Genomic DNA, 144,179 nt, shown 5'->3' with positions numbered 1-144,179 from the left:
AGAAAGTTATACTTGCTACTCTAAAATGTCTCGTATTCTTCAGCAATCAAAAAACTCAACCATCATCATATACTATGCTATATAGCATATTAGGTCCCCCAAAACTCAAGGAATATTAGCTTTATGTTATACATTACACTTACACAATCAAAATTGAATTTGGATATCAAGAAAGCCACCAAAAAAATCATAAAAGTGCTAATTTTGGCCAAAAAACAGGATTATGCAATTCTTATAAACTGGTCATAACTTTCAATTTTAACACTTAGCTCTCCCTACAAGCATCAAAACATGTTGAGAACTATGAAGGCCTAACCTCTAGCCATCTAAACCTCACAAACATGAAGTTTAGAGTGGTATAGTTGCCAAAAATTGAAAAAAGGCCAAAAACAGGACCCGTTTTTTCACACAGTTTAGGTTCAAAAATGTTGTACAAGAGTAAGGTTAATGGTGAGATCGATACTCAAAAAAAAATGCTAAGTTTTTTTCAGCTCATAAGGCAACTTTGTGGATATATAGCACCTAGAAATTCATTTTCATACTCTTCAAATAATTCAAGCAAAATGGTCACTTAACAGGACACAAAAGTGTCCAAGGACATAAAAGTGTCATGTTACCATTCTAGTGTTAAAGCATCCTTAAGGAGACCATATAAGGCAATGTATCCCTTAGTACTAATTCCAATTTCATCACAAGTCTTCTTTACATCAACATCGCTCACAAGATTTGAAAACTTTCGTATCACCTCCTTTGTAACAGTATTGTTTAAATGTTTTGCATTTGGTGCTCGTAAAAGGGCTACGACATCCGATTTGTTGAGGCACAAACTTAACAAATGGATGCAATCCTCATGGATGTGGCCACCACACAACTCTTGGATAAAATTCCTACAAGAATGAACAAAAACATTTTCACAAAATTCTTGCAAGAATGGACAAAAACATTACCACATAAACACAAATTGGAGCGTAGCAAAATGTAACTTGTAGTTATAACCCTTCTTTTTCTAGCACTTCCTTCGGTGGCTAAAGTCTCTATGATATTGAAGCTCCTCTTACGTTCCCTTGCACCTAAGGGCATCTTTTCAAGATGCAAGATCTTATTTTCAAGCTTTGCAATCTTAGCATCCTTCTCTTCCATCTGTAGCTTAAGAGTTTTCACTTCCTCCTCCGTATGAAAGATCCTTTTGCGCAATCCACTAGTGGTATGGGAAAGAAGATGACATTAATGCAAAGACCATTGTGTGCTATCAGCTCCAATAGTCGACAATCGCTTGTAGTATCCAAGAAGACCTGCTCCCCTCTACCTACATATTGTAAGAATGAAGCAAGGCTATTGAATTTTGGGTACGCATTGATGGCTGGATCATTAGGGTAGAGGCAACCATGCACCCAAAGGTCCACATTGGTGTGACCTACAACACGGCGTTGTTGTACACTTTACAAGTAGTGACGCTTTGAGGGTGCAAAGTCCTTTGACAACCGAACATGTAGAGTAACCGTTTTCGAACTTAACGATCTTGCTATGGATGGGAGGTTTGTAATGTTGCATAGCTCCATGGCAAGGGGAATAAAGCTGGCCTCAAGCAAGAGTGGAGAGTTGCAGTAGAGGCACGGAGTGGAGAAGTGAGATATGGTGTAAAGAGCTATGGGATGGAGAGCTTCAGGAGAGCTATGGAGTGGAGTGGAGACTTGCAGGAGAGCTATGAAGTGGAGAGGAGGGCTATGGAGTGGAGAGCCATGGGGGAGAAGCTGCAGCAGCAAAGCTATGGAGTGGACCTGCAACAAAGAGAGAGAAAGAGGAAGAGTGTGTGTTGAAAAGTAGGAGAGAGAAGAGAAAGAGAGAGAGGGAGGAGTGAGAGAGGGAAAGTAGGAGAGAGAAGAGAGAGAGAGAGAGGAGTGATTTTGGAGGGAAATAAAAAAAGGTGAGAAGTTTCATATTTTGCAAGTATAGTTGTGAGATTTTGAAAGAGAAAATTGATTTTTGGGTATACATATAGGTTGGGAGAAGTTTTGAGTAAAAGTGAGTTTTTTTAAAAAAAATTTGAAAAAAGTGTTTTTTTGGGCTAATTAGGCTCTGGACTCCGTTGATAATGGGAAAAAAAAAAAAAGAGGAGGGTAGTTATTTTTATAAGGACCACCACTCTTTTGGATAGGGAGAAAACTTACCTATCCTCTCTCTCTAACAATTATTTCAACCTACAAGAAACCTATGATAGCTTTTAAAAAAACCTATGAGGATACTTTTGTTCAATAACCTTGTCTCCTTAATCACACACATTTTTAGCTTCAATCCTTTAAAATCAAAGATCCTTACAAGACCCTTTTGGGTTCATAATTTTTTTAATAATATGATTTTTTTCATGGATAGACAAGTGGGAGTGCACGTGTACAGGTTATGGGAGGTTTTCAATTAAAGACAATGGGAGGCTCTGCCTCCTTTTTTTTTTTTTTTTATAACCAAAACTACTCTGTCGCCCTTGAAGTTAAATTGCTTGCGGCGCTAGTATAATGAGATAATGGGGACTACCCTTGGTGAAAAATTGGCTGACTGTGAAGCCAATTATCAAAGGGGAATAAGACTCACGCTAGACAACATAAATACGAGACAGGCCTTGGAAATTTGGGGAATCACCGATAGCAATGTGTACAGTCTATCATTAAGCTTTTCCTGCGTCTGCATTCTGCCATCAAGTTTTTAGCTGGAGGACCCTGGCTGGGATGGTAGCCGAATCCTGTACTGATTTTTTTCCTCAATAGCGGAAGCCCCTGCCAATTGCAAATTGCTCTCTTCGTCCCCTTCAGATTGCTGCATGAGAAGTAGCTCCTCATCCTGATCTGTTGCGTGATCGTGCATAAGGCTTGACCCGTCGTGGATTGCCTCCATTCTCTGCAATTCGGGGTCATGCATGTGAAAGAGGGCCCTCGGCGCAGCTGTCCTAGTCCTCAAGATCTGCTGTTAGAGAGAATCCATGGTCTGACGCGGCGTTTGAAGTCATGAACGCTAGCATGGAGCTGCTCTTGATGGATTGCATCGGCAGATCCTGACAAGCTAGCCTTCTGCAGTTCTGCTCCCAAGGGTGGGCCACTAAGCGCTGCAGCACTTGCAGACGAGGAGCCGGATAATTGCTGCTTGCTGGAGATAGAAGAGGGGCTTCTAGTGCCATTGAGCTGTGATATGGTAGTATTGAGGGGTGGTGATGATGTAATCTGGTGCAGTTTGGCTTTGGAAGTGGCAGAAGAGCAACCCATGCTGGTATAAGAATGAGCGGCGCGCAGTGCAGCCGTGCTGGCGATGTTGATCAGCCCTTTTCTGAAAGAGAGTTGGTGGAGAGCCCAGAGAAAGATGCAACTCCAAGGGCCCCTATGGGTGCTGCTAGTGGTACTATTACTAGCTGCACCATATAAGCTGGGGGTCCAGGACTGCGGCATGAGGGCCCATATTCATGACAAGCTGACCAGGATACAGCTGGTCACCTACGGCATATAGTATAGAGCATCCGCACGCGCACGGATCACGGGGAGGGTCTGCCTCCCCCCCTTTTTTTTCAAACAATCCCCCCCGTCATTTGTGCGCGGATGATGGGGGGGGGCTCTGCCTCCCCCTTATTTCTCTCAAATTTTCCCTTCTCCACCCGCTTTCGCTGCTTAAGCTCGTTTGTGCCATCGATGATTGGCTTATTTTTTGTTGCTAGCACACATAAAAATCATCTATTTTACTTAAGTATTTAAAGCTTAACTATATTTTAAATAATTTATCTTATATTGAACTAGCTTACTTAAATTATATAATATATATTATATAATACCATATAATATACGTAATATATATCATTTAGTATATAATATATAACATATAAGGTATATCGTATATAGTATAACTAGTAGTAATACTATAGTATAATATATATAATATGTAGTATACAATTTATGTAACACATATATTCATAAATAGTGGAAAATATATATGATATAAAATATGCAGTATACATATTATATAGTATAGAATATCATAGAATAGTGTTATATAATATATAATATATGTAATATATAATAGGTATACTATATAGTATTTAATATGTTACATATATTATCGATAATACGTAGTCTTATATATATCATATAATATTTGTAGTATATATATTATATAGTATATGTAATGTATAATAACTAATTAGTAGTGTATAATATATATATACAATATATATATAATATATTTAACATATAGTATCTATAATACATATAATATTTACTATTGTATATAATATATACATCATAATTGTGTGTCACTATGAGAGATCGTGGTGTTTATCGCGGACCATTACCGCAAAATAAGAGAGAGAAATTCAAAATGAGGAGAGAGAAACCGCTTTGTTGTTCATGCGGCGTATTACCGCGCGTATTGCCGTGCTTATTACGACACCCATTACCGCCAAGGCCATAGACCCCCTTCCCCCTCCCTCTCCCGTGGGTTACCATTTAAATCAAATACAACTCAAAATGTATTTACACACTACAACTCCTACACTCTCCAGAATGCTCACTTCACTTAATCTCTCTTTCACTCTAAAAATTCTCTACATAAATCATAATACTCACAACAAAACCATTACAAATACTATTCATAAGTAGCACATAACGAAACATCATATACTACACCAAAAAAAAGAATGGAGAGTTTTATTAATTCTCATCTTGTATAAGATCTCTACAAGCACTAGGGTCCATATTTAGACCCATAGTATTCAAATCAATAAACAAGTTTAGAGATTCTTCCTCCTCTCCATCACCTCCTGTAGAATCATCATCGCTTTCTCCCTCTTCCTCCTCCTCAAGATGACTAGTTGCAAGGCTTGGCTGACCTTCTTCAACTTCAACTACATCTTCCTCTGCATCTTGTGGTGATGGTATGATGGGATCAATTACTGGCTCAATGTCCGTCTCTGCAAAGATAGATCTACCCCGCGGCGTGACTGGAATGACATACCAAAGTCTTCTTTGATATATACATAGCACATAAAAAACCTGTACGTCACACACAAAGAATAAGCTGATATATGTATAAATTTTTAATTTAAGTTGATTGCGCATAGCCTGAATTACCTACTCGCAACTACTAGGATACACCAAGTTGTCAGTTTTTCCCCGATGGAATTGGGTGGAATCCACCATAATGAGCCGATTTTCATGTCTTTTGACCTCACCCACAAACCATCGGCACTCAAAGAGGAATTTGTGAAAAGATCTGAAATCCACTTTGATTATTCTCTCTATAGTACCACAATATCTGACCTCATCTGTTGTTGTGTCAAAGTTTCCCATCACGCCACAATCGTTAGTGGTCCGACGCTCATCTATCTTGCGGGTGCGGAAATGTCGGCCTTCGGACCAAATGGAGTTGAAAGTGAGACCCTATAATCACAATGCATAAGAGGTTACATCGCATTTCATTAAGTGATTTTCATACATGCATACATAACATATACACACTCACCTTGCGCAAGCATCCTCGTGCATACTCCCATTCTTTAGGGCTTATTTGTTCTCCTTGTGCTTTGGCATTGGTCATGGAATTATGGATCCACTCTACTTGAATCAAATCACGATATTTTGCAGCTCTTTAGGAAAAGGAGGTGCGCGTCTACCTCCATGCATCTCTATCCCTTTCTCTAGCTGCGCGGGCTTCCAAGTACATATTGACCCGTTTGGTCATGATAGTGGCATTGAGTAAACAATAGTTGTTGACTATGGCATGAAACTCTCTATCCATGACCAAGAGTGAGCCTTTTCCACTGGGAATGGTTGGGTGCTTCCTAGGATCCTCTTCCTCACTCCACAGACAAGGCAATGATGGATCCACTGTGATAGATATTGTGCGACATACACAAATGCCTCTTGCACCTCCCAACCTTCCGCCATGCTCGTCCGAAAACATTAAAACCACATATTTTTATTAGTAACTCCATAGCGTATAAATGCTATCTATATTGTATTGATTTTGCATACCTCCGGTTGTGACCTCAATCTAACAAAATCCTTTAAAGTCTTCAAGAATCTCTCCAAGAAGAACATCCATCTAGAGTGAACCACCCCACAAATGGCAATCTCCTCAACAAGGTGAAGCAATAGGTGTACTTGGCTAACAAGGATTGTACGTGGGAATGAATCCTCAATAGCGTACACTGCCTCTACTGCTAACTGATGGGCTAGCTACTGGTATGGCTTCCACTTCTATCTCCTTGGAGCTCACAAATCTACACGGCACAAATAATATAGTACATGAAAAAAGATTCCATTTTACATGGCACAACATGATATAGTACTTGAAAAAAAACCCATACCTCACAATCTCACCCACTTTGAATATTGCATCCTTCACCTTAGTGTCTCCATAACCACTAATAGTTATGGGCAGTACAAACTACAAACAATAAAACATCTTAGTGAATGTCAACTTATATATAAGGACACATAGACACCACAAACTATTCTACTCTTACCTGAAGAATTTTATGCCAATCATGGGATTTCAATCCATACAATTGAGTGGAGCCACCCTTTTTGGTTTTTGTGAAAGCACCTTTAAGTGACCGCATATATCCCGTTGGAGTTCGGATAGATGCCATAACTTGCTTTGTCCGCTCTTAGTCTGCCTTTGACAGTATCTACGGTGCTTTTGGGAGAATCATCTTTCCCCACTCTCCCATACGGGCCGTGGCTGAAGGGGGGAGACGTCTCATGGCTCTTAAATCTTCCCTATCACCCAATGAATCCTTCTTGCCAATTATGTGATCCCATATAGCTTGCCCAAAATTTTTGAACACATGCATAGGGTCCAACAAGTGGTGAATTTTCAACGAAGCCCAATAGGGGAGCGACAAGAAGATAGAGTACCTCGACATACCCCTTGGCAGCCCATTGGGAGGGGGTGAGGTACCGTGATGCTCCTCCCAATGCTTCGCCCAATCAGCCATGTTCCAATGGAATGGCTTCACTCCATTGATAGGGGGAGCATATCTACGATGTGAAGGAGCCAGGAAGCGTGTGGAGCCCACATCAGAACGAATGTTCAGTCGAATGTTTTCATGACTGTGACTTCTCTGTATCTTTGTGCCTTTCTCCTTCTGCGCCTTTCTCAGCTCGCTCTACAGCCCCCTGTGCACGCTGCTTATCCTTCGCTATGGATAGAAACCTAAGAAAGAGCCCAAGGAATGCAGCCCGATAGGTCTCCCCCACAAAGACCTGACATTCTCCCACGAAGGTATGTCACCTCTCTCTGTCTCTCTCTGTGTTGTGTACAGCGGACCTGTGTGTAGTAGAGTACTGAGGTGTGGATACATTGAGTAATGAGTATGGATTTATTCCTTTAAGAGACAGAAGTTACAGCCTCCTCCCAAAATCAGCCGCTTTGTTCACCCCAAGGATGTGGAGGTGCCATTAAAGGCATTCTGCACGACAAAGGAGGATTTTCACAGGGAATATGGGTTAAGTCTTGAGGGGAAAGATGTTAGGAAGTTGACAGATACAGATGTGCCCATATCCGACTGGATGAAAGTTTTCACATGTCTTCCAATGAAGGAGAAAAAAGTGCCGATAAAAACAGAAAGGCCGGATCACTACAAGGCACTCTACCAGCTCTACAAGCAGGTGTACCAATCCAAACCACCAAGCTATCTGTTGGGAGTCAATTTTGCACGCGGATATGTTTATTTCGTATGCACAGGTCCGGTAAAGTGGGCTGAGTTTGCATCTGAGGTGGTGTAGAATGTGACCAATGAAGGTCACTTAGATAGGAAAAGAGAACAATGGAAGTTAGAGACTTCCCAAGTATCCACAGGTGCCCCAAGTGGTTCTGCCATCTTCTTAGTAAATACCCCATCCGGAAGTACACCAGTCGGAAGTGGACTTTTTGCGACCACTCAGTCTGCCTTTAGTGTTGAAGTATCCACTTCCTTGCAAGAACTTCTTGTTGAGGTTAGAAAATCTCAAGACAATGTATCAACCGAGTGTCAGAAGGCTAAGGATTCAGTGGTCAAATCTGTTGTTGATGTGCACCGTTGCGAGGGTGCCCTTGACACTATCCGAATGCACTTCCCTGATGATGCCAATGTACCAACAGGCTTTCTTGATAGCCTCCAAGAAAAATTTGACCAAGCAAAAGCCACCCTACAGACAACAGGCACAGGTATGCTTTTAACTCCATCTGATTGTACTATAATACATGCAAAGTACCATACGGTATGATTTTTCATACCGGTAGGATTATACCCTACCGGTATGATTACATCCTACCGGTATGATTATATCCCACCGGTAGGATGTTATCTTATCGGTAGGATTTAGGAGATAATCCTACCAGTATGATAACATCCTACTGGTATGGTTACATCCGACCGGTATGGTTAGATCCAACCGGTATGATAAAATCCAACCGGTTTGATGTTATGCTTCCGGTATACTGTTATCCTACCGGTATGATGTTACCGGATGTTATCCTACCGGTATGATGTTACCGGATGTTATCCTACCAATATGATGTTATATTATCCAGTATAATAACATCATACCGGTGGGATAACATCATACCAACAGGATGTAATCATACCGGTATGATAACATCATTATATCGTTGTCTGATAACAGAGGTCTCTTTCCTACAGGAAGAATTATCCAAATGCTTGGACCGTGAGGAAACCTTTGGTCTCTATGTCACGTTTGTGACAGGCATGATTAGTCAACCAATGCTACCTGAAACCATAGTCTTGCCTGCTGGAGTAACAGCTCCTGGACATAGTGTTGTTCTCATTGATGTGTGCAATGCTTGTGGTGTAAAAATTCATGATCACAATCGCTCAAGACATGTTGTTCTATTGCCTTGTTCACATGCATACCATGCATTCTGCTATGCTCACTTGGCTGAGAAAGGAAAGTGCATGCTTAAGGATTGCCTCGGAGTTAATTCTGCAAAAGACCAATCCCTTCTAAAGAAGAAGCCAGTTGAACCATGCCCAAAAACAGGTGAGAAAATTGTTTCAATGGGTAATCAGGTGGTTGATTTTTGTCTTCTCTGATGTTTTTTCAGGTGGTTGATTTTTGTCTTCTTTGATGTTTTTTTAGAGTCAAGCTGCTTCATAACAGAGGGAACGATGCAGTGACAGAGGGAACGATGCAGTGACGCCTGCATACAAGACACCTGTGGAGGTATTGCTTGATGAAAATGTCCCTGGTAATGCTGAGAAACCTGTTTCGGAAACAACAGAAGAAGAACAAAACTTTGAGGTAAAGGAGCAGAGTATGACTGGTGCTGAAGAGAAAACCTAGAATGAGGAAGACGATGTGTTGCTAGACAGCGTGCGGGTGACAAGATCAAAGACCCCGAGAAAACGAGGCCAACGTGGCAAGAGTAAGTTTTTTCATTGATTATGGCTCTAATAAGTGATCTCTTGCTGCACAGCTTTCTAAAGCTGATGGTCGTGTAGATGCCAGGCTGGAGGGAAGTCCCGAGGAGACCCTTGCTCAGCATATAAGAAAGGCAAAAAGAAAAAAAATCGAGAAGACTAGAGATGAGAAGCCTGAAATGGAGCAAAAAAGCAAGGAAGAGGAAGAGACCTAGGGGCAGCCAAAAGAGGAGATGGACATAGAAGACACTAAGGAGATGCAGAATACCGGCACAAGTTCTGACCCTAAACCCAGAGCCTGCAAAAGATTATAGTTTGCCCCCCCATGTTTCTTTTTATGTAACCACTTCTGAAATTAATATAACTTTCTTTCCCATTCGGCGTCTCTTTCATCTTGTGCCTAATTTTTGAACATTGTGTGTTTTTATTGTATGATTTCAATCTATAGATATGTCCTAATTGCATATTTAAATTTGAGTCTTGTGTAATTTTTCATCTGCAGATATGTTTTCAGTTGAAGAATGGCACCTTGCAGATAGGTTGAGGGCTGACAAGCAGAATGGCAGGGCTGACATTCGTGCAATATGGAATTGTGTGTTTTCTCCTGCAGTGCTCGTGTTTCCTCTATGGTATAGACTAATTAAAAGAATCCCACTGATATGGCCAAGGTCACCACCTCCATTGAGCGTCCAGCGTAGGGTTCTCATTTTGGACCTTAATGGATTACTGCTCAAGAAATTTGATGGAAAATATGGTGAAGAATTTCCCCACTGGCCAGAAATGCGGTATGTTGTTGAAGGGGATACACAGTTTTGGGTAAGGCCCGATGCAGAAGTGTTTCTGAATTTTTGTTTCAGATGGTTTGAAGTGTGGATATGGAGCTGCTGCGAGTTTGAGAAGCTCAAACGCATGCTAGCGACAGTGTTCCCTGACCACCACAAAAGATTCAATACAATGGTAAGTCAGGCGTAGTGCACAATGGCCCCTTTTAAATTGGGCGCGACCGATAAACCAGTGTTCCACGAGAATCTCAAAAATTTTCCTGACCTACCACCTGACATACTTATATTTGATGATTCTGGATATAAGCTAATGTTTAATCCATTGGGGTCATTTCTTGTTTTTCCCAAGCTAGAAAAGCAGTCTAAAGAAGTGCGCACCTGTTTTCTGTCAACCACTGTCATAAACTGGCTGGCACACTGGTTGTACTCTAAGGACAGAATTCAGTATACAAAGAGGACTGTAATTTGTGTAGACGAACAACCTGACGACACCTATTTGCGTCGTTTTTATTGGAAATGGCGGATTGACTTTTTCAAGAAGAAAGGAACAGATTTTTTATATAAAAAGAAAGCTTCATAAAGTCTGTGAAGTGGGTGACTTTTGTCGATGCATTTTTTTGTCGATGGATGTAAATGGAGAATTACTCAGCCAAAAGGCTCAATCAATGTAACAGAATTCATGTATAATACATTTACAAGCAAGTTGCACGGAAATACGTTGTATTCTATATTTGAAGTATATTGCAAATAAAAGGAGAGAGTGAGAGAGAGTATCTGATAACGGTATTATACTGGGCATGACTGGTATGATACTGAGAAGAGAGAGAGAGAGAGAGAGAGAGAGAGAGAGAGAGAGAGAGAGAGAGAGAGAGAGAGAGAGAGAGAGAGAGAGAGAGAGAGAGAGAGAGAGAGAGAGATAAAGAGAGAGAGTCGGATACAAAGAAGTGACATGTATGATACTGGTATGATTCTTTCAAGTGACTTGTATGATACAGGTATGATACTGAGAAGTGACCGGTATGATATTGAGAAGTGACACGAGAGAGAGAGAGAGAGAGAGAGAGAGAGAGAGAGAGAGAGAGAGAGAGAGACTTATACTGAGAAGTGACTGGTATGATACCGGTATGATACTGTGATGTGACTGATATGATATTGGTATGATTTTGAGATGAAACTTAACAGTGACAGAGAGAGGGAGAGGGACTGGTATGATACCGGTATGATACTGTGGAGTGACCGGTATGATACTGAGACGTTACACACACACACACACACACACACACACACACACACACACACACACACACACACACACACACACACACACACACACACACACACACACACACACACACACACACACACACACACACACAGAGGGGGGACTGGTATGATACCGGTATGATACTGAGGAGTTACTGGTATGATACCGGTATGATATTGAGAAGTGACTGGTATGATAGTGAGAAATGACAAAGAGAGAGAGAGAGAGAGAGAGAGGGAATGTATGATATGGGTATGATACTGGGAAATGACTGGTATGATACTGTATCATACTGGGAATTGATTGGTATGATATCGGTATGATACTGAGAAATGACTGGTATGATACAGAAATGATACTGATAAGTGACAAAGAGAGAGAGAGAGAGAGAGAGAGAGAGAGAGAGAGAGAGAGAGAGGGAGAGAGGGAGAGGGAGACAGTTCAGTTTATAGTAATAGGCAGATATACACAAAATTATGCATTATGCATTATGCATTTCTTAAGATGGTTACAGCTCAAAAGGCATACTATTGTAGATAGACTCACTGACATCAAGTGATATTGTATATAGTTTTGAGTTGCTGGGATGGGGTATCATGGGGATTTTGTTGCCCGAACAAGATGTGAATATATGAACACCTCTGGCTTTTTGTCCAAAAGCTCGTAGGTCTACTCATTTATCATACGATAGTAAAACCCTTTGATAGCATAGGATCCTCGCCCAATGATATTGTCCCAGTCATCTTCAGCGTCTGAATGAAACTCTTGAATAGCTGCAGTGCATTTCACTGTATAGAAATCCACTTTTTCTTCAATATTATCATTTGGTGCAGGAATAGCAAAATTATCACCAACAATAAGAGCTTGATTGAGGGTGTCATAGTGTCCTTCATATGCTGCATCCTCATTTATTTTGTCGTCATCGTCTTCCCCTTCTTCTGTAGGCTCCAAAATAAGGTATGTCCAGAAGGAACGTGTGACTTGCTCACACATCTCCTCCACTTTTCCTGTTTACATGCACTACAGAAACAAGACAGTGAACGTGTTCTCAAAGCAGTTGTATCATGCTCTGAATATGCAGAAACAGAGTGCATTGAGCGGGTATTTTTTACAGCCTTCACATCCCAATTTTTTTCCCTTTCGACATCTCCCAATTCAATCACCCAAAAAATCCTGCTTACATAACAGTCCTGGGATGCATAGGTGGCTGTAGCACCATCTGACAAGGTCCGTCTCAATAATGCCACAACATCTGTAGCACAGTCTATCTTTGGGCAGTTTGGCTGCAATTGGTATTGAGTTAAAGACCTTTTTATCACTGCTCCCTCACCGTCGTGTTCTCCCTTACCATGTCCGGATCCAAAAAAGTTCCAAGACATTTTCCATCCCGTAAAAACACTGTATCTGCAATTTATTCAATGGATAGAAGAAGATTAATATACTCTTGGCACGATAAAATTACCAAAAAAAACACGTATTATAATATTACTGATGTTAGACAAGCATTTTATTACAACTTTAATGCCACTATTATAGGTCTCTATATTAAAACCACCTTCAAATAATGTTTGTTAGAACATGGTATACCTGGCAAGGAAATAGAATGGTCTTCTTGCTTTGCATTGTGAAGCTGCTCCATCAGACCATACCCAATGACGTTTTATATTTAGACCAAATTGCTTTAGCCATTCCGCATGTTTCAGAAAACAGTGTTGAACAAAATGTGTGTCATGTTGCTTGTCATCTGAAATGAAGAAGTGAATTGTCTTGTGGATGTCACCTGCATAATATAAAAATCAGAAATTATTGAAGGGTTAATACAAAAGAAATAATACTGATCTAGGGTGATGTCGTTACCTGCAATTCGGAAATATGTTATGTGCACAAAAATAGTTACTTGATTTGAATACCAGTGCATGGACTGAATCTCATTTTGTTCTTTGAAACTATAATTTTCAGCAAAGTCAACAACTGACACAACAACATCTTCTGGAAAGCTTTGTATACATTCCTTATATTGTTCTGCTTGCCATCTATACACAAAATTATGCATTATGTATTTCTTAAGATGGTCTTTGAACATGACCGAGAGATCCTGGCATGATATTTCCTTATGCGACAAGACTTTCCTTTTCTTCTTCAGACCGTCACGCGTAGTTCCTACTTCTAGGTCCTCAAAAATCTTCACCACAATCTTTTTAGCAATAAATGCAGCCTCTGCAGCACAAAAATTCTAACTTATCCGGTCCACACCTTTTACATTGCCCACTCAAGCAGGCAAGGGCATGGAAGGTGGACGTATCTGATTTAGGACATAGTATAGAGTCCAATAAGGCTGTTACACTCTTGATATTTCGTGCCTTGCATCCACCATTGTCTTTGCATATGTTGCATTGAAAATGGCAAGCTTTTCCATGCAGACCGAATACAGAACTTCGCATGTGATTTATGGCATCCTTTAGGAAGGACATTTGAACATGTGAAATGCAGCAGCAAGTATATCGGTCTCTCAATTTCCGCACAAAATATGGCTTCATGTACTCAAACGCCCGCTGCCTTATTACAATTTCAGGGTATTGTTCTTTGAAGTTGAGAAAGAGCTCCACCTACAATGAAAGACATATATGGTTAAAGAACATTGAAGAAAACTGCAGGTTTTGAGGAAAACTGTTACATTACTATAAACCAGTATTTTTATTTCAAACCACTATGTTTTCTCACTTAATTGGTTAGGTAAACTAGTATATATGAACACATGTCCTTGGTACGTACCAGTGGTATATAAGTGTCAACCAGTGCAAATGTTCTTACTGCTGAAGTAAACCAGTCTTTTCATTTATAACCGGTATGTTGTTTACCTAACCAGTACAAGTGAGCACTTAACCACGATGTATACCAGTGATAAATAAGTGTTAAAAAGAATGAACACATGCCCTTGGTACGTACCAGTGGTATATAAGTGTCAACCAGTTCAAATGTTCTTACTGCTGATATAAACCAGTTTTTTCATTTAAAACCGGCATGTTATTTACCTAACCAGTACATGTGAGCACTTACCCATGATGTGTACCAGTGAAGAATAAGGGTTAAAAAAATGAACACATGTCCTTGGTACGTTCCAGTGGTATATAAGTGTCAACCAGTTCAAATGTTCTGACTGATGATGTAAACCAGTCTTTTCATTTAAAACCGGTATGTTATTTACCTAACCAGTACATGTGAGCACTTAACCACGATGTGTACCAGTGAAAAATAAGTGTTAAAGAAAATGAACACATGTCATTGGTACGTACCAGTGGTATATAAGTGTCAACCAGTGCAAATGTTCTTACTGCTGATGTAACCCAGTCTTTTCATTTAAAACCGGTATGTTATTTACCTAACCAGTACATGTGAGCACTTACCCATGATGTGTACCAGTGAAAAATAAGGGTTAAAAAAATGAACACATGTCCTTGGTACGTTCCAGTGGTATATAAGTGTCAACCAGTGCAAATGTTCTTACTGCTGATGTAAACCAGTCTTTTCATTTAAAACCGGTATGTTATTTACCTAACCAGTACAAGTGAGCACTTAACCATGATGTATACCAGTGAGAAATTAGTGTTAAAAGAAATTAACACATGTCCTTGGTACATACCAGTGGTATATAAGTGTCAACTTGTTCAAATATTCTTACTGCTGATGTAAACCAGTCTTTTCATTTAAAACCGCTATGTTATTTACTAACCAGTACATGTAAGCACTTAACCACGATGTATACCAGTGAGAAAAATGTGTTTAAAAAAATGAACACATGTCCTTGGTACGTTCCAGTGGTATATAAGTGTCAACCAGTTCAAATGTTCTGACTGCTAATGTAAACCAGTCTTTTCATTTAAAACCGGTATGTTATTTACCTAACCAGTACATGTGAGGACTTAATCACGATGTATACCAGTGAGAAATAAGTGTACAAAAAAAAATTACTGGATATGTAAACCACTATTTTCCTTTCAAAAAGATATGTTTTTTACCTATCTGACATGACAAACAGTACATGTGAACACTTAACCACTATGTATACCAGTGAGAAATAGGTGTTAAAATATTTTTACTGGTTATGTAAACCAGTTTTTTACCTAACCAGTTTATACATATCATACGCGTGTGAAAGTATGCGTCTGCAAACGTATGTTTCAACAAACATACGCGTATGATAAAAACTATGTTTCCATTTATATTCTCCTTCACATCCAATATTTATCTACTCTTAGTCTAGGACCAAATACAGATTCCCCTTATTTCCATTTATAACTTCCTTCATATCCGATTTCATATCTACTCTTATCAACCCATTTATAGAGAATATAGGTCATGACTGCAAATATTAGAAAACAAAAATGTATATAGTGAAGCAAGTTATTACCTGAGATTGTTCAAGAAGATGCACAGGATGTTTGACATATGAATTTCTTCCAGTACGCTTTCTGCACACATCCTTCTTATGGGGTGAAACACGAGTGCTAGACATCCAAAAAGAGAAGATCAACTCTTTCTCATCAGGTGTTATGAAGCCACGATCCATGGGCTGTCGAGCACACAAAGAGATTGGAAAATTGCCATCACCTGCTGCCCTCAACCGATTCTTTGCAGCTATGAAGTTCCTCTTGTGCACATTTAGCAACTTAGATGCAGCTGAAACATTCACTTTTGAGGTAGATGTACACTCAACATTCATAAGCATTGTGGTGATGAACCTTTTAAGAAAGAGCTCATGTCCGCTCTTGGGTAATTTGATTGCATCTATTGTGTTGCGTATGGCTTCAACGAAGGTTGTTTGTGCCCTGGGCATTTCAAGGTCTCCAAGAGAAGGATGATTTCCAAACTTGCACAAAATATCTGAGCGTGATGCAACATTGAGGGCCTTTGTACGCCGATTGAAGAGCATAACAAGGTCATTGAAAAGTCTTTGACGCTTTGCATCATCAGCACCATTTTGATCATTATCTTCCTCACGTGCTACCTGCTCAAGCTTGTTCTTAGCACGCTGCTCCCTCTTTCTCCTAGCATGATATTCCTTGACCGCATCAACAACATACCTAGCACACAGTTCACAGTGAGGCTGAGAGCAGTCACATATAGTGTGAGATTCTTGCTCCATGCTAGAGAGGGAGAGATTGAGTGAGGTGATAGGCCTACAAAGAGCAAGAGCAGTATATGACAGCAATAGATGTGTGATAGGCCTACAAAGTAAAATAGCAATCTGTGCTCCTACACAGAGAGTTAGAGAGAGACAGGAAAACGAGAGAGCGGGAAGACAAAGAGCTGGCTGACGTGCATAGTTAAGAGCTACAGAGCCGTCTTCTATATTTGAAAAAGAGACGTGGAAATAGTAATGGTGTAAAGAGCTGGCTGACGTGCATAGTTCAGAGGTACAGAGCCGTCTTCTATATTTAACAAAAAGCTGTGGAAATTCTATATTTAATTAAAAATCTGTTCAAAAGAATATATCGAATTGAACTAATAGAGATGGTTTTATGTACCTGTTATAAAACCTCTGTCCAGGGCAAGGTTTTTGGTCCACCTATTCATGCATCCACCCAGATACCTCTCCAAATCCTGGGTAATCATGCATGGTCCACATGAGGATGCACTTGATGACGGCTTTGCGGTCTCGTGGTGGCCGTGAAATGTCAATGACATCTATGCCTCTCCATAGATCTTGAAGCTCTTCAATAAGAGGATACATATATACATCCATGTTTTTTTACCTTGTGCTTTCCTGGAATGAGAAGTGATAGTAAAATGTTTCCCTTTTTTGTTGCCTCCTAAGGAGGAATATTGTAGTTCACAACCACCACCGGCCAAGTGCTCCACGAAGTAGAGCGGTGCCCAAATGGATTCACTCCATCACTAGCTAACCCAATCCTCAAGTGACGAGGCTCATCCCTGAACTCTGGCCATGTGTCCTCTATGTGCTTCCATGCTAGTGAGTCAGCTGGCACTCTCATAATACCATCTGTGGAGCGATTTTTTGCATGCCAACTCAAAAGCTCGCTCATACCCTTCGATCTAAACATGTGTTGGATGCGAGGGATGAGTGGAAAATGCCTCAAAACTTTACATGGAATTATGTTGCTCTGCATTCCTTCTTTGAACCTAGGCTCCCCGCACGATGGACATGTGTCAAAATCGGCATGCTCATTACGAAAGAGCACACAATCTTTCATGCAAGCATGGATGCGATCATAATCCATCCCTAATCCTATCACCACGTCGCGTGCTTTTAGTCTATTCTCTGGCATGTGATTTCCAGATGGCAGCATCTTTCCTAGCTACCTATCACAAGAAGAAAGTACATTAAAAGCTAATTTATGCATTCCACAAGCATCCTTCACAATCTGTATACATACCTCAAAATTGCGTCGACACTAGCATTGCTCCATCTAAACATCGCCTAAAGGTTAAGGACTTTGAGAGATGCCCTTAAAAAAAAGTGTGGGCATCTCTCATAGAGTGCAGTGTGTGCCGAATCAAGTAGCTCACTCCTCGTTCTTTCGGAATCTTCTTCGCATGCACACTGTGGTTCATGCTCCTCCTCTCGTGCAAGGAGATCCTCAACCATTCTATGCAAATAGTCGTCTTCTACATCCACGTAAGGAGATGGGATGTGGTCACTCGTAGAGGGAGCAGCAGTTGGCTGATTTGATGTGCTTCCTCCCTCTCTAATGGATTCCTGGCGCATGCGCTCTTCCACCCTCCTTTCCCCTCCTCCACCAACCACACGCCAATGAGGGGTAACGTCAATAGCCGCTACAATTCGCGGATCGTTTTTTTCCATTCGTGCACGCTTGCGAGGATCATCCCATAGTCCATAATCTTCTACATGACTCAAGCATATCAGTCGAAGTCGAGCAATGGCACATTTGCACCGCACGCATGGACATGGTAATCGCTCGGCCAACCACCATGATATATCGAGTTCAGTGGACGGGCCAAAATCATCCCAAGCAACCTGCAGTTAATAAATTACATACACTATTTAAAATCAAATTACAAAAAAAAAGGTTGATAAAATATCAGCAAAAAGTATTAAAAATTTTAATATGCATGGTAATCAAAACTTTTAGGTAGAAATGTCATTTTCAAAGTACTAGGAATCAATTCATTTTATATATATTGCATCAAAAACATAGTACCAATAGATTTTGAAAATCAAAGGTCATAATGGCAGAACGTGGCCTTCTCTCTGGTTGCGCCGAAATTGCGGTGCGATAATAGTCGCGGTCATACCTGCGGTAAAGGATGCGGTAATGCTCGCGTAATAGGCGTGGAAAAATATTTTCATTTTTTTTAAGAAATAGGGGCACCCGCTTGCCCCGCGAAGTTTAAAACCCTAAAATTCAAATTTCATCGTCTTCTTCACAGAAGCCGAAAGCAAGATCCTCACAACCTTGAGCTCTTACACCATTGCTACCTACTCTTCTACTCTCCACCATCTCTTCTCTTCCATCTATACTCTCCTACCCTCTCCCAACAAGCTCTTCAATTCCATGTAAGTTTTCTTGTTATGTTTCTTGATTTTTACACACACATGCATACACACGCATACACACACATGCATACACTCATACACACGCATACATACACACGCGGACACACATGCATACACACGCATGCAAATACACATACACATGCATACGTTAACACGCATGCAAATACACATACATATGTACAAGTTAACACGCATGCAAATACACATACGCACACACATGCATATGTTAATTTAAGTTATGCATTAGTATGTGCATACACTAATTAGTGTGTAATTACACACACTAATTAGTGCGTGATTACACACACTAATAGTGTGTTTACATACACTACTTAATGTGTTTGTTACACACACTAATTAGTGTGTGCATTATTCTAATGCACACACTAATTATTGTAAGTAAAGACACACCAATTAGTGTGTGCACATGTTAAACTTAACACTTACTTGCAAAACCTACACTTAACACACACTAATTAGTGTGTTAACACACATTCATTAGTGTGTGCATTGGCCAATGCGCACACTAATTTCTGTGTGATTAGTGTGTGCATTGGTCAATGGGATTGGCCAATGCACACACTAATTAGTGTGTGTTAACACACACTATTTAGTGTGTGATTAACGTGTGCATTGTCCAATGTGATTGGCCAATGCGCACACTAATTAATGTGTGATTAGTGTGTGCATTGGTCAATGGGATTGGCCGATGCACACACTAATTAGTGTTTGTTAACACACATTATTTAGTGTGTGATTAGTGTGTGCATTGACCAATGTGATTGGCCAATGCGCACACTAATTAGTGTGTGCATTGGTCAATGGGATTGGCCAATGCACACACTATTTAGTGTGTGATTAGTGTGTGCATTGGTCAATGGGATTGGCCAATGCACACACTAATCACACACTAAATAGTGCGTGTTAACACACACTAATTAGTGTGTGCATTGTCCAATCACACAAGCCAATGCACACACTAATTAGTGTGTGCATTGGCCAATCACACAATCCAATGCACACACTAATTAGTGTGTGATTAGTGTGTGCATTGACCAATCACACAAGCCAATCTCGACGAGGGAGCGGAGCTAGTTGTTGTTTTGGAGGGGGGGGGAGTACTACAGATTCTCCTCCACAGTCACCGCTCCCTGCTCCAGTAGAAGATGAGGACCATGACATGCTTGCACCAGATGCTCGCGGGTTATGCTACCAGGTTCATAGAGGAGGTATGGTGGATCTCGGGACAGCGCAGGGCAAGAGATTCCGCACACACGTCAACCAATTAATCCACTCCACATATATCAATTGTTTTCTCAAATTTGATCAGCAGGATCCCTACAACCTCACATATATAGAGACAACCATGCACATGCGTTTCCCCAACCCTGAGGGGCAATAATTCTCAAGGCAATGGTTGCAAGAGCATGTCAAAACATTTCTCAAGAACAAAAAATCTAGTGTGAGGAGAGCTGCAAAGAAGACAGTGGAATCTCCTGAGCACAGCTATCGGCCAGGAAATTTCCATGATGTGGAGTGGGAGACAGCTATGGAAGAGAAAGAGGACAAAAGGGCAACGGGAACGAGGATGTATATGCGCCAAGTTGAGGCCAGATCCCATCAAACTCCTAAGCATTATGGTTCGGGAGGAAAAACGGCTTGGAAAGACAAATATGTAAGTAAAAATATTAGTTTTATTGTAAAGAACCTAATGTTTTTCATTTAATTAATTGGTTGCTATTTTTTTGTCAGTATAATATTACCATGAGTCGCTCGACCAGAGATGTGCAGATATATAGAGAGAACCATACCGAGTATCAAACTTGGTGTTGGTTGTTTGAAAATCAAATGATCTCTCGAGAGGAGTTCGAAAATGCGTGCAAAAGTCTGCAACATGTAAGTTTAATCTTATTTAAATTATCAAATTGTTGATTTTATATCAAATATTAAATAACAAAGTGTTAATTGTTTCTTTTTCTGGTTTTGTAGAGTCAAGGAGTTCCACGCGAAATGCTGCCCTCTCCCCCATGAGCAAATTGCACAAATGCGTTAGCGTTTTGGCCATGACCATCCTCTATTTTGTATACGCGTGCTTTTTTTTCCCTCTTTATGTAAATGCAATTACCTATCATTTTTTGGCTCAATGTATTGTCCAATTGTAATTCCACTTATGTAAATAAAATTATCAATCATTTTTTTGGCTCAATGTATTGTCCAATTGTAGTTTTCTCAATTGATATTTTGTTGTAATTAAATTGCTTGTAATTAATAATAATTTTGAAAAATATTTTAAATAAATAAAAAAATAGATGACCTTTTGGATGGTCCTACAAAGGATCATCCAAACGGTCATCTATTTTTTTATAATAAACCCGCACGCGGTAATGCTTGCGATAATAGTGTAGCGGTAAAGAGTGCGGATATCGTTGCAGTAATACACGCGGTAGTACCTATGGGAATTTAGCCACATCCATTGCCGCAAACTTTACCGCTAGACCATTACCGCAATCTTTGCCGGACGCTTTTCCGCTTACGGGAAATTTCATATTGCAATTTTATTTGTTTTTGTGCGGTAATGCGGGCGATAATACCGTGCATATGTTATAGTGTGTGTGTGTGTGTGTGTGTGTGTGTGTGTGTGTGTGTGTGTGTTATCTATAGATCATGATTTATATAGTATGTGTTTTATATAAATTGTAAGACACACATATGATTGCTAATGAAAAAGATGGGGATGAAGAGGTATGGGAGAAGGACGCATTCAACCTTATAATAAGCATTCAACATTATAATAAGCAACACGGCTAGGAAAGGTTCAATTTGCAATAGCATGCATCATGTAGTCCTAGAAATCTCTCTCTCTCTCTCTCTCTCTCTCTCTCTCTCTCTCTCTCTCTCTCTCTCTCTCTCTCTTTCTCTCATGCTTGTTAGATCTTTGTGCTTACTCATTCCCTATGGTTCACTTTTCCACCCCATGGGTGGCATGGCTAGGCCAGAACATGTTTTGTGTTGTTGGTTTGTGAGTGTCACCATGGCAGGTAGGATCCACTTCAACTATATTTTTTATAGTATGAACTTCTTTCCTACCAACGCTTGCACTATTTGGTTGATACCAAAGAAAGAAGTGAAATGTTGAGCAGTTTGATGGTTGCCTAACTTTTTTCACGTGCAGATTGGGAATTTACTCTCCTCTCTCTTCATTCCTCTCTTGGCTTGTTTCAAAAAGATCTACACATTTACAACTTGATGTCCTTAAGCTTGCATGTATGCAAGGGTACAAGGTGTAAGGATTTAGGTTGTCATCCCTTTATGATCCATTGAGATTATTTTGAGTAAAATCATTAGCCCAAGGCATTTGCACATGCAACTTAGACATGAATGTATTTAATTATAGTGTTTTTGTGGTTAGGGAATCCAAAGGTCGATAGATCTCTCATAGGATCTGTTAGAATCTCTTATTTACTCGTCACTCACTTAATGGCTTCACCATCGTCCATGATGTATAGGCTACTTATAGCATCATTGATACAAATAAGCTTTAGGAGAAATTCATTCATGTCTTGATATATGTACTTGCAATACTTAGAACCTCCCCAAAAAAATTTGCTAGTTGCATGCCAAAGTTGTTGGAGGGGCAGCTTGTATGGCATCTTGCATCCTCTTTCACAATAAATTATGCAAATTAACTTTAATCAAGAAATTTATCTTCATGCAAATTAATCCATAGAAGCTGGTCTTAAGCAGAGGTCGGGACCGATCCTAGAAACTATATTCTTTCCATTATGCACCATATAAGCCCGATAGAGTTGGGACTGTGCAAGACTGCAATAGCACAAACCTTCCTAAAAATTTACAGAGGTGCAAGATTAATGTATGACTTCCAATATATGTATTCTCTCCTAAGTTTAATAATTGTTTGTCTAAGCTGCGATCAATTTGCTTTGAAAATTGTTTGGAGGGAGGAAGCATGCCACCTTAGCTATCTGATATATGTGCATCTTGTTCTGTTGTGCATGGTGAAATTAGTCCATTCTGATGTTGCCGAAGGCAAGTGTTGAGAGGACATTGTGAAAATCTAGAATTTGTTCTAATTTGATGCCAGTTCACCTACATTGCTACCAAATGGTCCAATTGATATGTGATGTGACAATGTCATCTTTTTTTGAGATTTTCAGAGCTTGAGACATTTCATGCATGATGTATACATGGGCGGCACTTATAATTACCACAATATTATTGGTGGAGGATTACCGAGTGGGATTTTGTTGATTTTTATTACTAATGACTTTCTTAATTCCGTTGCTTAGCACAACATTGGTAGCTATGGATGCCAAATGCAGTGAATTGGCAAGGGCATGGCAATTATTTAATGAGATTTCAATCCATGATAAAGTCACTTGGGGTGCCCTTTGTATGCAAGCGGAGAGAGTACTCAATCAACTCAAAGAGATGAAGTGTGAAGGAAACCCTTCACATAAATCAACCTTTCTCTTGTTCACTCAAGCCATGTGGAAGCCCAAGTGCGCCAATATAATAAGACTATCAAAGAGGGATTTAAAAGGTCTAATTATCTTAGAAATGGGCTTGGGGATATATATTTGAAATGTGGTGCTCTTGCCAAATCAGAAAGAAGCAATAAATGAGCATTTGGAATACACTCATCGTAGGCTATACTTAAAATGGCCATACTACGCAAGCACTCATCTGTCAAAGTAGGTTTGTACATAGTAGCTTTCCTTTCCCTTTTAAAAGCTTGTGGTAGCTTAGGAGAAACTGAGAAAGGTAAAAGAATACGTGCAATGGTTTGATAGTGAAAATGTTGGGATTGGAAATGCATTTGTTGATGTGTACATCAACTGTGGTCCTGGGAGATTCACTCTATATACAAAACAGGATGCCACCTACGAGCGGACAACTTTGATAAAACCCCTATATACAACTCATATTAGTGAATATGACCCCCCTTTCTACGCTTAAACAACAATCAATGAAGAAAACTATCATACCACTATCTCACATATAAAATTTAGGTCTCACATGATCTAACTGAGTAAAACTAGTTAAAGAGTGTGTAGAAAAGTGACTATCAACGTACTAAGGAACCACGTAAGTTGATAACTAGATGTACTCTCAATGTGCCTTAGTTTGATTTTCAAACTATGTGCCCAATTAGCTTGCACTCTGGCTACTCGTCCAATTCTGAACCATCCAAAGCTAGTGTAAATCAACCCTTGACCTACTCCAAATCAACCCTTATCTATGACAATATTGATGCAAAATTTGATGTGTGACCTGATAAAAAACTATTCCAAAGTTCATCCAAGTTCTAATGCACACCGGTTACCAATCAGTAATCAACTCGGGTCCGGTTCGACCCCACCCCCTCGAAATATGATACCCCCCCTCCCTTATTTTTAAGCTTGGGATATAAATTATTGAGGGCATGCCCCTCACTTATACGCTTATGTAACTTGTAAAATAACCCCCCTCCACTGAACTTACATGGTGCGGTAAGTTTATCATGGTGAATCCCCCGGGACTCTGGTGAGCTTCCAAAGGCACAATATGTATTTGGTGAGCTTCCTTCTTGTGGTGTATTGCCATTGAATGGACTACAGATAGAGTATAGGAAGTTAGAAATGTTTTTTCCTCCTCTAAATTGGCATATGAGAGAGAGAGAGAGAGAGAGAGAGAGAGAGCTGATAGGATGTTGAAGTTTTGTGAGAGGTCTTTTAAAGTAAGAGTGTGCTCGAAGATATGGAAAGGCAGTTGTGAGTGAGTATATGTGCATATCCCTTGGTTTCGTCAACATCTAAATGCTCAAATTGACTTGCAATATGTGGCAATCAAAAACACGATGGATTTGCATGTTTTATGTACATGGTGGACACATGACTTGGACATGGCATTAGGGTGGTCGTGTGACTTGATTATGTGATTGGAGGTTTGCTATGTGGTATGATATGCATATTTTATTGCTACTTGTAATCTAGTTTTGAGGTTTCTTGAGTTTATTTGCTAAGTTACCTTGAGACTATGGCAGGTATGTTGTTTAGTATTCTTCAAAATCTGATGTTCAATTAAAATTAATTAGAAATGACGCTTTTTTTAAAGTTACATTTCAGGCTAATAACATATGTGCATGACCATACATACCCACAAGCAAAGACATGCATACATGCTACATTTGATTGTTTGGTGATTGAAGAAATGTCCAATTTAATGTAGACTTTTCTCATGCAACATTAATATTTGACAATATTGTTAGTGTAATATGAGCTTAAAAAAGCTCAAAAATAATTTTTCAAGCAAAAATCTCAAAAATAAAAGCTTGCAAATATAAAATCCCCAAAATGTGGTTGGCATAACCATCAAATAGTATCACCTTAAGCAATGAAATAGTAGATCTAATATACATGTTGCATAACACAATAAAAAACCAAATGAATTTGATGTTTTAATTGGTCATTAATTGAATCCACAAATGTTGCATATTTGACCACACAATTTTTTTGATTTAATTCTAGTCACAACTTTTTTCATATGAGAGTTGCAAAAATATCAAGCACAAATGTAAGTAGTTACCATGGATAATTGCATGCACCCTACTCATTTTTTTGTTAGACTAAGGTATGAGTTTTAGTGAAACATCAACTATTGTTTTGCATAGGTGCTTTTGATGAGTGTGGTTAAAATTGACATTGTGTACAAAAGTGGGGGGTTATACTTTTTATAAGTAGTCCAAGTATTATTTTAGAAGGTTGAAAAAGCCTTTCTTGAGATCTTTTCTAGATTATGAGTACTTTTCTAAATCTTTTCTAAATAATGTTTTTTGAGTACTCCAACTAATATTTTAGAAGGTTGCAAAATCATTTCTTGAGATATTTTCTAGATTTTCATGTACCATTTTATTTAAATTCGTGAAAAGAGCACACAAATTTTTCTTTTTGGTACCAAACTAGTGTTAAGGTCCATCAAGTCAGTGGTACTAAAAAGCACTTACAAAATATAGTCAAAGAAGGAACACAAACAAAGTGGATTCCCAAACCACTATTGGAAACTCAGTCACAGAGAACCAACCCATATCTACAACCTCTTCTTAAAAGAGATAAAGCAAAGGTGTAAGAAGCAAGAGAAATCCTTAAAGAGCTTAACAAGTTTCAAAAGGCCCCATCAATCCTTGCTGCAACCTCAAAACATGTTTCACAAAATGTTACCAATGTACAACAAATGAATCAAGAGAAGCCATAGTATGCCAGCTTATTAGATAAAATGATGGCATTTAATGAGCAAAACATAGAGGCCTAAATCTTAAGAACCTTTGGCATTGGGTTTCTGGCCTTGACCATGTAAGCCAAAGCTTCCATAAAAATTACATGACAAACGGTCAGAGTCAGGCAGTTAAGCCAATAAATGAGCAAGGCATTTGTCCCAAAACTATAAGTAATATTTTATGTCATCTCAGAGTCGTAGTTATTTTAAGCACTACTCAAGCTAGCCGCATTTGAGCTTATCTAAAACATGTCATGCATGTTGGTATAGGTGAGCTTAAGAGTCAAAGGCTATTTATTTTAATTATGAGAGAGTGAAGGAGAAGAGTTCAAAAGACACTCATGCACTTAGCACTATGAAATATAAGTGAAAAGCTTTCACATATAAAATACTCTTGAAAAAGAAGCTATTGAGAAAAATCTTTGGATGTCATATGTGCTACATTTGTTCCTTGACTACACCCATCAACTTTATTGTTGCGCTGCATTTGAAAATGATCTTATTGCATATAGAATGTCCCAGAGTTGGAACTTGCATTGTGCTCTCTTCTTTTGTTTCTTCCCATGCATTTTCAAAATGGGACAATAGAGTATATTTGTGACTTACGCGATGCTCTCGCTAATACCAAAGAAGTTATCTCTATCGCCGCGCAACAAAAGCACAAGGCTAGTGCTGACAAGCATAGAATAACTCTTTAGTTCAAAGAGAATGATTGGATTCTCTTAAAGTTACCCAAAGATCATTTAAGGTACACTATGAAAAAAAATAGCATGGATAACCTCACAGGTCATCAAAAGTACTATCCAAAATTAGCACACATGTATTATGGACCATTCCAGATTCTATGACCAATCAATGAAATGGCTTATCAACTTAAGCTACCCTCTCATTGGCCAATCCATAATGCATTCCATGTAAGTCTACTAAAGGGCTACAAGGGTGATCGACCACAAAAGCAAGTAGCAAAAGATCCTCCAAAATTTGAAGGGGCTGAAGAGATATTGTAACCTGAGCATATCATCCTCCATGAAGACAAGGTGCTACACATTGGTAAGGTACTATGTAAGTATCTTATTAAATCTAGAAACTACCCTTTTGAAGAAGCTAAATGGATGCAACATCCACAATTGAAGGATAATATGTCACTTGTAGCTACCTAAAATGAACTGCATGCAAAGCTCTAATGTGTTTACATTAATGTATTTGATGAAGAAAAACATGATTCTCACTATTTAAATCTGTTCTCTCAAGTTCTTCATTAATTTAAATGTAATGTGTATATGTATCAAATGTTGCACACTTGCACCAGAGTTTCTTTCCAGTACTAAGTAGACTTGCAATCTGATGCGGGAAGGTGCTAGTGCTAATAGGGTAGACATACTTGCGATAGATTTTTTCCCAAGTACCAAGTAGATTGGTCATCTACTTTGGAACAAGTTGTATGTGCTAAAAGTGGATCTTGAGCACCAACAAGCCAATGGCCAAAGGTATCTCTCTTGAATAGAAGCATATTCAAGGATGACTATAATTTCAAGGGTGGGGTAATGTTACCAATTTCATTTTTTTTCTACTTAAAATGAATTTTCTCTCGCTCGAATTGGCCATTCTAGTGAGAGAAAATAAAAATAGTAGAAGGGCTAATTATGTACAATGGATAGAGTAATGTGTTTTTGAACTACAGAGTTTCAAAATTTGAATGCATTCTTCACAAGTTCCAATGGAATTCAATAAGGATTCAATCGGGATCTTATGGGGCAAAGAGGAGATATTAGCGAGTCTAAAGAGTCCAAAATGGATCTTAAAAGCCTTCAAAAGTGAGAAGGATAACCAAAAGGTGGGAATGGGAACCAAGGTATTATTATCCACAAGTGACAACCTAAAGCTATGTGGAGATAAGGGATGTGGTCCACAAGCCTCCTATGCAAAAGAGAAGGTGAGAGGAGTAGCTCTAAAAAAAGAAAGCTACTTTTTAGGACTTAGGATGAGTATTTTTTGAATAACTCAAAAAGAAAAGCGTTTCTACAAAAACAACCCGTTTTGGCTTATTAGGAACGACGAAATAAACGACTTTGTAGTCCAGATTTTATTCATTTGAGGACCGTAAGAGAGAATTTTCTTTGTTTTTCTACAAGGTTGTGTTGGAGAGAGCAAGGAAACTTTTGTATTCTTGTCTCACGTCCATGCAATCTTCAGCCAAAACTAAAAGCTCTCCATGCTCTTCTCAAGGCTCATCATCTTCTCTCTCTCTCTCTCTCTCTCTCTCTCTCCTCTCTCTCTCTCTCTCTCTCTCTCTCCTCCCCCCCCCCCCCCCCCCCCCCCCCCCCCCACACACACACACACACACACAAGTCTCTATAGCTATAGCTGCTCAAGTTTACACATGATTAACTACGCAAGTTTTTGCCTTTTAATGCTTGCATATCTTCTTTCCAACTTGATTCTTGCTTAACCCTCGTAGATACTATCACCTGCAAGATTTTTAGGGCCTTGGGATTGAGTTCAATGAGGTGCTTTGAGTGCAAAGCAAAATTGCAAACTCTACCAAATTTTAGAGCTTTCATCTCTTCAATTTGTGCAATCAAAAGTGAGAATAGTCAATTGTATTGATCAAAAGCTCTTTTGAAGAAGAAGAATTTATTAACACAAAATCCTTTTGGAGGGGGTCGCAAAGTCCGACCTCAACTGGTGTCAAATAGTTTTCTCTCTCTTTCTTGCAATTTCAGTACATATTGTGATGTGTGATTCAATCTAAGTTAATGTTTACTCTGTAGTGGTCATGCTCAAATATGGTCAATGTTACACAGTTGATTGATGAGTCTAGTTAATCTATAATTTTTGCTGCACCTTAATCTTTGATTCTCTAACATGCCAAAATCGATGGGATGTCGAAGAGATGTGGAGAGAGTTCTCTCTCTCTCTCTCTCTCTCTCTCTCTCTCCTCTCTCTCTCTCTCTCTCTCTCTCCTCTCTCTCTCTCTCTCTCTCTCTCTCTCCTCTCTCTCTCTCTCTCTCATATATATGTGTGTGTGTGTTCGAGCCGGATGGTGCTATGTGTGAACTGGAGAGAATTTGTACCCCTCTCTATTCGATGTCAACAGAGACCGAATACCCAATCAGATGCCGAAATCATTGATTCCCAATCTTACACACAATCTCCCTTGCCGATTCTTTGTGTGTGTGTGCTGAAGAATTTTTGGCTGATCTAGAAAACAATCTCTCTCTCTCTCTCTCTCTCTCTCTCTCTCCTCTCTCTCTCTCTCTCTCCTCTCTCTCTCTCTCTCCTCTCTCTCTCTCTCTCTCTCTCTCTCTCTCTCTCTCTCCTCTCTCTCTCTCTCTCTCTCTCTGTGTGTGTGTGTTGTGTGTGTGTGTGGTGTGTGTGTGTGTGTGTGTGTGTGTGTGTGTGTGTGATGAATAAACCCTAAAACCCTGAGCGCAGGTCTGCCCATGCGATGAGGGCGTGTGGGTGGGAGTTTCTATATCCCTCACCACGAGCTAACTAGTCTGAACCTCTATTGTCTGTCTCCTCCTCATTCCTCTTCTCACATGCTTGCTAGAACAACCCCGTGATGCGCGCTCATACAACCCGCTCTCTGCTCACCTACACAGTCGCGTGCTAAAGCTAACCGACAATTAAAATGGCAACAAAAAGAAAGCCAAACAAAGGTCAACAGTCCACCTGCTCCCATGTCGACACACAACGATGCAGTCGGCTCCCTCAGTTCAACACTGAACAGAGCCACCCGTAGTACACCCTCTTCCATCCCTATCATCTCTGGTGGGAGAAAGTCCTTTGCATTTGTATTACAGACCCCTAAGAAACCGTCCGTCATACGAGCCTCGGATTGTATGCTCTCCAAGTACAAATCCAAGCATTACAAGAGGAGAACCTCATCCTTCGACAACGCTTAGATACAGCTGAAGCACGTCTCACGAACCTCAAACAAAAAAAATTCATCATTGAAGTTGGGATGCAGGCAAAGTCCTTAAATACCATTTAAGCACAAGTTCAAGAGGTCACCGCAAGTCTTCTAGTCCAAATCCAAACTGCCACTAAGTCCCTTTTGCTTGTAAAAATGGAGTTAGACACTGCCACTAAGTCCCTCTAGGAGACGGCTAGTGGTAAGACCTCTCCATTCTAGGTCATGGACACCGCCCTCTCATGTGAAGGGGAGACACTTTCACCCTCTCCTTCTAGAGAGGAGAAATGGTTTTGTATACGTTTTTGGTCCCATGGGTCATATATGACCTCAGCGGATGATAATGAATCTCTCTCTCTCTCTCTCTCTCTCTCTCTCTCTCTCTCTCTCTCTCTCTCTCTCTCTCTCTCTCTCTCTCTCTCTCTCTCTCTCTCTCTCTCTCTCAATCTATGTGTGTGTGTATGCACACACAATCGTAGTCTTCTCTCCTTCTTTGTCTCTAGTACACGCTGCCTCCAAAGCTATGTGTGTGTGTGTGTGTGTGTGTGTGTGTGTTGAATATCCAACAATAGATTGAATCATACAATGGAAGACTAGACAATATATAAACCACTATAAGATATGGCTATGAAAAAAAATCCACATTGATTTTTGAGTACACACAATGTATTTCAATAATCATACAAACAAGTGATACATGTGTGATCATTATAAAGACAACAATTGTAGATTCTGTTGAGACAAATCAAATCTGTTGCTACACATGTAGTTTGCTAAGTAATCCCAAGGAAGAAACTTCTTACTTGCCACCATCCAAGAACACAAGCACGTCAACACTGGCATTACTTGGGAAGACAGGTGTCAATGACCCCTTCCCCCTGTTATCGGTGTCTAAAATTACAAAGCAACTAACAACCGAGCAAAGATTATATTAATGGGAAAAGAGAAATTGCACCCCATTTTTTGATGTTTTTCAAGACTTAGTATGCATTTCAATTTCTACTCAAAACTCTTCTTATTTCTATGATATGAGGTGTTCTTATCAGCCAAGGTCCCCACATCAGGCGAATGTCAAGAATTTACCTACACTTAGGTGATATTCCATCTTCTTGTTTACAATCTCGAAACAATAGAAATTTGGGTAGCATTTCCTTTGTAACACGGATAATTCTCTAATATCCAATCTATGCCATCTCTGTTGAGACACTCACATGAGGTTTAAGGTTTCTAGTAGCCAATCCAAAGCTAAAATATTCAAAGGTAAAACAATGTAACTGTGTTACTTTCAAGTCACAAACCATCAAGCTAACACTCAAGTCAAAATGATGAGGCTAACACTTATGCATAGCAATAACAATCTGTCAACATGTTTTTCAAGTTTTTCATGAGGTTCAACACTCATGTATTGTATACAAGATCCAAGAAACGATTATGTCCAGATTTGGTTTTTTGTAAGTGTGCACCTGTCCAATTTTCAAAATTTTGCCAGCATCTTGTTTGTATTTTGATACTTTTCTAAAAAATCCCAATGTCTACCATCTCTTACAAGACCCTCATAGGAGGTTAACGGCGTAAAAATGGAAGAAAAAAACAAGTAGCTTCAATCAATTTACATTATGTCAAAATGTATAATGTCCTTGCAGTTTTATTCTTTCAAAGTAAATACCCTGCATCTGTTACAATTACCAATTCAACAATCATCTGAGTAACTAATGAAAAAAAGTTTATTGTCAAGATTTCCCAGCAAAACCAGTATGTCTAAATTACTATATTTGAGCCTCTAAAATCTGCGAGACCTCTGAGTTGAATTGTCGATATGCCACTCACGTCTGTAATTTCCAAAAAGGGGTGTGGTTGGAACTTGGTGCGAGTCTGCGAGGGCAGCGAGCTACAAGAGGCGAGTTTTGGGAGGTTGGGAGTCGAGACCTATTATAACTTCTGCTGCATGGCACAAGCAAGATTCGAAGGCGGTCTTGACTCCTAAGTCTTGAGTAAGAACTACATTGAATCGAAGACTCGAGAGTTAAGCCTTGAACTTGGAAGTTGGATGGCCTGCCGCTTGCCGAGGCCCGTCTCGTCTATTGTGCAGCACCTCAAACTCAGCCTATTGCACAGACTCCAACTTTGCCTAATTGCAACCCAAGTTATCTAAGGGTCAAGTTCCACCCCCTGAAAGCTTGTTGGCAGTTGCGTCGCACCCAGTGACCCAAGTCGTGAGTCATGATCCGAGTCGGAGAGACTTGACTCATGCTTCTTCAAGGCCTTGTGCACAACAACAGGAATTACTGAAGATCCAACTGCTGCATTGCAGCCTGCTACCTGCACTCTCAGATACCGACCTTTGAAGCTTTGGCAAAAGGCCATCATGTATATGTATATGTACAAGGCTATAGTATGCCAAAAAAAAACCATACCAAATCAAGAACTCCAAAGCAAATGAAGTACTGAGTAGGTGCAGTTTCACCTACCTGGAATATGTTATTCTCCAAGTATCAAACGTGTGGGATGATGGTGGGAGGAATTGAAGATCCCTATTTACCACCCCATTAACTGCGTATTCCATCATGCTTATTGTGTATGTGTGGTATGCCGACACATGATTCCTGCGAGAGGAGCCAGAGTAGTTTGTGATTACGCTTGCAATAGTGTGTGTGTGTGTGTGTGTGCACGTGCGTGTGTGGCATATGTGTATGTGTGTGTGTACATGTGTATGAGCAGAGCAGTATCTTACAAGCAAGGAGTCACTCCCAGATAATGCTGGTTAACGAGATAAAGGTATGTGTATGTGTACGCGAGTGACTTAGCAGGTTTCACCATGCAAAGTGTGTGTGAGTGTGTGTATGTGTGTATGTGTGTATGTGTGTGCGCGCGCGCGTGCCAGAAAGCATGCCAACCTGCAATCATATTAGTAAGCACCAGAAAAAATGTATGTTCGTACCAATTACCAGGGCAATGCCATAACCAAACCAGTCGTCAGTCTACCGAACAGTAGCTAGTAGGTAGGTTTCCTTTTTTATAAAAACTAGAGTTAAAAATGGCAGCAGATAGTAAGCCATACCAAAAAAGAACCACCAATATGGAATACTCAACATAAATAACGTGAAACAGCAATCAGAATCCCAATACTGGGATTAAAGCACTTGCAAAAAAAACAACCAATTGTACCTTACTATGTTGTGTGAAAACTACTCAAGGTGTCATACCTTTTACAGCAACACAGAAATATTGCCCTGAAAACGTTGGTGCAAAAAAAACCATGAGAAAAAGTAACTGACCTATGTTACTTGTGTTGTGAGCTCCATACTTTGGTGCAGTAGAGATACAAACACGCAGTTCTATTTTATATAAAAAACGGAGCACAAACAAAGCTAAATGAGGGGCAGAGTTGCGCCTTCACCTTTGAAATAGAGAAAGGAGGGAGGTCGCCATAACTGCATAGCGCGCAGATTGCCATGAGTGGAGAGATCCCCAGCTGAGATGGTGAGGCCACCTACAAGGTGTAATGAAGAGGCAACCCAAGTGCTTTCACGGCCGGGTTAACCCGAGGCAGTACCACGATATAGCGCTCATGTTTTTAGAAGGGCACGCCCCATGGTGGAGACCATAGGAGGTAGGTTTCAGTAGAATCCCAAGAGCTAAGTAAGCTCAGGATTTCTTAATAGGTAGGTGATACTGTGTGTGTGTGTGTGTGTGTGTGTGTGTGTGTGTGTGATTATTAGCCCGGGCAGAAAAAACCTCCACCACAACATGTCCCTTGTAATTTAGAAGGGCCAAGTCCCGTGGTGGAGACTCAACAAAACTGAAGCTTTAGGAAGTGAGTGACCAGTAAGTTAGGGGTTTAAAATACTACAATGTGTGTGTGTGTGTGTGTGTGTGTGTGTGTGTGTGTGTGTGTGTGTGTGTGTGTGTGTGTGTGTGTGTGTGTGTGTGTGTGTGTGTGTGTGTGTGTGTGTGTGTGTGTGGTGTGTGTGTGGTGTGTGTGTGTGTGTGTGTGTGTGTGTGTGTGTGTGTGTGTGTGTGTGTGTGTGTGTGGGACTTGATTTAAAGAGGTCCTATATATAGCTACATCATTTGGTGCCAACCAAGAGGAGGTGGAGAAATAAATTGCTCATTTTTAAACAAACAAATCTGGGCATAGTTATTTGTATACAAAAAAGTTTTTAGAACCGTATAATACAAGAAACCCTCCTATACACATTAGATCCAGATGATGGAGCAAATTAAATATCTTCCAAGGGACAATGTGTGTGTGTGTGTGTGCGTGTGCGTGTGCGCATGTGTGTGTGTGCGTGTGTGTGTGTGTGCACACACGCACGCACGCATGTGTTGAGCCGGCTTCCCACAAATGCTTCCTTACAAGAGCAAGCTGCTCTCCACTCTCTCTTGCTACATTTGTTGCACTATATAGAACTCAAAGTTGCCATTTTGTAATTCCAGCACTGGCTTAGTTCTTTCTATTGCATAACGCTACTTGAAATTGTCTTCTAGCATTATCTAACTAGCATTTCAAAAAAAGTAATAAGCCATACTTGTAACATGTGGATAGATCTGCTAGTGCTACCTGTTACTACCTATGGATAGATCTATTAGTGCTACTTACTGATCCTCCCCTCTTGCTTTCGATTATGGGCTAAACTCAATTGACTGATCCAAAAGGTCAATCCCAACAAAGCTCTGTGAGATTTTGTTGCATCAGCTTCTACTACATTCGAGGTATGCTTCATTTTCTTTTTGCTAAGTTCTCAACCTTAGCTTCAACTTGAATCTTGTGCCCACACAAAGTTGGAGCCACTATTGCTCCCCCCTCTGATCTTCTTAAGAGAAATTGGAGCTTCAACTTTTCCTCCTATTGTAGCTTATTCTCAAGTTCTCTTTGAGTCTTAGCTTGGAATGGAGATTGTACATGTTGTGAGCGGGATGAAAACACACATAATGCCTCTATAATCACCCGAGACACACTGTTGGGATAATACACACACAAACTATGGGGCACCACTTGGCTTATACAACCCACCTGACCGAGATAGGGAACACACAGATAGAGTGAGAGAAGAGAGATTATCCATTTGCCCACTCAACACAGACACACACACACACACACACACACACACACACACACACACACACGCACATACAAATCACCTCAAAGGAGGAAGATATTTGATGCTTAGATACAATTGAGCTTGGTCCAACACCAATCAGGCAAATAGCTCACACCATATGGATGAAATATGCCAGATACAATCACAAATTTGAGCAGAGGCTTCGCTCATAGGAGAAACTTACACAACCAAAATATCAGGAAAACAATGAGGAATTTGGAAAAATGGACAGCACCATTGCGTTCAAAACGGCCAAAAACCCCAATCTACAATGTCAAAGTGCTCAAATCCGAGCTCGGATGAGCAATTTATGGCCAAAATAGGCTCCAAAAACAGCAAAAATTGAGTTGCGGTTGTTCCTTCTATTCTCTCTATGTTTTTCTGGTTTTTTTCTCAGTTTTTTCAGTGTCCACACTTCATTTTATCCGTTGGGCACCTTTGGCCTTTTGATTGACCTCAAACGGACCGCGAACATGCCAAGAAATGGCCACGCAGTGCGTTTTTGTTACCCTTCTACATCCATCCGCACACCTGGCACTCAACTTTTCTCAATAATGCATCCCACAATTGCATAAAGTGACCCCCAAATATAGTTCTCATGATGACCTTTTTGCATAATTCATCACAAGAAAACACTTCCGTTGTGTCCTCACTTATCCACGTGCAAGTCTTGATCCCATTTGTCCTCCTGACGCCATTGGATGCCACTTGACGCACCTGCTTACTTCATGGTGCCGGCCTGCTGATAGCTTCCTTGAGAATTTTTATGCTTTACCAACTCCTTAGTATTATAGAAAAACACATTGATACTAGTGATGATGAAAATCGATGTATTATGTACACATTGTCCTACATGTACACATGTGGGCCCCACGTAACCACTTGGCTCTGGATGATGGGCAATTCTCTGTATTCGATGCACCATGCATGTGTATGTATATATGTACAATCACTTCTTCCAAAAAACTTCTAACATAATTTGCCAATCCCCTAGCCTGGTAGATCATTCATGATTAGTAGCAGCAAAAAGAGATATGAGACTCGCCGCGCACACGTCTCCTCATCCCTCACAGACATTACTTGTTCTACAGACAACTCATCTTGCTCCACCATCATTAATCTAGCATGATATAATTTAAGACGCAATCCATTTACCATTGGCTTATGTAGAACTCCCATCGAGGTTAGCCAGCTGGTATGTACCATTCGAAAAACACTCCACTACCTTGAAAGGGCCTTCCCACTTAATTTGAAACTTCTTTTGGAATGTCTTGTCCAGCTTACTATTGTAGCACAAAACCAAGTCATGTTTCTTGATACCCTTACTTTTGACCTTTTCATTTATCTTTTCTAAAACCTTATCTTGCATTTGTCCATAATGTTCCAATGAGCTCATCCTATCCAGCTGAACCTCTTGTAACTGTCTGAGCCTCTCTTTGAATGCATCACTAGACTACCCAAGCAACTTCTCTAACATCTTGCCCGCCGCAGGCAACTCTACTTCCACAAGCAATAGTGCTTCCTTTCCATATACAAACAAAATGGAGTAAACCTTGTACCTGTCTTCATTGAAGTACGGTAAGCCCATAATGCACTAGGCAATTCCAAATCCCAATTCTTTCCTTGGTGCTCTGTCACTTTTGAAAGAATTTTTACCAATTCACCATTGAAGCTTTCATTTAATCCATTACATTGTGGATAATAAGGATGGTATGCTGGTGCCTAATCTTCATCTCCGCGCATAAAAAGTCTAATAGTTTAGCTTTAAATCCTGGCCCCTTATCCGAAAGTAGCTCCAGTGGCACCACAAACTTGCAACATATTTCATCGTACACAAATTTTGCCACATCCTTTGTAGTGATTTGTTTTACTGTTGTAGCCTCTACCCATCTAGAGAGATAGTCCACTGCAATCAAAATATAGCTTTTGCCCCTGCTTGTGATAGGTAATGGGCATATTACATCAATCCCCCACTTTTCAAACACATCAAATCCCATAATGGTTTTTCGTAGCTTTGGCTTCAACACTCTCTTCCCAAATGCTTGACATCTATTGCAAGACCTACACCAATGGTGAACATCCTTGTGCAAACTAAGCCATACATACCCCTCTTGCAAGATCTTATGCAAGGTGATCTTTATAGCAAAATGTCCGCCACATGCGCCTTCATGATTCTCTTCCAGCACTCTATAAAGCTCCTCCTGAGGTACATGTCTCAACACAAGATCAACCCCTTTCATGTACAAGACATCACCAATCAATTTGTACTTGGATTCTCTACGCACAAGACCATACTTCGTAGACTTCTGAATGTCCTTCGAAATGATTCCTATTAGCAAAAACTCCTCTTCTTGAGCCAAACTTTCCCGGCCATGATATAGAGGTAAATTGGTCCTTAACACAAATAGCTAATTTGTACTTGGATTCTCTACGCACAAGACCAGACTTCGTAGACTTCTGAATGTCCTTCGAAATGATTCCTATTAGCAAAAACTCCTCTTCTTGAGCCAAACTTTCCCGGCCATGATATAGAGGTAAATTGGTCCTTAACACAAATAGCTCCCCAATCACGCTTTGAGCTGCTTCATGTGCCTCTCTGTTTAGAGCACGTCCAATGTATCTGATGCTCCATGCTTCAAACTTTTTTAACATGCCTTTAATTCTGAAACACATTTCCTTCAATGAGGTATTCTTGCTCTTCCACACACCCAGCACTTGCTTCACAACTAACAAGGCATCACCTTTTATGCTTAACCTTCTAATTCTATGCTTCAAACAAATGTGTAATCTAGCTTCTCGCTTCCAAAGTAGCATATTCAGCCTCATTGTTACTATGCGCATCCAATTTGAACCCTCTCTTGCATACTAGCTTCTCCTCTAGATCGTAAAGTGCTATACCCCTTGAAGCTGCATCATGGCTCTTTCTGTATGAGCCATCAAAGAACAACACATGTGCATATATTGCTGATCTGTGGCACTTCTTCAACAACCCATTTCACCACCTCTTCCTTAACAAGAAGGGGATTCTCCTTGTAAGTCAAGAAATCAGCTAGGGTAGCTCTTGTACTGCCTTCCACTAAAAAAGATAACTCAAACTCTTGCAACTCAATTACCCATTTCTTGCCCACATTTGAAATGCTAGTGCCATTTATTAATTGTGGCAAAAAGGTGTAACTTGTTAAGAAAACAAAAGGTTGTTGTAGCAAGTAATGACAAAATTGTTGACAAGAAAATATTACACTGGCCATCACTAGCTCTACTTCCAACAATTTTCTTTCTGCTACCAACTTCACTCGGCTTGCACAATACATTGGCCTCATATAATGGTTTCCCTTCCCCTTTTGCAATAGCATGTCTCTAGTGGCATCATCCCCTATACTAATGGATTTACATAAAACACTTGCTCCGAATCAGGAGCCTGCATGGCTGACAGTCCCCCTAACACCTCTTGAAACACTTCTTCACATTTTTCATCCCATTGCAATGGATCATGCTTCACCACTTGTTGTAATGGATAAAGGAGCTGTGAAGACAATGGAGTAAATTGTGCCATGTACTTCACTTTGTGTATAAAGGTTGCCAATTGCTTTGTACTCTTAGGTGATGGAAGAAGAATAATAGACTTAACCTTGTCTGGATCAGCCTCAATGCCATTTTCTGACACCATATGGCCCAATATAACTTTGCTAGCTTTGCTCTTGGATGTGCTAGATGACATTTCTTTGGATTTAGTTGTCCTCCACATTCATCATATCGAGCCAATACCATCTGTAGCTTCTCATGGTGTTCAGTCCTACTGCTGTAGACACAAAAGTCGTCCATAAAATCTTTAACACAACTATCAACAATGAATAGTGCCAATACCCAATTTGCTCTCTCTTGATAGAAGGATGGTTCATTTTACAACCCAAATGGCCATACCATGTATCAATAACAGCCCCATGGTGTAATGAAAGTTGTCTTTGTTCGGTCTTTGAGAGAAGTCTTTAGTTGAAAATAGCCTAAAAAACCGTACAAATTGTACCTCTCATAAACTGCCACTGAATCCAAGATCTGATCGATGGATGGAAGAGGATATGGGTTCTTCTTAGTGGCTGCATTTAAGGGCTTAAAATCTACACAAATCCTCCACTTTCCATCCTTCTTTGGGCTGACTACTACTGGACTCACCCATTCTGTGGTCTCCATTGGGACTATTAACCCTGCCTTCAATAACTTGTCCACCTCTTCCCGCAAGGCTTCCATCTGCTCTTGACCCATCCTTCTAAGCCTTTGCCACACTAGCTTAGCACCTTCCTTCAGCTCTATATGCACCTCTTCTCCTTTGAACCCTCTAATCTCTTCATATGAAGTAATGAACAAAACAGGAAAACTAGCCAGCATGTGTAAATATATCTCCTTCTCCATAGTTGAGAGGTCTCCACTGATCATTTGTGTCATCAACTCCTACTTCTTTGACAATTCAACTTTGGTTTGCATCAGCCCTTCAATCACTTCACAAGGCCCTTCACTTTCATCTTCAATCTCATTTGCAAATGCAACTAAACCAGACTCATGGATTTCTTTGTCCATCAAAAGAAATGCAACATCAACATCCTCTTCATTGTTGGTAGTACTATCACTATCCTCGTCAGACACTATGGAATAATCTTCATCACTAGACTTATCCTCATCTTCATAAAGTTACTCCCCATTAGTTCCTCATCCTCATCTTCATAAAGGTCCTCCCCAATAGTTTCCTTGTGTCCATATTATATAGCTTCTTGGCAACTGTCTTTCGATAGAGGCTAATCGTACCATGTCTCCAATCTTGAACAACTCCCACTGCATGTAACCATGGTCCTGCCCAGTATAATACAATATGCTCCCAACCCTGCTGGCATCACGTGAAAATCAACCACCACATTTGCATCATACACCTTCACTTCTAAGCTCTTTACAACACACAAACATTTTCGTTTCTGACGGTTTGCCAATTTGATCCGAAAGCCTGACACTCTAGTCATTGTAAGACCCATCTTCTCAACGCATGAATGTGTTATGACACATATTTGGGCTCCGCCTTCAACATAACCTTGTCCCATATTTTTTCTTTTGTGCCACACATCTACTATTGGGCAAATGTCTGGTAGCTCATCGATCACCAATACCTTCACTGAACCTCTCTCTGGTTTTTTCTCCATTGGGTTAACCATCCTCTTCCACTGTCGCTTTAGCTTAGACACCATCTCTACAAGCTGACATCTGCTTTCCTGCTTGTCAGATCCTCCTTCGTGTCATAGCTTAATTGCCCATCTCCTAGTGGAAAATCTGAAACATGAAAATTGCGACGAGCTCTTCTTTTCCTCTTGGCCTTGACATCCTTGTCTTCATGGCTCTTTCCCTTCTTCTTACTAGGATCTGCACCACTTCTTCCTTCCTTATCCTATGTGGTCCTCCTCCCAATAGGCATCATTAATGTATCATTTAGCTTTGTTGCCTTCTCCAAGGTGACCGCACTTATCACTTTTGTCTCCCTTTTTCTCTTGGGTTAATCCATTGGTTCCTTCTTCTCCCTTAATTTCAATGCCATGATCATTTGACCTAGTTAGCACCTGTCTTGGCAATGGATACATGTCTCCCCCCATCCTTGGTGGCTTATCACATTGCAGGCTGATGTGGCCCAAATCTCCACGCAATTATAACACGTGGGTGTCTGCTTCCAGACCCTACCATTGATTTGTCCAACACCATTCCTGGGTTTTTCTTCACCTCCTGGCTGATTTGCAAATCTCACATGACCTTGATTATTTCCCACATTACGTAGCATGTTTAGGTTGAGATTCTTCATTAAATCTACCACTTTCCTCATGTCTTGCCTTAGCCCATCATCTTGCACTGTTGTAGTGACTGCTAGCATAACCTGAGGAGTGACAAAAATCGTTGGTTCATGATGAACCCCTGGTATGCGACCTTGCAAAGAATCCATAGGCTGAAATTCAGACCTCCTGGGCAAAGACTCTACTCCTAGCTTACTCATTCTTCTCAACTTCCACTCTTTGTTTCTCGCTACATCTAGTGCATCTTCGTATGTCCTAGGCTTTACCTCCACTCTCCAACGTATATTCTCCCAAAGACCAGCCAAGAACCTATCCTTTTTCATCATTTCAAGTTGGGGTACCTGTGGTGCTAAGGCCTTGCACATCCGCTCCCATGCCATTGAAAACTTTTGTATGTACGCATATACTGGCTTACCTTCCCTTTGCACCAAACCGTGTACTTCTTGCCACACTTTGTCTCAGGATCTTCTATCTTCACAAACTCCACTTCCAATCCATGTCGTAGAATGTCCCAACTTAATCTCACGGATGGATCAATCGCACGCAAATCCTCTTCAAATGCTTTGGACCAAACTCATGCATCACTCTTTAAACAAATCTAGAGAAGACGTAACATCTGTGCTGGATCATGAACCGGTTGCTAATGCAGGCAACTTTCATCTTTTCCAAGAAGTCTTCCACATCTTCATCACTTCTTCCATGAAATTCCAGATGAGAGAAAGCCATGGCTACCCAAGTTTCAATGCTTTGAGAACCCCTTCTAACATAGGTGCAAGAACCCATAACTTTTTACTGACTCAGATCCGCAGAAACTTCAATGGAGCTCAAGTTTTAGAAAAGGATGAACACATGCACTTCAAATGAGTTTTCATAGTTAATTATCGAAATTACAATAGGAAAAGGGGATTCCAGTATCTCTCTTAATCTTCTTGGCTCAAACATAAAGACTATGCGCTGCTGGTAAAATATCTTCTTGTCCACATGAACATTTATCTGGATTCTGTAGACATGTAGTAGTGTTAGTGTGTATACGCGCTTCACCAGGGGCACTTTTCTCCCACTGGGTTTTCCCCCTTGGACATCTGGTGTGAAAGGACACCTTATCTCTTAGGATCTCATATAAGCTTTGTAGCTCTGAGTTTGTAAATACTCTATTATTCTAATATAGAGAGATAGACTACAGAGATCTCGTACGCAAGCTCTGTGTCTTCTCCTTCTCCATCTCTTTCTACTCTGAGTTGCTATCTTCCTTTTGTTTCCTGTTTCATCATCTTCAACAGATTCTTTGTGCAAAATGAAAAGGAATGAACTGAGGTCCGTCGTGATTATCCATTAAAGGCCAACCATGCAACTCCCAAGAAAGCACACTTGACTAACTACCCTCTAATTTTTCCAGAATTTCAACAGCATAACAACATAAATCGCTCAAAAGACCAAAAAACCAGCCATCACAACTTGGAAAAATTTTGGCAGAGTTTCCCCAGAATTAGAGCAGTAAAAACCAAAATATAGATTGTATATGTATGCATAGCTTGCCAACAATGGCACCCAAGCATCAAATAGGAATCAATAGTACATAGCCTATAACAAGGTCACGAAAAGGGTGCTCCAGCCACCTGTATCATCGAAAGGATCTCACACTTGCGAATCCCCCAGCTCAATAAAACCTCACCACGACCCTCTCACAAAAATTTATGCAAATAACGTATAGTCAAGTCTCAGAAATAACTATCTTCCAGACCAAGTCTCAGAAATGATTGGGACGGCCAAATAAAACCAAGTATGGCTCCATAAAGGCGTACAATGGTAGTATCCACAAGTAACGTACAATACTAGACAATGCGCTCAAACAGGCACCAAATGATGCATACCCACAACAACTGCAAGTGGCTCCCACTTGATTGTATATCACTCTACTCCAGCTACCTGTACCTGTACCTGTAACCTGTAGTAATCTGTAATCTCGAAGCTGAAGGTACTCGAAGAAGATCCTCCGTGGGGGCGCCAAAAGAATGTGAGAGGGATAAAAACACACACAACGCCTCTATAATCACCTGACACAGGATAATAGACACACACACACACTATGGGGCACCACTTGGCTTATACAACCCACCTGACCGAGACAGGGAACACGCAGATGGAGTGAGAGGAGAGACTATCCATTTGCCCACTCAACACACACACACACACACACACACACACAAATCAGCTCAAAGCGGGAAGATATTTGATACTTAGATACAATTGATCTTGGGCCAACACCAATGGGGCAAATAGCTCACACCATATGGATGAAATATGCCAGATACAATCACAAATTTGAGCAAAGGCTTCGCTGACATGAGAAACTTACACAGCCAAAATAGTAGGAAAACACTGAGGAATTTGGAAAATTAGACAGCTCCATTGCGTCCGGAACGGGCAAAAACCCCAGCCTACAATATCAAAGTGCTCAAATCCAAGCTCGGATGAGTAGTTTATGGCCAAAACAGACTCCAAAACAACAAAAATTGAGCTGTGGTTGTTCCTCCTCTTCTCTCTATCTTTTTCTGGTTTTTTTCTCAATTTTTTCAGGGTCCACACTTCACTTTATCCCTTGGGCACCTTTGGCCTTTTGATTGACCTCAAACGGACCTCGAACATGCCCAAAAATGGCCACGCATTGAATTTTTGTTACCCTTCTACATCCATCCACACCCTTGGCTCTCAAATTTTCTCAATAATGCATCCTGTAATCGCGTGAAGTGGACCCCAAATATAGTTCTCACGATGACCTTTTTGCATAATTCATCACAAGAAAACACTTCCGTTGTGTCCTCACTTATCCACGTGCTAGTCTTGATCCCATTCGTCCTCCTGACGCCATTGGATGCCACTTGATACACTTGCTTATCTCATGGCGTCAGCCCACTGATAGCTTCCTTGAGATTTCTTACGCTCTACCAACTCCTCATTATTATAGAAAAACACATTGATACTGGTGGCGTTGAAAATCGATGTACTATGTACACGTTGTCCTACCTGTACACATGTGGGCCCCACGTAACCACCTAGCTCTGGACAATCGGCAATTCTTTATTTGATGCACCATGCATTTGTATGTAAATATGCACAATCACTTCTTCCAGAAAACTCCTAACAACGCTTGCCAACACATACTGGAGCTATAAAGAGAAAAATATTACTACTCAAAAACTGATTTGGGAATACGTTCTCTCTTTGTAGATATCATTGATGGTATGCATCCATCACCATAGCATTCTTGCTTCCTTTTAACTTGAAATACTTAGTCCTTCTTTCATGCCAACCTCTTTAAACTTGCTTGACTCTAATTTCACTCTCTCCTTGCTTGCATATGACGTGCTTTGAATTTGCAGCCATGCATCCTTGTGGTTGCTTCTCTTCCTTCAGTTTTATTTCCAAATTTTTTGTAGGTGCAACAACACTCCTTTGTGGTTACTTCCCTTTTTCCTCAGACTTCCCATTGAGGAAGACATATTGGACCTCCTTTGGTGATAATTTATAAGTTGAAAGAGGGGTTGACCTTCCCTCATATGTAGCTGAAAGTGTTGAAGTAATGTCATCCAACTTGAAGAGATTTCCATGCTTCTTGCCTTTAGCTATCACTTTGTAGTGATTCCTAGGGTCTTTGATAATCATCATTGGCCTTCAAACTCCACTTTGAGACCCTTCCTTCAAACTCCACTTGGATTCTTGGTAAGGGATGGTACCAAAACAACATTGCCAAGAGACTTCTTCATCTTGGGGTTAAAGGTAAAGTGCTATTACCTAGGGCCAAACGTCCGGTGTCTAGACACCCATTGCCTACACCATCCTTATTATAGTACATATACAAAGAATAAGGGACATCTCAAAATCCTTTGACCCAACGCTTCCTTGTAACCACGGATGGGACCCTTGTTGACAAATCGAACACATACCTGGTCAAAAAAAAATTTTACTCTACATTAGTGAAGTGACCCATTAATTTTTCTACTATGTTTTTTTTTTCTAACGGAGAAGAGGTTTCTATGTCACCCACAGTTGACACCTTTTGAGGGGGAGTATGTATACCCACCTCTACTGAAAAGTTTGGTTGTGCCTTCTTGGGATATCTCTTATCCCGCATTTGACACTACCCTTGAAGAGTTTTTACTTTGCCTCTTGGGTCAAGGTAGTTTTTAACTTGATTGGATTGTCTGGTTCTCTAACCCATGGCATTATAGCACATAGGCGGGCGTTAACTCGTCAGGCTTAAGAATTTCTTCTCTTTGCACTGTGAGGACTGAATTGGCTTCATGTTGTTTATTCTTTACCATCACCCCCTCCTCCACATTCATGGCCATGGTGATCTCCACTATCTGTGTGCCTTGGTGATAAGAGGATATGGAGGCGATTCACCTTGCTGGCTCTACTCATTGCTTCAGTAGATGACCTATCAATATAAACAAAGGTGAGGGATGCTTCATACCCCTCACTTAGCCTTGATTGTGTGTGAGTTTATGTGAAAAGTGAGAATTTGAGGCTTTTTCTCTAAGTTGATCTCTCATTGTGTGACTATGGAGTCAGTTGAACAGAAGGGGTGTGCACAAGTTTGTACTCTGCATAACCTACCCTTGTCATTTGATATACTCTTCACTATTAAGGTTGTTTTGCAAAAGGGTGTTGTTCAATGCACTCTGCACAAAAAAGGGGTGTTTCGTAAAGGTTTTTTACTTGCCTATTGGGTGTTGGTCATAATACGACTCTGGTAATTTTAGGTATAACATGATGTCATGTTGATGGGTTTTTTTGCAGGTTAAACTGACGTATTCTGGTTATTTGTTCTCAAAGCATACACTGTTTTTTATCCTAGTCCAAAAAAAAGGGGGGGGGTGCCTTGTATAATCTTATGGTAGTTATGAGGCTCACAAGCCATGAGATAGCACACTTTGGCCTTGTTTTTTTTTAATAGCTCTGCATAACAAGAAAAGGGAGGCTTATGGAATAGATAATTAAAAAAATAACTTGTATTTGCTCATACTTACCCTTGTAGGAGACTAGCTGCTTATGAACTTTTATATATGGTTAGATTACTTTTTTGGTACTGCGCTAGTCTAGAAGGGGTTTGGCTTATGATGGGATACCCCATATATTGACATGATATGGAAACTCTTGGCACGATGATGTTGCATTCTCATAATGTTTCATTGCTTTTTGTTTATAGCCATTTTTGAAAAAAAACATAATTATGATGGGGCTTTGAAGCCATTGATGTTTGGAATGTGATATTGTATGTCTGTTTGGCGATTACAGTGGGATCTCAAAACATTTGGACTATCTAATGGATCCTGCAGTAGGGAAGGAAGTTTTGAAAAAAAAAATGGGGCCTAATCTTGGGACTAAAACACTTGGATCGGAAGGGGTTGTGGCCTTCCAATCAGAATGATATATATGTTATATAAGGTCTTAATAAAATTGGGATGTATATTAAAATCCATATCTATTAAAACTACATTATTTAAAAGCTGTTATCACAAAGGAATGAAGACCTTTGGATGACTTTCCATTAAAATAACTTAAAAAGGATAAAACCAAACCTTTTTTCAGCAAAACTGATTACTTTGCATGATAGTCTAGGTTAAAAAAGACTTAAGTTGGACATGGATAACAACTGATATAGTCCATTGACACTTGTAATATACATTTAAAGCTAGCAAAAATGTTGTCTTGTTTGAATGGATGCAAGTGAGGAATCTATCATTTCTTGGAATCTCTTTGGCTTTGCTGTCTTCCATCCTTCATATATCAAACTATCCTACTTTTTGAAGCTGATATTATAGTTGTTCCTTTTTACTCGGCTACTCCTCATTCTTATTGCAATGTACAAAAATTAATTATAAGACTGAGTTGTTTTTGTTCTACACCTAGTCACTTGTCTAAAGCCAACTGTCTTTGAACTTTATGGTTCTTTTGTGCTTATGTATTTAAGTAAAATAGCTACAAACATGTCCTACTGACAAGGCTTTCCAAGATCTAGTTTGGGAAATCCAGGATGTTGGCTTTAGAGACTAGTTTGAATTATAGAGCTAAGTTGGACCCACTGTCAATAAATCTTGTTTTTAGGTTGGCTGGTGCTAGGTGGTCCCATAATTCCGGATTCATGCTCACGGCTATCATAGTCCCTGGACTTGGCCAGTTTCAAGGATGCATGAATATGGCAAAACTACTAATCTTGGCGTATATACATTCTTTCAGGAACACTCACATTACAAATTGACAACTCGTATGAGAGTTATCGGAGAAGCATGGGAAAATTTAGGTCAAATTAGATTGTACTTAAAGGACCCACCCCCCAGGAAAAAACCCCTATCCTTAGAACTAGACCTAACACACAAAGGCCAAAAACTTTGTTGCCCCCTATCCTAAGTAATCTCTTTCTAATCTTACATGTTGTTTGTTACAGGCCCTAACCCTTTCTCAAGGGCTAGAACTATCCTATGAACCCCTTTCTGTGGAAACTTCCCTTGTCTTAATATATATTAGCAGTTTGGAAGCATCACAATTAATCTATGTCAGCCTCGGCTTCGGATTAAAAATCCTCAGTCTTACATATGTTGTCTTTTAATGAAATCTTGGCCACTTTAGACAAAGATGACAAAGATGGGATAGCCTTGATCTCCCAAAATATTGCTCAGTTGCCTATACTTTCTATACAATATAACCGAGAAGTAGCGCAATTTTTGTTATCAAGAGCAGAACTATCCAACTTTCTAAAGAAGATTTTTGGCCTCAATCCAACTTTTATTAGTGCTCCTTCTACCCTTGCTATCCCACAAATAGGAGGTATCTTTTGCAAAAATTGTGCTACTCTACAAAGAGTTTCAAAACAATTTTTGCTCCCTCAATGACGTTAATCTTTTGGAAATGGTGCCTAAAGTTTCTAAAGTGTTTCCTTTCTTATCGGTTAGATAGATTGAAGTGGAATCGTTTGGTGTAGACCATCAACTTTGGGTCCTCCCTAAGAAAGCCTTTTTGGCCCCTATCCTTAGTGAAACATGGGTATACCTAGCCAACCTACCGGCTTCCACATTGGAGGATTGCAAGCTCAAGGTTTTAAAAGGTGGACTATTCTTGAACAAAGGAGAACTTATCAAAGGCCCTTTTGCCCTTAACTTTGTTGACCAGTCTAAATGTTCCTCTACCACTGGCTTATACATATGAACAAAGGGAAATATAAAGTTCACCAAAAGCAACCTAGATTTCTAATAGAATCCATGTGAAATGTGGAATGTTTTTCGGCCATATCTAAAGTGTGCATGCAAATTTTTGGACCCTAAAGCCCCCTGTGAATCTAGTATTATGTGGTTTGACCATGCTATCTTGTAAATTCTCATCTAGAACAACTCTTTCCACAGAAATCGGTGGATTTCATCTTTCCCTTATTTGCTCTTGGTGGACAAGCCAAACAACTTTTTATAGCTCAAATTTCTTTCAACATCTTTTGAGGTCTCATGCTGGATATACTTAAAGAACTCAAATTTGATGAACCTGGCACATATCTTACTACTTATGCCAAGTACAAAGGTGTCAAAATCATCACTACATTGCTCAAACCATGCATTGAGGATGATGATTCTCCCTCTTTGAAAAGACTAAACTTTGTAACTATCCCCAATGACATTTTCACTTCCTTTCTTACACCTAATTATTCTTCTAACTTTAGTAGAGGAAAATCTCGCAACTTTACTAGAGGAAGAGACAGAATGACTCCCATCCGCCACTTCCTTGACTTGTAGCCTTCTATACTTTGCAAGTACTTTTTGATCCCTATGGAAGGAAGAAGCTCTCAAAGAATTCCTAAATATCAAAACTTATCTACATACATTGTCTATTCCATAACGAACTTCTGGATTGGTTTTCCCAAAAGGAAATATTTTGTGAGTGCTTTGACTTACTTTTGGTAGCCATAAACTACTATACAATGTTGTACTCAGTTGGACTTATCAACAACTAATTAAAAATATTGTCTACAACAATGATTTCTTAGACATGGTAATATCCATGATTGTGCCTGTGCGAATTACGGTACTTTTTGTAAGGACTTTTATGAATCGAACAATTATGTATGTATTTGTGACCTAAGTGTGATTAATGACTGCACCATACAAAGTCTTTTAGCAAAAGTATTAAATCACATCCCTATTTTTCATTAAAAACCCATACTTGGCGATTTTAGCGTTACTTAGCTGCCTGACTGACCTGGTCAATGCTCTAAAATTGGAGAAGACAGTCCTACTGGACTTAAGCAATTAGGTTTATCATTGCTTATTTCAAAAAAGAAATACATGCATTTTCAAAAGGCACAGCAAATCTACCAATCCATCTCCTCAAAGAAAACACAACCATAGAAACCTCCTCCAGAAGTGAGGAAGAAAATCTTAATACTATCCAAACCAAACACTTCTCTTTGAAGAAGAGCTACTAGAAATGAATAGCTCCCCCTCTGGATCCAAGAACGCATGCTTGCTCCCCTTGCAAGAAGGCATGGAAACATGACTCCATCTGGAAAAACCAAAGCAATCCAGCACTGCTTCACATCATGAGACCTCCATTGGGTTCCCCTCTGTGAAGCAAGGCCGTGATCTCTCTCTTACCACAAAATTGGCTATCTACAAAGAGCTCCTGGATTACCCCAGAATTAGGATTGAAATCTCAAAAACTCGCACTAAATTGGTTTATTGTTGGTCTAGATGAAAGCGTCAACGCCCCCACTCTTATTAGCAAAAACCTTGCATGGAAAGCAGCTCACTCTCAAATATCTAGTGAAGAATTCACCCCGCTTAACCTCTCTCCTTATGAGGTCATTAATAAAATTACTAATCACCTTACTAGTTTGGGTTACTCACCTAATCTCATCAAACTTCCTATTTGTTTCCCACCTACAAACATCACAAACATAAGTTCCACTATATTTTTGATGCCTCTAATGGTATATTGACCCATATCACTAAAAACATTAGGGTTTGTCTTGACCTTGTCCTTTCAGAAATATGAGACATTTTGTGCTACTAAATAAAAATTTTGCTCAAATTTCCTTAAAGTGCATAATAACCCCTTTTGGCTGGTTAAAAACTTCATCGATGTCACTCTCAACTTCCCCGATCACATTTTTCACCTTAGTTCTGCATACATCACTCGATGTTATGAGAACATACCCCTTAATTGTGAAGATGGATTGAAGAATGTTTTGAGAAAAATAATTAGGATAGCATTTAAACATGCTAATTTAGAAGGTTTTACCTATATCTCTCTAGTAAATAAACCTAGGCGGATTAAAAGACTCCCCCCTTCTCATAACTTCCATTTTGATAGAGAAAACTAAATGATCACATTTCTTGGCTTCTTGATAATTGTTCTATCCACTTTGGCAACCAATGCGACAACCAAAGCCTTGGGATCCCTATGGATTTTCATGTTTTCCCCTATGTGCAATTTATACTTAGCCTATTTTGAATATAAGTGGTTTCTTAGCCTATTTTGAATATACTTAGCCTATTTTGAATATAAGTGGTTTCTTAATACTTTAGAAGATAAAGAAACCTATCATAAACTTTCTTTGCTTAAACATACATATAGATATATGGATGATATTTTGAGCCTCAATAAAAAACCTTCTTTCATGAGTTAAAATGCATTTAATTGAACTGCCTGATTATTGAACCAACATATGGGGTTGGATTTAATACGCCCTATGGAGGGTTCAGTGTTGGGTTTTCAAGGCCTAGTCAAGGGTCATCTACCCATGGGAAACCCCCTTGGAGCATGCAGATGAACTCCACTTCTTTTAGAAGTGTGCATGGAAACCTTTTGCTTTATATTGTAAGGTTTTACAAAGGAATAAAATATTACATAGCATTGCTTTGCTCTTTTGTGTCGACTTTCTCTCTTTGTCTCGCATTCCCTCTTTCTTTGCACATCTCCCCGAGCCTCCATGGTTCTTCCTCACCAGATGTATCCACCCTAGCCATCTCCAACACTGGTATCAGATCTCAGGCTATGTGGGCTATGGCATTTTGAAATTTTGCTGCATGTGCTAGGCGGGTACAACAACTCAGGCGGATCCAAGCGCTAGCTGCAAGAAACGATGTGGAGCTACATATCAAAACACAATCAGACTTGCAACCTAGGTGGTGTCTTTGCAGGGCGCTTCTTGAAACGCAGGCCCCTCTGGTGGCGTAGATAGGCAGTGCAGGGAGCGTTTTAAAACGCTAATGGAAAGCTTCTAGGCAACGAGAATCTCTCTTGCTATTTGGAAGTGCCTTTAAATAGTGCAGGAGAGCAAGCTAACCATCGAGCATCTCAAAAGGCACAGTTTGATTGAGCCTAGTAGTTTTGCAAGTGCTTCAATACATTGCAGTAAAACGTCCAGACAGCGATGATGATATCTAACAAGGTAAACGATATAAATTTTGTAGGTTTTTCTAAACTCGGTATAAAGGTAGTACCCTACACAAAAATGAATGTTGGAGATCTCTGAGTGGTGGCAAAGAAGATCTTCTCAAGGTTTTCTAAGCGATTGACTGAAGCAAGGGAAATTCATCAACTCTCACATCATATTAAAGCACTCCTACAGAAACTGGTACATTGATTATCAAAACTCGGCTAGTGATGCCAAAGAAGAGCAAAAAGGCGAATTTAAAATCAAAACTCATCTAATAAGGAAGAAAGGCAGCGGCCAACACTTTGAATAGCACAAAATACGAAAAGAATTTTTTATTTCAAGCACCAAGAGGCACATCAACAGATGGAGAACATAAAGATTTGCTTCGAGATTGTGATACAAGACTTCACAAGTTGTTTTTACCAGTTTAGTGTCATAGCTTTGTTCAAAGAATCACTTAAGGAGCTGCTACTTTAGAAGTAACAAAAAAAAAAGCAACGACTGGTGTAGGAGAGTCAGTGTCGAAAAGAAGATTCGAGGTTTCTCTTTGTCAAAAACAATCATATATTTCTAAGCAAAGCCTTGTTTTTAGCTTGTCAATTATCAGTTACTGCCATGACAAAATTTTGTACAGGTTAGACAGTGCCACACATACATAAATGGTAAGATCTCCCAAAAAAAATTGTTCTCAGCTCATTTTTGTCATGTTTCTTATTATTGGGTACACCTTAAACCCAAGGTTTGGGAGTGAACCAAAAACTCCATTTGTTAGTAGCTAATTTTTCAACCTACACCCTATCTATTCAAGGGGGGGTTCACTATCATAGCACCAGGTTATGGATACACAAAAATCCTTGGTTGTGAGAGAACCTAAAACTCATGGTTGACGAGTACACCCAAAAATCGAGATATCATGACAGTGATGTATGTAGGTCGGGCTTGAGGGGGGATTGTTCGGTTTTCAATCCCTAGTCAAGGGTCATCTACCCATGGGAAACCCTCTTGGAGCATGCAGATGAACTCCACTTCTTTTAGAAGTTTTCTTTGCAACCTTTTGCTTTATATTGTAAGGTTTTACAAAGGAATAAAATGTTACATAGTGTTGCTTTGTTTCTTTTGTGTCGACTCTCTCTCTCTCTCTCTCTCTCTCTCTCTCTCTCTCTCTCTCTCTCTCTCTCTCTCTCTCTCTCTCTCTCTCGTTCCCTCTTTCTTTCTCATCTCCCCAAGCCGCCATGGTTCTTCCTCACCGGTTGCATCCACCCTAGCCATCTCCAACATTCACTACCGCTTTACAATTCCTTAACATCAATATTGAATAACACAATCTCTTTAATGGTGACTTTGAGTATCGGTTCTTTTGGAAAAGGGACCAAATTGACATTATCTTCTATTGAATTTTTCAAAAGGGAAAGTAATAGGACACACAAATTAGCTCGCAATACTTGTATTAGTCTCCTCCATATGATCATGTAATCTTCCTCTAATTACTTTATTGCTTGTAAAGGCATTAAATTGCTTATTCAATAATTTTGCCTCAATGGGTTCAAAAGAAATGACCTATTTTTTACCATCAATATGGCTATCTCATTTAACCACTGGCTTGGTCTTAATATCAATTGGACTATCCATATCTCTTTAGTCAGGTAGTAGGCCCATACACAATGGGCCTACTACCACCGCATAGTGTATGGCGCCTAGGAGAGGGTAGGTACACACACACACACACACACACACACACACACACACACACACACACACACACACACACACACACACACACACACACACACAGGTTCCTTGGATTTTTTTACCCACGGTTGGCACCCTTGTTGACAAATCAAGCACATACCTATTCAAAAAAGATTTTTACTCTACATTAGTAAAGTGCCCCATAAACTTTTTCTACCAAGTTTTTTAAGCCCTTTCTCAAGGCCTAGAACTATACTCTGAACCCCTTTTTGTGGCAACTTCCCTTCTCTTAAGATGTATTAACGGTTTGGAAGCATCACAATTAATCTATGAATCAGCCTTGGCTTCATATAAAAAATCTTATATTTTATATATGATGTCTTTTAATGATTGGCTAAAAATATTGGCCACTTTAGACAAAGATGACAAAGATGGAATAGCCTTGAACTCCCAATATAGTGCTCATTTGCCTATACTTTCTATACAATGTAACCAAGAAGTAGCACATTTTTTGTTGTCAGGAGCAGAACTAACCAACTTTCTCAATAAGCTTTGTGGCCGCAATCCCACATTTATTAGTGCTCCTTTTACCCCTGCTATCCCACAAACATCAGGTATCTTTTGCAGAAACAGTGATACTTTGCAGGAGATCAAAGTGTTTCGAAAAAATCTTTGCTCCCTCAATGGTGCTAAACTTTTTGCAATGGTGCCTAAAGTTTCTAAAGTGTTTCCTTTCTTACCAGTTAGACAGATTGAAGTGGCATAGTTTGGTGTAGACCATCAAATTTGGGTCCTCCCTAAGAAAGCCTTCTTGGCTCCTATCCTTCGTGAAACATGAGTATACCTAGCCAACCTACCGGCTTCCACAATGGAGGATTTCAAGCTCAAGGTTTTAAAAAGCAGACTATTCTTGGACAAAGGAGAACTTATCAAAGCCCCTTTTAGCCTTAATTTTGTTGACCAATCTAAATGTTCTCTACCATTGGCTTATACATACAAACAAAAGGAAATATGGAGTTTTCCAAAAGCAACTCATATTTCTACACAGAATCCATGTGGAATGTTTTTTGGCCATATATAAAGTGTGCACGCAAATTTCTAGACCCTAAAGCCCCCTGTGAATCTAGTATCATTTGGTTTGGCCATGCTATCTAGTATATTCTGAATCATCTAGAACAGCTCTTTCCAAAGAAATCTATAGATTTTCATCTTTCCCTTATTTGCTCTTGGGTGGGTGGATAAGCCAAACAACTTGTTATAGTGTTGGAATTAGGGTTGCAGAGAGACACACACAGCTTGGAGAAGACGAAGGAAGCTCAAGGAACACAATAGAGAGTGTATTACTTAGTGTGCAATGGAAAGATAGATAGCCCTAGAGTGATAGGCGTATATATGATGCTCGGGGGGAAAAACCTCCTAAAGAGGGGAAAAATGCCCCGGCGGTCCTAGTGTGTTCACACACATCACTACCACTTGTGGACACTCGCGTGTCAAAACAACCAGCCCAATCTGAGTCCGAAAAAGCATGTAATTCTGGCGGCAATGATCCCCCCTTGGGATAAAACAAGCCAAGATGTAAAGTGCCACTAAGGTAGTGGAAAATCCTGTTGACAGCCTGCCAATGCTTAGACCCTGGGCTATGCATAAATCTGCTGACCTGTGAGACTGCAAACTGGATATTTGGCCTCGTGTTGCATACATAAATGAGGGAGCCAACAGCAGTTTGGTAAAGAGTGACATCACCAGGATCTCCAGCATCATGTAGACTCAACTTCAAACCTGTTTACATGGGAGTGGCAATAGGTTTGCAATCCTCAAGTCCAAACTTACATAGCAATGTCTCTATGTAACTTTTCTGACACAAGGAAATACCACCATCACACAGCTTAAGCTGTATACCCAAGTAATGATGCAACAACCCCACATCTTTCATCTTGAAAGTAGCATTCAAATCAGCCTTAAATTCAGCAATATGTCTCTCATTTGGTCCAGTGATCAGCAAATCATCGACATAAAGAACCACAATGAGAAGTACATCACCCTCACGCTTTACATACAATGTGCTTTCTGTTGGACTATTATGAAAGCCTCGTTTAACCAAATGAGTGTCAGCTTTCTCATACCAAGCACGAGGAGATTGCTTCAACCCATACAAAGCCTTCTTACATCTGCACACTTTGTCCTCTTGTCCTTTTATGACAAAACCGCGAGGCTACGTTACATAAACTTCCTCAAATATGTCAGCATTCAAGAAAGCATTAACAATGTCTGATTGATGTACATCCCAACCAAAATGAGCTGCCAATGCACATAGAAAACGCACAGTAGTCATACGACAAGTGGGAGCAAAAGTCTCTTCATAATCTATGCCTTTTTGATGTGCATAACCTTTTGCAACAAGTCGAGCCTTATGGCGATCAATCTCACCATCCGGCTTGCGTTTCAACTTGTAAACCCACTTCGTACCAATGGCCTTTTTGCCAGGAGGCAAATCACATAAAGTCCATGTGTCATTTTCTATAAGTGCATCATATTCTGATTGCATGGCAGCCATCCAATTTTTTGAATTTTGTACTTCATCAAAAGACAGAGGCTCCTCAACATCATGTAAGCACTTATAGAAAGTGTGCACCAACCATTTTGGCATACATCTAGCCTGATCATTTTCAGCCCTTTCCTCATCAAGTACATCATGTACATCTGCATCAGTAATAGGCTAATCTGTAACATTTTCAGAAACCCCCATAGGCTGTACTTTTACCTCATTGGAAATTACATTTGTCTTTCCACCACTGAAAAGAGGCAACAAAGTGTCATAAATGTCCTATGAGCTTACATTATTGTCTCTAGTACATGACAGCAAGGGCTGAACAGAATCTTCCACAAAGACTACATCTCGTGAAACCAAAATACATTTTGTTTGCAGATGATATAACCTGTAACCTTTGCTTTCAGCACTATAACCAACAAAAATACATTTGACAGCCTTATCATCCAATTTTTTGCGCTGTGTTTGTGGCACCAAAGCATATGCCAAACAGCCAAAAACACGCATGTGCTCAATAGAAGGCTTTCTATCATGCCATGCTTCGTATGGAGTAATAGACTGCAAAGCTTTCGTAGGACACCTGTTTAGTACATAAGTGGCACACATGATGGCCTCAAGCCAAAAAGAATGTGGCAAAGCTTGACTTTTGACCATACATCGTGCCATTTTGGTCAGTGACCTGTTTTGCCTCTCAGCAACACCATTTTGTTGAGGTGTATAAGGCACTATACATTGGTGTTTTATCCCACAACTAGCCAGAAATGCATTAAATTTATGAGACATATACTCCCCCCCTCGATCGGAACGGAGGGTGCCCATAGTACATTTCGAGACATTTTCAGCCATAGCCAAAAATTGTTTGAAGCACATAAAAACTTCGGACTTCTCTTTAAGCGGAAATACCCATGCATGCCTGGAGTAATCATCAATGAAAGTCACTAAGTACAAGTAATTGCCCAAGGATGGAGTTTGCATGGGCCCACAAACATCACTATGCACAAGCTGCAACCTGCACGTGGCCCGAACTGAACCACCTGTGGAAACATAGAACGCTTCATCTTACCCAAAATACAGCCTTCACAAACATGTTTGACAGGTGCTTCAAGAGGCGGTGTGAGCGGGATGAAAACACACACAATGCCTCTATAACGATCCAACACACACTCTTGGAATGATACACACACACACACACACTATGGGGCACCACTCGGCTTACACAACCCACCTGGCCAAGACTGGGAACACACTGATGGACTGAGAGGAGAGAGACTATCCACTTGCCCACTCCACACCGAGACACACACATGCACACACACCCCCAAAAAACTCAGCTCAAAAGAAGAGAATTTCTGATGTTTAGATACAAATGAGCTTGGGCCAACACCAATGGGGGAAATAGCTCACACAATATAGGTAAAATATACCAGATACAATCACAAACTGGAGCAGAAACTTCGCACAAAGAAGAAACTTACACAGAAAAACAGCAAAAAAAGAGTGAGGAATTTGGAAAAATGGACAGCGCCATCGCGTCCGGAACGGCCCAAAAGCCCAGTCTACAATGTCAAAGTGCTCAAATCCGACCTCGGATGAGCAGTTTACGGCCAAAACAGGCTCCAAAAACCCCAAAAACACAGTTGCGGCTGTTCCTCCTCTCTTCTCCACGTTTTTTCTGGTCTTCTCTCAGTTTTTTTAGTTCCCACACTTAGCTTTATTAGTTGGGCACCCTTGGCCTTTTAGATGACCTCAAACGGACCCCGAACAGGCCAAAAACTGACCTCGCAATGCATAGTTGTCACCTTTTTGCATCATCCGCACACCTGGCACTCATTTCTTTTCAATAATGCGTCTCGCAACCTCATGAAGTGTCCCCAAAAAGTGGTCCTAATGATGACCTTTTTGCATAACTCTCACAAGAAAACACCCACGTTGTGTCTATACTTATCCACGTGCAAGTATTGACCCCGTTCGGCCTCCTGATGCCACTCGATGCCATCTGACGCACCTGCTTACCTCATGTCGTCAGCCCGCGGATAGCTTCCTTCAGAATTTTTACGCACTACCAACTCCTCCTTATTGTAGAAAAAACACACTGGTACTGATAATATTGAAAATCGTTGCACTATGTATACCCTGTCCTACCTGTGCACACGTGGGCCCACGTAACCACCTGGCTATGGAAATTGGGCAATTCTTTATTCGATGCACCATGCATGTGTATGTACATATGCCCAATCCCTTGCTCCAAAAAACTCCTGAAATAATTTGCTCATCCCCTAGCCTGCTAGATCATTCATGATCAGCAACAGCAAAGAGAGATATGACACTCGCCGCATCACAGGTCTCCTCATCCCTCACCAACACTGCTTGATCCACAAACAGCTCATCTTGCTCCACCATCATCAATCTAGCATGATACAATTTAAGACGCAATCCATTTACCCTTGACTTATGTAGAACACCATCCAGGTTAGCCAGCTGATATGTGCCATTTGGAAAACACTCCACTACCTTGAAAGGGCCTTCCCACTTAATTTGAAACTTCTTTTGGAAGGTGTTGTCCAGCTTACTGTTGTAGCGCAAAACCAAGTCATGTTTCTTGATACCCTTACTTTTGACCTTTTCATTTATCTTTGCCAAAGCCTTATCCTGCATCTGCCCATAATGCTCCAATGAGCTCATCCTATCCAATTGAACCTCTTGTAACTGCAAGAGCCTCTCTTTGAATGCATCACTAGGCGGCCCAAGCAACTTCTCTAACATCTTGACCGCAGGAAACTCTACCTCCACAGGCAATAGTGCTTCCTTTCCATACACCAAATGAAATGGAGTAAACCCTGTACCTGTCTTCACCGAAGTACGGTAAGCCCATAATGCACTAGGCAATTCCAAATCCCGATTCTTTCCTTGGTGCTCTGTCACTTTCGAAAGAATTTGTACCAACTCACCATTGAATCTTTCATTTCAGCCATTACACTGTGGGTAATAAGGAGTGGTATGTTGGTGCCTAATCTTCATCTTTGCACATAAAAAATCTAGCAGTTTAGCTCTAAATCCTAGCCCCTTATCTGAAAGTAGCTCTAATGGCACCCCAAACTTGCAACATATTTCATCATACACAAATTTTGCCACATCCTTTGCAGTGATCTGTTTTACTGCTATAGCCTCTGCCCATCTAGAGAGATAGTCCACTGCCGTCAAGATATAGCTTTTGCCCCTGCTTGTGATAGGTAACGGGCCTATTGCATCAATCCCCCACTTTTCAAACACATCAAACGCCATAATGGTTTTTCGTAGCTCTGGCTTCAACACTCTCTTCCCAAATGCTTCACACCTATTGCAAGACCTACACCAATGGTGAACATCCTTCTGCAAACTAGGCCATATATTACCCTCTTGCAAAATCTTATGCAAGGTGATCTTTAGAGCAAAATGGCCACCATATGCGCCTTCATGATTCTCTTCCAACACTCTGTAAAGCTCCTCCCGCCAAGGTACACGTCTCAACACGAGATCAGCCCCTTTCATGTATAAGACACACCAATCAATTTGTACCTATATGCTCTACACACAAAGCCATACTTCTTAGACTTCTGAATCTCCTTTGGAATGATTCCTGTTAGCAAAAACTCCTCTTCTTGAGCCAAACTTTCCCGGCCATGATAAAGAGGTAAAGTGGTCCTCAACACAAATAGCTCCCCAATCATGCCTTGAGCTGCTTCATGTGCCTCCCCATTTAGAGCACGTTCAATGTGTATGATGCTCCATGCTTCAAACTTTTTTAACAGGCCTTTATTTCTGAAACACATTACCTTCAATGAGCTGTTCTTGCTCTTCCAGACACCCAGCACTTGCTTCACCACTAACAAGGCATCACCTTTTATGCTCAACCTTCTAACCCCATGCTTCAAACAAATGTGTAATCCAGCTTCCAACGTAGCATATTCAGCCTCATTGTTACTATGCGCATGCAACTTGAACCCTCTCTTGCATACTAGCTTCCCCTCTGGATCATAAAGTGCTATACCCCCTGAAGCTGCATCATGGATCTTTCTGTATGAACCATCAAAGAACAACACATGTGCATTGCTGATCTGTGGCACTTCTTCAACTACCTTTCTCACCACCTCTTCCTTAACAATAAGGGGATTCTCCTTGTAGGTCAACAAATCAGCTAGGGTAGCCCTTGTACTATCTTCCACTAGAAAAGAGAACTCAAACTCTTGCAGCTCAATTACCTATTTCTTCACCACATTTGACATGTTAGTGCCATTAATTAACTGTGTCAAAAAGGCATAACTCGTGAAGAAAACAAAAGGTCGTGGTAGCAAGTAATGACGAAATCGTCGACAAGCAAATATTACACTAGCCATCACTAGCTCTACTTCCGAGAACTTTCTCTCCGCTACAAACTTCACTCGGATTGCACAATACACTGGCCTCATATAACGGCTGCCCTTCCCCTTTTGCAATAGCATGGCTCCAATGGCATCATCCTACTGAGGGATTCACATAATAAACTTTCTCCCAATCAGGAGCTTGCATGGCTGACAACCCCCCTAACACCTCTTTCACCTCTTGAAACACTTCTTCACACTTGTCATCCCATTGCAATGGATCATGCTTTGCCACTTGTTGTAATGGATAAAGAATCTGAGAAGACAATGGAATAACCCTTGCCATGTACTTCACTTTGTGTATAAAGGTTGCCAATTGCTTCGTACTCGTAGGTGATGGAAGAAGAATAATAGACTTAACCTTGTCTGGATCAGCCTCAATGCCATTTTCTGACACCATGTGGCCCAATAACTTCACCCTTGGCTGTGCTAGATGACATTTCTCTGGATTTAGTTGTCCTCCACATTCATCATATCGAGCCAATACCATCTGCAGCTTCTCATGGTGTTCAGCCCTATTGCTATAAACACAGAAGTCATTTATAAAAGCTTTAACACAACTACCAATGAATGGTTCCAACACCCAATTTTCTCTCTCTTGATAAAAGGAAGGTCCATTTGACAACCCAAATGGCAATACTGTGTAGCAATAGCAGCCCCATGGCGTAATAAAAGTGGTCTTTGTGCGGTCTTTAAGAGCAATCTTCAATTGAAAATAGCCTGAAAAACCATCACACACACTATACCTCTCATAACCTGCCACTGAATCCAAGATCTGATCGATGAATGGAAGAGGATATGGGTTATTCTTAGTGGCTACGTTTAAGGGTTTAAAATCTACACAAATTCTCCACTTCCCATCCTTCTTTGGACTGACTACAAGTGGACTCACCCATTCTGTGGTCTCCACAGGAACTATGAACCCTGCCTTCAATAACTTGTCCACTTCTTCTCGCAAGGCTTCCATTTGCTCTTGACCCATCCTTCTTAGCCTTTGCCGCACTGGCTTAGCACCTTCTTTCAGCTCTATATGCATCTCTTCACCCTTGAGCCCTCTGATCTCTTCATATGAAGTAATGAACAAATCAGGAAAACTAGCCAGCATGTGCAAATATATCTCCTTCTCCATAGCTGAGAGGTCTCTACTGATCATTTAAGTCATCAATTCCTGCTTTTTTGACAAATCAACTTTGGTTTGCATCAACCCTTCAATCACTTCATAAGGCCCTTCACTTTCATCCTCAACTTCATTTGCAAATGCGATTAAACCAGACTCCTGGATTTCTTTATCCATCAAAAGAAATGCAACATCAGCATCCTCATCACTGCTGGTAGTGCTATCACTGTCCTCATCTGTCACCATGGAAGAGTCTTCATCACTAGACCCATCCTCATCTTCATAAAGCTCCTCTAATCGTTTCATTGTGTCCATATTATAAAGCGTCTTGGTACCTGTCTTTCCATAGAGGCTAATCGTACCATGTCGCCAATCTTGAACAGCTCCCACTGCACGTAACCATGGTCTGCCCAGTATAATAGGATATGCTCCCAACCCTGCTGGCATCACATGAAAATCAACCATTGCCTTTGCATCATATGCCTCCACTTCTAAGCTCTTTACAACACCCAAGCATTTTACTTTTTGATGGTTTGCCAATCTGATCCAAAAACCTGACACCCCAGCCACTGTGAGACCCATCTTCTCAACACATGAGTGTGTTATGACGCATATTTGGGCTCCGCCATCCACATAACCTTGTCCCAAATTTTTCCTTTTATGCCACACATCTACTATTGGACAAATGTCTGGTAGCTCATCCATTGCCAACACCTTTACTGAACCTCTCTCTCTCTGGCTCTTTCTCCATTGGGTTAACCATCCTCTTCCCAAAAGTAACATCTACCTTCCTGCTCGTCAGATCCTCCTTCAAGTCATAGCTTAATTGCCCATCCCCTAGTGGAAAATCTGAAACATGAAACTTGCGACGAGCTCTCCTTTTCCTCTTGGCTTTGACATCCTCGCTTTCATGGCTCTTTCCCTTCTTCTTACTAGGACCTGGGGCACTTCTTCCTTCCTTTTCCTCTATGGTCCTCTTCCCAATAGGCATCACTAATGTATCCTCTAGCTTTGATGCCTTTTCCTCCTGGGTTAATCCACTGGTTCCTTCATCTCCCTTAATTTCGATTCCATAATCATTGGACCTAGTTAGCACCTGTCTTGGCAATGGATACATGTCTCCCCCCATCCTTGGTGGCTTATCACATTGCGGGCTAATGTGGCCCAACTCTCCACAATTATAACAGGTGGGCGTCTGCCTCCAGAACCTACCATTGCTTTGTCCAACACCATTCCTAGGCCTTTCTTCACCTCCTGGCTGATTTGCAAACCTCCCTCGACCTCGATTATTTCCCACTTGACCTAGCATGTTTAGGCTGAGATTCTTCATCAAATCTACCACTTGCCTCATGTCTTGCCTTAGCCCATCATCTTGCATCGATGTAGTGACCACTGCTGGCATAACCTGAGTAGTAACAGGAACCACTCGTTCATGATGAACCCCTAACATGCGACCTTGTAAAGACTCTATAGGCTGAAATTCAGACCTCATGGGCAAAGACTCCACCCCTAACTGGCTCATTTTCCTCAACTTCCACTCTTTGTTCCTTGCTACCTCTAGTGCATCTTCATATGTCCTAGGCTTCTTTAGCTCCACACTCCAACGTATATTCTCCCAAAGACCATCCAAGAACCTGTCCTTCTTCATCATGTCAGGCGAGGGTACCTGTGGTGCTAAGGCCTTGCACATCCGCTCCCATGCCAATGAGAACTTACGTATGTACGCATCTACTGGCTCACCTTCCTTTTGCACCAAACCTTGTACCTCTTGCCACACTTTGTCAGGATCTTCTATCTTCACAAACTCCACTTCCAACCCATGCCTTAGATTGTCCCAACTCAATCTTCAGGTAGATCCGTTGCACGCAACTCCTCTTCAAATGTTTTGGACCAGACTCGTGCATCACTCTTCAAACAAATTTGGAGAAGACGTAACATCTGCGCAGGGTCATGAATCTGGTTGCTAATGCAGGCAACCTCCATATTTTCCAAAAAATCTTCCACATCTTCATCACTTCTTCCATAAAACTTCGGATAAGAGAAAGCCATGGCTACCCAAGTTACAATGCTTTGAGAACCCCTTTGAACACACGTGCAAGAACCCAAAACTTTTGACTGACTCAATTCCAAGAAACTTCAATGGAGCTCAACTTTAGATAAGGACAAACACATGCACATCAAATGAGTTTTCATAGTTAATCATCGGAATTACAACAGGCAAAGGACATTCCAGGATCTCTCTTAATCTTCTTGGCCCGAACATAAAGACTATGCGCTGCTGGAAAAAAATCTTCCTGGACACATGAACATTTATCTAGATTCTTAGAGTTAAATGAAATGGAGTGAATTGAGGGCCATTTTGATCATCCATTAAAGCCAACCATGAAGCTCCCAAGAAGGCACACCTGACTTAACCTCTGATTTTGCCAAAATTTCAGCAGCATAACAGCATAAATGGCTCAAAAGACCAAGAAACCAGCCATCATAACTTGGAAAAATTTTGACAGAGTTTCCCCAGAAGTAGAGCAGTAGGAACCCACAATATAGACTGTATATATATGCATAAACTGTCAACAATAGAACCCGAGCATCAAGTAGGACTCACTAGTACATAGCCTATGGCGAGGTCACAAAAAGGGTTCTCCAGCTACCTGTATCACCAAAACGATCTCCACATTTGAGAATCCCCCAGCTCAATAAAACCTCACGCTATCGATCCTCACACAAAGGCTAATGCAAATCGCGTATAGTCAAGTCTCAAAAATGACTATCTTTCAGACCAAGTCTCAGAAATGGCTGGGACTGCCAAATAAAACCATATATGGCTCCAAAGGCGTACCATGGCAGTTTCCACAAGTAACGTACAATCCAACAGAAAATGCGCTCAAACAGGCGCCAAGTGATGCATACCCGCCACAACTGCAAGTGACACCAATGCTAGTATATCACTGTACTCCAGCTACATGTACCTATGTGAATCACATGTACCTGTACATGTACCTCTCTCGTAATTTGCAACCTGCAACCAACACACACAGCGCCTCTATAACGACCCGACACACACTCTTGGAATGATACAAAAACATACTATGGGGCACCACTCGGCTTACACAACCCACCTAGCCGAGACAGGGAACACACCGATGGAGTGAGAGGAGAGAGACTATCCACTTGCCCACTCCACACCGAGACACACACATGCACACACACACCCAAAAAAATCAGCTCAAAAGAGGAGAATTTCTGATGTTTAGATACAAATGAGCTTGGGCCAACACCAATGGGGGAAATAGCTCACACAATATAGGTAAAATATACCAGATACAATCACAAACTGGAGCAGAAACTTCGCACATAGGAGAAACTTACACAAAAAAATAGCAAAAAAAGAGTGAGGAATTTGGAAAAATGGACAGCGGAATCGCGTCCGGAACAGCCCAAAACCCTAGTCTACAATGTCAAAGTGCTCAAATCCGACCTTGGATGAGCAGTTTACGACCAAAACAGGCTCCAAAAACCCCAAAAACACAGTTGCGGCTGTTCCTCCTCTCTTCTCCACGTTTTTTCTGGTCTTCTCTCAGTTTTTTTAGTTCCCGCACTTAGCTTTATTAGTTGGGCACCCTTGGACTTTTAGATGACCTCAAACGGACCCCAAACAGGCCAAAAATTGACCTCGCAGTGCATAGTTGTCACCTTTTTCCATCATCCGCACACCTGGCACTCATTTCTTTTCAATAATGCGTCTCGCAACCTCATGAAGTGTCCCCAAAAAGTGGTCCTAATGATGACCTTTCTGCATAACTCTCACAAGAAAACACCCACGTTGTGTCTATACTTATCCACGTGCAAGTATTGACCCCGTTCGGCCTCCTGACGCCACTCGATGCCATCTGACGCACCTGCTTACCTCATGTCGTCAGCCCACGGATAGCTTCCTTTAGAACTTTTACGCGCTACCAACTCCTCCTTATTGTAGAAAAAACACACTGGTACTGATAATAGTGAAAATCGCTGCACTATGTACACCCTGTCCTACCTATACACACGTGGGCCCCACGTAACCACCTGGCTATGGAAATTGGGAAATTCTTTATTCGATGCACCATGCATGTGTATGTACATATGCGCAATCCCTTGCTCCAAAAAACTCCTGACATCGGCAAAGAAGCAACCATATCAGATTTCTGCAAACGCAGCAAACTGGCAAAATTCAGATGACCAAAACGTCCATGCCAAAGTTTTGCATCTGAAATAGCCCTTGAATCTGGAACAACATTTGCAAAATTTTGTCCACACTTGTCATACAAAGTGAGCTTATACAGCCCACGGCACAAAAGGCCAGATGCAACAATTTCATTACCAAAACTGAGATCATGAACTGTACATTTGTCATCCACAAATTTGACTACAAGTCCAAGTCTAGCAAGTGCGGATACAGACAAGAGATTCTTCTTGATCCCAGGTACATAAAGTGCATCAACAAGGGTGAAAGAACTGCCATTAGCAGCTGTAAGCACAATCTTTCCAACTCCCTGAACTGGATAAGAGGCATTGTTGGCACAAGTGACTGAATTCCCATGAGGGACAGACTCGAGAGAGGTAAACAATTCACGAAGTGAGGTAATGTGCTTTGTAGCACCACTGTCGAAATACCACACATGTGAATCTGCAGCAACTGACAAGCATGCATCATGGATAGCAGGATTGTAAGTGCACTCTGTGCTAAAAGCCCATTCTGCATCAACATCAGCATCACAGTCTCCTTTCACAGATGACTCAACAATGGCTGCATTTGTTGTGGAACCAGCATTTACAGTGGAACCACCCTCTTTCTTCTTAGCCTCTTTGGCCTTCAACTTAGGACACGACTTGATCAAGTCATCATTGACTTTACAATAATGGCAACGCATCTTCTTTTTTCCCTTATCACCAGAATTTCTAGACGAAGTACTGTCAATAGAAGCATTAGGAACAAAAGTTTTGCCACTCGCAGCAGAACAATAAGAAGTGGTTGCATTGTTGTTACCACCCTTTCTTTGAGAAGCAATAAAAGCCTGATCAACTGCACGCTATCTATTCCTGTTTTTTTTGGAAAGTGACTCCTGCAACAGCAATTTGCATAATGCATCAAACTTGACAACTTCTGGATTTCCTTGGGTCATAAGTCTCCAAGTACTAGCAAAATTCTGGTAAGAATCTGGTAAGGCATCAAGAACAGTCTGCACAAGGGAACTGTCTGAAATGACTTCACCTACAGAAATGAGTTTCTCATTGATATCCTTGACACTAGCAAGGAAAGTGTCCATATCATCTTCCTCAGTTTTCGACTCCAGCTCTTTACGCAGCAAAGCAATTTTAGCCTCATTGCGACTTGCATAAAGACCAGCCAAAATATCCCAAGCCTATTTTGCCGATTTTGCTGAACAGATGTGAGGAACAATAGTGCGCTTCACAGACAACACAATCAATGCATGAGCCTGTGCATCCTTTACATCCCAACGAGCTTGTTCTACCGTAGGCAAAACAACTCTAACAGCAGCAATCCTTGCAACAAGACCTGCAACATCCTCAACATCGCCGACATCCTCAGAACCAGGACGTACATCAATACCCTGCACAATATTCCAGATGCCCTTTGACACAAAAACGTGTTGCATCATATAAGCCCACATAGGGTAATTGTCCCCATCCAACCTGTCCTCAGCAGCAAACATCTTGAACACATCTGTGTTGTTGTTGTCAGCCATGGTAAATGTTGCACCTGATGTGAAAACTGTTCAAAAATAGGAGAAATGGAGCGGGAACAACACGTGCTATATATCACAAACCATAGAAGACTATAAGGCACCTGGTATGCAAAAAACGGCACTGACAGAAATTTTGCACAAAATGACAAAATAGCATGTGCAGCACTGTCTATAGTGGAATGGAGGCCGAAATGAGCCCGAATCAAAAATCTGAGCTCGAAATATTTGTCAACCTGCGAACGCTCCCCAAAGCTCACTGAAATCAGAGAAAGTGAGCAGGCGGCTGGCGACTAAGCCCGGGAGGACGCAACCTGCTCTGATACCAATTGTTGAAATTAGGGTTGCATAGAGACACACACAGCTTGGAGAAGACGAAGGAAGCTCAAGGCACACAATAGAGAGTGCATTACTTAGTGTGCAATGGAAGGATAGATAGCCCTAGAGTGATGGGCGTATATATGATGCTCGGGGGAAAAAACCTCCTAAAGAGGGAAAAAATGCCTCGGTGGTCCTAGTGTGTTCACACACATCACTACCACATGTATATGGTAACATATAGCTCAAATTGCTTTCAACATCTTTCAAGGTCTCGTGCTGGATATTCTTAAAGAACTCAAATGTGATGAACCTGGCACATATCTTACTACTTATGCCAACTAAAAGGTGTCAAAATCATCACTACATTGCTCAAGCCATGCATTGCGGATGATGATTATCCCTCTTTGAAAAGACTAAACTCTGTAATTACCCCCAGTAATGTTTTCCCTTCCTTTCTTACACCTAATTCTTCTTCTAACTTTAGTAGAGGAAAATCTCACAGATTTACTAGAGGAAGAGGCAGAGTGACTCCCATCCACCACTTCCTTGACTTGTAGCCTTCTATACTTTGCAAGTACTTTTTGGGCCCTGTGGAAGGAAGCAGCTCCTGAAGAAGTCCTCAACATCAAAACTTATCTACATACATTGTCTATTCCAAAATGAACTTTTGGATTGATTTTCCCCAAAGGCAATATTTTGTGAGTGCTTTGACTTACTTTTTGGTAACGATAAACTACTAGACAATGTTGTGGTTGGATGGACTTATGAACAATAAATTAAAAATCTTGTCTACAACAATGATTTTGTCAAACATGGTAATATCCGTGATTGTGCCTGTGCAAATTATGGCACTTTTTGTAAGGACTTTGGTGAGCTAGGAAAACATGGATGTACTTGTGACCTAAGTGTGATTAATGATTGCACCATACAGAATCTTTTAGCAAAAGGATTGAATCACATCCCTATTTTCCCTAAAAACCCATACTTGGCAGTTTTAGCTTTACTTAGCTGCCTGACTGACTTGGTCAATGCTCTCCAAGTGGAGAAGACTACTTAAGCAGTTTGGTTTCTCATTGTTTCTTTCAAAATTTCTCTCTCTTTACTACAAAGAGCTCTCGGATTACCCAAGAATTAGGATTGAAATTTCAAAAACTCGCACTAAATTGATTTATTGTTGGTCTAGATAAAAGCACCAATGCACCTCACTCTTATTTGCAAAAACCTTGCATGAAAAGCAACTCACTCTTGAATATCTAGTGAAGAATTTACCCTGCCTTATTTTCTTGACTTTGACATAAGAGAGCAAGAGAGAGCCATTTTGGATCTCCTCCAGTGCAACCTTGCCACGTCGACTCTCCTCCAGTGCAGCCTCGCCACATTGACTACCCTCCCAAACCCATTCTAGAGCGGTTTTGCTAGTTTCCCATTGGTGATCTCTGCGACATCGACTCTATTTTCCTACTTTGATGACACATTTTAGACACATACAACTTTGATGAACCGTTCTAGAAGGGATTTTCCATGAGTGAGCACGGCTTTTGGATGGCATTTACAACCACAGTTAGCAGGTTGTTCTATGTGTCTGATTTTTGGTCAACGAGTTTTCTAATTGACGAGGTTGTGTGCCAGGTCTTAGGCATTTTGCTCATGAGTTGCGCATCCTTTGCAATGCAGACTATACGACACGTGTTATGCTCATGTATGACAATGTGGGTCAGTTTGAGCATGGTTTTATGTAGTTTTATGCTACCTATGTATATGGGGATATTGAATGAGCTAGGTACAACTCGCAAGTGGCATATTCATAAGTTAGGGATTTTGGACAAGTACACTTGTTCATAGAGCCACTTGTATAGGGGTGAGCTAGATTGTTAGGCTTCTCGTAGTGTTTGTATGCCATATGTGGATTTGTTTACTAATGTCTATTTTTTTTATGCGTTTTGGTGTGATTTTTAAGATTTTTCTCAAGATTCAGGGAAAAATCTACTGAATTTTTCTTAGATTCTGACCATGCTATGTTTACTCTTTGATAGTTTAGTGGTCGAGTGAAACTCCCACTTTGACACTCTCACTGACATTTTTTGTTAGTTTGGACATGGATTTGGTGTTCTTGTACCCACTTTCACAGAGTGAGAGTTGCTTATGCTTGTGTGACTATAGATTATAGGCAGTCACAATATTTCCAAGCTCTACAAGTTTTTTGGACTAGTGTCAAATCTTTGCAAGAAATTTTCTTATGGGATGCATTTTGAGCAGTGTTTTCTCACTACTAGCATCTTATATAGTTAAGCGCTTTACACTCAGTTGAGTTGTTTGTCCTAGATTGGGCTAACTTGGTTTAGTGACATTTTTGTATGCAGATTGTAGAGCCATTTTATGTATATGCAAGCATCACAATTGATCATTGTTATGATCATGTAGTGGTCAAGTGATCTCAAAATTTTTTGCCATTTTGGCATGGTTTATGCTTGTGGTTTTGCTTCAAGTTTTTCTTAGTTTTTACTGAAGACTCTATCAAATTTCTCCTAGGTTTTCTCACCATAGCTTTGGTTTCTTGGAATCTATATAGAAGACATGACTCATGAGAAATGGAGATCTCGTTCATGTTGATACTTGCATTGTTGGCATTTTGGTCACTGAGGGCACATTAGGTGCCATTGTTTTAGACGTATGAGGCAGCAACGGAGATGTATGCATGATGTTAATGAGGTTTTGACACATGCTAGATCAATGGCTTCATATGTTAGTGACAATAGGTGGCTTCATATGTCAATGAGAATAGGTGGCAGTTTTCCCTGTTGGTTGCTAGATGAGGATGCGATTTTCCATGTCACACCATATCTTGAGTGATTCAACACTTTCTCTAGTGAAATCTTTGGTTGTGTGCACCTAGCCGATGCTTGACGTTTGACCTTGCAGATGCAAGAGCTGTTTGCTTCTCAATACCTAGTGGTGCATCCTATATGGTACAACATGTGCATTATGTTCTTAAGCTAAGATAGATATTGATCTCAATTAGTTAGTAGATTGTGGGTATTGAATACTACTCAAAGAGTAGTCTTTCTAAATGAATTGTAGATCATTAGTGATTGCCAAGGGAGCCCATAGTGGCTTGCTATACCCTATGTGATTCACATCCCAATGTTGACGATGCACATCCATACATGATGAGTAGTCTTGATGATGCAATGCATGCATATAGCATAGGGAAGGCTAGGATAGCCAGGTTTACGTAGATTTCATAGGCTAGGACAACCATGTTTTGATAAGTTTTATCATCATTTGGGCATCTCATGTACAACCTAAGATTTGAGTCCTGAACTAGCAGCTAATTTATTCCTCATCCTCTTTACGTAGTGGATCTTTCTCTCTTTTTCGTTTCCTCTTTATGTACTGTATCGTCCTCTTCCTCTTGTTATAAACAGCACCTATCCCTCTCCCTCTTGTTGTAAAGACATGGGTTGCATGTGTATGGCCGTCCTGGAAAATTGTACGTATAAAATGCTATAATATGCCAAAATCCCATTAATTTATCGAATACCCATAATTTTTGGTTTTGATTGAAAGATCTTTTGATTGAAGTACCTTTTGATCGAAAGATCTTTTTATCAAAACCGATGCCTATATAAAGACAATCGCCGATTTTGATCAAAATCAGTGATTGTGATCAAACATGTGCATGCAGCCTACTATTAAAAATATATTGTAGAATAGTAGGATGCATCCACATGAAAATATTATACGAAGAATATACCAACATATTCACATGTCACTTACCTCCAAAGTCACACACATGATGGTTTTATAATACTTCCCACATCAACAAACATACATGTCAACCCTAGTCACATGCAAGCCATACAATCCCATAGTTCCCATTATAAAATATTGTGGCAAGGAATTAAATGATCCACTTACAAAAACATCAACAAAATGAGATGTCTAGAGTCCCCCAAAAAACACAATAATCTCTCATCAAGGTACGGGTCCACACACTACGGGAGACAAACACCTCTCATAGAGCACATCATCTATCTCTAAACACATGCCATGTCTCAACTCCTCAGCACTGACCATTCCCTAACCCTTCCCAAACCACCACACCTTGCAAAAAAATCCAAGACATCATCTTGCAACGCTTTGTGACATAGCCAAAAACCACCTACCATTTCACCAACCAAGAGATGAAATCTTATTAGTCATGTTATTGGAAGTAGTGAAACAAACAACATCATACAACACAACTCATTGATAGAAAAGATCACTCCTTTCTACACCAGCTCTAACAATATGTTAGCAGGTCACCACAATGGACATCTGTATCATAGCTATCTAGCACTAACAGAATATGTCAATACCCAGGGAAGTGACTCGGATGGGGACAGAGGCTCTTTGAGGGTGTTGACCTCAAGAAGTGAACCTAGCAAGCGAACATATGAACCCAACAAGCAAACCACCACTCTTTGATCAAAAAATCTACATATGTCCTATCTCGTCGCTCTAGGTCATCACGCCATTTCATTGACTAAACAAACTTAGATTGCCACAAAACTTTAAGGGAAGTTGTATTAGGTTTAAAAGCACAAGTCTACAAAGTTTGGTGATCATCTAACAAGGTACTAGAGTCCCAATCCATCATCCACTAGGTCATGCAAACAGCAATAAAACAGTCTAGATAGGTTTTTGTAAGGTCTAATAACACTCTCCTACGGTCAAAATGTCCAAAAAATAAACATTTAAGCACTCAAATATGTAGATAAGAGTCACAAATGTGTAGTCGCAAACCACATCAAAATTGGAAATGATTATACTTAATTGAAAGACCAAGAGACAAGGAACACAATGCACTTTTTGAATCAAATTTAAATTACCAAATCGAGAGAAATTGAGTTACAAGTTGAAGTTGAGAAGCCGCTTACAATTGTGCATACAATAGCTCTTCAAACTCGAAAGGTAATGTTACAATTGTTGTGTTCATATAAAGCTATTGAGATTTATACCTAGGGCTTTTCAAATGGCCAACAACCAACTCCCATGGATTTGGGCTCATAATCAAAAAATACAGCTCAGTGTATACATCATTTGGATCATTATTACATAGAGTAAAGTACAAAGCATCTTGAGAAAAATAGGATAAATTATATCAAAATTTGGGGCTTGAACAAGGTGTGGTTGGCTAGGAGGGCACCCTTCAGCTCCATCAACCAAACACTTTCCCCTTCCTAGTTGTTGCATGTCCTCATGCAAGTTTTGATGCTCCTCAATAGTCAAATTTCCATTTTCCTAGTGTCTTTGTGATCTAATTGAACTTTGTGGCCCTAACAATGATGTTGGCTTTAATGGGATAGATATTTGAACAAAAGTACTCTGGTATTCCACAATGTGTGGCATGTAGATTTTTGTTGAGTGGGTTGAAGAGGTGGAATCCATCTTCAAAACCCCCATCATGAAAGCTTCGTCAAAGCTTCTTCAAAGGTTTGCATATAGTGCAACGGTAGGAACATCAGTCTTGTGTGCATCCCCATAATGATATTCCTTGAGGGGGCTTCCGTGTCCATGTTCCAACTAATGCCTTTTGTGCCTTCCACAAACATCTCCCATGGGTGTTTAGCTTTGTTAATGTCTTCAAAGGATTCTATGCATGTAACGATCATTTTTTCAATCTTGTACATCATCTGGCAAGTCAAATTTGGCATATCTTACATGATAGTGATCACTGCTTTGAGGGTATGTACCATATCTACCTCTGTAGCTTTGTGGTTATTATAAGTAGTCATTGCAACTTTTCTTATTCAAGCTCACTCTTCAAACCCTTGATTTCTTTAGTATTTGTAGTAGATTTTGTTGTGGAGGCTGGTGCAAGTACTTCTCAAATGGATAGGAGGGTGGAGAGGATGTGCTTCACTATGTCGTAGGATTTACACAGCTTGGAGTACTTTTGCACAGACTTTGAGCTCAAATGAAGCTCGCTTAATGCTTCTCTACTCCAATGTACTCCAAATCTTTGTACCAAGCTTCAATAGTGAGCTCCAAAAGTGGTCGCCTACTCTCATTGATGCACCAATGCTCGCATGCCACAGAGTGGGAGCTCTCTACAATGAGCTCCTTGTGCAAAACCTAGCTTTGATACTATTTATGAGTGCATAGTGAGGGCGCATGCACGTGCATGTGCAGTGAGGAAGGATATGAAAAGAGGGAGATGCTCCCTTGGTGGAGTCCTGCAATCTCTCATGAACTCATTACTCTATAGATAAGTAAGAATAGAGTTAGAGATAGTAGATAGGTTAGTGGTTGTCCAATCATCCACTTTGCCGTTACCTTATCAGTGAGTGCACCAAAGACCTCATGTATGGCATATGTAACATGTGTTTAATTCATGCCCATCAAAGATTGCAAACAATGCATGACCCCATCCACCCACCACAAACCCATGAAAGCCTTGCTACAAAATGAGTGAGTGATGATGAAATGGATTGGCATGTGGCATCAAAGACTCTAACTTGGAAAAGATCAATGATCTAGTGCTTGTGATATGTGGGTGTCAAGAGTGACCTACCCTAAACTTTGTGAGGGCATAAGATGCTTTTTATATAAATCATTGAGCACTCTTTGACTTGTTAATCTAAGAATGGATAATTGCACACATAAACAAGTTTATGGAGCAAAAACCAAAGTACAAAGATTTTTAAAATTGATTGTTCCATTTACATAAATACTTACAATTACAAAACAAGGGCTCAATGGTGATCATGATTCATAAACATTACAACATACAGTGGTTCATATACCTTGACACTCATATTCATTAGCTAGAAGCTCATCAATGCCAAAAACGGGGTCCTCTACTACAACTACCCGGATAAGGTCCATTATTTGCCTTGTATCAAGCTACGAGTGCCTAAATCTTAGCTAAATTCACCGCAAGTTAGCTATCCATGCCTCTTTGTCTGCAAGCTTCATTTGTAGAGATGTTTCACTCTCTCCTTGGCTGGTCAATGTGCTTGGGTGACCATCTCCACCATCTAGTCATGTTCCTCTAGCAAGATCACAATGTACCTCTTTCTTTGTGGGGGGGTTGTCTTTATGTTCATTGCTTTACCTTTTCCTATCCCTTCCCAAGTCGACACTTGCATTGTCTGGGTGCTCAAAGTTCACCCTACATGGCAATCTCATTGTTGTTTGGCTTTATGTGCTCTTTCTAAATAAAACACACCAAAAATCACCTTTTCCAAATCTTTATATTATAGATCTAAAAGATTCAATGGTGTTGAATGCTTTGCACATCCAAACACTCTAAAATGAGTGGACTTGACCAACCATGTGGGACAAAGTTGCTTGCACTCCTTGCATCTAAGAGGCTTTCCCAGGAGCCCCTTAAGCTCCATGTCCTAACCAAAAATCCTAACAAGCCATCCATGCCAAATCAATGGGACTCCTCTTACAAGTTGCACTGCAATTCTTTATAGGTCAATCTCAGCCTTGACATCCAAGATCACATTTAGGGCCATTTTCTGTCAATGCAAAGCATATCAAACATTATTCATGTTTCAATGAGTCCAAAGCATTAAAAAACCCAAAAAATCTATAATTTTTACTACACACTATGTTAGTATACTTACAATGCCCACCAGTCAATTTTCCCACTATCATGTATGTTGCATAGTTTGTAAGGCCCCCATACGTCAAGAAGCAGCCAATAGTGCACATATATATGGTGGATTCTAGCTTGCACACTGATGAAGTCTTTATTTGTGATCATGGATGGTACAAAGCTAATTCAAAATCCCCACATTTAAATAAATATTCCTTGCAATATTAGGACATATATGTACATGTCATTAGTACTATGTTTGGTGATTGGTAGTCGATCGCCAATGGCTCGTGTCACAGGTAGTGGGTTGGCATAGTCGATATCGGACATGTTACAAACACACACCTATCGACCACCCACACATAGCACTATATAAGGAGTCCATCTCCATGAACTATGGCATCCTATGTTGAAGGATAACTAGCCCCTTGTATTCCTACCTACTAGCTCTGGTTGTCTAGATCGTCACCTAAGCTCTGGTGTAGACATGTAGTAGTGTTAGTGTGTATACGCGCTTCACCAGGGGCACTTTTCTCCCACTGGGTTTTTCCCCCTGGACATCCGGTGTGAAAGGACACCTTATCTCTAAGGGTTTCATATAAGCTTTGTAGCTCTGAGTTTGTATACTCTATTATTCTAATACAGAGAGACAGACTACAGAGATCTCGTACGCAACCTCTGTGTCTTCTCCTTCTCCATCTTCTTCCTACTCTGAGTTGTTGTCTTCCTTCTGTTTCCTGTTTCATCATCTTCAACAATTGGTATCAGAGCAAGGTGATTTCCAGAGCCTCTACTTGCGTTTTCGCGTCCGCGCGCGCAATCGCAATTTTCAGGCAGTTTTCGGAAAATTTGCTCATGGGAGCATCCTCGACGTTCCAAGAGTATTCTAAATAGGCGACCTGGAGTTTTACCCCCCTTTCGAAGTCGTTCGAGCCCTCAGAATTTTGTTCTGAGCAGCGTAGAAGAAGTTACTTTTCGGAGGCGTTTAGATCAAGAGGGTGTGCTTTTTGACAGATTTTCTTTAGGTAAACAGTTCTTTTGGGAAGCAGCTTGTCTTAGCTTTGTGCTGAGATTTTGTGTAGAGTTTTGCTTGGATTGGAGAGGAGATTTGTGAATCTCTTGGAGGTTCTTTTGCTCTCTTGTGTGCATCCACAGTATGGCTCAATCTACGGAGAAAGAGATTTTTGGTGCGTTTACATCCGAAGACAAATTGGATTGTACCAACTATTCTCTTTGGTCTTTTATGGCCAAAAATGTTTTGGTTGGTAAAGGATTGTGGGATTATGTATCTGGAGATGAAGTTCGTCCAGGTAGCATTGCACCTGCCACGCCTAGTCGTGGTGCAGCTGTTGGTGCAGGACCCTCACAAGTCACTCCAGAGCAAAAGAGATGGGATACTAAAGATGCACAAGCTATGGCCGTGATTGCCTTAACCATAAAGAGGACAATCACACCACATATAAGATCTTGCAGAACTTCTGAGGATGCTTGGAACACTCTGCAAGCTATGTTTGGAGGAAGAAATGCTGCCAGAATAGAGTTTTTGAAGAAACAACTTGAAAAAATACAGATGGACGAAGGTGACGATATTGTCGAGCATCTTACAAAAATCAGGGATCTTAAAGAGCAATTGCTTAGCATTGATGAAGTGATTCCAGAGAAGGACTTGGTTTCCAAAACACTCAATTCACTACCACCATCTTATTTGACTTTTCAGACTTCTTTGACTCTGTCTTTGCGAGCTAATCCTGAGCCTCTTCATTTTGAAGAGTTAGTGGCTTTGCTATTGCAGGAGGATCAATCACATAAGAACAAGTCTTTACAGGTGGATGGTATGGATCATGCTCTTGTTGTACAGAACAAAAACAAGGGTAAAGAGAGTGCTCATTACTCCAAGTCTGGTGCAGGACAGTCTTCAGAGAAGTCTAAAGGTGATTTCGACAAGTCCAAGAAGAAAGGTAAATGTCACTACTGCAAGAAACCTGGTCACTACATTAGTGAGTGTAAAAAGCGAATTGCTAAAGAAAAGAAGAAAGAGTCAAGTTTGGTTGTTTCATCTTCTGGTGATTCTTCTACAGCTAAAGAAGAGTCTGCAAACTTTGTGCAGGATTCTTATGCTTTTGTAGTATGTTCAGATTTTTTTGCTTACAGTGTTGACAAGACACAAATGATTTGGTACTTTGATAGTGGTGCATCCAGGCATATTACTTCAAGGAAGGATTTGTTTTGTTCATTGGATGCAGCTCCAGCAGGAAAGAAGGTGACATGTGCAAATAATGCTTCTTATCCAATCAAAGGCGTTGGTAAGATTTTGATTACCGTTTCAGATGGTTGAGATTTATGCTTGCCAGATGTCTTATATGTTCCAGGGATCAAGAAGAATTTGTTGTCTGTATCCTCTCTTGCAAAAAATGGTCTTCGGGTCATTTTTGAGGATGACAGATGTGTTGTACGAGATCGAGAGAATGGTTATTCTCTTATCACTACAGGTACGCTGGAAAATGGACTATTTGTGCTAGATCGTTATGAAAAGCAGATTCAGGTATGTATTGCAGAAACAAAGACTCAGGCCATGCAGGATGCTGAGTTGTGGCATGCTAGATTTGGGCATGTTAGTTATGGCAGTTTGATGACTTTACAACGTCATAATATGGTGCATGATTTGTCTTTATTGGAGATGCCACCAAGACATGTATGTGAAGGTTGCGTTCTTGGAAAGATGCACAGATTTGCATTTTTGCAGGATGGTTCAGTTAGAGGGACACGAAAGTTGCAGCTTGTACACAGTGATGTATGTGGTCCTATGAGGACGCCATCTATAGGAAACAGCCTTTATTTTGTGACCTTCATTGATGACTTTTACAGTTTTTTTTGGGTGTATCCACTCAAAGCAAAGTCAGAGTGTTTGCAGTTTTTCAACATTATGTCGCCATGGTTGAAAATGAAACAGGTTGCAAAGTACAGACTCTTCGTACCGATCGAGGAGGTGAATACATGTCAGGTGCATTTAAGGATTTTTTGGGAAAGAAAGGCATTAAACACCAATGCACTATGCCATACACACCACAACAGAATGGTGTTGCAAAAAGGAAGAACATGTCTTTAATGGAGACGGCTAGATGTATGCTCAAGGCTAAGAGTTTGCCTCATAAGCTATGGATGGAGGCAGTTGCTTGTGCAGCACATGTTTTGAACAGGTGTCCTACTCGTGCCTTGAAGACCATTACTCCATATGAAGCTTGGTATGACAGAAAACCTTCAGTCAGTTATCTTCGTGTTTTTGGTTGTCTTGCTTATGCTCACATCCCTCAGCAGTTACGTGGGAAGCTTGATGATAAGGCAATCAAATGTATATTTGTGGGGTACAGTAGTGGAAGTAAAGGTTATAGACTTTACAATCCTGCTACAAACAAGATTTTTGAAAGTCGTTATGTAATTTTTGCAGAAACTACTGCTCAACCTACGGTTACTTTTGATGTACCTCATATGCAGACACATGATGTATTTGAAGGTTTGCTTCCTTATTTTGTGGAGAATCAAGAATCACAACAGGTTGATAATCTTGATCAATCTTTTGATCAGCATGTGACACCTCATGATGTAGAGGAAATTGTGCGTGAAGAGCGAGAAGTTCTCAGGGAAGAAAGAACCTTGCCTAAATGGGTTCAGAAAACTTTGCAGGATAGCAAGTTGGATGCACCGTTGCCACGAAAAACACGTGCTAGTACTACTTTTGGCAGAGAGCAAGTAGATTTGGCTTGCTTTAGCACTCTTTGTGATGCAGATGAGCCTGATTCATTTGAACAAGCTTTAGAGTGTGTTCAGTGGAAAGATGCTATGCAGCAAGAAATTGATTCTATTCATAAGAATCATACATGGGATCTAGTGGACTTGCCTACAGGTAAAAAGCCTATTGGTACAAAGTGGGTTTTTAAGGTAAAAAGGAAACAAGATGGTACTATTGACAGGTACAAAGCAAGGCTTGTAGCAAAAGGCTATGCGCAACAGAAAGGCATAGATTATGATGAAACCTTTGCTCCTACTTCTCGTGCGTCCACAGTTAGATCACTAGTTGCAATTGCTGCTCATCATGGTTGGAAAGTGCATCAGTTGGATATCAAAACTGCTTTTTTGAATGGTGATTTGCAGGAAGAAGTTTATGTAAGTCAACCAAGTGGTTTTGTTGTAAAAGGTCAAGAGCAAAAGGTATGTAGATTGCGTAAAGCTTTGTATGGTCTCAAACAGGCTCCAAGAGCATGGTAAGAGAAGATACATACTTATTTGATTGGCCAGGGATTTCAGAATAGTCCAACAGAAAGTACTTTGTATGTCAAAAAGAGAGATGGAGTTCTCATTATGCTAACACTTTATGTGGATGATATGCTTCTTACAGGCAATACTGCAAATGAAATTGAAGCGTTTAAAGATGCTTTGAGAAAAACCTTTGAGATGTCTGATCTTGGTTTGCTACATTATTACTTGGGTATTCAGTTTGTGCAATCAGAGGATGGCATATACCTGTTGCAGGCAAAATATTTGCATAAAATTTTGGACAAGTTTGGTATACAAAATTGTAAACCAATCTCTACACCCGTAGACACTGGATCAAAGTTGAGCATGCACGATGCTGGAGAACCTTTTGATGTACATACTTATGCAGCAGCGGTTGGTTGCTTGATATATTTGTCAGGCAACACTCGTCCAGACATTCAATTTGCGGTTTCACAAGTAAGCAGATTTATGCACAGCCCAGGTATGCATCATTGGCAGGCTGTGAAGCGCATACTTCGTTACCTTTCAGGTACCCCTAATCTTGCCATGTTCTTTCCAAGGGGGGATATGTATGGAAAGTACAGTTCTATGCAGCTTCTTGGTTACAGCGATTCAGATTGGGCTGGTGATTTTGACACACGACATTCCACAAGTGGCAATTGTTTATTCTTGGGAAATGCATGTATATCTTGGCTAAGCAAGAAGCAACCCACAGTGGCTACATCAACTTGTGAAGCTGAGTACAGGCTAGCTTTCACGGCAACAGTTGATTGTGTATGGATACGCAGGTTATTGGCAGATCTTTGTGAGTGTCAACAGGCACCCACTACCATTTTCACTGACAGTCAGAGTGCTATGGCAGTTGCAAGGAATCCAGTATTTCATGCAAGAACAAAGCACATAGAGGTTCACTACCACTATGTCAGGGAAAGGCTACATGCAGGGGAGATCACACTAACTTACTGTCCTACACAGGATAACATTGCAGATCTATTTACGAAGGCGTTATCACGAGAAAAGTTTGAAGCTTTCCGAAAAGCTTTGGGCTTACTCTCATACACATGATGATCTGCTACCTTGTACGGATTCACACTATCACTACAGGGGGGATTTGTAGACATGTAGTAGTGTTAGTGTGTATACGCGCTTCACCAAGGGCACTTTTCTCCCACTGGGTTTTTCCCCCTGGACATCCGGTGTGAAAGGACACCTTATCTCTTAGGGTTTCATATAAGCTTTGTAGCTGTGAGTTTGTATACTCTATTATTCTAATACAGAGAGACAGACTACCGAGATCTCGTACGCAAGCTCTGTGTCTTCTCCTTCTCCATCTTCTTCCTACTCTGAGTTGTTGTCTTCCTTCTATTTCCTGTTTCATCATCTTCAACATCTGGTTGTCTAGATCATCGTCTAAGCTCTTTCTTGAGAATGCATGGGTGGATGACGCCATCACTTTGTGATAGTGCTAACCTAAATTTTGATTTTCCACTATCTAGTTTGCATTGTATCTCTCTCTACTCTCCTTACTACAAGATCTTGGTTATTCTATATTTATTACACAGTCCATGTGACAAAGATGTAGTAGATCAACAAGATTCAAATCTCTAACATCACATCACAATGCTAAGCATGTCTTCAAGAGATGTTTGCACTTAATACTCATCACAAAAAAACTTAAACCAATCATCACAAAGACTATCAACAGTCAAAAGATCTAGAAGAGATCCATATTATTAATGTTTGCAAAAGGTTATAAAAATGGAGTTTGTGGTGTCATTTGAAGCCACAATGGCTATCAACCATCATTTAGCCATAAGCTTACTATGGGAGACAATCTACCTATTTGATACCATCTAAGCCTAACAAGAGTGTTTTTGCATCTTTGCAATTTATAATAAGGGGGGGTCCAAGATCAAGCTGAGGAGATGCTTGTACTATGGGGGATAATGCACGACCTACTTGTTTGAGGCCATCTAAGCTTGACAAGAGTGTGTGTGCATCTTTGCAATTTATAATAAGAGGGTCAAAGATCAAGCTGAGGAGTTGATGCCCACTAGAGTTAATTGGTGTCATCATCCTAGGGAAAGTACTTTACCAATCCTAGTATATATCTCACTAGGGCATATACATGATGTGATTTGGTATAGATTGGTGGGTTTATATATAAATGCATTCAGGTGTAATTCACTAGTACCTATTCTTCCCCACTCACCCGCATGTAGAAGGCTATAGGTTTGGCAAAGCAGGAAACCTTTTCTCAATGGGATAGAGGGTAGCTTGTTCCCAATCACATAAGCCCATGTAAACACCATTCCATCCAATGTGGAGCATGACATCACTTCCATGGATGTCATTATTAGTGCAATTTTTTCAATGAGAAAAAGTGATGGTGTACATAAAACCATGGATAGTGCTCCAAAAATTAACGTTGAACTGCTCAATAATGCCGTCAACATCTTACAAGGCCTTTTTGTATTGGAGGTTCTTTCCCTTCTTCTAAAATGACTCTAGCCAATCATCGAGGGTGCCTCTATTCTACAACCAGAATACTAAGAGAGGAAACCTTGAGAGGTGGGGATTAATCCCTATTCGTAAAATAATTCATGCATGTGTGACACTTCCAATATTTCCCTGACAATATCCATAAGCTCAATTGCTTCATTTGAATGCCCTATCATAGTCTTTGCTACATAGAACTTGTCTAAAAATCCATCTTCAAGCACGTTTACTTTAACCATGATGCCAAATCTACCCTCACAAACATTAGCAAGTAGCAAGTGGCAAGTGCTAAATGTAGGCATGGTGCAAGATATAGAGCATGTGATGGGAGACAAGGTTTCTTGACACCACGACTTCCTTCAAGGGAGTGAAAGAGTAGAAAATATGGAAATGGGAGAATATGGAGATGATGAAAGCAAGAGAATAGAGCAAAGATCAAGAAGAGAACAAAGAGAGAAAGAGGGAAGAGGGGATAAGGAAAAATGGAAAATGCAAAAGATGGATAATTCAAAATCACTTTTTGCATTTGAAATGACTTTTTTGAGGTAGAAATATTTGGTCACCTCAAGAAAATGACAACATTTGAGGTCATCTCAAAAAGAAATACCATTTTAGATATCCTAAAAAATTTTGAAAATAAGGATTTTGTAATGGAAGCCCTCCTATCATTGGCTTAGAGCTCTCTCTCTCTCTGTCTCTCTCTTTCTCTCTCTCTCTCTCTCTCTCTCTCTCTCTCTCTCTCTCTCGCCTCAATCGAAGAGCACGAAGACCTCTACACATTGATGTAAAGACAGAAATTTTTAGAGTTATGGAAGGCATTTCTGTAACAGCATTTCCGAAGTGAACAGGTTCAAGAAAATTGACTCTCATCTCTTATTTAACATACAATGTCTTTCGACACTCGCAAGGGTTCTTCTTCTTCAACAAGGTCCACAACCATTGTGGAAAATGATCCAAGATCTCCTAAGTGTGGAGATAGCAACACAACCACCCAACCAACAACATTGGAAACCATGATCATGGCTACTTGGTATCATTGCAGAGATCGTAAACAAACAAGGCGAAGACTTACGAGCACTTGCAATGGAGAATGGCACACTAAGAGTACTTGTGGTTGAGAATGAGAATCTCAAGAGGACACTTGAGATTCAAACAACACGTTTGATGCAACTTGAAGAGGAAATCAAGGAATGTAAATGCTCTCTTGTGGACTTGAATGCTTTGAAGGAGCGGATGAGCAAAGTAGAGCATGACCATGTATCGAAACAGGAGAAATTTGACACAAGGAGCCGGGATGTATGCAACATGAAAAATATATACACAAACAAGTCTTGGGCTGATGTATGTGGTTGCTAATTTCTCACTCATGCAAGATATGGCTCAAACAAAGAATACTAAGAATGTGGATGTGGAGGAGTTGAAGGAATGGGAGCGAGGTTCCAAGAAGATTGTTATTCGTGGAATTCCTGAAGAGAAGCTAGAGACACCTCCTTCTCTTGCCATTGTTATTGAAGATTTCTTCAAAACCCACTTTGACATGTCCGGAGTTATGGTCTATGGAGCACATAGAGTGGGGAAGCAAGGAGCTCCTCGCTCGGGAGAACGACCAATTGTATGCACCATGCCGGATGAGACCAAGCAAAAGATTATCCTTGATAATAGTTGGATCTATTTGAGGGATACAAAATGTTTTGTATATGAATATAGCACTATTAAGAAACAAAATATGCGTCACAAGGCATATGAGGAAAAGAATATGGAAAACAAGGAGATCTCTCATGAAGAAAATGTGCCCAAGGAGGAGGCAAGTCCCTCCAGCAAATAGGAATGTGTGACCTATGAGACCAATTTAAAATTGAAAATATGCTTTTGGAATTGTAATGGATACCCATGGAATGCGAGGGTTGGCATTCATGAACTAACAAGCAAAGCCGATGTTGTACTTCTTGTTGAAACTTGGGAGCATGATACACAAAGGATTACCGACTTAGAGAATTACAATGTACATTCATTGATGTGGTCAAAGAATCTTAAGCAACAAAGAGAACAAGGAGGGGTAGTATGTATGGTTAAGAAAGGATTGGAAGATTTTGTATCAATTGTGAAAGATGACCAGTACAAACGTTATGTATGGCTGAAAATTATGACACCAAAAAGAGCACCCATTTTTGTAGCCGGTTGCTACATTCCTCATCATGATTCTCCCTTTTATGCTTGCATTGATAGAGATGAGCCATTTCTTGATTTAGAAGAGTGCATTGCTTATTTCAAAGGTGAAGGTGATGTTATTGTATTTGGGGATATGAATGCTCGCACAAAAACATTGTAGCATGATACTCAACAATTGATATGCTATACATTTCAAGGGAGTTGGAGGAAGTTCACTGGTATGATCATTCTTCAATGGATGAAAAAGAGTCGGATCACTATGGAAAGTTACTTTTACACATGTGTAATAGCACAGGTATACTCATTTCCAATGGTGTATCTTTGTGGAGTGGAACCAATGGATTTACATGTAGGAGACATAATGGGGATAGTGTGATTGACTATATGCTACTCTCTGAAGCCATCATGTATCGCATAAAGAGTTTTATGTTTGGCCAATGGACCCTAGAATCTAACCATCGCACCTTATGTATTGACCTTTCATGGGGAGAAGCAACTAAGCATGATAATCTCAGCCAAAGGAAAGAGAAATTATCACTATGTATGGATTTCAAACGGGCACCAATGTACATTAAAATGGTTGAGCAAACTTTATGGATGAAGAAGCTTCAATTGATGCACCATTAGAAACGAAATGGGAAGCTTTCAAGAAAGTTATCTGTCCTTGTGCCGGAGAATGCTTTGCTATAAAGCATCTCCATGGTATCAACAAAGATAGATCACGCAAAAGGTGGTTTGATAAAGAATGTCAAGATGCTCGAAAGTCCTTGACAAAGCTTGATGCAACTATGGACAAAGACAACTATCAAAGTCATTTGCATACATACAAGGCATTGATTCAAAAGAAGAGAAGAATATGGGAAGTATAGCAACAACATTTTCAAGTCCAAGAAAAGGCACATGTATGTGGAAGATTTTGGAGAAACTTGAGGGGCAAGCGGGTTGAGAATTTTGGTGAGTTGAGTCTCGTGGATATGTACACACATTGTAGGCAATTATATGAGCAAGCAAATGCTTAAAAAATGCCATTTTATGGTTCACTTCCATGTATGCCTTCTTTTTTTACTATTGAGGATGTATGCGGTGGGCTTGAAAAGTTAGCCACCCGCAAAGCGAGAGATCTTCAAGGTATCAAGCTGGAGATGATCAAATGGATGGGAGATTTTACCCATGAGTGGATGTGTGATATGTTCAACCTTGCACTTCAACATGGTATGCCTTATGATTGGAGTACTAATTGGGTTAAGCCTTTGCATAAAGGAGGGGATGTAAAGAATGTAAACAACTACGGACTATAATGATTGGGTCTCTTATGGGAAAGTTGTTTGGGTGCATAATGGAGATGAAATTGAGTGATTGGGCTGAAGATAATGACAAGCGTACAAAGGGACAAGCAGGTTTTCTTCGATGCCATAGCTTCATTGATCATCTTGTCACTCTTCGTGTTCTTGTGGAGGAAAGTCGGTTGAAAGGCAAGTGATTTTATTGTTGTTTTGTGGAATTTAAGAAAGCCTTTGATATGATTCCACGTAACAATTTGTGGAGAAGGATGGAAAGTGCCAAGTGAGTTTATGCTTGCGGTTTAGCAAATCTACGAGAAGGTGATTTGTCAATTACGCATGAAAAGAGAAATTTCAAAAAAAATTGTAAGCACTATTGGGGTTAAACAAGGATGTCCGTTGTCACCAACTCTCATTCGTCTATGGATCGATCAATTGGAACAAATAGTACTTGACTTTATGCAAGAAGAAGGCATTGAAGAGGTCACTATTTGCAATGCGGTAATCATGCTTTTGTTATATGCGGATGATGTAGTGCTTCTAGCACACACTTTAGAAGATGCACAAAAGCTTATGGTTGTCCTTGAGAACTTTTGCTTGCAAAGTGGGCTGATTGTGAACGAATCCAAGACAAAGGTTATGCTTGTGAAAACCAACCATAAGGAGAAGCCATGCATTGTGTACAACAATGAAACACTTGGAGTTGTTGAGAGCTTTAAGTACCTTGGCCTTGAGGTTCCGTCCAATCACAAGTGGCATGAATGTGCTATGTGTCGTTTGGAAGCGGGAAAGAGAGCATATTATGCATTTGAGAACATGTGTAATGCGGGGAACATCAAGTGTTGGGTTCTCAAGAAGTATCTTTTGGATGCATTGGTGACACCGGTTCTTCTTTATGGAGTTGAAGTGTGGGGTGGGAGCATCTCAAAGTCTACTTGGGAAGAGTTGGAGAATGTCCAAAAGCATTTTCTCACAAACTTTCTCCAAGTGAAGACACAAACACCATATATGCTCCTACTTCTTGAGTTGAGATGTCTTCCAATTGAGGTTAAGGGCATGGAAAGGGTTGTCGAGCACATGATAAAGATGCGTCAAAACCCCTCACATCGACTTCCTACAATTTCATGGGAAGCAAGCAAAAAAGTTCAAAAGACCTTAAGAAGTATGTCAAGTCCCAGGACCCTAAAACACTTGAGGAAGCCATGGTGAAAGCACATATTCATGATGACCCTGATGATAAGAAAACACATAATAGTAATGTGACTTCTAGTACACATAGTAACACATGCACTCAGTATGGGCACAATAAAAGAAAATTTATAGTTGCTAATTCAGATGCATCTAAAAAACCCAAGGGGTCCAGGGGTCCTCTCTCTCCTGAGGATTTTGATAAGGCCAAGAAAGAGAAGCTATGTTTTCAATGCTTAGGAAGAGGCCATGGCAAAAAGGATTGTCCCAAGGGGAAATTTTCTGCCCAGGGGAAGGAGAAAGCGGTGCACGCGGTGCAACTACTACCTCTCGAGTCTTCCTCAAAGTTCTCTACAGTGGCAGTAACACACACTGAGGTGGTGCATGAATGTTGTCTCACAGCTTCCATGTGGCAAAAAACCTTTGGACCACATGAGTTAGTACGTATGCACGGATATCTCCAAGGGCACAGGGTGCGCATCTTGGTAGATGACAGTGCTACGCACAATTTCATCAATTATGGATTGGTGAAAAAGCTCAAACTGCATCAAACTCCGAGTGCCCACCACTACAAGGTAGCAATGATGAATGGACATGATAGTGAAATATGGGACACTCAATGCCGAGCTATTCCATTGGAAGTACAAGGGTACTCTACTTGTTTGGATTTTCAAGTTATGAACATGGAAAGGGCTGATGTGGTTCTTGGTAGGGAGTGGTTGCATAGCCTAGGACCATCACTGAAGCGTAGCTATGAGCACAACAGTTTGATGTTTGATTCCCATGACACACATGTGTTCTTGTTAGGAGAAAAGGATATACCATCATCACCACTTATTTGCACTGCCGAGCTTATGTAGCTCATTTCTGATAATGAAATAGAACAAGTTTTCTTGTGTTACTCACTGTCTCATTTTCTTTCTAACATTGAGTCTGTTGAACATTCCTCAACGCCGCATGCTTCTCTCTCCTCTATTCCACCAATTTCTAATTCTACACAAGCAAACGTTGCTAATCAGTTACAAAAATTGTTAAAGGAATTTCAAGATGTCTTTCCTAAGGATTTTCCATCACGTTTACCACCGACATGCTCAGTGCAACATGGCATTGACGTGGCTGCAGGCTGTAAACCTATTAGTAAACCACCTTACCATATGAGTTACTCAGAGGATGATGAGGTGGAACGTCAGCTTGCTGACTACCTTAGCAGAGGGTTTATACAACCCAGTTCTTCACCATGGGCTTCACCTATCCTTTTGGTGAAGAAAAAAGACGGCAGTATGCGCATGTGTGTAGACTACTGGGGCTTAAATGCGGTTACAGTTAAGAACAAATACCCATTGCCAAGGGTAGATGAGTTATTTGATAAGCTAACTCATGCTCACATTTTCACAAAAATCGACTTGCGGTCAGGATATCACCAAGTCCGTATTCGGCTTGCCGATATACCTAAGACTGCATTCCGAACACGATTTGGACATTATGAGTTTTTAGTGATGCCCTTTGGATTAATCAATTCGCCCGCGACATTCATGACACTTATGGATAGTGTCTTGAAACCATATTTGGGCAAATTTGTCATTGTGTTCCTCGATGACATTCTAGTTTATAGTGCTTCTGAAGAAGAGCACTTACAACATCTCAGGCAGGTGTTTTAGTTGTTACGTGCAAACAAGTTATATGCCAAGGAATCTAAATGCGATTTTCTCAAGGAAGAAATTCATTATTTAGGGCATGTTATTTCAGCTAATGGCCTATACATGGATCAATCCAAAGTGGATACCATCCGAAAATGGCCACCTCCTAAAAATCTGGAAGAATTACAAATCTTTTTAGGCTTTGCAGGTTTTTACCGAAGGTTCATTAAAAACTATGCTCACATTGTTGTACCTATGACGGACCAACTAAAAGGCAAAGGTAAGGCTTTTCAGTGGGGTCCACTCAACAGCACAGTTTTGACACACTCAAAGACGCATTAGCTACAGCTCCTATACTAGCTATTGTAGATCCTTTGAAACCATTCGTTTTGGAAATGGATGCCAGTGATCGTGCTATTGGAGCAGTCTTGTTACAAGACGGGCAGCCAATTGCATTTGAAAGTAATAAGCTGGATGCAGCTCAGCAAAATTATTTTGTTTACAAACACGAACTCTATGCAATAGTGTCTGCCTTAAAGACATTGCGGCACTATGTGTATGGTACTCAGTTCGAGATTGTGTTTGACCATGAAAGCATCAAATGGTTTACACAACAAACAGATTTAAAGGGTTGAAAAGCCAGGTGGGCCGAGATCCTTCAGGAATATGACGCCAAGTTAAGGTATCGCAAAGGTCGATACAATGTAGTGGCAGACGCTCTCAGTCAAATGCAAGAGATCAATTCGCTCTTGTTCACGGAACTTCGTAGTGAATTTTTAGAATCTCTCAAGGGCAAATATGAGCAAGATGAAACATATTCCAAAGTGTGGAGCCATGTTCAAAATAGGGATCCTTCTCACTCCAATGCAGGTAGTGTACAGTTAACCTCCACACCTAGTTCTCCTTTATCAAGTGATGAACTACAGCAATGGAAGCATTTTACCATCGACAATGGGTACCTACCACTATGAGAGATCGTGGTGTTTACCGCGGGCCATTACCGCAAAACAAGAGAGAGGAATTCAAAACAAGAGAGAGGAATTCAAAATGAGGAGAGAGAATCGTTTTGATGCAGAAGCGGCACTTTACCGCACATATTACTGTGCAAATATCCGCGATTATTGCCGCAAACATTACCGCTAAGACAGGCTGGACCCCCTTCCCCCTTCCTCTCCCGCGGGTTTCCATTTAAATCCAATACAACTCCTACACTCTCCAGAATGCTTGCTCACTTCACTTAATCTCTCTTTCACTCTAAAAATTCTATACATAAATCATTAAACTCACAACAAAACCATTACAAATACTATTCATAAGCACATAACGAAACATTTGCAAATTAATCATATACTACACCAAGTGAAAGAATGGAGAGTTTTTTTAATTCTCATTTTGTATAAGATCTCTACAAGCACTAAGATCCATATTTAGACCCATAGTATTCAAATCAATAAACAAATTTAGAGATTCTTCCTCCTCTCCATCACCTCATGTAGAATCATCATCGCTTTCTCCCTCTTCCTCCTCCTCAAGATGACTATTTGCAAGGCTTGGCTGACCTTCTTCAACTTCTACTACATCTTCCTCTGCATCTTGTGGTGATGGTATGATGGGATCAATTACTGGCTCAATGTCCATCTCAGCAAAGATAGATCTACCCCGCGGCGTGACTGGAATGACATACCAAAGTCTTATTTGAAATATACATGGCACATAAAAGACCTGTACGTCACACACTAAGAATAAGCTGATAAACATAACTTAAATGTTGTTTAATTGCACATAGCCTAAATTACCTGCTCGCAACTACTAGGATACACCAAGTTGTCAGTTTTTCCCCGATGGAATTGGGTGGAATCCACCATAATGAGCCCATTTTCATGTCTTTTGACCTCACCCGCAAACCATCGACACTCAAAGAGGATTTTGTGAAAAGGTCTGAAATCCACTTTGATTATTCTCTCTATAGTACCACAATATCTGACCTCATCTGTTGTTGTGTCAAAGTTTCCCATCACGCCACAATCATTAGTGGTCCGACGCTCATCTATCTTGCGGGTGCGAAAATGTCGGCCTTCGGACCAAATGGAGTTGAAAATGAGACCCTACAATCACAATGCATAAGAGGTTACATCGTATTTCATTAAGTGATTTGCATACATGCATACATAACATATACACACTCACCTTGCGCAAGCATCCTCGCGCATACTCCCATTCTTTAGGGCTTATTTGTTCTCCTTGTGCTTTGGCATTGGTCATGGCATTATGGATCCACTCTACTTGAATCAAGTCAGGATATTTTGCAAGCTCTTTAGGAAAAGGAGGTGCACGTCTACCTCCATGGGACCTCTTCCATGCATCTCTATCCCTTTCTCTAGCTGCGCGGGCTTCCAAGTACATATTGACCCATTTGGTCATGATAGTGGCATTGAGTAAAGAGTAGTTGTTGACTATGGCATGAAACTCTCTATCCATGACCAAGAGTGAGCCTTTTCCACTGGGAATGGTTGAGTGCTTCCTAGGATCCCCTTCTTCACTCCACAGACGAGGCAATGATGGATCCACTGTGATGAGATACTGTGAGACATACACAAATGCCTCTTGCACCACCCAACCTTCTGCCATGCTCGCCTGAAAACATTAAAACCACATATTTTTATTAGTAACTCCATAGCGTTTAAATGCTATCTATATTGTATTTATTTTGCATACCTCCGGTTGTGACCTCAATCTAACAAAATCCTTTAAAGTCTTCAAGAATCTCTCCAAGAAGAACATCCATCTAGAGTGAACCACCCCACAAATGGCAATCTCCTCAACAAGGCGAAGCAATAGGTGTATTTGGATAACAAGGATTGTACGTGGGAATGCATCCTCAATAGCACACACTGCCTCTACTGCTAGCTGATGGGCTACTGCTATGGCTTCTACTTCTATCTCCTTGGAGCTCACAAATCTACAGGGCAAACGTTATATAGTAGATGAAAAAAAATTCCAAAGTTCATGCATGCACAACATGATATAGTACTTTAAAAAAACCCATTACCTCACAATCTCACCTTAGTGTCCCCATAACCAATAATAGTTATGGGAAGTACAAACTACAAGCAATAAAACATCTTAGTGAATGTCAACCTATATATAAGGACACATAGACACCACAAATTGTTCTACTCTTACCTGAAGGATTTTATGCCAATCATGAGATTTCAATCCATACAATTGAGTGGAGCCACCCTTTTTGGTTTTTGTGAAAGCACCTTTGAGTGACCGCATATATCCCGTTGGAGTTCTGATGGATGCAATAACTTGCTTTGTCTGCTCTTGGTCTGCCTTTGACATTATCCACGGTGCTTTTGGGAGAATCATCTTTCCCCGCTCCCCCATGCGGGGCGTGGCTGAAGGGGGGAGACGTCTAATGGCTCTTAAATCTTCCCTAGCACCCAATGAATCCTTCTTGCCAATTATGTGATCCCATATAGCTTGCCCAACATTTTTGAATACATGCATAGGGTCCAATAAGTGCTGAATTTTCAACGAAGCCCAATAAGGGAGCAACAAGAAGATTGAGTACCTCGACATACCCTTTGGCAACCCATTGGGAGGCGGTGAGGTACCATGATGCTCCTCGCAATGCGTCGCCCAATCAGCCATGTTCCAATGGAACAGCTGCACTCCATTGATAGGGGGAGCATATCTACGATGTGAAGGAGGTAGGAAGCGATGGTTGTTGGGATAGATCACCTTCCCAAGAAGAGGAGGTCTCTCTGTCACAAGGGAAGGGCCACAAGTGGGACACGCACTATGTCCAGATGTTGCCAATCCTGCCAAGAGGTAAACAAACGTTACACATGAGACGATAAACCTAAAGCAAAGAGTACAATTAACATGTGCATACTTACCAGATACCTCCCCAAATCCTGGGTAATCATGCATGGTCCACATGAGGATGCACTTGATGACGGCATTGCGGTCTCGTGGTGGCCGTGAAATGTCAATGACATCTATGCCTCTCCATAGTTCTTGAAGCTCATCAATAAGAGGCTGCAGATATACATCCATGTTTTTTACCTTGTGCTTTCCCGGAATGAGAAGTGATAGTAAAATGTTTCCCTTTTTTGTTGCCTCCCAAGGTGGAATATTGTAGTTTACAACAACCACCGGCCAAGTGCTCCATGAAGTAGAGCGGTGCCCAAATGGATTCACTCCATCAGTAGCTAACCCAATCCTCAAGTGACGAGGCTCATCCCTGAACTCTGGCCATGTGTCCTCTATATGCTTCCACGCTGGTGAGTCAGCTGGCACTCTCATAATACCATCTGTGGAGCGGTTTTTTGCATGCCAACTCAAAAGCTCGCTCGTACCCTTCAATCTAAACATGTGTTGGATGCGAGGGATGAGTGGAAAATGCCTCAAAACTTTACGTGGAATTCTGTTGCTCTGCAATCCTTCTTTGAACCTAGGCTCCCCGCACGATGGACATGTGTCACAATCGGCATGCTCATTACGAAAGAGCACACAATCGTTCACGCAAGCATGAATGCGATCATAATCCATCCCTAATGCAGTCACCACTTCGCGGGCTTTTCGTCTGTTCTCTGGCATGTGATTGCCAGCTGGCAGCATCTTCCTATCACAAGAAGAAAGTACATTAGAAGCTAATTTATGCACTCCACAAGCATCCTTCACAATCTGTAAACATACCTCAAAAGTGCGTCGACACTAGCATTGCTCCATCCAAACATCGCCTGAAGGTTAAGGACTTCGAGAGAAGCCCTTAAAATGGAGTAAGAGCATCTATCATATAGTGCGGTGTGTGCCGAATCGAGTAGCTCACTCCTCGTTCGCTCGGAAGCTTCTTCGCATGCACACTCTGGTTCATGCTTCTCCTCTCGTGCAAAGAGATCCTCAACCATTCTATGCAAATGGTCGTCTTCTGCATCCACGTAAGGAGATGGGATGTGGTCACTCGGATAAGAGGGAGCAGCAGTACTTGGCTGATTTGATGTGCTTCCTCCCTCTCTAATGGATTCCTGGCGCATGCGCTCTTCCACCCTCCTTTCCCCTCCTCCACCAACCACACGCCAATGTGGGGTGACGTCAATAGCCACAACAATTCGCGGATCATTTGTTTCCATCCATGCACGCTTGCGAGGATCGTCCCATAGTCCATAATCTTCTACATGGCTCAAGCATATCCGTCGAAGTCGAGCAATGGCGCGTTTGCACCGCACGCATGGGCATGGTAATCGCTCGGTCAACCACCGTGATCTATCCGGTTCAGTGGACGGGCCAAAATCATCCCAAGCAACCTACATTAATAAATTACATACACTAATTAAAATCAAATTACCAAAGAATGTTAATAAAATATCAGTAAAAAGTAAAAATTAACCATTTAGGTAAAAATGTCAATTTCAAAGTACTAGAAATACTTTCATTTTATATATATTTTATAAAAAACATAGTACCAATAGATTGTGAGGATCAATAGTAATAATGTCAGAACGTGGCCATCTGTTTATTTGGCTTGAATTTGCGCCGCGATAATATACGCGGTAATGTTTGCGGTAAGAGACGCAGTAAGGCTCGCGGTAATAGGAGCGGAAAATCAAATTTCAAATTTTTTTATAAATAGGGACACCCACGTGCCCCGCGAAGCTCAAAGCCCTAAAATTCGAATTTCATCATCTTCTCCACAGAAGCCGAGAGCGCGAACCTCACAACCTTGAGCTTTACCTCCATCTCTACTCTTCTACTCTCCACCATCTCTACTCTTCCACTCTCCTACCCTCTCCCAACAAGCGCTTCAATTCCATGTAAGTTTTGTTGTTATGTTTTTTGATTTTTTCACACGCATATATACACATGCATACACACACACACGCATACACACATGCATACACTCATACACACGCATGCACACACATGCATACACACACACTAATTACACACACAAATTAGTGCATGTGTACGTTCTTTACACACTAATTACACACACTAATTTGTGCATGTGTTCTTTACACACACTAATTAGTGTAAGTAAAGACACACCAAAACTTAAATTTATTAATTATTAGTTACTTGCAAAATCTAAACTTGTTGGATTTTATTACTTGCATAACCTAATATGTTAAATTTGGGATTGGCCATGCACGCACTAATTAGTGTGTGTTAACACACACTAATTAGTGTGTGATTAGTGTGTGCATTGACCAATGTGATTGGTCAATGCACACACTAATTAGTGTGTTATTAGTGTGTGCATTGGCCAATGTGATTGGTCAATGCACACACTAATTAGTGCTCATTAACACACACTAATTTGTGTGTGATTAGTGTGTGCATTGACCAATGTGATTGGTCAATGTACACACTAATTAGTGTGCTATTAGTGTGTTATTAGTGTGTGCATTGGCGAATGGGGTTGGCCAATTCACACACTAATTAGTGTGTGATTAGTGTGTGCATTGACCAATGTGATTGGTCAATGCACACATTAATTAGTGCTCATTAACACACACTAATTTGTGTGTGATTAGTGTGTGCATTGACCAATGTGATTGGTCAATTTACACACTAATTAGTGTGCTATTAGTATGTGCATTGGTCAATGTGATTGGTCAATGCACACATTAATTAGTTTTGGATTAGTGTGTGCATTGGTCAATTGGATTGGCCAATACACACATTATTTAGTGTATGTGATTAGTGTGTGCATTGGCCAATGTGATTGGTCAATACACACACTATTTAGTGTGTGATTAGTGTGTGCATTGACCAATGAAATTGGCCAATGCACACACTAATTAGTGTGTGATTAGTCCAATTACACAAGCCAATGCACACACTAATTAGTGTATGTTAACACACACTAATTAGTGTATGTTAACACACACTAATTAGTGTATGTTAACACACACTAATTAGTGTGTGCACAATCTAATGCACACACTAATTAGTGTATGTTAAAACACACTAATTAGTGTGTGCACAATCTAATGCACACACTAATTAGTGTATGTTAAAACACACTAATTAGTGTGTGCACAAGCCAATGCACACACTAATTAGTGTATGTTAACACACACTAATTAGTGTGTGCACAAGCCAATGCACACACTAATTAGTGTATGTTAACACACACTAATTAGTGTGTGCACAAGCCAATTATTCACGCCAATGCATACACTAATTAAAGTGTGCACACACTAATTAGTGTGCACAAGCCAATTACACAAGCCAATGCACACACTAATTAGTGTGTGCACAAGCCAATGCACACACTAATTAGTGTATGTTAACACACACTAATTAGTGTGTGCACAAGCCAATTAAACAAGCCAACACTAAAACACACAAATTATGTTAAATTAAACAACAATCAACACAAAAACAGAAACATACCTCCATGATTAAGTCGTAGGTGACGTATTAGGCCCCAATGACCGTCCAAGTGATCACGCAATCGATCACACTAATCATAGACACAATAATCTCTTATTAGTCAATACACACACTAATATCTTATTAGCACTCGGGCTTTGCAAGACTCTTTTATAGATTTTAGACACACATTGGATTCTTTCAATATTGGATACTATAGAGAATCCAATGTGTAAATTTTTAATCATATATTTAAATTTTATACCCTAATTTAATCTTTGTCGTAATAAATGCAGACCATGTCTTCTTCTTCCACACCACGCTTTCGCAGCATTGAGGATTTCATGGCAGACGGGATGTCATATCCCGAAGCTCTCTCTGCCTATCATTCACAGCCGTCGCCTCAACAGTCATCATCAGGGTTCGGCTGGTTTTGGGATGCTCTAGGTGGGTCCACTGCCGTACCTGTGACCGATCCAGATGTGGAGAGGGCATTGCGTCTTCGGGCTGAGTGGTTAGGTTTACAGCAGACCCTTACACAGCGCTATTCACCGGTGCAGCTAGCAGCTTTTGGATTATCAAAGGTCTCTACTCCGACTGGTGGCACTCCATACCTGCAGAGTTTTCCAGCTACAGCTCCAGGTTCAACTTTTCCTTCACAGGGTCTAACGCCCCAGGGTCCGACGCCGTTGGGTGCGACGCCACGGGCGTCCACCTATCCATCACCTATCCCACCTTCTGTCCCAGATTCACGTCGGCGCTCTTCTGGCAGTCAGCGTCAGGGTAGCTCGCGCTAGCGCCGGTCGATCTCGACGAGGGAGCGGAGCTAGTTGTTGTTTTGGGGGGGTGGGGGGGGGGGGGGAAGTACTACAGATTCTCCTCCACAGTCACCGCTCCCTGCTCCAGCAGAAGATGAGGACCACGACATGCCTTCACCAGATGCTCGTAGGCTATACTACCAGGTTCATAGAGGAGGTATGGTGGATCTCGGGATAGCACAGGGCAGGAGATTCCGCACACACGTCAACCAATTAATCCACTCCACATATATCAATTGTTTTCTCAAATTTGATCAGCAAGATCCCTACAATCTCACATATATAGAGACAACCATGCACATGCGTTTCCCCAACCCTGAGGGGCAACAATTCTCAAGGCAATGGTTGCAAGAGCATGTCAAAACATTTCTGAAGAACAAAAAATCTAGTGTGAGGAGAGCGGCAAAGAAGACAATGGAGTCTCCAGAGCATAGCTATCGGCCAGGAAATTTCCATGATGTGGAGTGGGAGACTGCTATGGGCGAGAAAGAGGATGAAAGGGCAACCGGTGCAAGGATGTATATGCGTCAAGTTGAGGCCAGATCCCATCAGACTCCTACGCATTATGGTTCGGGAGGAAAAACGGCTTGGAAAGACAAATATGTAAGTAAAAATATTAGTTTTATTGTAAAAAATCTAATGTTTTTCATTTAATTAATTGGTTGCTATTTTTTGTCAGTATAACATTACCATGAGTCGCCCGACCAGAGAAGTGCAGAGATATAGAGAGAACCATACCGAGTATCAAACTTGGTGTTGGTTGTTTGAAAATCAAATGATCTCTTGAGAGGAGTTCGAAAATGCGTGCAGAAGTCTGCAACATGTAAGTTTAATCTTATCTAAATAATCAAATTGTTGATTTTATATCAAATATTAAATAACAAAGTGTTAATTGTTTCTTTTTTATGGTTTTGCAGAGTCAAGGAGTTCCACGTGAAATGCCGCCAACTCCCCCATGAGCATCCTCTATTTTGTATACGCGGGCCCCGTTTGCCCTATCCCACATGACCATACTCAATTTTGTACACGCGGGCTTTTTTTGCCCTTTATATAAATGCAATACCTATCATTTTTTGGCTCAATACCTCCCCCAATTGTAATTCCACTTATGTAAATGAAATTATCAATCTTTTTTTGGCTCAATGTATTGTCCAATTGTGATATTTTGTTGTAATTAATAATAATTTTGTAAAATAACTAAAATAAATAAAAAAATAGATGACCTTTTGGATGGTCCTGCAAAGGACAATCCAAACGGTCATCTGTTTTTTTATAATAGATCCCTTCGCGGTAATGCTCGCGATAAGCCTGACGTGGTAATATGTGAAAGTACTGTTGCAGCAAAGCACGCGGTAATATTGGCGGAAATATTGCCGCATCCATTACCGCATCAGTTATCGCTAGACCATTACCGCCAGCTTTGCCGCAGTATTTGCCGCATACGGGAATTTTTATATTTCAAGTTTGTTTGTTTTTTTGCGGTAATGTGAGCGATAATACCGCGCATATATTATAGTGTACTCCACAAGGGGAGAGTTTATGTACCGACGGACACAGACATTCGGCGCCTCTTTATGAATGTCATGATAGTCCAAGTGCAGGGCACCCAGAGATTAGAAAACTTATTCTCTCGTACGACGAAAGTTTTACTGGCGAGATCTACATGGCTTTGTTCAAGCTTATGTCTTGCATTGCCAAAAATGTCAAGTCAACAAAGCAGAGCGCCTGAAAGCAGGAGGACTCTTACATTCTTTGGAAATTCCCAATGGAAAATGGGAAAGTATCTCCATGGATTTCATTGTAGGTTTACCAACCACTATACGAGGTCATGACTCAGTATGGGTGGTCGTAGAAAGGTTGACTAAACTATGTAAGTTTATTCCGACCAAATCAACGGTTAAGACACCGGAACTAGCAAAGTTATTTGTGGACAATCTATACAAATTGTATGGGTTGCCAAGTAACATTGTTAGTGATCGTGACCCCAAGTTTAACAACCACTTCTGGAGAGCTATATTTAAACGATTGGGTACACAACTCAACCTCAGTACCGCTGACCATCCACAAACAAATGGTCAAATGGAACGGTAACAAGGTGCTAGAGGATATGCTAAGAGCATACGTCAACAAAAAACAGACAGACTGGGAAGAATACTTACCTATTCTCGAGTTTTCCTACAACAGTTCTAAGCATGTCACAACAGGTTTCAGTCCTTTCATGCTCATGTACGGGTTTCAACCTAGGTCACCAGTTACGGTGGGGTTGGCAACCGAAAAACTCCAACAGGTTAAGGATTTTCTCCAAGACCACATGGATATGCTGAAACTTGCTCATCAGAATGTCCGACAAGCATAGGATCAGTATAAGAAATACGTTGATGAGAAACGTCGGCAAGTTACCTTTGAAGAAGAGGAGGAATATTTTTACGTGTGCCAGAACATTCAGAAAGTCTGAAAACTGGACCGACACCTAAATTATCTCCCCGGTATTGTGGGCCTTTCAAAATACTCAAGCGAGTTGGTGATCGTGCCTACAAACTACTACTACCATCACATTCTCGCATTCATCCAGTGTTTCATGTAAGCCGTCTACGAAAGCGGTTACATGGGGATGATAATGTCATTGACCAACAGGTTTTGGTCGATTACATTGAACCTCCTACTTTACCGCATGAACCTGAACGTGTTATGGATTACCATGAGTTGCATACAAGAAATCACGTACGACAACAAGCCTTAATCAAGTGGAAAGACCGACCTGAAGAGGTGCCACTTGGGAAAACATTAGTGTTCTTAAGAAGAAGTTTTCCACTTTTGTTTTTGAGGACGAAAACTCTTCTTTAAGGGGGGAGCAATGTTAGGACAAGGGTCCTGTACCCTAAGAACTAGGATAGTCATGGACTACGGCCAAGGGTTGGGCTAGGCAGGGTGGACAGGGGATCTGTCTAGGGCAAGGGACTAGGAGCCCGCATATATAAAGGGAGGTTGGGAGGAGGATCTCAAGGTCTAGTTCCCTAGATCTTACAATAAATCACTCGGCCCCATTGCAGTATTGTTACATGTGTAATAAGGACATTGATGCTGGGGAAGATTCCCCTTATATGGATGTTCTACCTGGGATGATTGAGTCTGACAATGTGGATTGGGTCCACCTAGCAGCAACCATAGACACTTGGGGAAATAGGGGGACAACATGGGTAATACCTGGGGGGGATGAAATGCCACAACTCGTACCTTTAAATATGATAGAAGCAATGCATATAGCTTCTGATGACCTACCGGATGAAGGCTTGATTGACATTGGAACCAATAGCATCTCAAAAGACTATAACCCACACGATTTGGAGTCAAAATCATCAATTGAGATTGACTTTGAGGATGAAAAATCTGAGTTAAATCTTGGTGCAAATGCGGGGACAAACCATTCAAGGCCCAGTGATACCCTAGATGATAATCTATCCGAGAGAGGAGAAGACACGAGTAGCGATTCAGCTAGTGACTCTTCATTGCTCAGCCATAATAAAAAATTAGACAAGAAGAGTAAGAGATATAAGGGGCAACGATATCGAGCAAATGTGTGTGCTAGAATAAATGAAAAGAAATCTACCACATAATGGCTTAATTATGTGGAGGCATGTGATGCTCATAAGTTGGTAGATAGCTGGGTGAATATCTTCAAAGCGTCATGTGGTGTAGTCCACAACCCATTGGCATTGCACAGCTAGAGGCTACAGAAAAGCCAAAGTTGAGCCGTACTATAAGGAGACAAAAAATTTGAGAGTTAGTCAACAACAATAGGAAGCGGAAGAGAAATCAAAGTCCGCAAAGCCACAAGACCCCACAGATTTAGACCTTGCACCTGATCATTTCAATTCCTACACCACGGAGGAGCGTAAGGTTTTGTATACAAAGGCCTAGAGAACACCTATCAATCGAAGTAATGGAGTCTATGATGGTCCAGTAATAGTTAAGGATATAGAGGTAGCAGACCTAGATGAGGAGTCCAAACTTGTTTTCATTGCCCAAGATCTGACAGAGATTGAGGAATATGTACTCAAGGAGCTTCTCAAGAAATTCAAGGATATATTTTCTTGGACATATCATGATATGATAGGTGTTCCACCTTCCATGGTGCAACACACAATTCCCATGAATAGCATGGCTAAACCAGTCCAGCAACGACCCTACCCAATGAATCCTAAGTATGCAAAGATTGTTCAAGAAGAGATTGAAAAGCTTGTCAAATGCGAATTCATATACCCTATTGAGCACTCAAAATCGGTGTCTCCAATAGTTAATGTGCCTAAAAAGAATGGGAAACTCTGCGTGGATCTCAAAAAGGTCAATGCTGCCACTAGGAGAGACCATTACCCCTTGCCATATTCGAAATATGTGCTTGAAAGAGTCGCGGGAAAGGAAGCTTATAGCTTTTTAGATGGTTTCTCTGGCTATAATCAAATCACAATTGCACTAGAAGACCAAGTTGAAACTTCTTTTATAACCAAATTTGGAGTGTTTGCATTTTGTGTTATGGCTTTTGGCTTAACTAATGCCCCTGCTACCTTCCAAAGATTGATAAACACTACTTTTAGGGAATATTTTGAGGGAGTTTTGCGAAGCTTTCTTAGATGATATCTGTGTTTATTCGTCTTGGAAAGAACATCTATCATGTTTTAAAAAAGTTTTTGAGAAGTGCAAATTGTATCGCATCTCCTTAAAACCCTTTCAAATGCCATTTTTGGGTTAAACATGGAAATTTCCACTGATGAGAGCAAAATTAAAGCCATTTCCAATTTGCCACCACCCACAAACTATAAAGGAGTTCAAAGGTTGATGGGCCGGGTTGGTTATTACCGGTGGTTTATTTTAAACTTTGTCGAGATAGCTCGCCCATTGTGCAAACTCCTCATTGAGTACCACTGGACTGCGGAATGTGACCATGCTTATGAGTTATTGAAAAGGACCTTAACCAGTGCTCCCATTCTACGAGTTTCCGATTGGAATGTAATTTTCCATGTGCATATTGATGCATCAAACTTTGCTATTGGGTGTGTTCTAGCTCAACCAGGAGAACATAAATTGGACTACCCCATTAGCTTTGCAAGTCGTCAATTGAATGATGCTAAGAGAAACTACACCACTACAGAGTGAGAAGGTTTAGCTATGATTTACACAGTGAAGAAATGTTGCTACTACCTTCTTGTTTTTATGTGGATCATCAAGCATTGTTGTATCTGGTGAGAATAAACCTTGTTCCACGGGAAGAAATACACGATGGTTATTAATTCTTCTTGAGTTTGATTTTACCAATGTGGTGAGACTCGGTAAAAGAAATATCATGGCGGATCATTTGTCTTGCATACCCAATGGTAAAGCCCCTACTATAATCGATGATGAATTGCCCGATACTTCCCTGTTCCTAGTAGAGACCATGCCTGAATGGAGTGAGAAGATTGTAAACTTTTTAGTTAACGGTTATCCACCAAAAGAGCTTCGTAAAGATATAGCTCGAAAATTGTTAAAGGAATGTGAACCTTATTCTCTAATTGCAAGAACTCTCTACAAGCTAGGCAAGGACAATATTCTTCGATGTTGTGCTCGTGGAGGATGAGTATTTGTACATACAGCAAGAAGCCCACATGGGTATAGCCGGAGGATATTTCTCAGGGGAACTAACTGCTAGAAAGGTGTTGCAATTAGGCTATTGGTGCTCTACCTTATTCAAGGATGCATCCCTTTTTGTAAAAGGGTGTGATGAATGTCAATGTTACAAGATCACACAATTAAAGGATAAGATGCCCTTACATCCTATTAAAGTGACTCAACCATTTGAAAAATGGGGTTTAGACTTTATATGCCCACTTAGTCTCGCAGCTCGTAACACTCAATCTCGATATATATTGTTGCCACTGACTATGTGACATAGTGGACAGAAGCCAAGGCAACACACAAGGCTGAGGCAAGGTCAACTTCTAAGTTTCTCTTTGAGAGCATTATTAGGCAATTTGGTTGTCCCTTTGAGATACTCATTTTATAAATGGGGTGATAAACGATAGCCCACCATAAGTCCGGGCCTTATTATCCACAAGAAAATGGCCAAGTTGAGAGCACTAACAAGACCTTAATTTCTATATTGACCAAAACAGTGGAAGCTCATCGCACAGATTGGGATTCTATGGGCTTATCGCACTACTTACAAAGTGGCTATTAATTGTACACCATTCAAAATGGTATATAGCCAAGAAGCAGTTATGCCATGGGAGTTTGTAATTCCTAATCTGTGGGTAGCTTCACAAGAAGGTTGGAATGGTAACCCTTTAGTTGAGCGTTTACATATCCTCGAGAGGTTAGATGAAGAAAGGCAATTGGTTGTGCAAAATGCACTTTGTAAAGAATGAGGATACAAGAGAGCTACACAAGACAAGCACAAAGCACACAGAGATGGAAAGCTTCTTCTTCTTCTTCACAGAAAAGAGAGTACAAAATGACTAAGTGCTAAAGCTGAAAAGTAGCACATATGTACATGCGGTCACTAAGTGTGAACTCGCTAGAAGCGTACTAGGCTGGCACTATAAGTGTAGTGTCCAGCTGTAGAATCACTGGCAGAGATCCTCCATGTCGGTCACATAACGCACCAGTGAGTAAATGCCGTAAGCGGCCAAGACCCGTAGTGAATGCCAGCTCAAGGTGTAGAGCTCGACATCTCAACACTCCCCCTCGAGCTCTGCATGTCGCAGAGTCCAAGCATAGTCCGGAAACGTCGAAGCTTCTCAGCTCCGAGGGCCTTGGTAAAGATATCCGCTATCTGCTCCTCTGTGCTGACGTAGACCAAGTCGATGTCGCCCGCCAACACTCGCTCTCGAACGTACTGGTAATGGACCTCTATGTGTTTGGTCTTGGCATGGAACACTGGGTTCCTAGCCAACTGCATGCTGTTGAGGTTGTCACAATGGATGAAAATCTGTTGGTCCACCTGCACTCCCAAGTCCTCAAGTAATGTGCGTAGCCAAGCTACCTCGCACGCCGCAACTGCTGCACCTCTGTACTCGACCTCTGTGCTCGATAAAGCAACTGTAGGCTCCTTTTTGCTGCTCCAAGTAACAGTAGCACTCCCAAAAGAGAACATGAAGCCACTCGTAGATCTCCTATCAACAATGCTACCTGCCCAATCTGCATCTGTATACCCATACAATGCTAATGGTGCATCTGCTGCATAGAACAATGCGTAGTCAAGAGTACCTTGCACATACCTAAGTGTTCGTCATACTCCATCCAAATGTGGCTTTCTCGGAAGCTGCATGAACTGACTCTCCAAGCCTACTGTGTAGCTCAAGTCTGGCCTCGTGATAGTCAAGTAGATTAGACTACCCACAATCTTCCTATACATGTTGACATCCTCAACAACATCACCCTTCTCTGCACTCAGCTTTGCATTCACATCCAAGGGAATAGAACTTGTCTTACAATCAACCATACCATACTTTGACAACATGTCCAAAGCATACTGTCTCTGTGATAGCCATACACCCTCTGGAGTCCTGATCACCTCAATGCCAAGAAAGTAGCGCAACTCGCCTAAATCTTTCATTTCAAACTCTTGTTTGAGAAGACCCTTCACATGGTCAATCTCCATAGCATTGTCACCAACAATAATAAGGTCATCTACATATATGGTAATGACCACAATCCCCACATCACTCTCACGTACATAGAGTGAATGATCAGCATGAGCTCTCCTAAAACCAATACTGACAAGATACTTGGCAATCCTGTCATACCATGCTCTAGAGCCCTGCTTCAAACCATACAAAGCTTTGAGAAGTCTGCATACATAATCTGGGTAACCTGGATCGACATAACCAGGTGGCTGATCCATATACACTTCCTCTTGCAACTCACCATTCAAGAAGGCATTCTTTACATCCATTTGATGCATAATCCATCCTCTAGATGCAGCCACTGTTATGACAGCTCTCACAGTCGTCATCTTTGCCATTGGAGCAAAGGTCTCCTCATAGTCTATGCCATACGTCTGTGCATAACCCTTTGCGACCAGCCTTGCCTTGTGACGCTCAATGTTACCATCAGCCTTATGCTTGGTTTTATACACCCATTTACATCCAATAGCTTTCTTGCCACTTGGAAATGGCACCAACTCCCATGTGTCGTTTGCGTCCAATGCAGCCATCTCTTCATTCATTGCATCATCCCAATGCACATTTCCAATTGCATCCTCAAAACATGTGGGCTCCACATCCTGTATCACCTTAGCCATGTAGGCTTGGTGATGCGCTAGATACCCATCATAAGTCAATTTTTGAACTGGATTTCTGACTCTATTAGATCTGCGCGGTCCTGGGTCACTCCTTTGCCCTCTAGCATCTTCTTGTACTTTCCTTACACCAGGTGTCCTGACAGTCAGAAGTCCAAATTCCTCATCAAGACTTTGTTCAGAACCATCTGAATCCATGTCTACATGTGAAAAACCTGATGATGCATCAGCCATAAAGGGAGGTTCATCAACCTTTTCCTTTCCTTTTCGTGATACAGTCCCTGTGCCTGTTGGTGGAGTAACCTGCGTACGTAGTCTACCATTCCATGGTTTCTCAACAGAGCCACGAGAAGAGGACTCTTGTGGTCCACTCAAAACCTGTGATGTGGCCTCACATTTTGTACAACCACATCATCTTTTACATCAGCCCCAATAGTGCCATGTGCATGACTGTACCAGCTGCTCATCTCATCAAAGACTACATCTCTTCTCACTCGTAATTCTCATGTAGTAGGATTGTAGCACCTGTACCCCTTTTGTTCAAGGGAATATCCCACAAGAATACATTTCTCTGCTTTAGGATCCAATTTCCTACGCAACTCATCTGGTACATGCATGTAAGCTATGCAGCCAAACACTTTCAAGTGTGCCAAATCAGGCTTTGTACCTGTAAACTTTTCCTCAGGTGTTACATCATGCACCACAGCTGTAGGTGTCCTGTCCATAATGTACACAGCTGTATTTACGGCTTCAACCCAGAAATGATGAGGCATGTTCTTCTCATTCATCAATGCACGTGCAACCTCTGCAATGTGCCTGTTTTTCCTTTCTGCGACCCCATTCTGTTGTGGAGTATATATGCATGTAAACTGCCTGCGTATACCATGCATTCGTAGAAAATCTGAAAAATCATTGGAGAAGTACTCTCCCCCTCCATCTGACCTCAATGTCTTGATTTGCATATTTGTCTCCTTCTCAATCATGACTTTGAAGTCCTGAAAGTGACCAAACACTTCACTTTTGTTACGCATGAAGTAGACCCATACTTTCCTTGTATGGTCATCGATGAAAGAGACATAATACCTGCAGCCATGTATACTTGTAGTATCGGTTGGACCCCAAACATCTGTGTGCACCACCTCAAGTGGATTTTTACATACATTGCGCTCATGTGGAAATGAGCCCTTTGACTGTTTTCCAAACTGGCATGCTGCACACACTTTATGCATACCATCCACCTTGAATTTGGGCAAACCTTTTACAATCTGTTTTGATTGCATGTTGCGCAATCTCTGCTCATTGACATGGCCAATGCGTTTGTGCCAAATGTCAACATCAGCCACAACACCTGTGCCGTGTGCAAATAATGCAGCTTTTACCTCAGGCATGTCTACATTCAGCATAAACATTCTGCCCACACATTTGCCCTCTGTGATGAGCTTACAGCCATTCTGGAAATCTTCTACATAACAGCCATTCGGATTGAAGCGAACCTGCAAACCCTACTCAACCATTTTTCCAACAGAAACAAGATTCTTTGTAATGTTTGGGACATGAAGTACATCTGCTAAGTACTTTGATTTCCCACTCTTCGTATTTAGAGGTATGTCCCCTACATGAGCAATGGGGTGAGCTGTGTCATCTCCTGTCTGCACATAGACTGACACATCTGGTTTGCGCATATCTCTAAACCACTCTCCACGAGACGTCATGTGATTAAAGGCACCTGAATCCACATACCAAACATCATCTTGGATGGAATTCTCTGCAGTCATTGTATTCATTACATGCTGCATAACAAACATGCGCTCGTTTTTGCTATCATCTGCATCTCTGCTAGTAGATGCATAGTTGCCCTGTTCTCTCTTTCCACTTGCTTTTCCCTTTGGACAGTCACGTGACATATGACCTCTTTCGCCACAAGTCCAACATTCTCTGCTATCTGGAGTATGTTGCTACCTGCTTGATCCTGCACCACGACCTCTTTGACTCCCCCTGCCTTGAGACTGGTTTCCCCTGCCACCTGTATTGTTTTGATTTGATTGACCTTCCAGAAATTGGCCCCTGCAACCCCTTGGGCCTCGACCATGACCTCTACCTCTACCTCTGTTGGAGTTAGAATAGAAGGCCTGTTCAGAATTATTTCTGCCATAAGAAGAAGATGTGTCAAGGTTCTTCTCCTCAAGAATAAGCATAGAAATCAAATCTTGGAACATGGGGATGTCGTCTCTTGTATTCATGGAAGACCTAAAATGTACATACTCATCTCCTAGACCATCCAAGCATGCACGGACAATGTCATCATCTTCCACTGAGACTTTAATAGATCCAAGAGCCTCAATGATACTCTTGATCTTCAAGGCATAATCATTGATTGAGAGGTTGTTCCTCTTAACCTGATTTAGCTCCGACTTTAGTTGAAGCTTCCTAGCCTTGGTGTTCACCTCGAACACTCTGCCTAAGTTTCTCCATGCAATGGCGGGGGTTTCAGCATCCTGTAGATAGCCCATCATGCCATCTGTGATGCTCATAGAAATCCAATACATCACTTTGCTCTGGCCTTGTTGCCAGTCCCTCAAAGCTTTCCTTTGTTCTGCTGTAGCATTTGCCTCGGGAATCTATGGTTCCTTTTCATTGTCTCCTTCTACATAGTCCCAATAACCTTTTCCTTTTAGGAAATTTGTTATTCTGAACTTCCATGCAGGGTAGTTATTTTTCTCAAGCTTCTCAGTAACAATCTGACTGAAACCGTCAGACATCTTGAAGCACTAAGACAAAACAGCTGCAATCTGCAAAAACCTGCAAATCTGCTGAACCTGCTATCGTGGTACCTGTAATGCTTTCTACACTCAACGAGTGTCCACAATCAAGCGTACATACAACCACTGTACTTGTACAGTAAATCTCTATATATTGCGAACGAAGGGATTGTGATGCTCTTGCTCTCTTAGCCTCTCTTGCCTGCACCAGGCTCTGATACCATGTAAAGAATGAGGATGCAAGAGAGCTACACAAGACAAGCACAAAGCACACAGAGATGGAAAGCTTCTTCTTCTTCTTCACAGAAAAGAGAGTACAAAATGACTAAGTGCTAAAGCTGAAAAGTAGCACATATGTACATGCGATCACTAAGTGTGAACTCGCTAGAAGCGTACTAGGCTGGCACTATAAGTGTAGTCCAGCTGTAGAATCACTGGCAGAGATCCTCCATGTCGGTCACCTAACGTGCCAGTGAGTAAATGCCGTAAGCGGCCAAGACCCGTAGTGAATGCCAGCTCAAGGTGTAGAGCTCGACATCTCAACACACTTGTGGAGAAAGATAGGAGAAAGAAATGGTTTGACCGTCATATAAAGAACAAAGATATCAAGGTTGGGGATAAAGTCCTTATGTATGTAGTGTGTAACGAGCAGAAAAAGTTGAAATTATTCAAGAAAAGGACCATATAGAGGTATGCAAAATTACCCACAAGGTACCATTTGTGTGGAAACTCTTGATAGAGTTGAAACCATTGGATTCCTCAATGGGAGTAAATTTAAAAGATATTATGATCCTTTAAGCCAAGAGGAGCTACGGGCCATCCATAAAAAAAAGGCAGCCAAGGCACAAGCAAAAATGGAAAAGATACAAGCTCAAGCTGAGGCTAAGGAGCAATAGAAATGTATTAGATGCCAACGAGAGGGCAATCTTGGAGTTACATATGCGTTTTAAGTTGAAACAGAGGATGATCGGTTGGACTCTGACACACCTCTACGATACCCTATTGAGTTAAATAGCACCTATGAAAAAGTGCGATATAACCCTTTATTGGACATGGGTGCTATATATAATCTGTTTTCATATGGAATGTGGTGTCAATTAGGAAAGCGAACTCTATCTGAGAGTACCATCCAAGTCAAGGGTATCAACAAGAGAAAAACTACAGTTTTTGAAACCTGGCACACTTTTGTCAGTTATGACAATGGGGTTGTAGCTCAAGAAATTTTGGCCATGCCTGTTGGAACTATGAAAGGTAATATAAACCTAGGATACACGTGATGATAGTGACCAAATGCACTATTGATTGGGGGATTGGGAGTATCACGACACAAAAACCAACTCTTAGCCCTACCACTCAAGCGATAGTGCCTGAGATATCACCTCTTAAGGAAATAAAACCCAAAACATTGCATGTCGAAGAGGTTGAACCATTTGTACATATAGCCGAACCCTCTAGAGCTTCAACTTCTGTAGCTGAAACAAAGCATGAGACACCTAAAACTCATCATAATATAACAAAGATAACATACAAATGGGTCCCTAATCCTTCTTTAGCGACCATTTTTTATGCTAAAAAATAAGAGCCTTGTAAGAGACGCCCTATTAGCTCCAAGAAATGTAAGAAAATGTTGCGTTGGATTCCTAAATGACTATTGGAATCCCAAGGATGCTATGAAGAGAATGATCAAATATGGGTGCGTAAACATAGATTGTGTTCTTATTTATCACCTATAGACATATGTGAGTCAAATCCTAAAATGATAAAGCCGATTGAAGATCGTGGGAAGGGAAAGATCACAAAACACTATACACCTAACCCAGAGCTAGGGTACCCAAGCGAGAACGACTTGTTTTGCTCGGCTCAATTTTAGAAAAAACCAATGAAGCTTCTTTCTCTTCACGTAGTTCATATACGGAAATACAAGCTTCGACACAACCTCCACCTACCATTGTAAATATCCATACTAACAACAAAGAATTTGCACCTCCCATTGTAAGTTCACCACCTACAACAACGCTTTGCAAGTAAAATCATGGGAGAGTATCTTACCACCCTTGCAACTAGATGAAATGCCTACGGCAGTCAAAAACTATTGGTCAAAGTCTTCACCCATAACAACTTGGAACAATTGGTTTCAAAAGGTGATGACATTGTTCCAAAAGGTATGATCAACCAGGGAAGGGGGGAGTGTTTGCTGACATCCTTCATTCACTTACTCCCCTCTTAACCTTCCTCCTTGACCTCTCAAATCTCTCAATCTTAGGGAATGTATAAATATAGCCCTATAGTCAAGAAAGCAAAAGTAAAAAAGTAAAAGAGTGAGAGCCACCAAACAAAAATCTGGAAACCTACAAATTCTAGTACAGGACCCAAGAATCATAAAAACACATTATGCACAAGGACACGACCTTTTGATATGACCCTTATAATATTTGAATACTAACCGAAATCTATCTGTGTGTATATATATGGCTAGTATGCTAGAGTCATCCACTCCTGCCTTGGGTGAGAGGTACCCTCTTTACTTTTAACAAGTGTTTCACATAGTCGACCCGGTGCCTGCCTATGAATGGGATTTGGGAGATACGCTAGCGTGTGAGAAGAATTTTGAGGAATTAAAATGGCTGATACATCTCTTGACCACAACTGATCCCTACTTAGTAGAGAACGTCTCTCCGATTGCACATGCTTACCCTTTTGACCAAGATGATTATAGACGTCTAGTGACATTCTTAGTGAATGTTTGTGCCTCTAATGATGAGGAAGATTTACATAATTACACGGATGGCACATATGGTCTCACGGATGATGACTTTGTTTTTCTCAATAATGAGGAGGATAGGGGTTTAGACCTAGGGCTACCCGCCCATCTATTCAATATCATGTTGCCTTGACTCTCTAGGGGGGTGCAATTAATTAGGTTAGGGTTCCTTAGGTTGTTTTGATTGTGCGCAATAAAGGTTGGTGCCTCTTCTCACTGATGTGCCTCCTAGAGATACTCCTTGTGTTTTCTAGTTTGTGCAGGAATGCATTATAGTTGTTGAGATTTTGAATCTTTGTCTAATTCACTCTTCGAATTGAGCACGATCATCAACACGAACAGGTGTTTCTTGTCCATTAGCATTGCCTCTTGTTTTTTTTAGCATCCATTAATGTCTGCTTTAACTGTGATTGGTAGCATAATATTCAGCACATTTGCTTAGTATTAGAAACTAGATTTAATATAATTTTATGTCATAGTCCCTTTCTAGGTTTATGAATCAAGCAGTCTAATTAAGCTAGTTTGACCAAGATAGGCATTAGATATTTTCTCTTAATACCATGGGAAATGCCTTCCTAATTCAATAGTTACTTTAGTTTCTTAATTAGATTTAGGCAACATTGTGTGCAACGTACTTGTGATTTCTAGTGGACTTAACCCCTCTTGGACCTTTCGTTTAACTGTTAAAAGGGAGTTTACTATTGTGATGAGCCTGGGGAGTGTAAAAGTGTCAGTATGACCCCCCAAAATTACAAAATTGAAAGGCAATGAAAACAAACAAAAAATAAAAGTGCCAACACTGTAAAATCTTAATTTGGTACTTCACTCACATGTATTGCCTATGGTGCTAGAGTCCTAGAGGTTCCCAATGTGGACGCTTTTCCTTGAAAAGCAAAAAGCCCAAGGCATACAAAATAAGCACACACATCAAAAATATAATCAATGAGAAAAAACTTTGGGGGATCAAACAAAGAGAATAATTCAGGTGATGATTTCATAAGCGATTCCTTTTGTCATAGCTTAACTAGAAGGTCTTCTAGGTATAGCCTCTAGTTAGCCCTCCGACATGAAATACTTTGCTCTTGTGATTAAACAGTTTGATTGACCACAGAAAATTGAGAAGCTTGCCCATGGTATTAATAGTTGACCTCTCGTACCTCTCAATCGTTAAATTAGGGACCCCATACTTGTTTATTTTTTGACCTTTACAAGTGCTTATGCGTTTGATTACATATAGTTCAATGTTTACTACTGACAAATTGTTTAATATTCTACTATCAATCAATTTGTGTGCTTACTCACTGCATATGCTTTTTGATTGTATATGAGAATGCAATTATTGTGCCAATTTTTGGTTGATTTTGCAGTGTTTGAATAAGACTAAGGACATTCACTCTCAGATGCTCTTCCACCTCAACGACAAGCTTCTCACAGGTCAGCAATTTATGCATAGCCAAGGGTCTAAGCATTGGCAAGCTGTCAAGAGGATTTTTTGCTACTTGACTGGCACTTTACATCTTGGCTTAGTTAATCACAAGGGGGGATCATTGCTGCTAGACTTACATGCTTCTTCGGACTCAGATTGGGCTGGTTGTTTTAACATACAAGTTTCCACAAGTGGTTTTTGTTTCATGCTTGGCAAGAAGCAACCCACTGTGGCCACTTCCAATTGTGAGGTTGAGTGCAGGGCAGTTTTAACAGCTACGATTGAGTGTGCATGGCTCAGACGCCTTATGGATGATTTCGGTCTTGGATAGGACACTGCCAACACTATATACATTGACAGTCACAGTGCATTGGCAATTGCGAGAAACCCAGTTTCTATGCTCGCATAAATTACATAGAGTTGCATTATCACTATGTCAGGGAGAGGCTCTCGACAAGAGAGATCAGCTTGGCTTATGTGCCAACACATGACAACCTTGCAGACCTTTTCACAAAGGCATTATCTCATGAGAAGTTCAAAGCTTTTCGCAAAGCTTTGGGCTTACTTCCCATTGTGGAGGACTGATCATGTCCTCAAGGCATGGAACTTCCCTTTACTCTATCTATCAGCTATCATTCACCGCATCACTCCAAGGGGGATTTGTTACCATATACATGTGGTAGTGATGTGTGTGAACACATTTAGGACTGTCGGGGCATTTTTTCCCTCACTAGGAGGTTTTTTCCCCCGTGCATTGTTTATACACCCATCACTCTAGGACTAACTTATTCTTCTATTTCACACTAAGTAATACACTCTCTGTTGTGTGCCTTGAGCTTCCTTCGTCTTCTCCAAGCTGTGTGTGTTTTCCTGCAACCCTAATTCCAACATTGAAGCCCAGCATGGTCATCCCTGGTGTCGAGTGCAAGGATAGGGATTCTCCTAAGAAGGTTGTTGAGTACACATTGAACATGCTAAAGAGAAGTGTACCACTTGCAGTGCCTGGAATCATGTTGCTTTCTAGTGGCCAATCCGAAGTGGAAGCTATTGCAACATCTCTCTCTCTCTCTCTCTCTCTCTCTCTCTCTCTCTCTCTCTCTCTCTCTCTCTCTCTCTCTCTCTCTCTCTCTCTCTCTCTCTCTCTCTCTCTCTCTCTCTCTCATTACAGCCTTCATCTCGGCAGACCTCCTGTAGAAGACAACCACATTAGCCCACAACAGCAACCGTTGTGAGCGGGATGGAAACACACAGAACGCCTCTATAACAACCCGACACACACTCTTGGAATGATACACACACACACTATGGGGCACCACTCGGCTTACACAACACACCTGGCCGAGACAGCAAACACACCTCTGGAGTGAGAGGAGAGACTATCCACTTGCCCACTCCACACAGACACACACACACACACACACACACCCAAAAAACTCAGCTCAAAAGAGGAGAATTTATGATGTTTAGATACAATTGAGCTTGGGCCAACACCAATGGGGCAAATAGCTCACACAATGTGGGTAAAAGATACCAGATACAATCACAAATTGGAGCAGAAGCTTCGCTCATAGGAGAAACTTACACAGCCAAAACAACAGAAAAAGAGGGAGGAATTTGGAAAAATGGACAGTGCCATCGCGTCCGGAACGGCCCAAAACCCCAGTCTACAATGTCAAAGTTCTCAAATCCGACCTCGGATGAGCAGTTTACGGGCAAAACAGGCTCCAAAAACCCCAAAAACACACCTGCGACTGTTCCTCCTCTCTTCTCCACGTTTTTTCTGGTCTTCTCTCTCTCTTTTTTCAGTTCCCACACTTAGCTTTATTAGTTGGGCACCCATGGCCTTTTAGATGACCTCAAACAGACCCCGAACAGGCCAAAAACTGACCTAGCAGTGCATAGTTGTCACCTTTTTTGCATCATCCTCACACCTGGCACTCAGTTTTTCCAAATAATGCATCCCGAAACCACGTGAAGTGGCCCCAAAAAGTGGTCCTCATGACGACCTTTCTGCATAATTATCACAAGAAAACATCCACGTTGTGTCCGTACTCATCCACGTGCAAGTATTGACCCCATTCGACGTCCTGACGCCACTAGATGCCATCTGACGCACCTGCTTACCTCATGTCGTCGGCCCAGAGATAGCTTCTTCGAGAAGTTTTACGCGCTACCAACTCCTCATTATTGTAGAAAAACACACTAGTACTAGTAACGATGAAAATCGATGCACTATGTATATCCTATCCTACCTATACACATGTGGGCCCCACATAACCACCTGGCTCTGAAAAATGGGCAATCCTTTATTTGATGCACCATGCATGTGTATGTACATATGGGCAATCCCTTGCTCCAAAAAACTCCTGACATAATTTTTCCACCCCCTAGCCTGCTACATCATTCATGATCAGCAACAGCAAAGAGAGATATGAGACTCGCCGCATCACAGGTCTCCTCATCCTTCACCAACATTGTTTGCTCCACAGACAGCTCATCTTGCTCCACCATCATTAACCTGGCATGATATAATTTAAGACGCAATCCATTTACCCTTGACTTATGTAGAACCCCATCCAGGTTAGCCAACTGATATGTACCATTTGGAAAACACTCCACTACCTTGAAAGGGCCTTCCCACTTAATTTGAAACTTCTTTTGGAAGGTGTTGTCCAGCTTACTGTTGTAGCGCAAAACCAAGTCATGCTTCTTGATACCCTTACTTTTGACCTTTTCATTTATCTTTGCCAAAGCCCTATCTTGCATCTGCCCATAATGCTCCAATGCGCTCATCCTATCCAACTGGACCTCTTGTAACTGCAAGAGCCTCTCTCTGAATGCATCACTAGGCGGCCCAAGCAACTTCTCTAACATCTTGACCGCAAGTAACTCTACCTCCACAGGCAATAGTGCTTCCTTTCCATACACCAAATGAAATGGAGTAAACCCTGTACCTGTCTTCACCGAAGTACGGTAAGCCCATAATGCACTAGGCAATTCCAAATCCCAATTCTTTCCTTGGTGCTCTGTCACTTTAGAAAGAATTTGTACCAACTCACCATTGAATCTTTCATTTAAGCCATTACACTGCGGGTAATAAGGAGTGGTATGCTGGTGCCTAATCTTCATCTTTGCACATAAAAAATCTAGCAATTTAGCTCTAAAGCCAGGCCCCTTATCTGAAAGTAGCTCTAATGGCACCCCAAACTTGCAACATATTTCATCATACACAAATTTTGCCACATCCTTTGCAGTGATCTGTTTTACTGCTATAGAGAGAGATAGTCCACTGCCGTCAAGATATAGCTTTTCCCCCTGCTTGTGATAGGTAACAGGCCTATTGCATCAATCCCCCACTTTTCAAACACATCAAACGCCATAATGGTTTTTCGTCGCTCTGGCTTCAACACTCTCTTCCCAAATGCTTGACACCTATTGCAAGACCTACACCAATGGTGAACATCCTTGTGCAAACTAAGCCATACATACCCCTCTTGCAAAATCTTATGCAAGGTGATCTTTAGAGCAAAATGGCCACCACATGCGCCTTCATGATTCTCTTCCAACACTCTGTAAAGCTCCTCCCGCCAAGATACACGTCTCAACACGAGATCAGCCCCTTTCATGTATAAGACATCACCAATCAATTTTTACATGTATGCTCTACGCACAAAGCCATACTTCTTAGACTTCTGAATCTCCTTTGGAATGATTCCTGTTAGCAAAATCTCCTCTTCTTGAGCCAAACTTTCCCGGCCATGATGAAGAGGTAAAGTGGTCCTCAACACAAATAGCTCCCAAATCATGCCTTGAGGTGCTTCATGTGCCTCTCCATTTAGAGCACGTTCAATGTGTCTGATGCTCCATGCTTCGAACTTTTTTAACAGGCCTTTAATTCTGAAGCACATTTCCTTCAATGAGGTGTTCTTGCTCTTACACACACCCAGCACTTGCTTCACCACTAACAAGGCATCACCTTTTATGCTCAACCTTCGAACCCCATGCTTCAAATAAAAGTGTAATCTGGCTTCCAAAGTAGCATATTCAGCCTCATTGTTACTATGAGCATGCAATTTGAACCCTCTCTTGCATACTAGCTTCCCCTCTGGATCATAAAGTGCTATACCCCCTGAAGCTGCATCATGGCTGTTTCTTTATGAACCATCAAAGAACAACACATGTGCATTGCTGATCTGTGGCACTTCTTCAACTACCTTTCTCACCACCTCTTCCTTAACAATAAGGGGATTCTCCTTGTAGGTCAACAAATCATCTAGGGTAGCCCTTGTACTATCTTCCACTAGAAAAGAGAACTCAAACTCTTGCAGCTCAATTACCCATTTCTTCACCACATTTGACATGTTAGTGCCATTAATTAACTGTGGCAAAAATGCATAACTCGTCAAGAAAACAAAAGGTCGTGGTAGCAAGTAATGATGAAATCGTCGACAAGCAAATATTACACTGGCCATCACTAGCTCTACTTCCGAGAATTTTCTCTCTGCTACCAGCGTCACACGGCTTGCACAATACACTGGCCTCATATAATGGCTGCCCTTCCCCTTTTGCAATAGCATGGCTCCAATGGCATCCTCCCCTACTGATGGATTTACATAAAACACTTGCTCCCAATCAGGAGCCTGCATGGCTGACAACCCCCCTAACACCTCTTGAAACAGTTCTTCACACTTGTCATCCCATTGCAATGGATCATGCTTTGCCACTTGCTGTAATGGATAAAGAAGCTGCGAAGACAATGGAATAAACCGTGCCATGTACTTCACTTTGCGTATAAAAGTTGCCAATTGCTTCGTACTCGTAGGTGATGGAAGAAGAATAATAGACTTAACCTTATCTGGATCAGCCTCAATGCCATTTTCTGACACCATATGGCCCAATAACATCACCCTTGGTTGTGCTAGATGACATTTCTTTGGATTTAGTTGTCCTCCACATTCATCATATCGAGCCAATACCATCTGCAGCTTCTCATGGTGTTCAGCCCTACTGCTATAAACACAGAAGTCATCCATAAAAGCTTTAACACAACTACCAATGAATGGTTCCAACACCCAATTTGCTCTCTCTTGATAGAAGGAAGGTCCATTTGACAACCCAAATGGCAATATTATGTAGCGATAGCAGCCCCATGGCGTAATAAAAGTGGTCTTTGTGCGGTCTTTAAGAGCAATCTTCAATTGAAAATAGCCTTAAAAACCATCACACACACTGTACCTCTCATAACCTGCCACTGGATCCAAGATCTGATCGATGAATGGAAGAGGATATGGGTTCTTCTTAGTGGCTGCGTTTAAGGGTTTAAAATCTACACAAATTCTCCACTTCCAATCCTTATTTGGACTGACTACAACTGGACTCACCCATTTTGTGGTCTCCACAGGGACTATGAACCCTGCCTTCAACAACTTGTCCACCTCTTCTCGCAAGTCTTCCATTTTCTCTTGACCCATACTTCTTAGCCTTTGCCGCGCTGGCTTAGCACCTTCTTTCATCTCTATATGCATCTCTTCGCCCTTGAACCCTCTGATCTCTTCATATTAAGTAATGAACAAATCAGGAAAACTAGCCAGCATGTGCAAATATATATCCTTCTCCATAGTTGAGAGGTCTCCACTGATCATTTGTGTCATCAATTCCTGCTTCTTTGACAACTCAACCTTGGTTTGCATCAGCCCTTCAATAACTTCATAAGGCCCTTCACTTTCATCTTCAACCTCATTCACAAATGCAACTAAACCAAACTCTTGGATTTCTTTGTCCATCAAAAGAAATGCAACATCAGCATCCTCATCACTGCTGGTAGTGCTATCACTGTCCTCATATGTCACCGTGGAAGAGTCTTCATCACTAGACTCATCCTCATCTTCATAAAGCTCCTCTAATCGTTTCCTTGTGTCCATATTATAAAGCTTCTTGGTACCTGTCTTTCCATAGAGGCTAATCGTACCATGTCGCCAATCTTGAACAGCTCCCACTGCACGTAACCATGGTCTGCCCAGTATAATAGGATATGCTCCCAACCCTGCTGGCATCACATGAAAATCAACCATTGCCTTTGCATCATATGCCTCCACTTCTAAGCTCTTTATAACCCCAAAGCATTTTACTTTTTGATGGTTTGCCGATCTGATCCGAAAACCTGACACCCCAGCAACTGTGAGACCCATCTTCTCAACGCATGAGTGTGTTATGACGCATATTTGGGCTCCGCCATCCACATAACCTTGTCCCAAATTTTTCCTTTTATGCCACACATCTACTATTGTACAAATGTCTGGTAGCTCATCCATTGCCAACACCTTCACTGAACCTCTCTCTGGCTCTTTCTCCATTGGGTTAACCATCCTCTTCCACTGTCGCTTTAGCTTAGGCACCATCTCTATAAGCTATCCAAAAGTAACATCTGCCTTCCTGCTCGTCAGATCCTCCTTCAAGTCATAGCTAAATTGCCCATCCCCTAGTGGGAAATCTGAAACATGAAACTTTCGACGAGCTCTCCTTTTCCTTTTGGCCTTGACATCCTCGCCTTCATGGCTCTTTCCTTTCTTCTTACTAGGACCTGGGGCACTTCTTCCTTCCTTATCCTCTGTGGTCCTCTTCCCAATAGGCATCACTAATGTATCCTCTAGCTTTGATGCCTTCTCTAGGTGACTACACTTAGCACTTTTGTCTTTCCCTTTTCCTCTTGGGTTAATCCACTGGTTCCTTCATCTCCCTTAATTTCGATGCCATAATCATTTGACTTAGTTAACACCTGTCTTGGCAATGGATACATGTCTCCCCCCATCCTTGGTGGCTTATCACATTGCGGGCTGATGTGACCCAACTCTCCACAATTATAACATGTGGGCGTCTGCCTCCAAAACCTACCATTGCTTTGTCCAACACCATTCCTAGGCCTTTCTTCACCTCCTAGCTGATTTGCAAACCTCCCTCGACCTCGATTATTTTCCACTTGACCTAGCATGTTTAGACTGAGATTCTTCATCAAATCTACCACTTGCCTCATGTCTTGCCTTAGCCCATCATCTTGCACCGATGTAGTGACCACTGCTGGCATAACCTGACTAGTAACAGGAACCACTGGTTCATGATGAACCGCTGGCATGCGACCTTGTAAAGAGTCCGTAGGCTGAAATTCAGACCTCATGGGCAAAGATTCCACCCCTAATTGGCTCATTTTCCTCAACTTCCACTCTTTGTTCCTTGCTACCTCTAGTGCATCTTCATATGTCCTAGGCTTCTTTAGCTCCACTCTCCAACGTATATTCTCCCAAAGACCAGCCAAGAACCTGTCCTTCTTCATCATGTCAGGCGGGGTTACCTGTGGTGCTAAGGCCTTGCACATTCGCTCCCATGCCAATGAAAACTTACGTATGTACACATTTACTGGCTCACCTTCCTTTTGCACCAAAGCCTGTACTTCTTGCCACACTTTGTCAGGATCTTCTATCTTCACAAACTCCACTTCCAACCCATGTCGTAGATTGTCCCAACTCAACCTTACAAGTGGATCAGCCACACGCAACTCCTCTTCAAATGCTTTAGACCAAACTCGTGCATCACTCTTCAAACAAATTTGGAGAAGGCGTAACATCTGCGCAGGGTCATGAATCTGGTTGCTAATGTAGGCAACCTCCATCTTTTCCAAAAATTCTTCCACATCTTCATCACTTCTTCCATGAAACTCCGGATAAGAGAAAGCCATGGCTACCCAAGTTTCAGTGCTTTGAGAACCCCTTTGAACACACGTGCAAGAACCCAAAACTTTTACTGACTCAATTCCCAGAAACTTCAATGGAGCTCAACTTTAGATAAGGACAAACACATGCACATCAAATGAGTTTTCATAGTTGATCATCGGAATTACAAGAGGCAAAGGACATTCCTGGATCTCTCTTAATCTTCTTGGCCCGAACATAAAGACTATGCGCTGCTGGAAAAAAATCTTCCTGGACACATGAACATTTATCTAGATTCTTTGAGTTAAATGAAATGGAGTGAATTGAGGGCCATTTTGATCATCCATTAAAGCCAACCATGCAACTCCCAAGAAGGCACACCTGACTTATCCTCTGATTTTGGCAAAATTCTTCAGCAGCATAACAGCATAAATAGCTCAAAAGACCAAAAACCCAGCCATCATAACTTGGAAAAATTTTGGCAGAGTTTCCCCAGAAATAGAGCAGTAGGAACCCAAAATATAGACTGTATATGTATGCATAAACTGTCAACAATAGAACCCGAGCATCAAGTAGGACTTACTAGTACATAGCCTATGGCTAGGTCACAAAAATGGTTCTCCAGCTACCTGTATCACCGAAACGATCTCCACATTTGAGAATCCCCCAGCTCAATAAAAACCTCACGCTATCGACCCTCACACGAAGGCTAATGCAAATCGCGTATAGTCAAGTCTCAGAAATGACTATCTTCCAGACCAAGTCTCAGAAATGGTTGGGACAACCAAATACAACCAAGTATGGCTCCACAAATGCATACAATGGCAGTTTCCACAAGTAACGTACAATCCAGCAGACCATGCGCTCAAATAGGCGCCAAGTGATGCATACCCACAACAACTGCAAGTGACATCACTGCTAGTATATCACTGTACTCCAGCTACCTGTACCTGTGTGAATCACCTGTACCTGTACCTGTCCCTATAACCTGTAACCTATAACCTGTAGCTCCGAATCTCGAAGCTTGAAGCTCGAATCAGAAGGTACTCGAAGAAGATCCTGCGTGGGGGCGCCAAAAGAATGTGAGCGGGATGGAAACACACAGAACGCCTCTATAACGACCCGACACACACTCTTGGAATGATACACACACACACTATGGGGCACCACTCGGCTTACACAACACACCTGGCCGAGACAGCAAACACATCTCTGGAATGAGAGGAGAGACTATCCACTTGCCCACTCCACATAGACACACACACACACACACACACACACACCCAAAAAACTCAGCTCAAAAGAGGAGAATTTATGATGTTTAGATACAATTGAGCTTGGGCCAACACCAATGGGGCAAATAGCTCACACAATATGGGTAAAAGATACCAGATACAATCACAAATTGGAGCAGAAGCTTTGCTCATAGGAGAAACTTACACAGCCAAAACAACAGAAAAAGAGGGAGGAATTTGGAAAAATGGACAGCGCCATCGCGTCCGGAACGGCCCAAAACCCCAGTCTACAATGTCAAAGTTCTCAAATCCGACCTCGGATGAGCAGTTTACGGCCAAAACAAGCTCCAAAAACCCTAAAAACACACCTGCGACTGTTCCTCCTCTCTTCTCCACGTTTTTTCTGGTCTTCTCTCTCTCTTTTTTCAGTTCCCACACTTAACTTTATTAGTTGGGCACCCGTGGCCTTTTAGATGACCTCAAACAGACCCCGAACAGGCCAAAAACTGACCTCGCAGTGCATAGTTGTCACCTTTTTTGCATCATCCTCACACCTGGCACTCAGTTTTTCCAAATAATGCATCCCGAAACCACGTGAAGTGGCCCCAAAAAGTGGTCCTCATGATGACCTTTCTGCATAATTATCACAAGAAAATATCCACGTTGTGTCCGTACTCATCCACGTGCAAGTATTGACCCCATTCGACGTCCTGACGCCACTAGATGCCATCTGACGCACCTGCTTACCTCATGTCGTCGGCCCGCGGATAGCTTCCTCGAGAATTTTTACGCGCTACCAACTCCTCATTATTGTAGAAAAACACACTAGTACTGGTAACGATGAAAATCGATGCACTATGTATATCCTGTCCTACCTGTACACATGTGGGCCCCACATAACCACCTGGCTCTGGAAAATGGGCAATTCTTTATTTGATGCACCATGCATGTGTATGTACATATGCGCAATCCCTTGCTCCAAAAAACTCCTGACACCGTGTTGCATCATAGATATTCATGCCATTGGATGCATTTTCCAGCTACGTACGCTGGTGTGGCCTCTCTCCTAGATCCACATAGTGATCGCTATTGCAACACCTCCATCATCGCCTGCAGTGAAAGCCTTGTACGGCTAGGCATCTCCTCCTAGATGTACATATTGTCTGCTATTGCTGCTACTCCATGCAGCTCCTCCATGGCCGCATGTAGCGCCAGCCTCATACACCTCGGCCTCTCTCCATGGCTCTACATACTACCCGCTATTGTTGTTACTCCATGTTGCAGCACCTCCACCATAGCCTTCATTACCACTCCATGCACCTGCACCATCGCTGACAGTGGCATTGACCGCCATATCTCTCAATTCTTTTAGTTGCCCTTAAAGGAAGAAGAAGAAGAGAATTCTTAACGTCGTGGTAAACTAAGAGAGAGAGAGAGAGAGAGAGAGAGATATTTAGATTGAATTATCATCCACGGAGGTCAGATAATATGACCTATGGGACCAAGAATGAACATTACAACGTTTTCGTCTCAGCAAAACATGGCAATACATATCATTTAAGGATTGAGGGTCCATCGGGAGGGTAGAAAAGAAAATGGAAAAGAGGAAAACAAAACCCAGGGAGGGTCAGGTATGGGAAGAGCTGATTTGGGACTTTGAATCTCCTAAATGATGGCTTTTCCATACCTTGTTTGCGTGCTTCATGTACTTCTTGAGCTTGCTTGCTTTAGCTTTGAGTTGACTTGTGGTCAATTCTTCAGTGATCCAAAATGGTTTGCCCTTGAAGAGGCGGGATTGTCATAGTAGCATCCGTTCTTCTTTGTCCCTGAAGGTGAGGATGCAATGCTCAGGTGGCACATGTCTATGTGTGTCGTTGATCCAAGAGATGGTCTCATGCTTGATGTTGACAGGTTGAAGAATGTCATTGAGCTTGACGATTGCTTCTTCGAGAGTGTCCTCGTTGGTGCACCATGGTGCGTGAAGTCCTCCAATCCTGACCTTAAGGCTAAGGGTTTCTTGTAGTCTACATTCTTGAAAAGCTGCTTGTATCTTGGTGTCAATCTTTCTATGTGTCGCTTCCTAGACTTCCTTCACTACCTTGACAGTTTCAGTAAGGGAGGCTTCGACACCTTGGGCTTTTACAAGTAGAGCTTGGGTCTCTTCTTTCTTCGTCTCCTCTAGCTTAAATTGGTGTTGCTTGAGTTTCTCGTTCTCTCCAATGAGTTCTTGGATCTGAGCTCGAGGGCGGCAATCCTTACTTCTTTGCACCCGGAGGGATCTTTTCTTGGTGCAGCAGCCACCACGAGGAAGCTTTTGTGTGCGATGGGGTGCTCAAGGAAGACATCAGGACTTCCTTTGTTACCTTTTCAAAATGACAAAGATGGCCTGAAGACTTCTCGGTTGATCAAGACTTCAAAGTTAGAGAGGCTGAAAAAATCTCAAAGTTATAGAGAAGGCTTGAAAACTGCGAGCTGTTGAAGGCTTGAAAACACGTGGCCACCATTGCTGAAAACAAGACAGGTTTGGTTACGGCTCAGCAAGGGCATAGCCTTGTGTGCTTTGGTTTGTTCATAGAGCAAGGTTGTGTGTCTCTAGCAACGAGAAAAGAGAAGATGTATGGGCTCGTGTCCGTAGTAGCAGGAAAGAACGGGCAAGAACAGGGCATGTCGAACAAGAGTACATGCCTTTGGCTAGATCCTAAGACATGCCTGTGTGCTAACGCCCCCCCACATGGTTGCCCTCGCCCAGGGGGAGAGAGAGAGAGGTAATGTCATAAAATATTATATCTAACTTTACCAAATGATTTCTCATATTAAACTGATCGTTTAATATGGGAAGATAAAAGGGGAACAAAAGTTAGGATATAGATATGTGCTTCTAGACCTATCTCAACAGGGGACCAAAAGGAGAAATGGTTGCATCTCAATAGGGGTCCAAAAGGAGACAGTCTATCAAAGAGCAATGTGCAATAAGTGCTTCTAAATTTACCTCAGCAAGGGACCAAGAGGAGAGATGGTTATATCTCAATAGGGGTCCAAAAGGAGGTAGTCTATCAAAGAGCAATGTGCATCTAATGAAGCTTAAAAGACCTTAGGGTTGGCTTCATTAAAGACCTCCAAAAGTTAGTGTTAAAAGGTCATTTGACCTTACGCAAGCCAAGGCTAACCTCGAGGTGGGAATCCTACCCAAGGATGAGGTGCTAAGATGCTTAAAGTGGTTGTGGGAACCTTGCCCAAAGCTTGAGGTGATTTTATGGTTAAATGACTAAGGTTTTTGAAATGTTAAATTCAAAGTTAAATTCTCAAGAGGCATGAACGTTTTCCATGCTTGATTGACTAAGGTTTGAAGTATTCAATTCAAACCAAGTGACTTAAGAAACATAAAAGACACGTGCTTGATTGACTAAGTGCTTAAAGTATTCAAATTAAACCAAATGACTTAAGAAGATAAAAGACACATGTTCAAAAAATTCTTCACATATAGCCCTCGTGATGTGCTTGAATCCTATTGGATAGGCTTGAAAGGGGTCCAATGAGAATTTAAATGCATAAAAATAAATAATTAAGTTCTTTCTCTCAAAGAGAGTAAAGAGGACACATGTCCCAAATGATATAATTAAATATTACTAGAGAGAGAGAGAGAGAGAGAGAGAGAGGTGGACCAAGCATTAGAGGGGGTACACTCTCCCACACACACACACACACACATTCTCTCCTTGTGTGGAGTGCAAAGTGCAAGAGCTCTATCTCCTTCTCCAAGCTTGTTGAGAAGTGGAGAGCTTACACCAACACTCTTGGCTATGGAATGCAAATCCAACCAAGAGCCATGCTTCAATGCTTAAGCTTGCCATCTTCTTCATCTTCATTACTATGCTATTATGCTATGCTAAGCAAGAAGAGTGATGATACGTGAGGAATTATTTCTTTCTCCTATGAATGATTCTTCTTCCTCTTCCCTACCCTCATTCTCCACTAGCTCTCTCCACCTTCAAAGGTGTTTGAGGCCTTGGGACTGAGGCTTGGGATAGTTAATGCTTTTTGCAAAGTTTATGTTATGCTCATGATACATGCAGCTTTCCATCTTCATAGCACCACCAAGGTCACAAGGAACACAAAGATTATATTGTAACAAGTCTCTCTTGATGGGAGAATCTATAATACAAACGCCATTTGGAGGGGGGACCGGCTCCAAGTAAATCCGTCCTCAACTATTGTCATGTTCTCTAATACTCTCAACTATTGTCATGTTCTCTAATACTCTCTCTCTTGCAAAATTATTGTTCATGCCAAGTTAATTAAGTATTATGTTCATGTTGATACCATCAATTAAGTTCACCCTCCATGTTCTCAAAGTAATCTCACAAAAATGTTCACTCTAATTCTCTTAATTCCACTATTCTCAAAGTTCATAGGCCATTTCCATTAGAGAGAGAGAGAGATGGCATTATCCTCTAGCAACGGGAAAGATGGTTGCTTGGCTACCTCTGACGGCTACGTCCTCCAGGCTTGCCTGTTCAGCTACCCCCCAACTTCGGCCATCCCTACTGATCGGGCACATCGCCTTCTTTGTGCAACGTCCACGTGGCAGGCCTGAATTTGGCCCTCCAATATATGGTCCTCCTACCTTGGATGCAAAGGGGAGACAAAAAGAGAGTCAAACTTGGGAAATTTTGGATAGTTTTTTGTCGAATATTGCATCTTGCAACTATTAAGCACTTGGAAAAGACCGATGAGTTAGAGTAAGACGATTCCCAAGCCAAGTGCATAACTCAAATTGAAGAGAAAACATTAAAGGTAGCCTTGTATATATCATAATATCGTACACAATGCACATGTCATAGTTGAAGCACCATGTCGTAAGTGTCTATATATCTTTTGGTTTGTGTTGTGAACCTTGATGTGTCCTTGCTCACACGTTAATATGTGATGAAGAAAGCAAATGCAATGCAAGAGAGTGGAAAGGATAAATCCTTTGCAACAGAGGTAGGTGGAGAGTAGGGAACTTTCACTACAAATCTCTCTCTCTCTCTCTCTCTCTCTCTCTCTCTCTCTCTCTCTCTCTCTCTCTCTCTCTCTCTCTCTCTCTCTCTCTCTCTCTCTCTCTCTCTCTCTGTGTGTGTGTGTGTGTGTGTGTGTGTGTCTCTCTCTCTCTCCCCCCCCCCCATTATGGCCTTCATCTCGTCGGACCTCCAGTAGAAGACATCCACATTAGCCCGCAGTAGCAACCGTGTTGCATCATAGATATTCATGCCATTGGCTATAGTTCCAGCTGCATACGTTGGTGTGGCTCTTTGTCTAGCTCCACATAGTGCCCGCTATTGTAGCACCTCCATCATCGCCTGCAGTGAAAGCCTTGTATGGCCAGGCGTCTCCTCCTAGATCTACATACTGCCCGCTATTGCTGCTACTCCATGCAGCAGCTCCACGACCAACTACAGCGCCAGCCTCATATGCCCCAACCTCTCTCCATGCCTCTACATACTGTTGTTTTACTCCATGCTACAGCACCTCCACCATAGCCTTCATTGCCACTCCACACAACTGCACCACCACCGACAGCGACATTGACCGCCATATCTCTCAATTTTTTCAGCTGTCCTTAAAGGAAGAACAAGAAGAGAAATTTTAACGTCGTGGTACACTGAGCAAGAGAGAGAGAGAGAGAGAGAGAGATGGCGTTATCCTCCAACAACGGCAAGATGCGTGTTCGGCTACCTCTAAATACTACGTCCTCTAGGCTTGCCTATTTGGCTACCCCCAACTCCGGCCATCCCTACTGATCGGGCACATCGCCTTCATTGTGCAACGTCTAACTATTAAGCACGTACAAAAGCCCGATGAGTTAGAGTAAGAGGATTCCCACGCTAGGTGCATAGCTCAAATAGAAGAGAAAACATTGAAGGTAGCCTTGTATATATCATAATATCGTACAAAATGCACATGTCATAGTTTAAGCACCATGTCATAAGCGTCTATATATCTTGTGGTTTGTGTTGTGAACCTTGATGTGTCCTTGCTCACATGTTAATATGTGGATAAAGAAAGCAAATGCAATGGAGGAGAGTGGAAAGGATAAATCCTTTGCAACAGAGGTAGGTGGAGAGTAGGGAACTTTCACTGCAAATCTCTCTCTCTCTCTCTCTCTCTCTCTCTCTCTCTCTCTCTCTCTCTCTCTCTCTCTCTCTCTCTCTAAAGCTAGCAACATAAGAACTTGTAGCTGTAGAATTCAAAAAATGTCACATCTACGCAAATGTCACATCTACGCAAGAGTTAGCAACAACATCATGTTTCATGGTCAAAAGCAGTGGTTTCCTCACAACCCTCCTCCCAGCTAATCAATGTGTACGTGAAGCAAGAATCATGTCCATCCTACATGGAAAGAAGAAATTTGCAAATACTCTCTCTCTCCCTCTCTCTCTCTCTCTCTCTCTCTCTCTCTCTCTCTCTCTCTCTCTCTCTCTCTCTCTCTCTCTCTCTCTCTCTCTCTCTCTCTCTCTGTGTGTGGTGTGTGTGTGTGTGTGTGTGTGTGTGTGTGTGTGTGTGTGTGTGTGTGTGTGTGTGTGTGTGTGTGTGTGTGTGTGTGTGTGTGTGAAGTCTATGAGAGTTGAAAAGGCCATTTGAATGATTGCAATCTTTAGCAAGTCTAGTTAATCTTGAACCCAAGCGCAAGGTATGTTGCACTTTGTCAACGTGTGACTATATCTCAATCGACGGCTCCACCTCCAAAGTGTCGTCTAGTATGTCCTCTTTTGTCTCTCTCTAATATAATTTGTTGCAATCTTGGCAAACTACGGGGCACTATGACATATGAGAGAGAGAGAGAGAGAGAGAGAGAGAGAGAGAGAGAGACTTTGGAATTTATTGGAGCCCGAGAGAGAGATAAATGCGTGATTGAAGAGGGTGGCAAGACTTAAGAGTCGTGGACTTTGTAGAAGAATTTTTAGGGTAATAGGGCCAATATAGTGAAGACCCCCAATCCTAAGCTTATTACGGGCTAGTATTGTGGCACTTCGTTTGCAGAGACACTTGCGCCACGTTAGCTGAGTGGTATACATGGCACTCTGTGAGACGTCGGGTTAATGGTTTGGATCTGCTCTACTATTGGTGCACTCATGCCATAGTACTTTTATCAAATTGTTTACCTCCAAATTGCATCTCTCTTCATCGTAAGTCCTCACAAAATGTTTTTCCCTGTATTGAGAGAAGCCTAGCAAGAAACTTTGTGTGGGAAATGTTGCAAATCTAGCTCAAGAGCGAAAAGGCCTTCTTTACATTCTCAGGATTGCACCTCTCTTCATCGTAACACCTCATAGAATTTTTTTTTTGCTTGTATCAAGAGGAGCCTCGGGAGGAATTTTATGTGGGCAATGTTGCAAATTTAGCTCAAGAGCGAAAAGGCGCTCCCTCCTATTTTTGTTGCCACAGTATTGGCTCATGTTCCTGGTTCTCAAAATCGTGGCACTCAAAATCCTGCATGCTAAATAGGATTGATTAAAGTAATTATAACATTATTAGAAATTTATTAGGTTATTAGATTAATAAATAGCAGCACTAAGCTTCCTTGACCACCATCAGCCAACTCTCAGGAGTGGGTAGAAGTGGATCACCATCAACAAAAATTCTCTCTCGCTCTCTCTCTCTACCCTCCACCTTGGTTTCAAAGTGGCTAAATTATTTTCTATAAGCAAGTCTCAGGCATCCAAGTGATCGAACAATTGCCACCGCAAGCAAAGCCCCAAGCAGCTAGACTTCTAACACAAACTCACAAACAATTTACTTGCTCGGTCGACGTCCTCACTTTACGGTTGCATTGAGAGATATGTTGCTCCATATAAGGCGTTGCCTTCCATGCACCTCATCTAATTAAGAAGCCTCCCACCCCCCCCAAAACCTCTCTCTCTCTCTCTCTCTCTCTCTCTCTCTCTCTCTCCTCTCTCTCTCCTCTCTCTCTCTCTCTCTCTCTCTCTCTCTCTCTCGCTGTGTGTGTGTGTGTGTGTGTGTGTGTGTGTGTGTGTGTGTGTGTGTGTGTGTGTGTGTGTGTGTGTGTGTGTGTGTGTGGGGGGGGGGGGGGGGGGGGGGGGGGGGGTCTATGAGAGTTGAAAAATCCATTTGAATGATTGCAATCTTTAGCAACTCCAGTTAAGCTTGAACCCGAGCCCAAGGTATGTTGCACTTTGTCAACGTGTGGTGGTATCTAAATTGACTTCTCCAACTCCAAAGTGTTGTCTAGTATGTCCTCTATTGTCTTTCTCTCTAATATAATTTGTTTCAATCTTGGCAAACTACGGGGCACTACGACATGAGAGAGAGAGAGAGAGAGAGAGAAAGAGAGAGAGAGAGAGAGAGAGAGAGAGAGAGAGAGAGAGAGAGAGAGAGAGACTTTGGAATTTATTGAAGCCCGAGAGAAAGATAAATGCGTGATTGAAGAGGGTGGCAAGACTTAAGAGTCTTGAACTTTGTAGAAAAATTTGTAGGTAATAGGGCCAATATAGTGAAGACCCCCAATCCTAAGCTTATTACGGGCTAGTATTGTGGCACTTCGTTTGGAGAGACACTTGGGCCACGTTAGCTGAGTGGTATACATGGTGCTCTGCAAGACGTTAGGTTAATGGTTTGGATCTGCTCTACTACTAGCGCACTCATGCCATAGTACTTTTATCACATTGTTTACCTCCAAATTGCATCTCTCTTCATCGTAAGTTTTTACCTGTATCCAGAGAAGCCTAGCAAGGAATTTTGTGTGGGCAATGTCGCAAATCTAGCTCAAGCGCGAAAAGGCCTTCTTTACATTCTCAGGATTGCACCACTTTCATTGTAACGCCTCATAGATTTTTTTTGCCTATATCGAGAGGAGCCTCGCCAGGAATTTTGCGTGGGCAATGTTGCAAAGCTCAAGAGCGAAAAGGCGCTCCCTCCCATTTTTGCTGCCACAGTATTGGGGCATGTTCCTGGTTCTCAAAATCGTGGCACTCAAAATCCTCCATGCTGAATAGGATTGATTAAAGTAATTATATTATAACATTATTGGAAATTTATTAGGTTATTAGACTAATAAATAGTAGCACTAAGCTTCCTTGACCATCGGCCAACTCTCAGAAGTGGTAGAAGTGGATCACCATCAACAAAAATTCTCTCGTCTCTCTCTACCCTCCACCTTGGTTTCAAACTGGCTAAATTCTTTTTTGTCAGCGAGTGTTGGGCATCCAAGTGATGGGACAATTGCCACCACAAGCAAAGCCCCAAGCAGCCAGACTTCTAACACAAACTCACAAATAATTTAGTTGCTCGGTCGATGTCCTCACTTCAGCGTTGCCTTGAGAGATATGTTGCTCCATATAAGGCGTTGCCTCCCATGAACCTCATCTGAGAAGCCTCTCCCCCCCCCCCCCCCAAAACCCACCCACCTTCCTCTCTCTCTCTCTCTCTCTCTCTCTCTCTCTCTCTCTCTCTCTCTCTCTCTCTCTCTCTCTCTCTCTCTCTCTCTCTCTCTCTCTCTCTCACACACACCACACACACACAACCATGTATCTCCTCTTGGCGGCACTCAAATTTGGTTGATCATTTGGCAAGGGTTGCACATAGAGGCGGAATATATGTCGCAAGGTCTCTCTCTCTCTCTCCCCCTTCTATGTCTCTCTCTACCCGTTTTTTATTGCAACATAAATTGATGCTCAATGTTGGGGGGGGGGGGGGGGAGCTCCTCTTGGCGGCGCTCAAATTTGGTTGCTCATTTGGCAAGGGTTGCACATAGAGGCAGAATATATGTCACAATGTCTCTCTCTCTCCCTCTCTATGTCTCTCTCTACCCATTTTTACTCCAACACAAATTGATACTCGATGTTGTGGGAGAGAGAGAGAGAGAGAGAGAGAGAGAGAGAGAGAGAGAGGGAGAGATAGATAGATAGATTTTATTATCGTCCTCGGAGGTCAAATATGACCTATGGGATCAAAGTTACATGTGATGTAGTATGTGTATGGCTAATGAGTGACTCTTGATGCTCCAAAATTGTGGTGATGAGAGTCGCAATGGAGAGCCCACACTCTAGCTGGGAGAGGAAAGTGTGTAGGTCTAAGTTATGGCTGAAAATGTGAGAGAAGCAAGTTCAAATGTGACTAAAAGCTAAGCACTCTAGTAGGTGTGGTACTCAGACTCTCGAACATGCAGTGAGCATACTGTGCGGAGTCGATTTGACTCTTCTCCATTGCCCCAATGCCCTATCTCACATCGAAGGAAATGGGAGCTAAGCCGAATGGCTGCAATAATGCCTATCGCCGACAAGGGGATAGGCTCAAGCATGTAAGTGTGAGTACGGTTTCCTCTTTCAGCGAAGAACATGGTTTTGTAGTTGGGAGCAATATGGGTGGTGTAATGTATGAAGCGTGACCCACCGGATTTCTCCCAAGCCATAATACATTGGCGTTGTAGAAAAGCTTCATTCACTTAGGAGTCAATTGAAGCATCATGTAGCAAGTGTAATGCATCCCATCACTTCTTTATGTCTTGCATCCATCCCCTGCTCAAGATCTTGCTTTTATGCGTCTTTTGAACTTTTTTGCTTGCTTTTCATGCAATTGTAGAAAGTCAATGTGAGGGGTTTTGACGCATCTTTATCATGTACTCCACAACCCTTTCCATGCCCATAACGTCAATTGGAAGACATCTCGACTCAAGAAGTAGGAGCATATATGGTGTTTGTGTCTTCACTTAGAGAAACTTTGTAAGAAAACGCTTTTGGACATTCTCAAACTCTTTCCAAGTAGACTTTGAGATGCTCCCGCGCCACACTTCAACTCCATAAAGAAGAACCGGTGTCACCAATGCATCAAAAAGATACTTCTTGAGAACCCAACACTTGATGTTTCCCGCATTACACATGTTCTCAAATGCATAATATGCTCTCTTTCCCGCTTCCAAACGATTCATAGCACATTCATGCCACTTGTGATTGGACGGAACCTCAAGGCCAAGGTACTTAAAGCTCTCAACAACTTCAAGTGTCTCCTTGTTGTACACAATGCATAGCTTCTCCTTATGGTTGGTTTTCACAAGCATAACCTTTGTTTTGGATTCATTCACAATCAGCCCACTATGCAAGCAAAAGTTCTCAAGGACAACAATAAACTTTTGTGCATCTTCTAAAGTGTGTGCTAGAAGCACTACATCATCCGCATACAACAAAAGCATGATTCCACATTGCAAATAGTGACCTCTTTAATGCCTTCTTCTTGCATAAAGTCAAGTACCATTTGTTCCATCGGTACATAGACCAAAGAGAGTTGGTGACAACAGACATCCTTGTTTAACCCCAATAGTGCTTACAAAAATTTCTAAAATTTCTCTTCCCATGCGCAATTGATAAACCACCTTCTCATAGATTCGAGAAACCACAAGCATAAACTCACTTGGCACTTGGAGTTCTTCCATCCTTCTCCACAAATTGTTACATGGAATCATATCAAAGGCTTTCTTAAAGTCCACAAAACAACAATACAATCGTTTGCCTTTCAACCGACTTTCCTCCATGAGAACACGAAGAGTGACAAGATGATCAATGGTGCTATAGCATCGACGAAAACCCGCTTGTCCCTTTGCACTCTTGTCATTATCTTCAGCCCAATCACTCAATTTCATCTCCATTATGCACCCAAACAACTTTGCCATAAGAGACCCAATCATTATAGTCCGGTAGTTGTTTACATTCTTTACATCCCCTCCTTTATGCAAAGGCTTAACCCAATTAGTACTCCAATCATAAGGCATACCATGTTGAAGTGCAAGGTTAAACATATCACGCATCAACTCATGGGTAAAATCTCCTGTCCATTTGATCATCTCTGGCTTGATACCTTGAAGATCTCCCGCTTTGCAAGTGGCCAACTTTTCAAGCCCATTGCATACATCCTCAATAGTAAAAAAAGAGGGCATGCACGGGAGTGGATCATAAAATGGCATTTTTTCAGCATTTGCTTGCTCATATAATTGCCTACAATGTGTGTACATATCCACAAGACTCAAGTTACCAAAATTCTCAACCCACTTTCCCCTCAAGTTTCTCCAAAATCTTACACATGCATGTGCCTTTTCTTGGACTTGAAAAAGTTGCTGCTTTACTTCCCATCTTTTGAATCAATGCCTTGTATGTATGAAAATGACTTTGATAGTTATCTTTGTCCATAGTTGCATCAAGCTTTATCAAGAACTTTTGAGCATCTTGACATTCTTTATCAAACCACCTTTTGCGTGATCTATCTTTGTTGATACCATGGAGATGCGTTATAGCAAAACATTCTTCGGCACAAGAAAAAATAAATTTCTTGAAAGCTTGAAATTTAGTTTCCAATGGTGCATCATATTGAAGCTTCTTCAATATGCCATAATTTTTGCTCAACCGTTTCAATGTACATTGGTGCTCGTTTGAAATCTATACATAGTGATAATTTCTCTTTCCTTTGGCTGAGATTATCGTGCTTAGTTGCTTCTCCACATGAAAGGTCAATACATAAGGTGCGATGGTCGAATTTCGGGGTCCATTGGCCAAACATAAAACTCTTTATGCAATACATGATGGCTTCGGAGAGTAGCATATAGTCAATCACAATGTCCCCATTATGTCTCCTACATGTAAATCCATTGGTTCCACTCCACAAAGATACACCATTGGCAATGAGCATACCCGTGCTATTACACATGTGTAAAAGTAAATTTCCATAGTGATCTGGTTCTTTCTCATCCATTGAAGAACGATCATACAAGTAAACTTCCTCCAGCTCCCTTGAATTGTATGGCATATCAAATTGTTGATTGTCATGTTGCAATGTTTTTGTGCGAGCATTATCAATGCGTAGAGGGATTTGTGCTCTTCAATTGAGGCTATAGATCACCCAAATCGGAGTTTGGATGAAGAAGTTATGATAGAGAGAGAGAGAGAGAGAGAGAGAGAGAGAGAGAGAGAGAGAGAGATGCAGATCATGGGATTGGTAGGACGCTAGCTAAGGCTGAGTGTTCTACTTCTTGGCAAAAAAAAAAAAGGTGATGTATAAGGGTATGCTCCTGAAGCCCAGCATGGTCACCCCTAGTGCCGAGTGCAAGGATAGGGCTTCTCCTAAGAAGGTTGATGAGTACACACTGAACATGCTGAAGAGGAGTGTACATCCTGCAGTGCCTGGAATCATGTTCCTTTCTAGTGGCCAATCCGAAGTGGAAGCTATTGAAACATCTCTCTCTCTCTCTCTCTCTCTCTCTCTCTCTCTCTCTCTCTCTCTCTCTCTCTCTCTCTCTCTCTCTCTCTCTCTCTCTCTCTCTCTCTCTCTCTCTCTCTCTCTCTCTCTCTCTCTCTCCATTAGGGCCTTCATCTCGACGGACCTTCAGTAGAAGACATCCACATTAGCCAATAGCAGCAACCGTGCTGCATCATAGATATTCATGTCATTGGCTATAGTTCCAGCTGCATATGTTGGTGTGGCCTCTCTGTCTAGCTCCACATAGTGCCTGCTATTGTAGCACCTCCATCATCGCCTGCAGTGAAAGCCTTGTATGGCCGGGCATCTCCTCCTAGATCTAAATACTGCCCGCTATTGCTGCTACTAACTGTAGCTTCAGCCTCATACGCACCGACCTCTCTCCATGGCTCTACATACTGATACTATTGCTTTAACTCCATGCTGCAGCACCTCCACCATAGCCTTCATTGCCACTCTACGCACTTGCACCACCGCCGACAGCGACATTGACCGCCATACCTCTCAATTTTTTGTTGCGCTTAAAGAAAGAAGAAGAGGAAAAATTTTAACGTCGTGGTAAACTGAGAGAGAGAGAGAGAGAGAGAGAGAGAGAGAGAGAGAGAGAGAGAGAGAGATTTTATTATCATCCTTGGAGGTCAAATATGACCTATGGAACCAAAGTTACATTTGATGTAGTATGTGAATGGCTGATGAGTGACTCTTGATGCTCCAAAATTGTGGTGATGAGAGTCACAATAGAGAGCCCACACTTTGGATGGGAGAGGAAAGTGTGTAGGTCTAAGTTATGGCTGAAAATGTGAGAGAAGCAATTTTGGATGTGATCAAAAGCTGAGCACTCTAGTAGTGTGTGGTACTCAGACTCTCGAACTTGCAGTGAGCATAATGTGCACAGTCGATTTGACTCTTCTCCATTGCCCCAACGCCCTATCTCGCATCGAAGGAAGTGGGAGCTAAGCCGAATGGTTGCAATAGTGCGTATCACCGACAAGGGAATAGGCTCAAGCATGTAAGTGTGAGTACGGTTTCCTCTTTCAGTGAAGAACATGGTTTTGTAGTTGTGGGCAATATGGGTGGTGTAATGTATGAAGCATGACCCACCGGATTTCTCCCAAGCCTTAATACATTGGCGTTGTAGAAAAGCTTCATGTGCGCGTATGTCGCACGTGTCAATGCAAGGAACTTGCTGACACACTATGTGCGAGCCACAAATGGCTCCAAGCACACAACAAGCCTAAACTAGTAAGCTCAAAGAAGGCGATGGTGTGTCACTCACCGTTCTACGCTTGCTGTCGTGGAGGATTCCTCGCCACGAAGAAGAGGGAGACGTCGCTACGCCGCGCTCAACCGCCTCGCCATCGTCGTGCCACCGCAATGCTTGATCGCACTCTCTCTCTCTCTCTCTCTCTCTCTCTCTCTCTCTCTCTCTCTCTCTCTCTCTCTCTCTCTCTCTCTCTCTCTCTCTCATGCATGCACACACACACAAGGAGATGAAGAAGAAGAAGATGGAGATGGAGATGGAGCAAGAGCACTCTTCAATTGCACAAATGAGAGAATGAGGTTTTTTAGGTTTAGATTGACTTTTATATAGGTTCGCCCGTTCACATTTGGGTGCCCACACTTAGCCAATCTTACCCAAACGTTATACATTCCAGTTTTAGAGTGTGCCTCTCATCGGCGATCACTCTTAACCATTCCTATTGGACCGACAAGCCCGGTACCTGACTCTACCAAGTAAATATTACAACATCTGTCGTAGGTGATAGGGTGTCCGTGAGCCGTGAGGGTTAACATGCTCCCCTTCCTGATGTAGATTTCGTCCTCGAAAGCTATTGAGTTGAAGCTCGTTCGTCGAGGTGGAAGAGCCTTTGAGATGAGTGTCCTTAGCCTTCTTCAGTCACTGCAAAATCAAACAACATTGGCATAGTAATTGCATTCTTATATACAATTAAAAAGCATATGCAGTTGTAGGCAGACAATTTGATTGGTAACAAAATTTTAAACCATTTGTTATCCATAAACATTAAATTGCAATATAATCAAACGCATAAACAGTTGTAAAGGTAAACAATTGAACAACTGTGGGGTGGCTAATTTAACGGTCGAAAGGTATTAAAGATCGACTATTAATACCATGGGCAATCTTCTCAATTTTCTCTGGTCAATTAAGTTGTTTAATCGCGAGAGCCAAGTATTTCATGTCAGAGGGCTGACTAAAGGCTATACCTAGAAGACCTTGTAGTTAAGCTACGATAAAAGGAATTTCTCATGAAATCATCGCCTGACTGATTACTTTTTCTTTGACCCCCCAAAGTCTTTTCACAGTGATTCAATTTTGATGTGTGTGCTTATTTTGTATGCCTTGGGTTTTTTGCTTTTCAAGGAAAAGCGCCCACACTGGGAACCTCTAGGGCTCTAGTACCATAGGCAATACATGTGAGTGAAGTACCAAATCAAGCTGAGATTTCTCTTTCAGCTTAAGATTTTACATTGTGGCACTTTGATTTTTTGTTTGTTCGTTTTCAGCATTTTAATTTTGTAACTTTGGGGGGTCATATAACATTGTTACCCTCCCCAGGCTCATCACACTAGTAAACTCCCTTTATAATACTTAAGCTAAAGGTCAATAGGGACTAAGCCCACTAGAAAGCCCTAGTACATTTCACACAATGCTGCCTAAATCGGATTAAGAACCTAAGTAACCATTGATTATTAGGAGGGCATTCCCCGTGATATTAAGAGAAGATCTCTAACACCTAGCTTGGTCAAACTAGCTTAGTCAGACTGCTTAATTTTCAAACGTAGACAAGTGATTATGACAAAAAAAATACATTGAATTTAATGTTTGATACTAAGCAAATGCACTGAATATTATGCTACCAATCACAATTAAAGCAGACAAACATGGATGCAAAAAGATAAGGGGCAATGCTAATGGATAAGAAACACCTGTTTGTGTTGATGGTAGCGCTTGATTTGAAGTGTGAACGAGAAAGATTTCATGAAGGTCCAAATCCTAACAACAGCAACACATTCCTGTACACACGAGGAAACACAAAGAATACCTCTAGGAGGCACATTAGTGGGGGAAAAAAGAACTTTGCTACATCAGTAAACTCTAAAACAGAAACACTTTGATTGTACTAATCCTACCTACCCTCCATCACTCGAGTGATGAGGATCAAAGGTGCTTTATGACATAGGTTTCTGTTTCAGTGAACCGGATGTGAATGTGTAGGTTTGGGTCAATGCTTTTACTTTGATTGTGCATACTCGTTTCTAATTGCTCTTGCTCTTTATTATTTTTGTGAGTATAAGGCTTTATATATACATTCCCTAAGATTGGAAGATTGAGAGGTCAAGGAGGAAGGTTGAGAGGGAAGCAAGTGAATGATGGATGTTAGCAAACACTCCTCCCTTCCTTGGGTAGGTCATACCATTTGAAATGTGCTCGTCACCCTTTGAAACCAATCGTTCCAGTTGGTATTAGGTGAGGATTTTTGCCAGTAGTTTTCTATTACCTTAGGTGCCTCGTCGAGTTGCAAGGGTGGTAAGGTACTCTCCCAGGATCGAACTTGAAGTGGTTCATCAGGTGATTCTTGAACACTAGGAGGTGTGGATTTCTTTGTAGCTTCATGGAGGTCCACTATTGTAGGTGGAGTCTATGGAGAAGCTTTTACCTCTATGGATGCATTACATGAGGATCTAGAAGCTTTATTCGTTTTTTCTATGGTTGAGTTGAGAAAAACAAGCCTTTCTCGCTTGGGAACCCATACTAGCTGCGGATCCGGTGTATGGTGTTCTGTGATTTTTCCTTTCCGATGATCTTTCATCGGCTTTGTCGTCATCACAGGGTTTGACTGACATAGGTCAGGTGACAGGTAAGAACACAATCTATGTTTTGGTACCCATATTTGATCATTTCCCTGATAGTAGCCTTGGGCTTCCAATAGTCGTTTAGAAATCCAACACCATATTTCCTTACATTTCTTGGGGAGAGTGGGATGTTTCTTACAAGGCTTTTGTTTTTTAGCATCAACCATGGTCGCTAAAGAAGATTTAGGGACCCACTTGTATGTTTTCTTTATTATATGAGGATGAGTCTTGTCAAAAGCTATATACATTGCTTCTAGCATATTTAAAGGTACGAGTGGTGGCCTTTCATCGCCCTCAGGTGTTACCCAGGTCGTCCCCCTATTTCCCCAAGTGTCTTTGGTTGCTGCTAGGTGGACCCAATCCACATTGTCCGACTCAGTCATCCCAAATAGTACATCCATATAAGGAGAGTCTTCCCCAACATCAGTGTCCGCTTTACACGTGTAACAATACTGCAATGGGGCCGAGTGAACTGTGGTGTCAGATCTATGATCAATTATAAACTTGTTTCCTAGGGGATGTGCTCGACCAGTCACAAAATCCACTCTAATGACAGAATCTTGGAATTGGCAAGTAGACATGGTTTTTAGACCAGTCATGCACCATTTTCGCTTCCCCCATGAAAGGACGTCCTAAGATCATCTCCGATGCCATAGTGTGCTTGGAGAAATCCATAACAATGAAGGTAACTCTTATTTTATGTCCAAAGACCTTGATCTTGAGGTCTTCTAGCATCCCAATAGGTTTAACAATAGACCCATTGGCCATCTTCACTACAATGGTTGTGGTCGCAAGGTGAGGTCTTCCCATAGTTTTCGAGCAATTTTTAGTCACAATGCTAACCCCAGCGCCACCATCAAGGATTCTCTTCACAATTAATCCCTTAGTAGTGTGATTGGTATGGTCGCATAAAATTCATCACCCTCAAAGTATTGTCCCAACTTGTTAACAGGTATTTCTATAACAAGGTTCTCATCTACGTTGGGTTGTGGATCTAAGTGTTCCTCCTCTATTGGCATCTCCCCAGCTCCATCCATCTGTGAAAATTGTGGTAGCCCAAACTTTAGTTCTCCATTGAGGAAGGCTCGAAGAGCTGAGACTAGCTCAGGGTCTTTATATAGTTTGGACATGATGGTGGTTCTAACTTCTGAAGACATGAAATCCATCAATTTGGCAATGTTTAACGACACCTTTTGGGGTTCAGTTCCTTGACGTGGGGAAGATGGGATCTCCATTTCTTCGATAGGATCAGGTAGTCCCTCTGTAAACATTCTTTCCATCAAGAAGTGAGTACGCCCACTTTCCCATGACTTTAAGTCACTTTGTTCTTGGATGACACTAGGTATAGCTAAGGGTCTATGGACTTGGTGAGGTTGCTGTTGCGTAGGGAACACGGTGTCTGTAATCTGGATCTGCCTAGGTGCTGGTTCTAGATCCCTTTGGGTATCTTCTACCAAACTCCTTAATTGCTTGACTCGATCAATCTCCCCTATAGGGTTTGGATAAGTTCCTATCTTCTTCTTGGATCCTGGCCATTGTGGCTCATGAAGATCTTCCTTGCTGGTTTCTATCTTAGTGGTCGTTTTGGTCTCCATGGTTTCACCTGAATCAGAATCTTCTTCAGCGTCGTTCATATTACGGGGTCGTCACCAGTTCCTATGTTGGTCTTTGAATTGGGGTTTGACTTCGCTGCTTTTTGCGATCTCTTTCTTCATGTTTTCTTCTTTTTCTGAGATTGGGCAATTGATGTCGTGTCTCTTTCCTCCAGAATATAATTCTGTTTTTGGAGCATCGATCGTGTGAGTACGTTTACTGGTACCACATGTGTACTTTGTGATGACTCCTTGGTAACTTCAATCAAGTTTAATGGCGTGATCTTCGGTGAATTTGGATTATTTGGGCATTGGGCAATCAAATGATCTATGCCACATCGATTACACATGAGTATCAGCATTGTAAATGTGCTCGCTTGATTGGTTTGCATTAGTGTGGCGTTATTTTGTAGCCTAATAGGACACTCGGCTACACAATGTGGATCTCCACACTCATAGCATTGAAGAGGTGGTCTCTTAGCAGTGTAATTGATGTTTTGGCCTCTTTCCGCAAGAGCAGCTACTTGATATACAGGTTTGACTTGTCCCCAATAGTCCTCCATGTAGTATTGTGGACTTTCTTCAAGCACATCCATCCCATAGGCAATATTACGGTCTATATCTTCCTCACAGCCTTCCAAACAAGTAATAGATGACTCACAACCCACTTGATTCACAGAAGTGATTCTCGGATGTGGTGGTTGCGGTCCTAGCACTGGAGGTGGTAAGGGTGTTGTTTGAACAACATTTTGGGCCCTAGGGACCATGTGTTGTGTTGTTTGTTCAAGAGTTGGGGCCGGCATCAATGCAGGCACTCGAGGTGGGTTTGTCCATGCTAAGGTTGGTCTATTGGCCATCGCGCGCTTAAATACTATGCAATCCTTAGCTTGATGAACATACCTCCCACAGGCATTGCAGTTCCCATTGAATTTTACTCTAAAAGTAGGGCATTCACTGGTACTATGCGGTCCATAGCATACTGAGCACCATTGTTGCTCCCCTCTTGGATACATATGATTGTTTTGCGGAGCACGATTGTCTCTAAGACTCTATTGAATGGCCTTGGTGAGATCTGCTAAAGTCATCTCAGATATCTTTGGCTCCTTAGCAATAGGCTTTAGGGTCATTGGTTGATGCACTGATGCTTGCGAGCTAATAGATTTAGGCTCAACAGACACTCTTTCTCCTTGAATCATTAAATTATCCTCCAATTGAATCGGGTGACTACTTCCCAAGTGGTGATACCTCTAATGACTAGGCCATTGTAGATATCCTCATGTCGTAATCCCCTAATGAATCTATCAAGCAATTGGTTATTGTTGAAGCGCTCATTTGGATTACAACGAGAATTCAAATGCTTCAAGCGACTAATAAAGTCTCTCACCGACTCTCCTTCCTCTCGTTGGGCTTTCTGGAGTTGAGAGGCTACACCCCAAAGTACTCCCTCTCGTACGTATTCTTTCAAGAACAGACTCCTAAGAGTAGGATAAATCGTTTTTTCTTCCACCCTTAAGGTAATATACCAATCCCTTGCCTTCCCACTTAAGGTTAGGCTTAAAGCATTACTCTTATGCAGGTCATTGTGTTCCCCTAGAGAATCGCATATTTGTTCAAACACTTCGATATGCTTCTCACATCCCCGTCTCCACAAAAGTTTTGTGTGAGCTTGGCTATTTGTACTACCTTACTTCTAGGCTCTCTATCAGGCGTGTTACGCATATTCTCAGCAATAGATCGACCAATAACTTAAGCAAATGTTGCCAAGTCACCTAAGTGAGCACGCACCGTGGGTGGAGGTGCTCCAGAGACTACATGTGGAGTAGGTATTGGCATTGGGCTTGGCGCATAGGAAGCCCTTGGGTTCCACGTTGGGTACAATGTTGTGCCATGTGGTGGTCCATAGTTCATATGTGTGGCTCTAGGCATAGCAAACGTCGGATGTGACATGCTAATGCTAGCCGGTATAGTCCCATGGAAATAAGAGCTTGGGTGTTGTGGTTGTGGAGCATAGGTTGTTGAAACAATGGGAAGGGTAGGAACTACATGAGTGCAATGACCCATAGGTGCATACGATTGATACACACTTGTAGGTACTGTTGTAGGCATTGAGCTACCATGTAGTGGTGCTTTACTAACAAATGCGATCCATGGCGTGTTTCTTGGCATGCCCATCATTGGGTAGGCATGGTAGCCGTGGTGTCATCAAGGGAAAGATGAGCTAGACTTGGAAAGGTAAAGCTATCACTTGTGGGCTTAGATTGCACCGAGACCCCTGGAGAAACAACAAGAAGGATCCATCGGACTTACCGAGGGAGTCTCCATTTGCGATAAGGTCGGTTGTTTAATCTTTCCTGTATCCAAGAATCTCATGAGACCTGTTGAAGGCATGTTGATCCCCTTGTTCTATCTCTCTAACTCAATCACCCTACGGATGAACTCACAAACTCTTTGTTGTTGATCCTCCACACTAGTAGCACCCATTGTGGATTTAGAACATCTAGCCAACCCACGTGATAGGTGTGACCTATGTATAGGTCGGTCAGAGTTTGCGTTTGTAGTTCGTACTCCCAGTTATCATTTAAGAACGCTCCAGCTAGGATTGAGGTGCTAGGGGTGTCCTTTGAGCTAGATGCAATGTTGCTTTCTAGGGGTTGGCCCTTAGCGGTTGCTAAGTCAGGAGCACTCGATTGCTCTCTTAGCAAAGATATTGACATAGGACCTTTCGATTTTAAAAATCTTCGTTGCTCTACCTTCCGTAAGCTCTCAATTTCCTTTTCCCTCACTGCAAGGATATACCGCTCAACCTCTTGCACTTCGGCAAGGCTTCTACCATCGGGTAATATGACCTCGGAGGGGAATAGCTCTGAAGATTCAGGAGGTGCAGTGAATGAAGTATTCACGTGCACATTCTCTAAGGGCATAGGCTCTACGTTGGTCATGAATGGAGAATTTACTTCCCCACCCCCCTCATTTACATCATTAACTCCATGTTCGGAGTGAGTGGCTCTACTAAAGGTTTCCTTCAAGCGGCTAAGCATGCTCGGCCCGGACTGCGGGCCCATGGTATGCATGTCTTGGCTTGAGCTATCGGGATTAGGCATTGGGAAACCCTCCATGACGTCGTAGTCAGAGGAAGAGTCACTAGCCGCTATGTTCGGGTCTTGGTTTGTACTACCTTGGGTCCCCGCCGAGGGCCCGGAACCTAAAGTAGGTGGATATCGAGAACTCGCGTAAGTCGAAATTCTCTCTAGTTGCTCCGTCTCTAGCACACAACCAGAGCGCAAATGCATGTGCCTTTGGCACCCTACAAGCATCGGTGAATAACCTCGAAGGTTAACCGCTTACTTTTTTAAGCGTCCGATTTCACTCATGTTTTTTACGTTTTAAATGTTTTTTAATGATCGATTTTTTTGATTAAAGTGTGTAATAGCTCAAAATGAGCGTATCACTCAGAGGGTCGCGGTGTGCTTTACAGCACAACGTTCAGTCACCTGAAGCTCCGTTGGTCCTCCAAAAAGTCAATTTTAGCTACGTGTGAAGCTAAAATTCGTAATTTTAAAAGGCGATAGATGCCTAAGCGTCAGCGTGAGCTTGGGCTTGGGTCTGGGAGATATTCCCGATCCCGATCCTACCTTTAAATTTTTTATTTTTTTAAAGGATAAGGTCGCCGCGGCCTGCGCGAGAGCACACACACACTCTACCTACCTACTTACAACTAATACACCTATTGTTGCACACTAACACACTCTATTAGCTCTCACAGATCTACTTCCTACTTACTGTACATTACATTACACAGAACTAACAACCTTAATACTACCACGTTACATATGAGAAAAAACATAGTACCTTTAAAAACTCCATTAACAAAAAAAAAAAAAAACACTGTAGTAACACAAAATCCTTCTTCTCAACACACACACCCTCCTTCCTTACCTTTCCTACAATTGAAATTGCACCACAAAAGAAGCACAGAGTGCCATTCAAGCTTAGTGTATAGCATTCCCCGGCAACGGCGCCAAAAATGTGCGCGTATGTCGCACGTGTCAATGCAAGGAACTTGCCGATACACTGTGTGTGAGCCACAAATGGCTCCAAGCACACAACAAGCCTAAACTAGTAAGCTCAAAGAAGGCGACGGTGTGTCACTCACCGCTCTACGCTTGCTGTCGTGGAGGATTCCTCACCGCGAAGAAGAGGGAGACGCCGCTACGCCGCGCTCAACCGCCTCGCCGTCGTCGTGCCACCGCAATGCTCGATCGCACTCTCTCTCTCTCTCTCACGCATACACACACACACACACACAAGGAGATGAAGAAGAAGAAGATGGAGATGGAGCAATAGCACTCTTCAATTTCACGAATGAGAGAATGAGGTTTTTTAGGTTTAGATTGACTTTTATATGGGTTTGCCCGTTCACATGTGGGCACCCACACTGAGCCAATCTTACCCAAACGTTATACATTCCAGTTTTAGAGTGTGCCTCTCATCGGCGATCACTCTTAACCATTCCTAGTGGACCGAAAAGCCCGGTACCTGACTCTACCAAGTAAATAGTACAACATCTGTCGTAGGTGATAGGGTGTCGGTGAGCCGTGAGGGTTAACACTTCATTCACTTGGGAGTCAATTGAAGCATCATGTAGCAAGTGTAATGCATCCCATCTCCCAAACCACTTCTTTATGTCTTACATCCATCTCCTGCTCAAGATCTTGCTTTTATGCGTCTTTTGAACTTTTTTGCGTGCTTCCCATGCAATTTTAGGAAGTTGATGTGAGGGGTTTTGACGCATCTTTATCATGTACTCCACAACCCTTTCCATGCCCATATCCTCAATTGGAAGACATCTTGACTCAAGAAGTAGGAGCATATATGGTGTTTGTGTCTTCACTCGGAGAAAGTTTGTAAGAAAACGCTTTTGGACATTCTCAGACTCTTTCCAAGTAGACTTTGAGATGCTCCCGCCCCACACTTTAACTCCATAAAGAAGAACCGGTGTCACCAATGCATCAAAAAGATACTTCTTAAGAACCCAACACTTGATGTTTCCCGTATTACACATGTTCTCAAATGCATAATATTCTCTCTTTCCCGCTTCCAAACGACGCATAGCACATTCATGCCACTTGTGATTGGACGGAA

General features: G+C 41.4%; 1 pseudogene; it reads right to left on the bottom strand.

Moving 5' to 3' along the window:
* Positions 1-32,316: 32,316 nt before the first annotated feature.
* Positions 32,317-125,905, bottom strand: LOC147432948 (uncharacterized; annotated as a pseudogene).
* Between the last annotated feature and the right edge of the window lie 18,274 nt (positions 125,906-144,179).

This window comes from Adiantum capillus-veneris, chromosome 20, assembly GCF_014529385.1.
Source record: "Adiantum capillus-veneris isolate H3 chromosome 20, ASM1452938v2, whole genome shotgun sequence".
In the NCBI taxonomy this organism is placed as follows: domain Eukaryota; kingdom Viridiplantae; phylum Streptophyta; class Polypodiopsida; order Polypodiales; family Pteridaceae; genus Adiantum; species Adiantum capillus-veneris.
This window is presented reverse-complemented; position numbering and strand designations above follow the sequence as displayed.